Source organism: Bufo bufo, chromosome 5 (assembly GCF_905171765.1).
Source record: "Bufo bufo chromosome 5, aBufBuf1.1, whole genome shotgun sequence".
Taxonomy (NCBI): Eukaryota; Metazoa; Chordata; class Amphibia; order Anura; family Bufonidae; genus Bufo; species Bufo bufo.
Genome location: NC_053393.1, coordinates 153,965,419 through 154,087,314, shown reverse-complemented (window position 1 = coordinate 154,087,314; position 121,896 = coordinate 153,965,419). Strand labels below are relative to the sequence as shown.

Genomic DNA, 121,896 nt, shown 5'->3' with positions numbered 1-121,896 from the left:
AATTGGATGTAATTAAAATTTTTGTACAGCCACTGGAGTTATTCAATAAAATGTATCTGTATGGTGCCACTTAATTTCTTAACCGACTCATTAAGAAGGTCGCACATGCTCAGTTTCATCTTTCAACTGCCTCCTGACCTGTGATAGAGAGCATGGATACGCCCTCTGAGCTGTGATAGGTGGAGCATGGGCACGCCCCCTTAGCTGCCGCAGATAAGACACTCCCCCTTGAGCTGTCAGCTTGATATAGATCTAGCAGAGCAATGAACGGGGAGATCTCTGGACCCATGTGAGGTACAGGGCTGGTTCTACAGATTGTCATGTACTGTATGATGTCCGATTCTAATTTTTTACATGATTTATGGGATAACCCCTTTAATGCATTAGGCTGATTTATATCACCGTGATGTACCCAGGGCTCTGGCTGGTGCCACCCACAGTCCAGAGTGATTTCTCTAAATTAAGTTGGAAATTAAAAGCAGTGACCTGCGTGGTTGCTATGAGGAAACGCCTCCATTTTTCAATAATTTTATAAATAATCCAAATATAACTGTATTGTGAGACGCCCCCTTTCCTTCATCGCTGAAGTGGCTATTTTGTGTCGTCAGCTCCTCCCATCTTTGAAGGATTATTCTCATTGGCTAAAACGCTATAATGAACAGAATACAAACTATGGACATAAATCATTTCATGGTATATTTTCATGTGTAGATGGTCTGAGGTGGGAAGAACGTGTAGTATTACAGTACCCTTATGTATTTTTAGAGTTTATTATTTGAACATCCTGCAGTTGCCGTCCTGACGTGTATTCCTGATACCGCTGTGTAACAGCTCTTAATGTCTTTTGAGGTGACAGAAATGTCTTTAAATCAGTGTCGATTATGGGAACTGGGTCCCAACTGCAACCGAAATTGTCCAGTTTTGCATAAGAAAAGTGTTTGTTCAATCTAATGGCTCCTGCTTTATTCGAATGACAGAGGGAACGCGAGATGTCCGTTTCAGTTCTCGTCTCAGAACATATTCACTAAACTGAGAAGAGTCAACTCCACCTCCGCATGATCCCACAATTTCAAAGCCACGCTGCTGCAACCTCTCCAGCACCTAGAAGAAGAAAAGGCAATGCTTTACAGAATGAAAAGCCAAGAGGTGCAACACTACGCGACATCACAACCCCCCTCCCCCGACAGCCTGTTCTGCGAGGGGTATCCAGAGGCATCAGCAGGTTGGGTTACTGCTATTGGATGTGATGCTTTGTGACATAATGAAGTTGATGTAGTACAGTATACTTCTGCACACTCAGAACAATACAGGGGTGTCCTGGTGAGTGTTCTCATGCAGAAACCTTAGGGGTATTGTCATACTCCCTTCCACCTGTCTCCTACTGCCTGTTATCTATTAAATATATTGTATCAAAAACAAGGGGACAGGTGGAAGGCAGTATGACTGCAGGATCAGACTACAGAGCTTTGTTTGTTGTCTGTTACCATGGAGATGCATAAGTCTGCATAGGAGCCATGGAAACAAACACAAAACTACAAGAAATTGCGATGCATTGAAACAATAAAAATGGTGGACATAGCGCTTACGTGTATACAGTAGTGCTGAGCTAAGTTTATCCTGTGTACTGGGTAGGACCAGGGTTGCCAACCAGAATTTTTATTTTTTCTGGAATACTTATACCAAAATCACACAGTCAACATTTTTTTATGGACAAATTGGAAAACCATAATAAATGATAAAGGTTATTAATTATCTAGTCAAGTACCACCAGCCTAAAAAAAAAAAGACAGACACAACAAAAAAGTTGCCTATTTTTGAGGACTGTCCAATCCCTGGCAGGACTAGTGCAGCATGTAAGGGTATATGAAGTATAGTTCACATTATTCAGAGCAGTGAACAGCATGCTGGTGATCTTATCTCACAATTCGACTCACAGACCATAAAACAGACAAAAAGATCAAATACATTTTCCATTTTTTTACCTGAACGGAGTTAAGGTGACAGTATCCATTGAGTGGAAATCTAATAACGTGTGTGGAGTCATGGTTCCAGCCCGCATTGACCGAATTACACATTACATCCCCAATTTCCGGAAAAACCTCTTCTATTAGAGACTTGTCTCCACTCAACGTAATCCTTTCACCGAGATCTGGGGCCACTCTGACGACTAAGCACTCACAGGGTCTGGAAAAACGCCCCGCTTCCCTGTCCTGCTTCCATCTCTCCAGTTCCAGAAGCATGGGCTGAAGCTGGAAGTACTTGGCCTCCTCATACAGCAGAGTGTAATCCTGGAGATGATCAATGAAAGCAAAAAAATATATAAACAAATTAGAACAGACACTGGTCACAGGACATTATTACACAATATCGGCGTGGTGTTAAAGAATAGGTTTCCTCTCTAACCAGCGAGTCATCCCCACAACCACTAGATGGAAGGAGTGGAGACCCCTCGGCTTTAATCTAATTATTTCACGAAAGACGGGACATTACAGTCTGGGATTTAAGGCTGGGTTCTATAAATGACTCCCAATGACCTAAAGAACAAAGTGGCAGTGGCACTATGAAGGCACTGTGCCAGTCGTTTCCTTGGTTGGGCTATTATAGTCAAGTCTCTCCTGATACAAAACTTGAGGACTCTTTCACACGAGCAGATCCCGTGCGTGGAATCCACTGCGTGAAAGAGAGCCAAGCCCCGTCCCGGACAGCAGAGACACGGAGCAGTAACATGATTGATAACGCTCTTTGCCTCTGTGACCTTTTTACTACAAAATCACGGTGACAACTTTATCTCACTGTGATTTTGCAGTAAAAAGGTCACAGAGAGGCAAAGAGCGTTATCAGTTGTCCGGAACGGGGCTTGGCTCTCTTTCACACAGCAGATTACCGGCACGACATCCACTCGTGTGAAAGAGCCCTAAAACAAAGTCAAGTAAAAATAATTTACTGGAACTGGTCTAAAACCTTACTGGTACGTAAAATTATTACACTAGATTAAACCTAACATTTAAAAAGGGTTGTACAGGATTAATAAAGCATGGTTGATTTCTTCCAAAAACAGCGCCACACCTGTCCATGGGTGGCGTCTGGTACTGCAGAGGACTTGACTGGGTTAATAAATACTTGCATTCCACATGAAATAACTATGGAGCACGTTTCCTCATTATGTTGCGTTGTCTTATCCCAGATACTTATGAATAAATTGACCACTGGGCCGTATCATTCCCTGAAACTGCCAGCAGTGACTGAAAAGCAGGGAATAGCCCCTGCCAAGTTGTTAATGCATTCAGAAATTACTAGCAGGGATAACAGAGGAACAGCACAAAGCAGAGTCCTAAGAAAAGATGCTTCATTTACAATAACTTACTAAAATAGACATGTCCGGAGAGACGACTCCACTATTAGTCCACCATGGACGGCCCAGCCCTGCCACCACCAGGAGGCAGAGTTATCATATATATCTATCTAGTGTCACCTGCACTCTCCCGATCCCCCCATATACATGCAGGCTTGGCCGAGCTTGCATGTGTTGTGAATAGGAGGAAGCTGCCAGATAACTCATCTCCCTGAAAACCAAATAACCGGGCATGTGGAAATACAACTACTCGATCCTCATCTCCCATACTCTTTAGATGGTTGGCCGATCCCACTGAATTCAGCCAAACAGGCATCTACTGTGTATGGCCAGCTTAACACCCTTCAGATATGAAACCATAGATGGAAAAGATGTCTACTCACTTTGAAATCATCAGAGATGAGAAGCTTCGATGTGCGCAAGAAGTTCAATATATAACGAAACATTTGGCCATCTCGGTCAATGAAGTAATGCTGCTTTAAACTGTCCAAGACGATGGGCTCCGTTCCATCAAACAGCCTTCCGATTCTGCGGGAGGACAATTCATTACATGTAGATTGGATAGTACAGGCAAAACACATAGTGACAACTGTAATATGGAGGAGAAGCAGGTCATAGACAGCACTAGATAGCGGGGTGTAGGAGCCTATGCCTGGGACTAAGGGAATGAAACTGGTGCGACGGCGTCATCTTTCTGCATTACATATTGTAAGTCACGCCATTGCCTCCGACTTGCTTGAAGTTATGTATCAGAGTGTGCCAACAATGCTGAAGAAGAAGTATTCAGTGAAACACCTGCTCCCAATTCTGATCGTACTATAGTCAGTAAAAACACCCTGTATCCGCACAGTCTGACCACTGGGTGGCACTGTTCAGGCACTGTCAAAGCATTGCATTGTTCTAGATTTACAGTTCCGTAAAGTTCTGTATGTACAGAGGATAAAGAATATGTGGGGTGATCAATATAATGAACCGGACCTTTCAGAAAGAGCTAGGGTAACACTGAATTTTAATTAAGATTAAATCACTGACAATTCCATTAAAACCCCAATTCAGTAACTTATGTGCCATATGGCCGCGATTACAGTGCTTCTTCTATGCGATTCCCCATTATTCTTAAAGGGGTTCTCCAGGACTTACTAATTGACGACTTATCCTTAGGACAGGTCATCAATATCAGATTGGCAGGGGTCAGGTGAATGGGAGCAACACTGCAGTAACCAGTAATGGCTACTACACAGAAACTAAGGTGAAGGTAAAGAAGAAATATAGTTGCCCTCACGGTTTGCGTCAGGATCATGCAGAATGTAGACTGACAGTCTTGCTGAAATCTTGAGGAGCACGATGGGGTTAAACCTACTGCTGATCTGTTCTATCTTCACCTGGTGGCAAAGGGGCAGGGCATCATCTTTTTGCACACATGGCGAAGCAAGAAGGCTCCTGCTCCAGTCACTTGTCTTACAGCCAGACACCGGAAAGTGAGGAGGAGGGAGACATGGCACAGTTATATATATATCTCTCACTTTTAATTGGAATGTAAGAAAATAGGATGATAGGAATGGAGAACATGAGGGGAGGAAGTGCTGGGATGTATATATCATTTTTAAATTTTCTATGTTTAGTGTATACTGTTTGTCTATATCTATCATATGACGTCACTTCCAGTCTCAGTGACCATACAGTATAGTCCGCTAACAGATCAGGCTGTACAGTTGACAGATACTGGGGAAGAACAGGACAGGACAGGGAGGCTCCATCCATGAAGCCAGAAGCAGTTGTGGAACAGTCTTGGTCTAAGTTGTGGGATAAGTGTGCTTTAATTTGCGAATGGAAAGCAAGGAGAAAATGATGATATAATATACAGTTTGTTAGACTGCTAAAGGAATTAAAACTTTAAGAAGTTTCTTTGACCATGGTGTAAAAAGTGCATCTATACTACGCAGTATGACCAAAATTACTGTGGACAGTTTCCTAATTCATGCTAAATGTGAAGAAGAATGAAGCTAGGGCTATATAGGTGGCACACCCTGAGAATCTTTACCACACAGAAGCGTCATACTTCAGTTTGTGTGGTTTTAGATCACAGCATCTTAAAAGATTACCTCCCCTAAAAAGGTACAAATCTGACCAACCATCAGATCAACAATATCTTGGTTCAAGTTAGAGAAGGAAAAGGCATCATTGGAACGGCCGCTAGACCCAGGAACTTCCAGGGCATGTCCATCTTCAATGTGGTACCTAGGTGTCTAATTAATAAATACTGCCATCTCTTTGCATCCTGAAGAGTATGCAGTAGCAGCAGCTTGGAGGCACTGCCGGGGGGTACTCTTTCTCGTTATTTTTCCCAGATACCAACTGTAGCATTGTCTAGCTTACAATAGTCATCATGTACATTCACTGGTCTCCATAATAGAAATAGTACCCACCCAGAGGTCCCCCCAAGGATTTACAACTAGAAAAACGCTTTCTATCTGCTTTGCTTATCCTTTTTTAATCAAAATAGTTTTTATTGATTTTCAATAAAGGTATTAACAAAATAAAATTTTTGTATACAACAACAAATATCTCGTCAGTCCATACATTAGAGTCTTTCCAACATAATGAGATTGTCGCCACAATAATATGAAAACATCCTAAGCATAAATTAACATAAAGTCCCTGAAATCCCTGAAAGATCTAGTTGCAGATGAAAGGCTGACTTAGCCATCTCATACTACATAAGCATGTTTAAATGTCTGGAAGACAGCCCCGCCGATCAGCTGTGTGAAGATAATGCATTGCTCTTATGAGTGATGTGTTCTCCTCACAGTTTACCTGCTCGCCATGCAGCAGCGAGCAGGTGTTATTATAGCTCTGCTGTCCCTGTTCACTTGAATGGGACATCTTCTTCTTATTCACCAGATGATAGGTCATTAGGAAAGCAAAAGCAGATAACCCCTTTAAGATTAAGGATTAGGCAAACATGTTTCATCCCCCCTCATCTTAAATGTTGGCGCCCCACAAGGCTGTGTCCTGAGTCCATTGCTCTACTCATTGTGTGGCCACCTCCAGTTCCTCTACAATTATTAAGATTGCTGATGACACTGTTGTGGCAGGTCTGATCTCCGATAACAACGAGACGGACTACATGGAGGAGATCAATCATCTCAGTCTCAGTCTGAATGTCCGCCAAACAAAGGAGGTGGTGGTGGATTTCACCAAGAAGCGGAAGAGGATCTATCACCCCGTCAGGATTAATGGGGATATAGTGGACCGTGTAGACAGCTTTAAATACCTGTACATATTACACAAGAATTATCTTGGGATATCAAGGTTCATCATCATCTTTATCATCTCAGATGCCTTAGGGATTTCAGGCTACTCCTCAGGATACTAAAGTACTTTTACTAACTTCTACACACGTGTCATGGAGAGTATCCTGACAAGGAACATTACAGCCTGGTTCGGTAGTAGCAAGAAACAGGACGGCGCTGACCTTCCTGATTTGCGGCTCATTTATAATGAGAGGTGCTTGACCATGGCCATGAAGGTAGTGAAAGACCACAAAAACCCAAATAACGGTCTGTTTTGTCTCCTGTGGTCTGGGAAACATTACCGCATTTTGAAAGCTAACACAGATAGAATGAGTTAGAGTTTCTTCATGGAGGCCATTCGAATGCTGAATCAGAACATCATAGAGGGACAGATAAATAAATGAATGTGCGTCGTCTTGTAACAATCACGAGACATTGTTATTGTAGTATCAATGTTTTAATGTAATGTTATGCTACTTTTTTTTTATTGTAATAGAATGTCGTTTAAGCATTTCACTGCACGTTAGACTATATATTGAGCTGTGTGTGACAAACTTCAAACTTTAGCTCATCTGTATATAATATAGATCAGTGTGTCAAAGGGTTTCTGTCACCCCACAAAACTCTTTTTTTTTTTTTTTTGGATAGTTAGATTCCTTATAGGGCGATATAGGAGAATATAATAGTCTTACTTACTTTCATGCGGCCGATTCTTTATAAAACTAAGTTTTATAATATGTAAATGAGGGCTCTACCAGCAAGTAGGGCGTCTACTTGCTGGTAGCTGCTGCAGAAATCCGCCCCCTCGCCGATTGACAGGGCCAGCCGTGATCTCCTCCTCTGGCCGGCCCTGTCAGTATTTCAAAAATCGCGCGCCTCTGGTCATTCGGCGCAGGCGCTCTGAGATGAGGAGGCTCGTCTCCTCAGCACTCACTCAGTGCGCCTGCGCCGATGACGTCTTCTCTTTCGGTGATGTCATCGGCGCAGGCGCACTGAGGAGACGCGCCTCCTCATCTCAGAGCGCCTGCGCCGAATGACCAGAGGCGCGCGATTTTTGAAATACTGACAGGGCCGGCCGGAGGAGGAGATCACGGCTGGCCCTGTCAATCAACACGGCGAGGGGGCGGTTTTCTGCTGCGGCTACCAGCAAGTAGACGCCCTATCTGAAGGTAGAGCCCTGAATTACATATTATAAAACTTTGTTTTATAAAGAATCGGCCGCATGAAAGTAAGTAAGACTATTATATTCTTCTATATCGCCCTATAAGGAATCTAACTATCCAAAAAAAAAAAAAAAAGAGTTTTGTGGGGTGACAGAAACCCTTTAAGTGTTAATAAATTCAGACCTATGGTATATCTACAAGGATTTGTACATATGAGCAATTTTGAGGAAAAATTATTAGATGCAGGAGCGTTCTATTTGTCGAAAGCCTAACATTTACATTTATTTATGAATTGATATTATGTGACGTATCATGCACATTATAGCGGTTGTATCAGATGCTGCATGTGGAAGCCAACCTAGACACCCTGATCACCAGCAGTGGTCTGCGTATCTTCACTGTGGGCCAGGCTATTGCCGCCATACTAATATCTGTTATACTGGCATGTGGTATACAATATCTTAATGCATTTTTTTTTTATATCCCTGTGGCCTCCAGATGAACCAAGAAAATGCACTGGGACAGTAGCTTAGAGATTCTGGGGGGTGCAATAGGGATATGTTCCTGAACCTGATAGCCCTCTTGTAGTGTATATTACAATAGGGCCTCCAGGGTCAGTGTAAGGCCGAATGCACACATGCCGCCGCTGCACTACAGTAATACACTGGTATGATCTATACGAGTGTATTACTGTACAGCAGCGGCGGCATGAAGCGCACGGCGTCAAAGCAACCAATATTTCCCTCATTGTGCCAATATTGTAGGTGAGTGAGCAATAGCCGTCATACTGACACGTCGCTGGTACAAAACCAATATAAAATGGTCCATCATGAGGGACGCTGAGACAGACATGGCTCACACCCCCTTACTCATGCGTTCCTCCCTATTGCACCATTCAGTACAGAATAATATAGGCTGGTGATAAGTGTGTTAAACTGCATGTCGTGGAAGATTTCACTAGTGAAGGTTATAAAGCAAAATCTCCCAAACCTCTCCCTGTTTCCCAGTGATATCCACTCCCTAAAAACCAGTCTGTTCCAGTCAAGACTTCATCTCCAGTAATCTACATTTATGATTAATTTTAGATTTTTGGTGACTTACATAAGAAAGCAGTTGACATATGAATGAGGTCCTATACCGGACAATCCAGAATTCCACAAATCCCTATACTAAGAGAGTAGGCATTACGGAGGGGCAAAGGCCATTTACACAGCAAATTATAACTGAGCAAAGCAAAAAAAGAAAAAAGGTCCCCTGTGCTCTCATATCTACTGTGAGGCACCTTCAGTGCACGGGGAATGCGCCATCGCCCTATTCTTTGACAGGCAACATAATATAAAAGTGACCAAGGTGTGGAAATGAAACAAGCGGTCTAGTATAAAGTAGATTATTTGTATCAGACATAGCTCAAAGAACGTCTTCCTTCTCAGAAAATCCTGGATTTAAGGGGTTGTCCGGGTTCAGAGCTGAACCCTGACATATCCCCATTTTCACCATGGCAGCCCCCCTGTCAAGAGCATCGGAGCAGTTCATTTGAAGTCAGCTCTTTGTCGAATGCCCTTCTCTTTCTTCCTGTTCCGCTATATCTACATTATGCAGTTGAATAAGAAGAAAGAGGAGAACCTCCAGTCACGAAATCAGTGGAAGAGCCTACAGCCAGTCCAGCGGTCATGTGATCCCAGCAGGAGTAACGGAAGGGCAAGTACTGCTCAGTGGGTCTTCTCTCTACAGGTTAGCTGAAAGAGGTACAGGCCCAGAGAACCGAAATTAAATTATTTTAGATGAACAATTCTAAAATCCTTTAAATGTGGACGCCTTGAAATGTATAGGTTTGCTTTGAGAAAATAATTTTGACTTTTGGGGCCAAATAGGCAGATTTATGGAAATATCTAAATGAAAAAGAAAACGGCTTTGTTGTCCATAGCAACCAAGCACAGCACAGCTTTCATTTTTCAAAAGCAGAATATGAGAGGAAAGCTGCGCTGTGATTGGTTGCCGTCGGCTGCATAGGCAATTTCATAAATCTCTCATTTTACATTAAAGAACTTAATTTTGACACCACAACAGTTCCAGATAGTTAGGTGCCAGTAACCCAGCTGTAGGCACGCCTGGAGGAGATCTGGCCATATAAGTTTTGGGCCACCCCGACAACACTTCTATATATTCTAATATATACAGCTTGGTCAAAGCAGGACCCCGAGAGCGTTCTACCGCAGTATTACCACCGAATTATACAACCCCTAACAAATGAAGGGCCATTATCTGCACTGGAGTGTACCATGGGTGGTGTGTCCTGTGGATCTGTGCCCTATTTTCTACACCCAGTTTAATAGGATTGTATACTGCCCATGCATTATTTTCCACACTTGTGATTCATGGGCTTTTTGACTGCTGAGAATGAAATAATCTCTAGAAGTGTACACATTGTTTGCTGTAGGATTACGAAAGCTTCGGTAATTATATGTGTGAACACGTGACATCACCTCACAAGCACTCGGCTCTGCTGCTGCCTGTGAAGAATGCAGGAGTCACATAAGGACACCCTGTGCGCTGACGGGTGCTGCACGCCGGCTTACAGGCACCCACAAGTGACTTGACAATTTGTTTTCAGCTTGAAGGGCACAATGCGCCTCTCGGAAAAACAGCGCACACCAACTGTCTGACATTATAGGTGTGCTTAGCATATATTATGAGTTATATTCAGCCATGACAGATTAGTGCAAAAGGATATACTAAAAAGGACGCAAAGCTTAAAGGGGAGATGATACACACAAAAACATGTATCCAGCCCTGCGTTTCGTTTCTAATGTATGATTATAAAACCAAATATAGTTGAAAGAGAACCTGTCCCCACCCCTGAATGTCTAATTTTAGCAGCTTTTCCCATAACTCTGCATCATGCTGTTCCTCTGTGGTTCCTCTTAGAAATATATGAATAAATTGATAACTAAGTGTTAACAGTAAGGGGCGTTTTCCTAAACACTCACACATTGTCCCGACAGTGCCAGGCTGTGTAGGGACATGCCCGCCTGGCAAGGAGAACGGTAACACTCAATTATTCATATGTTTCTAGATGCAATAAGAGAGGAACAGCACAAGACAGCGTTATGAGAAAAGGTGCTCCAGAATTGTCAGGACATTAGACATAACAATGGCACTAGAAGTCACAAAACCCCTAATACCAAGGAGATCCGATAGTGATGACTAGAAATAACTGTTCTAGTAAAATAATATTACAGTATCTTGCAGACCACCAGTATGTTATTGTACTGGTTGTTTGGATGGTGGCTTCAAGTAAGATAACGGACACAGCTTTCAAGGCCGAAGTCCTGTACTTGGTCAGACATATGGATGAGACAATTTGGTAAAATGTCAGCAGTTCTGGATATGAGAAAAATGTGGATAAGCAATGTAATCACGACGAGGCTACGCGTAGAAACATACGTCATCATACACTATGGGAGGACAAAGAGGATAAGGTGCTACAAATGATAAATCAGCAGTCCACCAAAGGACTACAATCATGTCTAACCAACTGGAGTGCCGTCCTCAAACTGTACAAAGAAAGCCCATAGGATAGGTACTGTCTGAGAGTCCAAGAAGATGATTATGGAGACATATTGAAGAAAGAACCCAAAAGATGGAGAAAAGAAATAGCAGTCAGCCTATTCTCGGATTTTGCTCCTATTACAGGAAAACGTATGAGGCATGTAGGGCAGGTGTAGAAGAGTGAACTATATAGTAGAGTTCATTTATAATATAACTAATCTCACCGGTTAGAGCCATGCTATACACAAGGGGACAAGAAAGCAAACAAAACATGTTCTGAAGGAAAGGTTTATAGATTCTTGTACACCAGAAAAAAACTCAACAATTACCCAAATTCCCATGATTAAAGCGTACCAGAGTAAAAAAAAAAAAAAGTCTGCAAAGTGGCTGTGCTTCTCTGTATAAGCATAACTGTGAAGGAACAGATCTTTTTTTGGACTTCCCTAATGTTTCTTACAGCCATATCATTCCGTTTCATTTGCACAGCTAGATGGATTTCTCTCACAAGCAGGGGGCATATCCCTTCTGTGAAATCTGCCAGCAGTGTACTGCTGTGACATCCTTTTATCAAGTTTCAGAAGCTCAGTCCCCGTTTCCTATGTGCCATCTAATGTGTCTCCGTTACTGGGGACGGATTTTGACTGACAGGCAGTGGACTGCAAATTCAGTGGAAGTGAGACCCCTAGTGGCCATGATTTTACAGCTTTTTTTTTCAGGTAAATGCAAGCAGATCTTTTAAATGAGGCGATTTAGAAATTTGCTAGTTGCGCCATGCTCTATTAAATCAATTGAAACCGAGAATGTACAGTAACAAAGTCTTTAACGGGGTTGTCCAGGTTGTCCGATAACCTGCATCCCTGCCGATCAGCTTCTTCCAAGTACCGTAGCTCTGGTTACCAGCTCCGTCTGCTACACAATGGATGGAGCTTTATAGTTCAGGCACCGGAGCTGCTCTATAAAAGCGAGGGTGCTGGGTGTTGGACCCTGTCGAGCTAATCCTGGAATACCCCTGTAAAGAGCAATGTTCACATATGTCCAGTGATCTGGCGGATTTTTTATTTCGGTCTGGGTAGTGGACACGTCCGGCACGACCCATTTGGAGCACTGGAATGAGAGGTGCAATGCATCCAGCGAGGCTGCGGCTCAATGGACATATGGGAATCAGGGAATGCCCATTATACAACCGCATCACCGTGAAATCAACCACTGAAATATCTGCTCCTATTTCTTTGAATCTTAAAAAATACAGGCACGTGCAGCACATTTATAATTCACTTACCAGAAATGACAGAATATTTCCCCCACATAGCTTGCTAGCCCAGAAGAGCTTACAATCAAATAGCCCTACACCAGATGCAAGTGATCGGGGCCTCCGACATGGAAAATCTAATTTACCTGTTCCCACAACGTGGTTCGATTGTTAAAGGAAACTAACAAGAACATGAAAAGGATATACAAATTCCATGCAGATGGCGTCCACAAAGCAGCCTCGCCCCGTATACCTTACTGTATGTGGCGCTACGCAGCGTCCAGCTTAGATCAGACAGGTGATGGCCATCGCTAACACCACATCAAGCATTTTCCATGTCGCCTGCTCATTATAAAAAGTACACATCCGTTTATCTGTGCAGTACGGGCTGGAGCTAAGATCTCAGCTGCCATCAGCACGCTCATGCCTCACGGCCATCTTAAGACTGTCAAGCAACTTCACTCTAAAACAAGGAGTTCTTTAAGGGCATGAATAACTGTATAGAGCACAGCAAGTCCCTCTTTCCGAGGGGGTGATGCTCTTGGGGTCACTCTCCTCGAGGTAGAAGTTTGGCGACTACAGGACGAATCTCCAATTCCCATCTGCAAAGATGCTGCATTCCCTGAAGACGCCTGACACGGCCAGTCTGGGGGCGAGACATGGGACTTGACTCTCTGGTCGGCCGCAAGGCAGTGCAGTGGAGCTGACATTTACTCTGACAGTCTGGAACTGAAGGTGCAGGTCTCTAAATAGACAGTCAGACTCTGTTAATACAAAACGCATTAAAGCCTTAACCGATATCGCTCCTGACAAGCGGCTTACAATTAGCCCGGCACAGCTGGGCTCTACAGGGAGATTATGTGACAAGAAGCTAACAATCTACTTGCTTCGCATGTCCCATGATAGTGCTCACCTGTCCTATCATTATGGGCCGACACTGTAAGGTCACCTGTCATCTACACGATTATCTGAGTAGCATCCAGTGTTTTTAGGAGTGATCATATAAGCCTAGCCACCCATTAACTCCTTCCTGCCACAGACTATTTTCATTTAAAAATATAAACCGCTGTCTGACGGCTTGTTTTTTTTGCCAAATCATTCATGTTTTTACGGCATTCACTGCGCGCTAAAACTGTCACATTATCTTTATTGTACAGGTCAGTATGATTACAGGGATAGCAAGTTTATATCATTTTTTGGTTTTACTACTTAAAAAAAAAAACTTTGGAAAAAAAAGAAAAAAGAAATTTGCTTTGCCTCACCAAATCCAAAACTTTTTGATATTCGCTGTGTGAGGACTTTTTGTGTAGAGAGCTGTAAGTTTTATTGGTACTATTTTGTGGTACATATGACCTTTATTATTTTCTATAAAAAATATGTTTTCATGAGCAAATTTTTGTCCATTATGGTGTGCACTGTGCAGGATCAATTCTTTTTTTTTTTGTCTTTATACAGACATTGATATTTTAATAGTTCAGACATTTTTGGACGTGACAATACAACATTTTGTATATTTTTATTAGGGTACTTTCACACTTGCGTTGTTTGATTCCGGCAGGCAGTTCCATTGCCTGAACTGCCTGCCTGATCAGGCAAACTGTATGCAAGTGCATGTCATTTTTTCTGACTGATCAGGCATTTTACAGACTGATCAGGATCCTGATCAGTCTGAAAAATGCCTGATCAGTCAGAAAAATGCATTGCAATACCGGATCCGTTTTTCTGGTGTCATCAGGAAAAACGGATCCAGTATTTTTTTTTCTTTACATTTTTAAAAGGTCTGCGCATGCCGGATCCATCAGTGCCGCAATTTGAATGCCGGATCCGGCACTAATACATCCCTATGGAAAAAAATGGCGGTTCCGGCATTCAGGCAAGTGTTCCTTTTTTTCTTGGCCGGAGATAAAACCGCCGCATGCTGCAGTATTATCTCCATCCTGAAAAGTCAAAAAGACTGAACTGAAGACGTCCTGAACAGATTACTCTCCATTCAGAGTGCATTAGGATAAAACTGACCAGTTATTTTCCGGTATAGAGCCCCTAGGACTGAACTGTATGGCGGAAAAGAAAAACGCTAGTGTGAAAGTATTCTTATGGGGAAGGGAGTGATATCAATTTTTAATAGTTTAGTTTTTGTTATATATTCTTAAAAACAATATGAATTATTATTTTTTTACTATTATTTTTAGTTGCCCTAGGGTTCTTGAACAAACAACTGTTGGATCACTTCGACCATACAATGCAATACTTTGCATTGCAATCTATGACAATTGTGACTTCTTCCTATTAAGCCCTGCCACTGGCAGGTGTCAGCTGAATAGCACAGCCAGCATCCGCCACGTACGCTATGTAAAAGGCTCAGCCCATTACACCTGTCCCCCATTAGGACATAAATGTACATCAAATGTTGGGAGTCACATATTTAATAAATCAGAAGTAAAATATAAAAAACTATTTATAGAAAAAAACAAAAACATTCCACTTGCAGAAAAATATGCCTCGAAAAAGAGAATCTCCAAGCAAGAGGTATCACAGATAAGCAGGCCAATGCTGTCATTCTCTCTGCTTTCAGTCTCAACCTCTTGCAGATTAACTGTGCACCTTCAACACTATACCTCATCCGTCTCATCACTGAGGGGCCCTCACTACCCATCACTTTTCATGATGGAAAGGTGTAAGGCTCTGTAGGACACAGACACTTTAAAGCATCATTTTTTATATTTGCATTGACTGTTTCTGTTGCTCTGAGACAGGAAAGGTTTCCATTTGTTATCTAAGCTGTAGGGCCTTGATGTCCACCCTTGGCGCTTCAAAGAGAGAAGAAGAAAAAAATCAATGAGCGATCAGCAGTCGGGATGTAGTCTGCAGATTCAGGTTACCATAGGATTTTTTTCTTATTTTAACTACAGCTGAACAAATACAAAAAACGGATGAAATGTCAACTAAACAATTGTCATTTAAAGGGACACTTCCAACCAAAAATGTTCTGTCATCTGAACAACCTATATGTGAATATGCTATGCAACTGTAACTTTTTTTTTTTTTAAATGGGTGGGTGGTTTTCTGCATATTATTTTTAAGTCACTCCATGCATGGTAAGTAGTCCTTGTCCTTCTCCTTCTGAACTTTAGCATGGCAGAAAGCCTCACTCTGGCAGACCATCAGTGATGGGTGGTGACTCAATTACGGTACCACACCTCTCCTATGCTATCCCAGTAGTGTGACTTTTTTTGTAAATAAGCCCGAAAAGCAAAAGAACCCATATTATGACTTTTGAAAGCCAGAATTCTTGAGTACAGGACATGATAACTTCCCCCATGGAGTTTAAAAAGAATAACTTTCTAATAGAAGTGTCCCTTTAAATACATATCTGCATACCCGTTATAGATATGATCAGCATGCCCAACTTTCGTCCTCTCTCAAAGCCAGGATCAGTTTGGAAAAATCGTCCACAGTCCTCGCCCTGGACTGTTAACATAGAGATGTAAATATAGTATAAGGGCTCATATACAATCACATGGAGTCCGTATTAATGCATTAAATACTAGGTACTGTAGAATACCTCTGTACATAAGTCAAATGGAGCATGTCACCTTTTTTCTTCGTGGTGTCAGAAAAAAAAAGTGTAAAATCTGAAACTGAGCCAAAATAGGCTTTTGCCATACCGTTATTTCACCGACTTTCACACTTGCGCTTTCCCTTTCTGCTATTGAGATCCGTCATAGGATCTCAATAGTGGGGGAAAATGCTTCCGTTTTGTCCCCATTCATTGTCAATGGGGACAAAACAGAACGGAATGCACCAAAATGTCATGTGGTGAGGCGCAAGACGGATCCATCCTGACACACAATGTAAGTCAATGGGGACAGACCAGTTTTCTCTGACACAATATAAAACAGATCCGTCCCCTATTGACTTTCAATGGAGTTCATGACGCATCCGTCTTGGCTATGTTAAAAATAATACAACCGTATCCGTTCATAACGGGTGCAGGTGGTTGTATTATCAGAACGGAAGCGTTTTTGCCTAATTTGGTCATTTTGAAGATGTTTTACAAGCTTTTAACACGGACATCAAAACATTTCTCATCACATATTGTAGCCTCCATACAACTTTTTTATATAAAGCGTGGATGGTTTTCTGGATATAATTTTTGATGTCACTGCATGTATTCTACTTCCTGCCCTGGCTCTATTCCCCACGGCAAACAGCCTCTGTTAAAAGGGGCTGTCCCATGAAAAAAATTCGACATTTTTCAAACCAGCACCTGGATTACTTGAATAAATTTGTAATTAAAATTAGGGATGTCCCGATACCACTGCCGATACCTGTGTGCCGCTTCTAAATGTGTCTGTGTCCGTCCGCGGCCTGCCCCTGCATCTCGCACAGCAAATACAGCTTCTTCTTGCTCCCAGTCTCTGCCCCTCGCCCTGATTACCAGCGGCCGCCACCGTCCCCGGCTCCTCCCCCCATGTTCCCGATGACTCCACACAGACATCTGATCTCCGAATCGGAGCACAGGAGCAAGCCAGCCGCGGGAAATGCCTCTCCAGAGTCCAGACACCCTCCGGCCTCCTCAGACAGAGTTCGCCTGCCAGTAGTTTTAAAAGTTATAGGAACAGACCCTAGTAAGTGTATAAAGCTTAGTTAGAAGATTATAACCAGCCCAAGTGGTCACAGACAGAAAGAAATAAAGGTGATAGTGTCTGTCTTCTATGGCCCTGGTCCTTCCCTTCCTGCCTGCAAGCTGCACATTGATCTCTAAAAGCAGGCATTAGGGCAAGAAGAAATATACATTACTGTATGATGGCCACAAGACTATTATACTGAGGAGGGAGGGGCTTCAAAAATTGTTGTCCTGCCCCCATACAGTATAACGTCTCCTTGTGGCTGCCCCCATACAGTATAACGTCTCCTTGTGGCTGCCCCCATACAGTATAACGTCTCCTTGTGGCTGCCCCCATACAGTATAACGTCTCCTTGTAGCTGCCCCCATACAGTATAACGTCTCCTTGTGGCCGCCCCCATACAGTATAACGTCTCCTTGTGGCTGCCCCCATACAGTATAACGTCTCCTTGTAGCTGCCCCCATACAGTATAACGTCTCCTTGTGGCCGCCCCCATACAGTATAACGTCTCCTTGTGGCTGCCCCCATACAGTATAACGTCTCCTTGTAGCTGCCCCCATACAGTATAACGTCTCCTTGTGGCTGCCCCCATACAGTATAACGTCTCCTTGTAACTGCCCCCATACAGTATAACGTCTCCTTGTGGCTGTTCTCATACAGTGTAACATCTCCTTGTGGCTGCCCCCATACAGTATAACGTCTCCTTGTGGCTGCCCCCATACAGTATAACGTCTCCTTGTGGCTGCCCCCATACAGTATAACGTCTCCTTGTGGCTGCCCCCATACAGTATAACGTCTCCTTGTAGCTGCCCCCATACAGTATAACGTCTCCTTGTGGCTGCCCCCATACAGTATAACGTCTCCTTGTAGCTGCCCCCATACAGTATAATGTCTCCTTGTTGCTGCCCCCATACAGTATAACGTCTCCTTGTGGCTGCCCCCATACAGTATAACGTCTCCTTGTGGCTGCCCCCATACAGTATAACGTCTCCTTGTGGCTGCCCCCCATACAGTATAACGTCTGCTTGTGGCTGCCCCTATACAGTATAACGTCTCCTTGGAATGTTATAGTTCTGTTTTTGGTTGGTCAGAAAATACATGTGTGTGTATTTTATTGTTAAAATTGGTATCGGTAATTGGTATCGGTGAGTACTTAAATAAAAGTATCGGTACTCGTACTCAGTCTTAAAAAAATTGTATCGGGACATCCCTAATTAAAATGTAGTACAGCCACTGAGCAATTCAATGAGATCCATCTGTATAGCGCCACCTGCTGTTTGCGGTTTTTCTAATTTCTCTGTCCTGCTCACTCAGACGGAAGCACATGCTCAGTTCCATCCTTCAACTGGCACCAGCTGCAGTGGAAAGGACATGCCCCCGAGCTGCCAGCTTGAAATAAATCTAGCAGAGTAAATGGAGCAATGAATAGGGGGATCTATGGATCCACAGGAGGTACAGGACTAGTTCTAAGTTTGTCAGAAAGAGACGGTCACGTCCTATATGACTGGATTTAAATTTTTTACATTAATCATGGGTTAGCTTTTTCAGTCAGACCACCGCTGCGAACACAGAGCAGCTCCACAGTAGTGACACAGTAAGTGCAATGCTCGTCTGGGGGCACCTTTGTCTAGACCAGGCATGCTCAACCTGTGGCCCTCCAGCTGTTGCAAAACTACAACTCCCAGTATGCCCAAACAGCTTACAGCTATCAGCCTACAGCAGGGCAGGGTGGGAGTTTTACAACAGCTGGAGGGCCGCAGGTTTAGCATTCCTGGTCTAGACCTATTGAGAGATCAAGACGCTTATCCCAATTCTACACTTACTACTATCACTAGGATTACCCTTCAGAAAACATCTTCCTCTCACAGCGGCAGTAAACAGACAATGGGTGCCATGTCTATATAGGAGTTTTATCTCTCTGTGCTGATTGCTACAGAAGGACAGCATTTTGCATTCAACTTTCAATGACACAGTACGGCTGAAATGGGGGGGGGGGGGGGGGGGGGAGCCATAAATTATGAAGTCAGTTTTCTATGAATACTGGGTTTACTCCTTTCTGACAAAATGTCCCTTTAAGTATCTGATCTGTTGGATTTAATTCTTCTGTCCACTTACATATAGTAGTCTATATTCTGTATTTTCTTTTTGTTGGATAAGTAAAAAAACATAGAAAATAAAATTAATAATTAATTAAATATATATATATATATATATATATATATATATATATATATATATATATATATATATATATATATATATATATATGTCAGGTCCATAAATATTAGGACAGCAACACAATTCTAACATTTTTGGCTCTATACACCACCACAATGGATTTGAAATGAAACAGACAAGATGTGCTTTAACTGCAGACTGTCAGCTTTAATTTGAGGGTAGTTACATCCAAATCAGGTGAACGGTGTAGGAATTACAACAGTTGGCATATGTGCCTCCCACTTGTTACGGAACCAAAAGTAATGGGACAGAATAATAATCATAAATCAAACTTTCCCTTTTTAATACTTGGTTGCAAATCCTTTGCAGTCAATTACAGCCTGAAGTCTGGAACACATAGACATCACTAGACGTTGGGTTTCATCCCTGGTGATGCTCTGCCAGGCCTCTACTGCAACTGTCTTCAGTTCCTGATTGTTCTTGGGGCATTTTCTCTTCAGTTTTGTCTTCAGCAAGTGAAATGCACGCTCAATCAGATTCAGGTCAGGTGATTGACTTGGTCATTGCATAACATTCCACTTCTTTCCCTTAAAAACCTCTTTGGTTGCTTTTGCAGTATGCTTTGGGTCATTGTCCATCTGCACTGTGAAGTGCCGTCCAATGAGTTCTGAAGCATTTGGCTGAATATGAGCAGATAATATTGCCGAAAACACTTCAGAATTCATAAAGTAGCATAGACAAACCGCTCACTCCCCTTACAATTCTGGATTGGATGCTCTAGTCTTAAATTGATTCCCTCAAATCAACAAAGGCGTAATAAAAAGTATATATTATGGAAGTTCGTCTACTAATATCCGGAGATACACAAAGAAATTGGAGCGCTCCAAAGATAAAGACCAGGAATTTCAGCCATTCAAACGGGTCAGTACAAGTATAAGTTCACCTTTTGTGATATTAAATCCTGATCGTATAACCGGATCTGAGATTTGTTGATAACGATCGAGAGAGACCAGAGATGAACGAACCAGGTGGGACGCTAATCACTGAGAACCACGTGAATAAATACAGTGAGTAAAAATCAAAAGGATTGAATATTGTGACTGCAGGTTAAACCGACATTCACCTGTGAGTAACAACTTGGTGTCCGATTGGATACTTTATCAAATATTTATATCGGACAATTCCGAATATTTGAAGAAGTGCCTTGCATGGATTTTGCATGTTATATTGCATATAAGAAAGAAAGGAATGCCAATACTATTATAAGGAATAGACTGACACTTTTGGCTTGCGATATTTTTGCACATTCAGGACGTATGGTCCCCTTCTTTTTGGACTTTTTATTGAAGTTATAGATTTTAGGTATTTTTAGGGACTGATATTGTCTCCGCTGCAGCGATTGTTATTTTAATATTGTATTGTAATGTTGTATTTTAATATATTTTGCCAATTAAATATTGTGTAACAACACTATTACTATTGCTCTATTTCCATGCGAGGGAGTGCCAGTCTCATACTACATAATATATACTTCAGAATTCATCCTGCTGCTTTTGTCAGCAGTCACATCAATAAATACAAAAAAAACAGTTCTATTGGCAGCCATATATGCCCACGCCATGACACTACCACCACCATGCTTCACTGATGAGGTGGTATGCTTAGGATCATGAGCAGTTCCTTTCCTTCTCCATACTCTTCTCTTCCCATCACTCTGGTACAAGTTGATCTTGGTCTCATCTGTCCATAGGATGTTCCAGAACTGTGAAGGCTTTTTTAGATGTCGTTTGGCAAATTCTAATCTGGCCTTCCTGTTTTTGAGGCTCACCAGTGGTTTACATCTTGTGGTGAACCCTCTGTATTCACTCTGGTGAAGTCTTCTCTTGATTGTTGACTTTGACACACATACACCTACTTCCTGGAGAGTGTTCGTGATCTGGTCAACTGTTGTGAAGGGTGTTTTCTTCACCAGGGAAAGAATTCTTCGGTCATCCACCACAGTTGTTTTCCGTGTTGCTGAGATCACCGATGCGTTCCTTCTTTTTAAGAATGTTCCAAACAGTTGTTTTGGCCACGCCTAATGTTTTTATCTCTCTGATGGGTTTGTTTTGTTTTTTCAGCCTAATGATGGCTTGCTTCACTGATAGTGGCAGCTCTTTGGATCTCATCTTGAGAGTTGACAGCAACAGATTCCAAATGCAAACAGCACACTGGAAATGAACTCTGGACCTTTTATCTGCTCATTGTAATTGGGATAATGAGGGAATAACACACACTTGGCCATGGTACAGCTGAGAAGCCAATTGTCCCATTACTTTTGGTCCTTAATAAGTGGGAGGCACATATGCAAACTGTTGTAATTCCTACACCGTTCACCTGATTTGGATGTAAATATCCTCAAATTAAAGATAACAGTCTGCAGTTAAAGCATATCTTGTTCGTTTCATTTCAAATCCATTGTGGTGGTGTATAGAGGCAAAAATTTTACAATTGTGTTGATGTCCCAATATTTATGGACCTGACTGTATATAATATAATATAGCTAGGGGAAAAGGAGGATGACGGAGTGCACGGACACACCTATTGCCAGTGGCTCATGTTCTGTCTTATCCAGCACGAGAAGCTATATGAAGCTCCAGTCTTCTTCTAGGTCCTGTGATGATCTTCCGACATTAAAACAGGTCTACAGAATGATAGCAAACCTCCTAACAATACAGTGCAATTATCACGTTGCACCCGGCAAACAAAAGACTTTTACTCTTCACCTGGTCTCCTCGAGTCTTCTGTAACTAATAGCAAGAAGCTGCTCAAGATGATTTGATGCCGCTCCTGGAGATTGCCAACAATAGACCTGGTTTTAAAGAGCTTAAAATGTCTTACATTGTGAAAATGGCCTTCGATGAAAGGGCTTTTTGCATATAAAAAGTGTTCCTAATATTTCTAAACCCTCTTGAATATGTATGCACGCCTCTACAACTAATGCTTCAGAGAAAAAAAGAAAAGAAAAGAAAAAAAAAAAGCAACCACAAGGTACGAGTGCGGATAAGCTTTCTGCAAAGAGCACAGAAAATATTACAATTTACCCATCAGCAGAATAGGTCTACATAGAGCATTTTTACAAATCATCATAAGATCTAGCAAAATAGCTTAAAGACAGAATAGAGCAAAACCACGTTTAGATCATGCCAGCGATTTGCTGCTGAACAATAGGATTCGAACCCAATGCTACTTCTGAATAATGCTGCTCGGAGTTCCAGGAAAGCTTGTTGCAAGAAACTCTGGGAATGCATCCGAGAAGCTGCCTCGGAGCCGAGTACACACCCTGAATGTTGCCCAGGGTGGAGAGCGGTTGACATGATCCGAGTACAACTCATTGTGCAATCTCACACAGAGGTGCCAGAGTGATTTACCACCTGCCCTATAAAAGAAGGATGGCATAATAAGATCAGATTTCAGAAAGTGCCAGGAGATACTGGCTTCATACCAAGACCATGCCTACCAATCTATAGCGAGGTGCACCACTGTAACAGGGTGAAAAACCAGAAAAATGTATCCAAGAAGAAGTCAAATCTACCGTACTACATACAAATCTCCAGGGAATCCTGGCCAGTCCAACACCCTTAGGTTTTACTGTCAGACAGCAGAATTGTAAGGGCAGCTTCACATCACGCTTCGTTTTCCCTTCTTCCACTCCGTCAGAAGAACAGAAAAAAAAAGATCTTTTATTTTGAGCATCCCTTATGCTTATTTTGCAGCCGTTTTCACCATTTCCGTCTGAGATCCATTATTTTTGAAGGGAGGAAAGATGCCCTACGAGGGTCTTTCCCCCGCCCATCAAAAGTAACAGCTCTCAGGTGGAAATGGCTAAAAACGGATGAAAAATAACCATATCGGATGCAAAAAAAAAAAAAGGATCCGTTCTTTTTTCTGTTCTGATGGAGCAGAAGAACGGAAAACTAACCGGTGATGTGAACCTATCACATCACGATTTTATCCCATGTTTAACATATACACATGACATATGAATTAAAGGGTTATACCCACCTCAGACAATGATGGCATATGCCATCAATGCCAGATAGGGCACGGGTCCCACCAGAACGGTCCCTCCGCAGTGAAGGAGAGAGCACCACACATGTATGGCCACCTCTCCATTCACTGCTATGGGACTGCTGGAAATAGCCAAGCCACCTACCTGACATTGATGGCTTATCCCATCAATGTCGGACATGGGAATACCCCTTTAAATGGATGCCTCGGACATATGCAGTGACATCCATCATCATAGGTGCCCAGTGTTAAAAAAATAAAATAAAATAAAAATCCATTTTATTAATTTAATGTATATGTTTTACTACTGCCAGTATACTATGATTTCACACATAGCGTGTGACAAAACCATGATGTGAACACAGCCTAAAACGTACACCATTAAGATCAAACCAATGGTGATGGTGGATTCACACAACCGTGTATATTGTGCAAAATGCAGATCCCAAAATAATAGGGAGGACATGTGTTGCATTAGTTTTCTTTGCGAATCGGACCCATTGTAACAACGCCGTTTTGCAGACAAGAATAGGACATGTGCTCTCTTTTTTGCGGGAAGGTGGACAGCACACGGTGTGCGGTCTGATATTTTTTGCCGACCCATAGGAATGAACGGGTCTGCATCTGATCCACAAAAAAATTCTAAAAGAGGCCTAAAAAGGTATAAATAGCTCAAATAGCTGATTCATAAGGCCGGGTCCAGACGCGGAGCATTTGCTGTAGCTTCGCTGTGTGGATTCCACAGTGGTTTACAGTACAATATACTGAAGGGCATACTCCACTAAAATGTAACAGTATTCATTACTTGAGTCATTCATTAGTAACTAGACAGCAGCGTTTCTTTATTTTCCAGGTAAGGCGATGTACATTTTTTTTTTGCCATGCGTCTGGGCTATGCATTGCTCAGTACTTTGGGGAATAATCGTTCTATCCAGAATACGGAGGAATAGCGCCCGATGTGCCCCGTCTGGTTATGGCACACCACCCTCACTGTACCATGGTGGAGCACCCGTCCTAATAAGGATGACCTCAGATGCACCCTTTCCCCATCCTGTCCAACATACATACGTAATGCATATACTAGTACTCCTACGCGTTTCCTTGGTCTTTCACCAGATCAGGGAGCTGGATTCAGGCTGAATAGTATACTGCTAGTGGCTTATTCAGTCTGAATGGCTGAAGGTCCATGGAAATGCATAGACTGAGCACTAGTACATGAAGATTTTCTGTATAGGTCTTCAGTATCTACTGCCGATTAGCTGTTTGAGAAGGCACTGACGCAGCGGCCTTCTCCAGCTTTACCTAGGCCAAGTGACGACACGTTCATTGGTCACATGGCATAGACGCAGCTCAGCCCCATAGAAGAGAATATGCAATGTACGGCGCGGTGCTTGGTGAGCAGGGAGAAGGCTGCGGTGCTCACAGGAGGGCTAGTGCCTTCTCAAACAGCTGAACAGAGGGGGTCCCAGGTTTCAGCAAGCTAGGGTCCTGTGTGTATCTTAAGTCACCCTACTAGGTGCATTATATCAAGACAGGACTCATTAGGAACCCTGTGTTCTGGATGGGGCAGCTATCCCCTAAAAAGGTGAGCACTACACAGCCCAGATGCACACAAACCCAGGACATCACTTTACTGGAAAATAAAGAAACAGTGGGGAGTTACAAATGTCAGTCTTTGTATTAAGCTGCAGATTCCTTATGACGAGCTGACATACATTTGAACTATAATTTATGCAAATTTCTGGTGTAAATTATAGTAAGTCTGAAGGGGTGCAAGAGGCCACTCCGAGGCGCGTGCACTCCCGGGGGTCTTGGCCTGCTCCATGAGCCTCAGAAGCCCAGGACGCTATAGCTAGGTGCACTGTGCAGGTGCTGAGGGCAATAGAGAACAGCGCAAGTGTGAGATATCAGGAGCATCATGCCTGAAGGGAGAAAAAATGGCTGTCCACGAAGAGTAAAAGCGGCAAGAAGGAGGGTGGCAAGCTTGACTTGAAGGCCGCTGCCCCCTTGACTTCAAGCTGCCTCAATTACATATGCAGAGCAAGGAGAACAAACCCGATTTTCTGCAAACTTGGCCATTTGAGGACAGAACAAAATACAGCATTGGAGACCAGATGATTTGCTGGTGGTTGGGGGGAGACATTATGGAGAGGTCAGGTTCCGTATATATTGGACACCTAAGGCTGAGCACTCAGTCAGGAACTACTGAGCAAGAATTGAAACCTACAGTACAATACCGAACATCTGGATAGGGTGTTCAGTTGTAGAAATGCTCCAGATTCTCTCCATTCTCCATGGATTGCAGCCTTTGCAGTGCATAGAGGAAAATCTGTGGTGTACATGTGGTTTTTGACGTGATCTGCTTCAAAATGTGCAGCGGAAATTTCTGCAGCTGAACAGATACACCCTTAAAGGGGATGTCTCACGTCAGCGAAAGGCATTTATCACGTAGACAATGTTACTACAAGGCACTTACTACTGTATTGTGATTGTCTATGTTGCCTCCTTTGGTGGCTTGATTCATTTTTCCATAACATTATACACTGCTTATTTCCATGGTTTCGACCACCCTGCAATCCAGCAGAGGTGGACGTGCTCGCACACTATAGGAAAAAGTGCCAGCCTTTCTGGTGGTGAGGACTGTGGGAGCACTCATAGGCCATCTCTTTTTCCTATAGCATGCAAGCACGGCCACCACTGCTGAATTGGTGGTGGTCGTAACCCCTGGAGGATCAAAGCTAGGGACAAAACAACCTGTCTCTGCCATCATGTGAAGCAATACAGAAGGAAGCTTTCTCTCTACCATAGAGTCTAATACACTCTTCATACGCTGCAGTCACAATCAAAGCTGTGCCTTAGTGAAGTAGACTAAATAGCAGCCCTACAGCCAGAAATAGTATGGAAGTCTCACCCAAATGGGACACACTTATAAATAACTTAAGACCACAACTGCAGTTCCAGCTCTGCTACATATGGCTTCCTGATTCAGCTGGATCCATATGTTTTCATTTTTCTGCAGAAAACATTCACTGAACTTGCTTGCATTTCCAGCTCTCTTTTTTACAGTAATACATATATTACCTAAATGCTGGAAACCTTTGCAATATTAACCATACCAAGTTGTGTATCAACACAACTATAGACAACCCGCTTCTCAATAAGATCAGCAGACTTACCTGGACTCTGGGTACTTGGTTAGAGTCGCCAAACTGCTTGTGTACATGTGGCCGCCAACATCAATGTGAACTGGCGCATTGGACTTGGTGAGCTGTGCAGGAGTGGGGATGCCTTGATTGTTCAGAGGTGAGGCCGGTGATCTGGTGATCAGGGGTCTTGACATGTTGGGTCGAGTGTCCTAAGAGAACAAGAGGAGGATGGCATGATTAACATGAAATACTGATTTGAACACCTAAAGTGATCCTCCGCTTAAAGAAAACAAATTCACTTCAACAGCGGAACAAACAGAACACTTACATGGTGCCCTCCTTATCATCGTTTTCGTTGCAGATCTACTAATTGCTAGTCTCCTCTTCTGCCATCCAAGATGGCCACACTGCTTCTCAGACCTAATGTGCATTGGTAGTCCAAAGACACTTCCTGTATGTCCAGTTCTGCTCATGGATTGGCCAGAACTGTGAGCAATGCTGGCCAATCCAAGGACAGCAAGGAATGTCTTGGACTACAAAAGGCACAGGCACCCTGAGGAGAAGTGCAGCCATCTGGGATGTAAGAAGAGGGGCCAGAAATCTGGCAGATCTGTAGCTAAAAATACAAAAAGGAGGTCACTGTGTAAGAGTTCTGTTCATTCCCCAGTTACAGGGATTTTTTTTCCTTGAACCTGAGGGTTGCTTTAACAGATTGACACCAATTTCTTTACAAGGCCTCAATCCCATCACGTTTTTCATCTAAGTTTAGTGTATACGTGTCAAACCTTCCGACATACATGCCAAACCTCTCCATAGCCCTCCTTTGAAGGACAAAAAAAAGCCCTCCACTGAAGGCCAAGAGTGTCATTTCAGCCTCTGTGTAACCTGTATACCTTGATACATCACACACAAAAAAAGCAGGGCTAATACAGCATGTACGGTAAAAAACTAAAGTGTCATGTCATCTAGTCATGACAAAAAAAATAATCTGAAACCTAGTTACAACCTAAAACATGTCAACATTTTCTCTGACAGTTTTCACATTATTAGAACTTCTAACGCACATTCAATGTAAGAGTTTAGCATAAAATACAATGGAACTCTATGGTAAACGGATGCCACTGTATGGCATCAGTCTGAGGCATCAGTTAAGGTATATATGTTTTTTGTATGCGTTAAGCGGATGGGAAAACCGTTATGTGAACCCAGCCTTAAAGGGGTTGTCTCATCATGGACAATGGGGGCATATCGATAGGATATGCCCCCATTGTCTTATAGGGGCGGGTCACATTGCTGGGACCTGTACCTTTATCGAGAATGGAGCCCCGCAATGTGGTGGCTGGAGGACTCTGGTCCGGCCACCACCAAGCCGGCTCCCCATAGAAATGAATGGGAGCGTACCGCGCATGCGCGGCCCCTGCTCCCATTCATTTCTATAGGGCCGACGGAAATAGCCAGCCCCATAGAGAATGAATCCTTCACTTGCGGGGCTCTGTACTCGATATAGGTGCGGGTCCCAGCGGTGGGACTCACACCTATAAGACAATGGTGGCATATCCTAGCGATATGCCCCCATTGTCCATGATGAGACAACCCCTTTTACAGTAGACAGTGTAAAGGGGGAGGCTTCTGCTGCAGCCAGTTGTGCTGCAGCCAGTTGTTTTTTTTTTTGCGATGTGGACAGATTGCCGACCCATTTAAGTTGAATGGGACTGCATCAGTCAGCGCGGGCCACACAGACAGTGCCCATGCATTGGGGAGCACAATTTACGGTCCCCAATGCACGGCAGTTTGTGTGCATGAGCCCTTAGTGTGTATACAGATATAGCTGTTAGTCACTGATAGTTGTACACAGTAGGTGTTCACTGATAACACCGCCCCCATGAACAATGAAGTCAGAAAAAGCTGAGAATTAAAATGAATAAATTACGTTTTACTGAACATTTTCCCATAAAACAATATCTACAATCTGCTCTGCTCCTCCTGCTCTATAAACACGCTGCCTGGAGATTGCATTGCATTTTATGGTGGCAGGTAACCTTGAGCGAACAGAGCTTCGGATCATCAATCTGAAGTCGATTAGTTCAAAAACTTTGATTTTAATGCTGTCTCCGTACAGTATTAAAATGTATGGGCCCCGTGGAGCCAAACTTGGTTTCACACCGAAGTTGCGCGAGACTTCGGTGAATTAATTCAGTATTCCTATTTGCGTCTTTAAGACCCTTTTAAAACAGGAATTCGAAGTCGGGTCTGGTATCGAGGTACCAACAGGTAGCTTTTGACCAAATCGACTTTGGATCGATGATCCGATGCTCGGGTTCGCTCAAGACTAGCGACAGGTCCTCCTTAAGGATGCGTTGGACCCTGAACGGTGAATGCATGTTTTGTAACACTTGTGATATGTACAGAGTTTATCCAAACAACAACAGGGCACAAAGCAACCTCTTGGAGATCCATCTTTGAGCTAATTGGCCTCTTGAGAGATCGGGACAAGGGCATATCGCTCTCAATTACATCTGATCCTGGAGTGCAAGCGGATAATGCAATGCTAGGGAAACAACAGGCGTTAATTGATGTAATGAGAGGGTCTTAGAAATGCTCCCCACTCTGTGCAGGGAACTGATAAGAAATAAATCCTGCCGTAAAAGGCAGAATCCGCCCCTGCAGGAATCCATCATTTCAAGACGGGAGGGCCACAATTGCTGCACAGCGTGATTTGCAGCGTTTCAGACTTGGCACAAACCATCAGGCGACAGCTCAATAGGGCTTACTTATAAATTATCCATGCTCACCGCCAGCCACTGCTATATTAATGTAAACTGGAGTTTACCTTATAGACTCGCATTTACTAAAATTTTCCCTTGGCTGGAACTAAATCTTATCAAGTAGCAGGTAAACAACCAATAAATTAGAGGGCCTGAGAGCAAAGCAGCATGCTGAATTATTATACGCACGATGTGAAAAACAGCCATCCCGATCTGGTCAATTTAATGTCTTTCACAGCACTAAATCCCTCCTAGCTTCCTCCAGTCCCTGCTACAGGTAAGTTCAAAGACACATACGCCACATAAAGCGTACATCTACTGCCATAATACACAAAGAGGAAGAAATTGTACAATAAAATAAAAAAAAATCATAAATAAAAAATATGAATTTAATATTTAAAATAAATTAATAATAAAAACCCCGCCTATAATATTGTTAACAAAATCCTACCCCAAACCCAGTGACCTTAAAAAGGGGTTGTCCAGCTGGGTAGGCATTTTTATTTTTTCTTAAAAAAGGGGCTTGAATAGCTTAAAAAGGTAAAACTCACCTTACCGATTCTCCCCGGTCTCTATTTCCCGGTAAAGCAAATGTGACCTTTTTTAAAGTCATTCTATAACTTTTTAAAATATATTTGGCTGGATAACCCTTTTGACTAGGGCATGTAATTTTTGAAAAATACATTATACAATTGTGGAAACAACGCAATTTTAAACATAGGAATTTTATTCTATCTTTTTATTTAAACATTGTTGGTTTGAAAGCAAAAAAAATGATATTTTCCATACAACAAAAGTCCAATTCTGCTAAGGAAAAAAGCAACTGCTGTTCAATCAAAATGATAAAAAAAAAAAAAAAAAAAAGCCCTAATTGTCAGGAAAAGAACGAGTCGGGAAAGGAAGCAATATGTATAACAACAAAACATTAGTAATTGGCTTGTATTAACTTTCTGTACATGATAAATGGCATTTCCTGAAGTGACACAACCCCTTTAAGTATTGACGTTTTTCCAGATAGCCGGAGGTCCGACTCTTAGCACCCCTCTCAAGCAGCTGTTTGCAGGATTTGTCGCTGGAAGAAGGCACCACTGATGATCATAAAATATGTCAAACATCCAAGTGGTTACGGTTATCAAATATACGTCAGATTATTCTATGTTTGCGGCTTATTATATTTGTCTTACTAAAAAGCAACAACGGGACTCAAGGTCTATCACCAGGCGCTTTGCCTCTGTCCTTCTATGCCACAACTGACTGACTGCCAGAGGTAAAAGGTTGCCCTCCTCTCTGCCATGAGAACAGAATTATGGCTATAAATTAGGTTCTATTCATGCTGCCGGCTGTTACAGAGGCCATGATGGATCAGTTATGATCTGATCTGCACTGAAATCTTATCAGAGCAAAGAAAACGGAAAGAAGTAACTAAAGTGTGAACAGAGCCTTATAGTCCCTTTACACGGGCCGAGAATCTGGCAGATAATTGTTAACGAGCGCACATAGGAACGAGTGTACACAGGAACGCTCGTTAGAGATTATCTGGCGCATGTAAAGGTGTCGCTGATTACCTGATGAGCGAGCAAAGTGTTCGTTGATCGGATAATACATCATTTGTGCGGACACAAAAATCGTTGTTTGCCGGTAGCAGATCTTGCTGTGTCAACACGCTCTGCTGCCGGCAAACAACTAGTCAGTATGAAGACGAGCGATGGCATTAGGGATACTGTGCAGGAGGTAGCAGCGGTCTCCTCCGCTGATGAGCAGACGCTTGCGTTCCGTCCCGACAGTCGCCTGCTGTATCGCCCCGTACTCCAACTCTATCAAACGGCTAACATGACACGCGTTTTCGTCATGGGATGTTAATTTGCAGAACTCTTAGGAAACTGGGACAACATTGGGTGGAGCATCTCATTATATATATATTTATTTCACTGACCTGGAGAGAACCGGTCGTCAGGATTACGTTATGCAACCACTTTATGCAAATTACATGCAGTGATGAAGACGTAGAGTAAATCCACCACCCTTCAGGTGGCATCAAGGTCTACTCCCTTCCGGCGCTTTCCATCCATAGACATTATTGTATACTTTCCACACTTTTGCAGTATACCGATGTACAACGGTCCCACGGAGGCCAAAAGGACACTCTTTAGGGCTCTTTCACCCGATCGGATCCCATGAGTGGAATCCACTGCGTGAAAGAGAGCCAAGCCCCGTCCCGGACAGCAGAGCCACGGAGCAGTAACACGATTGATAACGCTCTTTGCCTCTGTGACCTTTTTACTACAAAATCACGGTGACAACTTTATCTCACTGGGATTTTGCAGTAAAAAGGACACAGAGAGGCACGGAGCGTTATCAATCATGTTACTGCTCCGTGGCTCTGCTGTCCGGGACGGGGCTTGGCTCTCTTTCACGAAGCAGATTACCGACACGGGATCCGCTCGTGTGAAAGAGCCCTTAGACTTCTATCAGGCTAATGGAGCCCTATAGATATGCTGAAGTGTGCTAGGTGGACATCTCAACTGTGACGTGAGCATAACCTAACAAACATGGGAGACAAGGTACAGATTGTGCGCTCCTTTCTAGTCTGGTAAATAAATATACTGCACAACATGTAGAATATCTGGCTGGGAGTACACAGCGTCCATAGTCTAAGCAGAGGGCCGATAACTACTACCTGCTTATTGGTACTTCTGGAAAAGTAAGCAATCAATAAATGATTACAGTTGGGCATTTTCTCAGCACATAAATCCTCTATAACTTCCATAAAGTTATCGAAAACCGCCTCTGGCCCCAAGTCCTGAAATCAATGCAGTCCATTAGATATCTGCTCTTCACTTGCTCACAGCTCAATTGCCCAGCAAAGAATGATCATCAAAGATTCATTTTCTATTTTGCGGGTTTATCACACATCAGGTCCGTTTTTGTATTATTTCTAATTCACCGGGCAATGGATCTTGTTAGGAGAGAAATTGGAAGCAGATTTCAGGTCTTTACCTAGTAAATGCATGGCATCTTTTTAAAGATTTTTCCCATAAACCATGTTCATCACTTACTCGCAGGATAGGTGTTCAAAGGGTGTTCTGAGTCTTTTCTACTGAGGACCTATCCTCTGGATAGGTCCTCAGTATCTGATCGGTAGGGACCCCCATCAATCAGCTGTTTAAAAATATACAGGCGCTCTCAGAAGCGTCACGACCTTCTTCTTGCTCACCAAGCATAGCGCCATCCATCTGATAGTGGGTGTGTCTGGTATTGCAACTGCCACGTGACTGATTAACATGACATCACATGGCCTATGGAAAGCTAAGAGAAGGCCCTGGTGCTACTGTGCTCGCCCATGCCTTCTCTAATTGATTGCCGGAGGTACCAGGTATCAGATCCCCACCAATCAGGTGCTGATGACCTATCCAGAGGAGTAAATTCTCAGAAAACTCCTTTAAATATTAGGCTGCTGGGGGTCTGACTGCTGGGATGCCCATGATTCCGCTGTGTGAATGGAAAGCACACTTTAACACCCATTCACTTCTATAGGACTGATGGAGATACCCTAAAAAAAACACAAATTTCAACCACAAATTTCCTCTGACAGAATAGTACAGGAGTGATTACAAGGCCACGCTCAAATCTCCACATATAGTAGTTGTAGACTGTTCTAGTGGGCTTCCCCCAACACATCTAAAACATGAAATTGTTCTTTATGTTGTGTCTGCTGTAAAGAAACCATATAGTAAGTCTTAGTAAACTGGCTGCTATGATGAAGAAACACTAACTCCTTGTAGCACCCAGCATTACCTGGCACAGCCCATGGTCAAGGGTTAGGATAAAAGGGTTGTCCCTCAAAAATATTCTACATTTTTCAAACCAGCACCTGGATCTGAAACAGTTTGCAACTGTATGTAATTAAAAGTTTAATATAGCCAAAGAGTTATTTAAAGGGGTTGTGCCAAGTATTACATTTATTCCCAATCCCTTATACTTCATTATCTCCGCCATGATGGATCATGTGATGGACCATGTGATGAGCGCAGTGACCCTTTTCCTCACAGATTAGCAAAGAAGAAGACATAAGAGAAGCCGGGCTGCGCGAACAAGTGGATGAGGAGAGTTAAATTATATATAATTTTTTTTTTAACCCCTCCATCCCTATTTCACTAAGCATTCTGTATTAGGAATGCTATTATTTTCCCTTATAACCATGTTATAAGGGAAAATAATAAGGATCGGGTCCCCATCCCCATCGTCTTATAGCAACTGTGCGTGAAAATCGCACCGCATCCGCACTTGCTTGCGATTTTTTTTGCAGCCCCATTCACTTCTATGGGGCCTGCGTTGCGTGAAAAACGCACAATATAGAGAATGCTGCAATTTTCACGCAACGCACAAGTGATGCGTGAAAATCACCGCTCATGTGCACAGCCCCATTGAAGTGAATGGGTCTGGATTCAGTGCGGGTGCAATGCGTTCACCTCATGCATTGCACCCGCACGGAAATCTCACCCGTGTAACAGAGGCCTTATAGGTAGAGAGCGGCTGCAGAAACAACACTCCCCCTGAGAGAGGACCCTTCCCCCGAGCTACCAGACTGAAATAAATATAGCAATGAATTGGGAGAGGTCTGGCTCTACAATATTACAGAAAACTGGGATCTCCTTTCAAGATAAAAATGAGCTTTTATTATGACTGCTAAAAGATAGCAAAATGATATTTAAAGTAGTGTTTGAAATTCTTATAGGTCAAAGGTTTAGTATAATAGGTAGTCTAGCGGCTGGGTAAGGTCTCCAAGTCCTATGGTGGTTGCTTTAGTACACAGCACTGTTAGCTAATAAGCTTAAGTCTGCTTTTCCTATTCAATACTAGCCTGATGTAGGGAGCAGCCAACATGATTGTAGTCTGAGCACCCGCCCTGAGAAGAGCAACCCCCAGCCAGCTGGAACCTCAGGCCTAGACCAATTTGACCCTAATGGATACTAATCCCTAATACTTCAACGCGTTTCGCCGAGACATATGGCTCTTCAGGGAGCAGCGTGGCGGGTAGTATAGAAGTAAAAGGGCAGTGGCACTTACGATGTGCATTCACCTTGCTTTTAAACACAGAGCTCCTCCCCCTCCAGAGGCTCATCGGCGACAGCAACCAATCGGGAGCAGGGGGACGGATCCAGCTCAGTGTGCTCGGTCTTCTCCCTTGCCGCTACTTCCATGCGTAACAGCAAAACAGCGCGTCCCCGCCAGGCCTAAAGGGGGTTCTACAGTTTGTTTTAACTGATGGTCCGACATCCGGGACCCCCACCGATCAGCTATATGAGAAGGCAGCGGTGCTCCAGCAGCGCCGCGGCCTTCTCACTGTTTACCGCTGGCCCAGTGAAGTCACGATTAGTATCAACTGACCTGGGCGGGGCTAAACTCCATTCAAGTGAACAGCGCTTAGCCGCGCCCAGGCCAGTGATACTAGTCGTGACATCACTGGGCCTGCGGTAAACAGTGAGAAGGCCACGGCGCTGCTGGAGTGCCGCTGCCTTCTCGAACAGCTGATCAGCGGGGGTCCCGGGTGACGGACCCCCGCTGATCAGATGCTGATGATCTATCCAGAGGATAGATCATCAGTTAAAACAAACTGTAGAAACCCTTTAATTACCAGGGTTTAGCCGGCAATTTAGTTACTGTGGGCATAGCGATCACTATGCTAATCAAGCACAGTGAATACTGGGTGTGTCATAGTGATACAGGTAGATAAGGTCCAATGTCCTAATGTGTAATTCAGGTGAGTCGGTATCCCATACGGAAGTAATAACAAGGTGACAACTATATCAGTCACAGTCAAAGGGGTTATCCCACGACTAATGTAAAAAATGTAAACCCAGACATCATATAGTACACGCCAGTCTCTTTCTAACAAAGCTAGGACCAGCCCTGTACCTCACATGGGTCCAGAGATCTCCCCATTCACTTATCTGCTACATTTATATCAAGCTGAAAGCTTAAGGGGAGTGTCTTTTCTGCTGCAGCTTAGGGGGCGTGTCTCAGCTCTCCCTATCACAGCTCAGGAGGAAGTTGAAAGATGAAACTGAGCATGTGCGGCCATCTCAGTGAGCAGGACAAAGAAATAAGAAAAAAAAATAAACAGCAGGTGGAGCTATAACAGATACATTTTACTGAATAACTCAATGGCTATGCAAAATTTTTAAATTACACGCAATTACAAAAAGTATTCAGATCCAGGTGCTGGTTTGAAAACTGTAGAATATTTTTGATGGGACAACCCCTTTAACCACTTGCCGTCACGGTAACGCCGACAGGCGTCCGGACGGCAGCGCTCTCAGTGACGCCTATTGGCGTCATCTCGTAAGACCTGAGATTTCCTGTGATTTCACAGGATTGCGCAGTATTCAAGTTTAACTACAGCCTGCCAGGGCTGATCATTGGCTGGCAGGCTGTAGATTTTTAAAAGAACCAATCAAATAGGTATATCAGACGCTATTTTGTAAATAGCGTTCGATATACCTGCTCCTCTGGTGGTCCCTTTTGCTTGGATCGACCACCAGAGGACACAGGCAGCTCTGTAAGTAGCACCAAGCACCACACACACATTACACCCCCCCCCCCGTCACTTATTAACCCATTATTAACCCCTGATCACCCCATATAGACTCCCTGATCACCCCCCTGTCATTGATCACCGCCCTGTAAGGGTCCCTTATCACCGCCAGTTAGTTAGCCTCTTGTTAGGTAGTTAGCGCCCACCGCACCGCAGTCACTGATTAGAGTCATCGCTGTCGCTAATCAGCACTAGTACTATATAGTATCTGTAAGTGATCAAGACTGATCGCAATCAGATCTATATCAGTACATTAGGGTCACCTTAGGCTCTACAAAAAACGCAGTGTTCGCCCGATCAGGCCTGATCTTGTGCCCACACTTGCGCTCAGTCCGCCCCACCGCAGTGACATACATTTTTTTCTGATCACTGCAAAAACACTGTAAAATCGCTGCGGCGCTATAAAGATCACTTTTGAGCTTTTTGGATCTTTATTAGCGATCGCAGCTTTACTTCGCAAGCACTCCTTTTTACTAGGCAGGTGTGCTCTTTTTCCTGGGTAGTCTCAGAGGATTATCCTCTAAATTTAGTTAGCCCAAAATGTCAAAAAAGGGGCATTTTTACGCATTTGAATTCCAAACTACTTCTCACGCTTTAGGGCCCCTAAAATGCCAGGGCAGTATAAATACACCCCAAAGTGACCCCATTTTGGAAAGAAGACACCCCAAGGTATTCCGTGAGGGGCATGGCGAGTTCATAGAAGATTTTTTTTTTTGCCACAAGTTAGCGGAAATTGATTTTTTTTTCTTACAAAGTCTCATATTCCACTAACTTGTGAAAAAAAAAAAAAATCTTACATGAACTCACCATACCCCTCACTGAATACCTTCGGGTGTCTTCTTTCCAAAATGGGGTCACTTGTGGGGTATTTATACTGCCCTGGCATTTTATGGGCCCTAAAGCGTGAGAAGTAGTTTGGAATCCAAATGCGTAAAAATGCCCTGTGAAATCCTAAAGGTACTCATTGGAATTTGGGCCCCTTTGTGCACCTAGGCTGCAAAAAAGTGTCACACATGTGGTATCGCCGTACTCAGAAGAAGTAGGGCAATGTGTTTTGGGGTGTATTTTTACATATACCCATACGGTGTGTGAGAAATATCTCTGTAAATGACAACTTTTTACATTTTATTTATACAAAGTTGTCAATTTACAGAGATATTTCTCACACACAGTATGGGTATATGTAAAAATACACCCCAAAACACATTGCCCTACTTCTTCTGAGTACGGCGATACCACATGTGTGACACTTTTTTGCAGCCTAGGTGCGTAAAGGGGCCGAAAGTCCAACGAGTACCTTTAGGCTTTACAGGGTTGCTCACAATTTAGCCCCGCCCAAAATGCCAGAACAGTAAACACACCCCACAAATGACCCCATTTCAGAAAGTAGACACCCCAAGGTATTCACTGAGGGGCATAGTGAGTCCGTGGGAGATTTTTTATTTTTTTTGCCAGAAGTTAGCAGAAATGGAAACTTTATTATTTTATTTTTTTCCCTCAGAAAGTGTCATTTTCCACTAACTTGTGAAAAAAAATTAAATCATACATGAACTTACCATGCCCCTCTGCGAATGCTTTGGGGTGTCTTCTTTCTAAAATGGGGTCATTTGGGGGGTATTTATACTATCCTGGCATTCTAGCACCTCAAGAAACATGACAGGTGCTCAGAAAGTCAGAGCTGCTTCAAAATGCGGAAATTCACATTTTTGTACCATAGTTTGTAAACGCTATAACTTTTTCGCAAACCAATAAATATACACTTGTTGGATTTTTTCTTTTATCAAAGACATGTAGCACAATAAATTCTGACACAAATTTGTATAGAAATGTAATTATATTTGAACAATTTTAAACAGAAAAAGTTAAAAATACACTTTTTTTGAGAAAATTGCGGTCTATTTTGATTAATATCAGAAAAAACTAAAAAAAATCTCAGCAGCAATCAAATACCACCAAAAGAAAGCTGTATTTGTGAGAAGAAAAGGGGGTAAAATTCATTTGGGTGCCAAGTTGCATGACCGAGCAATAAACCGTTAAAGTTGTGAAGTGCCGATTTGTAAAAAAGGGCCTGGTCACTAGGGGGGTATAAACCTGTGGTCCTTAAGTGGTTAAGTCATCTGCTTAGGGTACTTTTCAAGGGAAAGTGAGAGTCTACAGTATCTTGACAGATCTAGAGGACATCGGATACCATCAGAAACGTTATATTTTTACAGTTCGATGTCCAATTGGGGATTCAAGACAGGGCAACAGCAAAAGCTGTCAGCCCTTGTTATATGTTCCCCTAATGTGGATATATATGTAATTCAGAGCTCAGGTATCCTACAACTAATCTTGAAGGCATCGCATAAGGAGAAATGCCGATGCTTTTCTATATAGTGTGGTATGGAGGGAAGATCAGCCCGATTTATTAAAGAAATGTTTTAACCCATACGGGGCGACACTGTTCATCTTGAAGATCCATCTCGACTCTGCTTTTAGGATATTGTTGTCCCAGCCTCCACCTAGCTGGTTCTGAGGTATATGCTGAATTCCTATGAATCTGATGGTCAATGGACTGCCATTGTGCACCTGATTAATTTGTTTAGCTATAGACGGGTCTTTTTTGTTTATAATGTCATTGTCATAATCCCTCATCCCCCATCCAAATTTTCTTTTTGTTTTGCCTATGTAATCAAGGGGACAATCGCATTTCGCCAGGTAGACTACCCCACCGATTTGGCAATTGATGAAATCATGAATATCATATTCAATATTCGTGTGCGCAGACCTGAATGTTTTGGTAACTTATACTTGATCACAAGCAACACAGTTACTGCATCTGAACATACCACTTGGACGTCGTGATAGCCTGTCTGTTTTTAGGGATATGATCCATAGATTTCATTAAGGTCTGGATCTTCACATAGAATGCCCCAGTGTTTATTAATGATCTTTCTAACCTGGGCATGATCGAACATTCCGATGATTCGCACAGGTTGCTTAGGTAGGGCATCAGATTTTTTGGGGGTTTGTAGTGACTCTCTTTTGGAATGACAGACAGATTTAAAAGCTGTCCTTAAAATGCCATCAGGATACCCCCCTCTCTTGGAACCTTAAGCGTAGATCATTGGCCTGTTACATGAAGGTGTGCATGTTTGAGCAGTTTCTCTGTAATCTAAGGTACTGACCTTTTAGTATGGCTTTTTTCAGTAGGTATGGGTGGGCACTCTCCCACCTAAGAAGTTAGTGGCAGTTGCTTTACGATATACCTTAGTAGAGATGGTACTGTTAATTCCCCTTTTAATCAAAATGTTCAAAAATGGACTATTTTTAAAGTTGCAAGTTGAAGTAAATCTAAGTCCTAGGTCATTATTGTTAATGACATCCACAAAACTGGAGAAGGATTCTTTTGTGCCCTTCCATAGTATAAAAACATTGTCAATGAACCTCAGCCACAGGCTGATGTGATCAAGCCAGTGGCTGAGGCTCTCTGACCAGACACAATTTGCCTCCCACTAGCCCAAGAGCAAATTTGCATAAGATGGTGCACAAGGGCCACCCATCGCGGTGCCCCCGAGCTGGTGGTAATAGCAGCCATTGAATAGAAAGAAATTTCTGGTCAGATTGAATTCTAATAGGTCCAGTACAAATTGATTGCATGCTGTCAGTGCTAAACCTGCCTCTGTCATTTTCTGTCCCCTCAGCGTGAGAAGTATTATATGCCGTAGGCATTGCTCCACTTTTCAGTGAGGATGAGCTACTAGGGGACAGTCACCAGCTACTGCCCAGCCAAGATCTCAAGGTCGACATCCTCTGCTTCCTCCAGTGGGCAGGCAAGTAGTGATGATGAGAGTCGTGTGGGAGCTGGTGTTGCGAGCGGTCAGGCTCCTGGCCCTGAGACCGTTTAGGGGGACATCAGTGACGTGCAGACATTAGCGGATGATGATGATGATGTAGCTGATCGCACTTGGGAGCCGGGTGAAGAAGGGGCTTCATCATCAGGAGAAGAAGAGAGTGGCAGCTTGCACGTGAGGCAGCGGCTGAGCCAGCAAGTTGGTAGCGTGGCCGTGAGTCAGCAGTGGGAGGTCGGGAGCCAAACGTTCCCGGGGTAGACCACCCGCTTCGCAGGAGCCTACCTGCCTGGAAAGAAGCGGTGCAGGGTTTCACAGAGATAGTAGTAGCAGGCAGTCAGAGCAGAGTGTTGGGGGGAAAATGGCTTACTCGGCAGTGTGGCAGTCTTTGGTTAAGGCGCCGGAGGAGGTGAACATGGCCATTTGTCGAATTTGTGGGCAGAAGGTGAAGTGTGGCCAGGGTGCCAATGTTCGCACCATGAGTCTGCATCATCACATGCAGAATCACCATAAAGTGGCCTGGGAGAACTGTGGCTACGATGTGGTGGTCCAGCATGCCGCATCACGCAGTGGCACGCACCCGATTTCATGCAGTCAAGGATCCACCACCTCAGCCGAAGGGAGCCATCTGTCCTTCCCATCATCTACTTGTCCTGATGCTCCTGCTCCTCCTCCTCCTAGTCAGTCATTCCATCAGCAATCGATCACCGAAACGATTGCCAAGAGACAATAGTATGCGTGCACTCATCCAATGGCGCAGAAGCTGAACGTGCTCCTGGCCAAGTTGCTGGTGCTGCAGTCCTCCCTTTCCAAGTGGTGGACTCTGCACCTTTCAGAGAACTGATGGCTTGTGCCGAGCCGAGGTGGAGAGTGCCAAGACGTCATTTCTTTGTGAAAAAGGCAGTACCAGCCCTGCACACACACATGTAGAACAGAAGGTGGGCCAGTCCTTGAGCCTGTCGGTGTCTGCCAAAGTGCACGGCAGCGCCGATGTGTGGAGCTGTAGCTAAAGTCAAAGACAATATATGCCCTTTACGGCCAACTGGGTAAATGTGGTTCCTGCCCAGCCACACCAGCAACTTGGCCAGGTGACGCCACTTCCACCTTTACATTCTCACGCCGTTGGTCCTGTGACAATGTCAGACTCTGCCTCCTCATCCTCCATCGTGTGCTCAGCCTTCACTGCAGGGACAATTCACAGTGCTCCTCCAGCATACCACATGTGCAGGGCACGGCGGCGTCACACTGTTCTGCACCTAGTTTGCCTGGGCGAATGGAGTCACACAGAGGAGGAACTGCTCCGCATTCTTCATCAAGAAATCAAAATCCTGGCTTTATCCTCGACAACTCAAAATCAGAACCATGGTGACCGACAACAGGAAGAACATGGTGTTCAATCTGGCTGCAAAGCGGTGCCTGAAGTCTTCACCCCATCTGCAAGACATCCTGAAAATGGCCAGGAAACTTTGCATGCACTTCAGCCATTCATACACAGCAAAGCACCCCCCCCCCCCCCGCTTTGACCTGCAAGGGCATAAAGGCGTCCCCCAACATGCTGATACAAGACGTTCCCACCCGTTGAAATTCCACCCTCCATATGTTGGACCGATTATCTATGAACAGAGAAAGGACAAACGATTTCTTGATGATACAGGCGGACAGAGGTACTCCCCTGTGTAACTTCAAAGTTAGCCAGTGGCAGCTCATGCGTGACACCTGCCGTTTGCTCGGCCCCTTTGAGGAGGCCACTTTTTTTTGTCAGGTCACCAGGACTGTGGGATGAACAACGTCATTCCACTGATTCATGTCCTGGAGCACATGCTGCTTAATCTGGCTGGACAGGAGACGTGGCGACTACATCTTATGGCCACATGAGCCCTGTGGGGGCTGAACTAGAGGAGGAGGAGGACATTGCAGCACAAGCAAAAGCGTAGAGAAATGGGTGGTTTTTCTACACAGGTGACAGGAGAAGCTGGAGCAGCCAGAGGAGCTACAGGGCGATGAGGAAGAGGAGGCCCAGACACACCGTGGCAGTATGCAGTGGAGCTGTATGCAGGGCGTCCCTCTGAGTCACTTGCGCAAATAGCCTGGTGCATGCTCACTTGCTTGCTGTAGTGACAGCCGAATTGTCACCATTCAGCAGAGGGATGACTACTGGCTCGCCACCATGTTAGACCCTCGCTACCGGTCCAAAATGGGGGCCTTTATTCCACCCGCTGAGAGGGAGGACAAACTGAACTACTATCGAGACATCCTATGTAGTCAGTTGGCTGCTACCTATGTGCGCCATCGCCTATTCCCACTTCTCACGCAGGGCCCTCTACGCTCACGTTCCACTGCCATGGCTGCCGAGGGGGGCAGGAGCAGTACCAGCTCCATCAGCAGCAACTTAAGTCTAGAGTCGTTGATGAGCAGTTTTCTTCACCCGCCTACTGAAAAAACTACTCACCAGCAGCAGCAGGTAGACATAGATCAGAACCTGAACCACCAGGTTGTGGCATACTTGGACTGCACCCTGCCACCCCACATGGAAAATCCCCTGGATTACTGGGCATCCAAACTCAATTTGTGGCTGCAACCACCTGAGTTTGCCCTGGACAAGCTTTCCTGCCCGGCCAGCAGTGTTGCATTAGAGCTGGTGTTTAATGCGGCGGGGGCCATAGTTACCCCAAGGAGAACTCGTCTGGCCACCAAAAATGTGGAGAAACTGACCTTTGTGAAGTTGAATCAGGCATGGATCAGCCAGGATTTCCACACACCAGTGCCTCATGCATCAGACTAGATCATCCATGGTGCCACACCAAAACTTTGTCAAAAGAGACCTGTTTCTACTGGCTACCTGCTTCAGCTACTATTCTGATGCTGCCACCCGCATGATGCCACACACCTGGTGCCAGGTGCTCCTACTGCTACCCACCATCGTCAGCTGGTACTGCCCCCCCACTCTGTCACTGGGCCACTCTGTGGTCTCCTCATGCTGCTTCCACCTCACCACTCCATGACTGGGCCACTATTTTGCCTATTTGGCCTGGATGACATCACCATTTATTTGACCCTTTTTCTGATCTGTCAGAAGGAAGGAAAAATGAGACACACAACGGATCCTGTCTATGTAGCAGGGGAAAGGCCTGTATGACATGGTCCCTATTTTGCATCAGAATTGACTTATGATTTGGTAGGCAAAAGCAGGAGTGGGTACAAAACACAGAAGACATGCAAATATTCTATTCACGTGTCATCTCTGTTTTGGATCTACACCTGTTTATTTATTTTTTTTGGCCTTAGCAATACTGATGGTTTACGGACCATGTGAAGGCGGAACAGACAGGATCCGTTTTTTTGGGGCTTATTGTTCTGACAGACAAGGGGAAGGACAAAATAATCTGTGACGTCAACACAAACTTACTGCTGACACCCTCTCCACTCTGTCAGGTGTGTCCTCACTTGAGTTATTTGGTCAGTTTTGGCCCCATAACTGCCCAAATAAGTGAATTGTGAAGTGATTCGAAGAGTGATGCCTGTAATCTGCATGCCATACTGACTCACAGTAGTGTTTCACTACCACAGCAGACTCCCTATGTGCGTTACTGCAAGGCAGTGTTCTACACCACTATAAAGGCTCTCTGCAGCCAGGAAACAGCTATTTTTTAACGAGATTCACCACGAATAAATTTAGATCAAATAGATTTTTGGGAAAAATTCGGCAAACCGAATTTTTAAGAAATTTGCTCATCTCTAGTGTGACATCTACTGTCTGCCACTTAAGATGCTGTTTCATCACCCCTGCTGAGGCAGTTTAATTACACCTGTTAACTTCAACCAACATGACCTGGTCCTTGACCTCATCTCGATTATGGTAAACAGATTATGCCGACTGAAGCACTAGTGAGCAGTATTTAATGCAGGAGATTTCTTATACAAATCTTTCTAAGGGTACTTTCACACTAGCGTTATTCTTTTCCGGCATTGAGTTCCGTCCTAGGGGCTCAATACCGGAAAAGAACTGATCAGTTTTATCCTAATGCATTCTGAATGGACAGCAATCCGTTCAGGATGCGCATCAGGATGTCTTCAGTTCAGTCTTTTTGCCTTTTCAGGACGGAGATAATACCGCAGCATGCTGCGGTTTTATCTCCGTCCAAGATTCCAGAACACTTGCCGGAATTTTTCCCATTGACGTGCATTAATGCCGGATCCGGCCCCGAATTTTCTGGCAAAACGGATCCGGCATTGTGGTCTGCGCATGCTTAGACCGGAAAAAAAATTAATTGAAAAAAATAAATGCAGGATCGGTTTTTCCAAATGACACTGGAGAGACGGATCCGGCATTTCAATGCATTTGTCAGACGGATCAGGAACCTGATCCGTCTGACAAATGCCATCAGTTTGCACACGTTTTGACGGATCCGGCAGGCAGTTCCGGCGACGAAACTGCCTGCCGGAATCCTCTGCCGCAAGTGTGAAAGTACCCTAATTGAGTCCAGTTGCCCTGACTTATTACTATTGATATAACATGACCTGGATGAATGACAATCTTCACAGACCCTTGAAGAAAGAAATGCAGCACCCGGTCTTTTAGTTAAGCAAGAGAAAAGTGCTGCATATCCTATATATTTTTATAAAACATATAGTTAAAGGATAGAACGAGTGGATAAAAACCTCACGAGGATAACGAATGCCAGCACAAATGCCTTCTATACATCTGTGTCCAGTAATAGCCTTATACAGTATATATCTACAGCGTTCTCCGCTTCTGACCACACAGCAACTTTGCCTTGGGAGATCGGAAACCCTTATTAAGCAAAAACCTTGACCGTGAGCCAACAGTCTCCATGACCGGCCACTTCTGACTTGTATCTATCATTTGCATGGAACTTCCTATGAAAAATGACAAATAAAAAGCACAAAACTCATTCAATTGCTGAACTAAACAACTGCAAACACAAAAAGCAGAGATACGCTCCAACAAAATAAAAGTGAAGGTAAATTTAATGGTGAAAAAATAAATAAAAATATTGCGAAATAGCTTTTTTTTTTTAACTATCCCAAAGAAAGTTAAGAAAAGCTAAATCAACAAGTTATATTGGTTAAGCAAAAAATAAACTCTGATACAGCTACATCAAAAAAATAAATAAATAGCCAGGAAAAAAAAAAAAAAAGAAAGAATTCGATTATAGCTACATGCACACGACCGTATGTGTTTTGCGGTCCGCAATAAAAACGGATGACGTTCCATATGGCATCCGTTTTTTTTGCGGCCCCATTGTAATAATGCCTATCCTTGTCCGCAAACTAGAAAAAATAAATAAAAAATAGGACATGCACAATTTTTTTTTGCGGGGCAACGGAACGGACATACTGATGCGGACAGCACACCGCGTTCTGTCCGTGTTTTTTGCAGACCCATTAAAATGAATGGGTCCGCATCCTAATAAAATAAAAAAAACGGAACGGACACAAACGGCCATTGGCATGTAGCCCAAAACGGATAATCGTCCTTAAAGGGGTTATCCGGTTATAATTTTTTTCAGCTCATCTGGCCCACGGTAGTGTTACAACAGCAGCATGGAAATCATTTTTTGATCCTTAACGGGCGTGCGCTGCACTCCCAGTGTAATTCTGTAGCGGGCACTCTCGGGATCACATGCTGTGCGCTGGGTACTGCAGTGTGCTCACTTTTAACCCTAAAGCACAGGGCTAGGATCACGTGCCCAATGTACAACACGTGATCCTGTAAGTGCCCGCTACGGAATTATACCGGAAGGGCAGGGTTTGCCGGGTAAGTATAAAACATAAATGATGGTCATGCTGTTCTTGCCACTGTGAGCCTGATGAGCTGAAAAAATAAAATAAAAAATACCAGATAACCCCTTCAAGTTGAAAAAAATATATATACTTTTTGCAAAGATGCCTATAACATATTGCTTTTACTCAAGTCCTCGTTTACTCAAGTTTCGTTTTTCTTTTTTTTCTGGAAATTTTCACCAAGCTTACTTTCAAATTTGGGGTGGCGACTTCTTTTTAAAGATGTATTTATGGCATATCTGTGGCAGGGTGTAATGAGAGGATGGATATCCTGCCACTATTTCACAATCCACATAGTACTAGCTTTAACTACAAGTGGACTCGGCTCCAATTATTTTCAGAAAGCCGGTACATGATTCAATCATGTATTTCACACATTTCATACTAAGCTTGTGTCACTACTCGTCGGTAAAGTCTAAAAATAAAGTGTTTTTGCGTGATAAGGGTGTCGTGTGACAAAAAGGGTACAGTTACAGCAACATTTTATGTAATGATAGTGGATGGAGTCAGATTGCAGCATGCTCCAACTGCAACGCGACAGTTGCACAAAAATTGAACTTGGATGGATTTTTGTGCGACTGTCACGTCATAGTGACACCATTAAATATCATTACAAAAAATGTTGCACAATGGGCACGTCATCACGTAGCCAAGCCCTAAATGAACCCTCACATTTCCAATTATATTATGAGGCACACCAAAGGCTATATTTCTATACCTTGATAACTAAAGCACCGCTACCCTCCTCCCTAAAGTCTAAGCATAACGTTATTTACTCTCCTCTGTAATCAGCCATTTCAGGTTTGGGAGAGGTCGGCTGTAGTGTTCTACAATGTGCCAAGAATGAACCCTTGGCAGTGCATCTGAATCCTTATGTGCAGTCTTTGTCTTGAAAGTTCCGCCATTTGCGCTTAAAGAGGAAGATTTATCAAAGATCTGTGCTTTACGCCACTCTTTGATATCCTATCATTTATGACAAGGAGCATCCTCCGGCAGTCTGTGCTCCAGAATGAAATCTTCCACAGCTTGGAGCTGCCATAGATTCATTTCGGTCTTCATTTGCGCCTGAAAACAGGCGTAAGTGAACATAAATGTGTTGGGCTCACAGGCCCCGCCGATTTTCCGGAAAGTGGAGAGGGTAGTGTAAAAACGCCACTAGTGAAAAAGTTTGTTTGTGACTTTTTAACACCACAAAATAGGCACAGGGAGATAATAAATCTCCCTAAAAGTTTCTGTTTGTCGTCCAAGAAGGAGCTACATTCTCTTAGACAAACTGTATTAAAGAGGTTCTCTGGTCTTACAAAACTGATTAGGACAGCACTATCAGTCTTGGCAGGGGTTCTCTGAGGGAAAAAAAAAATGAAAATAAAGGAATACTGAAAATATATATACGGTAAACGCCTAAATGCCTTTATTTAATTAGAATGCCCTCTAGACAGAACAAACCAATCAGTGGAGAAATTAAAATGGCCACTGTCAAATTCCTCGGACTCACAACCTGGAATTGAGGACCGGAAAAGGGTGTCCTAAGAACACACCAGCTTGTGAGTTTGAGGTGAGATCAGTTCCGAGGCAGACAGACACAGATGGGCCCTTATCTCGTCCTGTGAGGTGAGCTCAGTTCTGAGGTGGTCTGCCACAGATGGGCCCTTATCTTGGCTTGTGAGGTGAGCTTGGTTCCGAGGAGGACAGACACAGATGGGCCCTTATCTCGTCCTGTGAGGTGAGCTCAGTTCTGAGGTGGTCTGCCACAGATGAGCCCTTATCTTGGCTTGTGAGGTGAGCTTGGTTCCGAGGCTACCAGACACAGATGAGCCCTTATCTTGGCTTGTGAGGTGAGCTTGGTTCCGAGGAGGACAGACACAGATGGGCCCTTATCTCGTCCTGTGAGGTGAGCTCAGTTCTGAGGTGGTCTGACACAGATGGGCCCTTATCTCGTCCTGTGAGGTGAGCTCAGTTCTGAGGTGGTCTGACACAGATGAGCCCTTATCTTGGCTTGTGAGGTGAGCTTGGTTCCGAGGAGGACAGACACAGATGGGCCCTTATCTTGGCTTGTGAGGTGAGCTCGGTTCCGAAGCGGACAGACACAGATGAACCCTTATCTCAGTTGTGATCGGTAGATATCATCGTGCTTCGTACGGCTGATGCAGGCAGAGAAGGGAGTAGGGCTTACATAGGGCTCCTGCTCTGTGCTCCGCATTCTGACACAGGACATCCTGCTGGGTCATTAGGGAGGATTCTATGTGAAGGAATCTGACAGCGGCCATTTAATTTCCCTATTGATTGCCCCCTAGACAAAAAGAGCCACTATAGATAATTAGAGGCATTTAAGAGTTTATAAATAACAGATTTTTTTCAGTATTTTCACTAAAAATACCTGCGTATTTCACTATGATAAAAAAAAGTATATTAGAAAAAAATTGTGTAACGACATTCAGAACAGGTTTTAATAAAGTTATTTTGAACATTTAGGTACACTTTAAATGCCGTTTACATGCGGTATATATGTAATTACGAGGGGGGGGGGGAGCGATTGTTAATACACCCATTCATCCCTGTACAGTTTACATTTGTTGGAAGTACATCCTCTATATACACGGGGTGATGTCCTGTCGACAAACAATGCCACATAAAAGATGCGATCACCAGGCAATCATTGGCATGTTTAGACGGGCCAATGTTCAGGAACAAGAGCTGCTCATTTTGAATCATTGGCTTGTGTAAAAGAACCCTTAGGCTTTATTCCCATGGGTGAAGGCTGTGCGGCATCAGAAAATGGCTGGCAGACAACATCCCCATCTTCAATTGGGCAGCTGCTATATCATTAAAAAAATGTCAAAAAGAATGTTCATCATGGGAAGCGTGTAGGGCCAGCTTAAAAGACCATGTAAGGAGAAGCTGAATATGTCAAATCTTCATGTGCAGATCCTGCGGCAACCTCCTTCCTTACTACCAACTGAGTTTCACAATAGCGCTTAGTATATGGCATGCTGTTTCGGCAAGTACGCAGATAATCGGGAGGAAGAAAACCGCTGCAGCACACACTTTAGATAGCCGTCAGCAATTCTACTGCTCTCCAAATCGCTAGTCAGACCAGTCATGGGAATACTGTGTGGAGTTTTGGGCACCAGTGAACAAGACATAGTAGAGTAGCTTCGAAGTTGGTGATCAAAGTAATACATAGAATGGATGGACTACAACACCCAGAAATAGTATCAAAATTAGGGCTATTTCGTTTAGAAAAATATGGCTTTTTCACACCAACATAGAAGAGGGTTCTTTACTATAAAGAGCAGTGAGATTATGGGACCCTGTCAGAGGAGGTTGTGATGGAGAACACAAAAAAAAAGTTCAAAATGAGCCTGGATGCATTTTTTGAAAGTGATAATACTACAAGTAATAATTGCTAGATTTTCTGCAATCAGAACTATTTTTTCCCCTAAGATGAGGAATTTTTTTTTTTACCTCATCAAGGTTTCTTGCCTTCTTCTGGATCAACTTTGCAGGATAACAGGATCCAACAGCCTGATCCTTCTGTCCCCTAACATATGCTACTGGCATAAAGTAGGGACATCCCATAAATATTAGAAGGTTGGCCAGGTTCCGATGAAATCAAAGGGTTTGTCAGATATCAATGCATATGGCCACCGTTCTAGCCCCGAGCACTGGTGCACATTTGTTTTGCTCTCTTCTCAGCAATATGGAGGGGGTTAGGAGGAAGTCATAGAGGAGCCACATGTTTCAGGTAGCATCTGCACGGTTATATTTTACTGCCATAAAGAACTGAAAAGGAGTTGTTTCACTTCAGCAAACTGCATTTACCATGTAGACCAAGTTAATACAAGGCACTTACTAATGTATTGTGATTGTCCATATTGGCACCTCTGCAGGCTGATTCATTTTTCCATATTATACACGGCTCGTTCTCAGGGGTTAAGACCACCCAGTAATCCAGCAGTGGTGGTCATGCTTGCACACCATAGGAAAAAGGGCCGGCCTCTCTGGTGGCTGGGACTGTGCCTAAGCACACATGTGCAGCAGGGCCACCTCGTATCTGACCTGAAGCGGTGGCTGTAACCCCTGGAAACGATCAGCGTAGAGTGTGATGGAAAAATAAATCAAGCCAGCAAAGGAGGCAACATGGACAATCACAATACATTAGTAATTGCCTTGTAGGAGCGTAGCTCTTAGCAAGCTCTCCCTTTAATGCCACCAGATGAAAAGGTAACTATCCTATAAGTCAATGTTTACCCTATTAAACAGGCCTTTAGTCATGACTTGGATAATAATTAAGCCAGCACCTCATCTGCAGACAGCTGTTTCAAGGTGACTGCCCCTCATCAGTGCAGAGCAGAGTGTTAGGCTACTTTCACACTTGCGTTCCGAGCGGGTCCGTCTGGTGTCTGCACAGACGGATCCGCTCCTATAATGCAGACGATGGGATCCGTTCAGAACGGATCCGTCTGCATTATAGTTTAGAAAAAATTCTAAGTGTGAAAGTTGTTCAGACGTTTGAAAATTGAGCCATATTGTGTCAACTTCAAACGGATCCGTCCCCATTGGCTTACATTGTAAGTCTGGACGGATCCGTTTGCCTCCGCACGGCCAGGCGGACACCCGAACGCTTCAAGCTGCGTTCAGGTGTCCGCCTGCTGAGCGGAGCGAAGGCTGAACGCCGCCAGACTGATGCATTCTGAGCGGATCCGCGTCCACTCAGAATGCATTAGGGCAGTACGGATCCGTTCGGGGCCGCTTGTGAGAGCCTTCAAACGGAGCTCACAAGCGGAGCCCCGAACGCTAGTGTGAAAGTAGCCTTAGCTGGGTGAGAGGCCTAGGTCAGGATTCGGGGGATACTAGATCTCCTTATGGAGAGTGCCTAATTGCCGTGAGTAGTCTTATACACCAGGCAACACTCCTCTGGCTCCTTCTGTCTTGTATTAACTTTGTCTACATGAGACAAACCTTTAAGCCTGCACATGAAATGGTTTTGCACAGTTTCTATCACAAGAAGAGCAGGCATGGGGAGTTTCGCCAGCTACGCTAAGAGTTAAGCACATTACCCCACCAAATCGCTACAACAAGACGTTCAGTCCACACTCGGGAAACATTGGCCAATGATTTGCTAGTTTCTTCGGGCTGAAGAAGTGCCTGAGGGAAGGAATTTGACGTCAGAAGAAAAAGAACAACAACAACCTCAGTCATTGACCTCTCGTGTCAAATGAGGTGAACAGTAAACCTCAGTGAAGTCACGTGTCCTGTGCTGGGCCAATCCGCGCCGGGGCTGACAGCACGTCCACGCCTGGCAGAGAGAGAAGACACCCACTCATCTTGCCTGGGATCCCTTCGAAGTTACAGTGCAGAAATCACTGGGAAAGCACAGCACCGTCCTACCCCGACGGGTTAAACATGTTCATGAAATCTATACATATTTATCCCATTACTGAAATAAACCAGCCCTGGGTGTGCAGGAGCGTAGTGAGGTTGCAGCATTCATTGTTCGCTGGGAGGATTGCTGGCGGCTCGCCAACAACATTAACAACCCTATACACAGGAAAAATCAGGACCGAGCATGTTGCCTATTATTCTCAAAGCCCTGCCGCTGCATAGACAAGGCATGGAACCTGTCCTCAGGATTCCCAAGCAGGTCGTGTCTGAGGAGAAGTGTGCGGAAGCAGTGAGGAGTCATCTGAGGACATGGCCTAGTAGATGCTCATTAAGGGATTAAACTGGTTTATCTGTATAGGGAACAACCTGTGGCTGTGGAACCACACGTCCTGGACGGAGGGCGGCTACAACGACAAGATGTATAGGAATAGTTCTCAAGTGGAAATGGACCTGTGCTGGAGGTTTTTAAATCTCAAAAATGTCTATTCTTGTTGCGGTCTGGTCACACACCTATTGCAGATTTTTTTATTCGATTTGGGGGGGGGGGGGGGGGCAAAATCACCAATAAAATGTATAATTGTGGATTTTGCTGCAAATTTCCTGCAGACCCACAGCAAGAGTTTGCTTGCACTTATGACAGCACCGCGCAGTCACGATACACGCCCGCTGTGACACACGGGCAGCCCCAGACTGCTCGGCATCATTCTGCAACATTACCAACCACCACAGTAAGTTCTCGGTGGTTTAGCCAGCACTTGCCTGCGGTCTCCCGCTATACATCCCCAAGTGACACCCCCCCCCCCATAGAAAATCACCAGAAAGATCCGCAAGTGAATATTTCCACTGTTTCTTATGGGGCATTCACATGCCTGGATCCGTGAAACGCAGATAACTGATGTGCGTTCTGCATTTTGCGGATCAGCACACCCCCCTTTGTTAGAAATGCCTATTCCTGGTCCACGAAACGGACAACAATAGGAGTAAGTACATTTTCACTTTTTTCTAGGTATCCTAAAACTAGAAAAGCTGAAAATAGGTAGAAACAGGCCGCCCTGCTGCATTTCTCCGTCAATAAATCTATTTATTCTGGTGTAAAGAGCGAACCGTATATGCAACATGTGGATCTTTAACGGAGGATTCCCATCTCCGATACGGCACAGCACAGTGAGCTGCGTTGTTTCTGCGTCTCACAGACTAAAACTTGTATAGGAGTTACAGAAACAGTGTAGCACAATGGCCCAGATTTACTAATCCTAAAAATGGCGCAAGTCAGGGGTCAGCAACCTTCGGCACTCACTGCAGCTGCTGTGAAACTACAACTCCCAGCATGCACACTTATGCGAATGTTCTTGTAGCTCCTATCAAAGTAAAAAGGAGGATTCTGGGAGTTGTAGTTTCAGAACAGCAGGTTGCCGATCCCTGGCGTCAGCTTAGGCAGGCGGCACCAGATTCATCACACTTCTCTCGGCCTTTATACCAGCTACTGGTTGGCTTTCTTTGAGACAGATGTCTATGCCAGAATTGTGGCATAATTTTGGCCAAAAAAAATGGTGCCCTTCCCTGTGAAGCCCCCTTTCTGCTGAGCCCCACACCTTGCCAAGCATGTCAGAAAAAAGTGTAGAAACCTTAAATTCACCAAATTGCACTAATTTGCTCCATTTTCTAGTCAGATATATAGTCCTGACCACCTCTGGTCACCTTATCCAAGCAATACAGGCTCTGGACGGCCTCGTCCTAGAGACAGGTGTGCATCCTGAGGACATGCCATAAATGACTGAGATGGTAATACGGCTTAGACAAACAGGTATGCATATACAATCATGTAAAGGGGGTCATTTATCAAATCGGAAATACGCCTAAATTAGGCATACTTCAGGTGCAGATTGCAGCAGTTTAGGGCTACAGCTAACGATTATTTGAATAATCGATTAGTTGTCGATAATTTCATCGATTAATCGGGAAAAAACACTAAAGTGACAAAAAAAGGGGTTTATATGATTTTACTTGAAAAATTATGTTCAAAGGCCATATTAAAACAAATTGTGGATGGCACTGTTATGGAGGGGATCTGTGGATGGCACTGTTATAGGGGGGGGATCTGTGGATGGCACTGTTATGGCGGGGGGGGGGGGGGGATCTGTGGATGGCACTGTTATGGCGGGGGGGGGGGGATCTGTGGATGGCACTGTTATGGGGAGGGGGATCTGTGGATGGCACTGTTATGGGGAGGGGGATCTGTGGATGGCACTGTTATGGGGGGGGGGATCTGTGGATGGCACTGTTATGGGGGGGGGATCTGTGGATGGCACTGTTATGGGGGGGGGGATCTGTGGATGGTACTGTTATGGAGGGGATCTGTGGATGGTACTGTTATGGGGGGGGGGGGGGGATCTGTGGATGGTACTGTTATGGCGGGGGGGGGGGATCTGTGGATGGCACTGTTATGGCGGGGGGGGGGGGGGGGATCTGTGGATGGCACTGTTATGGGGAGGGGGATCTGTGGATGGCACTGTTATGGGGAGGGGGATCTGTGGATGGCACTGTTATGGGGAGGGGGATCTGTGGATGGCACTGTTATGGGGAGGGGGATCTGTGGATGGCACTGTTATGGGGGGGATCTGTGGATGGCACTGTTATGGGGGGGGGGGATCTGTGGATGGCACTGTTATGGGGGGGGGGGGGGATCTGTGGATGGCTATGCAATGGGGGGAGGGGGGGATCTATGGATGACACTATATAGCATCCTATGCTATATGTGTCATCCACAGATCTCCCCCATAGCAGTCTCATCCACAGACCCCCCCTCCCCATAACAGTGCCATACACAGATCCCCCTCCCATAACAGCCCTGGCTCCGCCACTCACAGTGGTATTCCTTAACCGGCAGTAACTTTTACTTTAAATCACTGCATCTTCTTTTACCTTACAATGAAGCTCCAGTAACAGGCAGAGCGGGCGGCGGCGTAACGTCACTCACTCACGTGACGCGCCTGCTCCACCTACTTTATGAATGAAGCAGAGGCGAAGCATGCGCGTCACGTGAGTAAGTGACGTTACGCCGCCCGCTCTGCCTGTTACTGGAGCTTCATTGTAAGCTAGTAAAGATGCAGTGATCTAAAGTTCAAGGACCCGCAGGCATAGCGCTTGACCGCCCGCATAGCAACGAATCGGCCGATTATTCGATAACGGGATTCGTTGACAACGAATCCCGTAAATCGAATATTATCGATAACGTCGATTAATCGTTGCAGCCCTACAGCAGCTACATGCGCCGCAATCTGCGTCATCTCCCCGCTCATGCCAGGTCTAAAATTGTGGGCATGGTGAGGGTGGGAGGTGTAGAAAAAGGCAGGAAGCTGTCTTACATTTAGAAGTGGCTTATGGAGAGGGCAGCTCCTCCTTATAACTTCGGCTGAATCACCACCAGCGATGGGATTTATTAAGACCGGCGTCTAAAATGCTGGTCTCAATAAATTCGCCCCAAAAACTCTACCTAGCAATGGCCAAGAGTTTATAAACTTTTAAACATACCTTCAACAAACTTTTCATAAATCAATAGTACAAGCAAATATAAGAAATCTTGTAATATATCTTACAACGCCTCTTTCTCCACTTATCAGCCACTTCTCCTCCTCCCTCCTGAACTGATCATTCACCCTCAATCCACTGCTAAAATCCATCTTGAGAGATGACTGAAGACAGACTATCCGCTCACTGAGGGATCAGGTTACATATGGAGAAAGAGAAAGAAGGAAGCAGTTGCAGAGTAAATACTGAGACACAGAAAACCTTCAGCAGCACCTTTGTGTATCTTATCTCACACCAGTGCTGGATTCACAGTCACATGCTTCTGGGTATGCGTGCTACAGAGAGGGGGCAGGATCTCCTCTTTCCATTGTGTGCAGTGTATTGGAAACCTCATAGCAGCTAGTCTACAATACTTCGGGAGCTGAGCTCAAGGAAAACTGACCATTAGAGATGGAGCTTGTAGACAGGAAAACTGGTGATAAATGTACACTACTAATATAGTCAGATATGGTGGTTTTCCTCATGGAAACACATTATTCTGAAAAGTCACCCGAAATGACAGGTTGCCTTTTTTTAAACCTCCAGACAAAATGAAGGACATTTACTAAGCAAAATGCATTAGAATTCTGGCTAATACTGCGCCAAAACCTTGGTTCACCTGCTAGGCACCACGTGTATTCTGCGTTTTAGACACTTTTTTGACAGTTTTAAAAACAGCTTAGAAAGGGAGGTGCAGCTAAGAGAACTCCTCTATTATTAACGGCGTGCGTCATTACTTTGAGCGAGTGTATTATTATAAGTATAAAGTAAGCCAGATGAGAGGAGGCAACCATGGGACAATTTTTGCGATTCTATTTATGTCTCCCCGCCGTCCGAGAGCCACATTTTTTTATTTTTCATTCACATAGCCATTTGACAGCTTATGTTTTGCGTGACAAGTTGTATTTTTATTTGGCACCATTTAATTTACCGTATCTTGTATTGGAATACAGGAAACATTTTAGTTAGGTGATATTGAAAAAAACAAAAAGGTTTTGCAATTCTGCCAAGGTTTTTTTGGGTTGGGTTATTGCAGCGTTCACTATGTGCTAACAATGAAATGATGACCTTATTCTGCGGGTCAGTACAATTACAGTGGTAAGCTGTTTTTATAGGTACAATTTTAAAGTGTATGACTTTTTGATCACTTTTTATAAAAAATTTTTGGGGGGGGGGGGGGTAACAAGGTGACCAAAAAATTGCAAGTCAAGCATTTTTATACTTTTATTTCCATTGTGGCATTAGCTATGCCCTTTTTAAATTATAACAGTTTGGACATTTTTGGATGAGGTGATACCGATGTTTATTGTTATATGTAAAATTGGGAAAGGAAGTGATCTGAATTTTTTATATTTTTGCGTTTTAAATATATATATTTTTTACTATAGGGGAGTTAAACATGCAATCTTCTGATCGCTTCTACCATAGACTGCAATAGAATACTATTGCAGACTATGGGATTTTTACAGGCTGCCTGTTAGGGCTTGTTCACATGACTGTGTGAAGCCCGTGCCCTTGCTGTGGACTGCAAACTGCGGTCCGCAATGCACGGGCACCGACCGGCAGCCGCATGGGGATCGCAGACCCATTCACTTGAATGGGCCCCCGATACGTCCGTTCCGCAAAAAGATAGAGCAAGTTCTATCTTTTTGCGGTGCGGAGGCACGGAACGGAACCCCAGAAAGCACTCCGCAGTGTTCTGTTCCGTATGTCTGGATTTGCACACCCATTGAAGTGAATGGGTCAGCATCCGTGATGCGGAATGCACACAATACGGTACCCTTGTATTGCAGATCCGCAAATGTGGTCCGCAATACGTCAACGGGAAGCACACGTGTGAATGAGTCCTTAGGGAATGTTCACACGACCGTATGGCTGTGGCCTCATGCACACAACTGTATGTATTTTGCAGGCCGCAAAAAAAATACGGATGACGTCCGCGTGCATTCCGTATTTAGCGGAACGGAACAGCTGGCCCCTAATAGAACAGTACTATCCTTGTCCGTAATGCGGACAATATTAGGACACGGAATGCACGCGGACTCATTGAAATTAATGAAAAATTAATGAAAAAAAACAGAACGGACATGGAAAGAAAATACGTTAGTGTGCATGAGGCCTTTTTCAGTGTTTTGCGGTCCGTTTTTTGTTTTAGTAGTGTTTCCGGTTCCATTCCGTTTTTCCGTATGACATATACAGTAATTACACAGAAAAAATTGGGCTGGGCATAAAATTTTCAATAGATGGTTCCGCAAAAGCGGAAAAGATACGGAAGACATCCGGAGTACATTCCATATGTGTTCCGTTTTTTGCGGACCCATTGACTTGAATGGAGCCACGGAACGTGATTTGCGGGCAATAATAGGACATGTTCTATCTTTGAAACGGAACGGAAAAACGGAAATGGAATGCATACAGAGTACATTCCGTTTTTTTTGCGGAACCTTTGAAATAAATGGTTCCGTATACGGAACTCCAAAAAAACGGACCGTATACAGAACGCAAAAAACGTTCGTGTGAACGAGCCCTTAGGCTGAGCTTCAAGCATAGCTTTAGGATCCATTTACACACCCGTAGTGTATTGCGGATCTGCAATACACCTAGGGTTGGGCGATATACCGGTATCACGATATACCGCGGTATTAAAAAAACTGCGATATGGCGATATCGCTGTTTCCAAAATACCGCGGTATTTTGTGACGTCATCAAAGCGGTCAGCTCACATTGTGCGCTGACCGCTTCTAAACGTGCGCCCGCCCGCCGCTGCACCTTGCATAGCGCTGCCGCTGAGTAACATTACTTCCTCTCGCTCCTGGCCTGGCTCCTTCTTGCTCCGCCTCCCTTAGTCAAGTCTCCACCCACCATCTGACATCATCACCGTCGTCACCCACCGGCTCTATTGTATATGTGGCGATGGCGAATCGATCCCCTGTGTGAGTACTGGTGTCTCTGGAGAGACTTTTCCTGCAGCTGCCTCACTAGTGTGTGCTCTGGTGACGAAATTATAAACTTACTACTTCCCGCAGCGGCCGCCCCGGCTCTCCCTCCTCCTTGCTCCCATATTCAAATCTCTGCCCACCGGCATCTGATGTCAGAATCAGAGCACACAAGCGAGGCAGCCGCGGGAAAGGTATATCGCAAAGTATTACTGCATGTATGGTGGCCTGTGGCCACAAGACCTTATTATAACACCTCCTTGTGGCCCCCCATACAGTGTAACGCCACCTTGTGGCCCCCCATACAGTGTAACGCCTCCTTGTGGCCCCCCATACAGGGTAACGCCTCCTTGTGGCCCCCCATACAGGGTAACGCCTCCTTGTGGCCCCCCATACAGTGTAACGCCTCCTTGTGGCCCCCCATACAGTGTAACGCCTCCTTGTGGCCCCCCATACAGTGTAACGCCTCCTTGTGGCCCCCCATACAGTGTAACGCCTCCTTGTGGCCCCCCATACAGTGTAACGCCTCCTTGTGGCCCCCCATACAGTGTAACGCCTCCTTGTGGCCCCCCCATACAGTGTAACGCCTCCTTGTGGCCCCCCCATACAGTGTAACGCCTCCTTGTGGCCCCCCCATACAGTGTAACGCCTCCTTGTGGCCCCCCCATACAGTGTAACGCCTCCTTGTGGCCCCCCATACAGTGTAACGCCTCCTTGTGGCCCCCCCATACAGTGTAACGCCTCCTTGTGGCCCCCCCATACAGTGTAATGCCTCCTTGTGGCCCCCCCATACAGTGTAACGCCTCCTTGTGGCCCCCCCATACAGTGTAATGCCTCCTTGTGGCCCCCCATACAGTGTAATGCCTCCTTGTGGCCCCCCCATACAGTGTAACGCCTCCTTGTGGCTGTCCCCATACAGTGTAACGCCTCCTTGTGGCTGTCCCCATACAGTGTAACGCCTCCTTGTGGCCCCCCCATACAGTGTAACGCCTCCTTGTGGCCCCCCCATACAGTGTAACGCCTCCTTGTGGCTGCCCCCATACAGTGTAACGCCTCCTTGTGGCCCCCCCATACAGTGTAACGCCTCCTTGTGGCTGTCCCCATACAGTGTAACGCCTCCTTGTGGCTGTCCCCATACAGTGTAACGTCTCCTTGTGGCTGCCCCCATACAGTGTAACGTCTCCTTGTGGCTGCCCCCATACAGTATAACGTCTACTTGTGGCCCCCCATACAGTATAACGTCTACTTGTGGCCCCCGATACAGTATAACGTCTCCTTGTGGCTGCCCCCATACAGTATAATGTCTCCTTGTGGCCCCCCCCATACAGTATAACGTCTCCTTGTGGCTGCCCCATACAGTATAATGTCTCCTTGTGGCCCCCCCATACAGTATAACGTCTCCTTGTGGCTGTCCCCATACAGTATAACGTCTCCTTGTGGCTGCCCCCATACAGTATAACGTCTCCTTGTGGCCCCCCCATACAGTATAACGTCTCCTTGTGGCCCCCCCATACAGTATAACGTCTCCTTGTGGCCCCCCATACAGTATAACGTCTCCTTGTGGCTGCCCCATACAGTATAACGTCTCCTTGTGTTTTTTTTTTTCTTTTAAACGGGTATTTATCGCGATATATATCGTTATCGCGATAAATTTTTTAATATCGTTATCGTCTGAATATTTTTGATATCGTCCAACCCTAAATACACCCGGCCGGCACCCCCATAGAAATGCCTATTCTTGTCCGCAATTGCAGACAATAGGACATGTTCTATTTTTTTCCCGAAGCTGCGCACACTCCTCCCCCATCCATTCCTGCCCCATAGAGAATGAATGGGTCCGCACCCGTTCCGCAGAATTGCGGAACGGGTGCGGACACATTTACAGAGGTGTGAATGGACCCTTAGGCCTCATCCACACGAATGTGCGCTGGCAGCTCCGCGCACGGACACCATCTGTGCGGTTGCTGCAGATGGATGCAAACCCAATCAACTTGAATAGGACAGTGATTCTTCCGCACCTCAAAAATATAGAACATGTTGAAGTGAATGGGTCCGCATCCGTGATACGGTGTTCACAAAGCGGTTTCACCACGGGGGCGCCAATCGGAGGACAGAGGGATCCCCCTCCCTCTAACTGCTCAGATTCAGTGGTCGCTAAATGATCGATCCTGGTCATTGTGGCCAGTTGTCTGCTATATAAGGCCTCTTTCATACGGTCAGTATTTTGCATCAGTATTTGATCAGAAGTTGAAAGCCAAAAGCAGGAGTGGGTCCAAAACACAGATAGGATGCAAATATTTCCATTAGGGCTCATGCACACGATCATGTGCCCCCTGTGGCCGTATTGCGGCCCGCAATACACGGGCCCCGGCCGTGTGCATTCCGCATCACGGACCCATTCATTTGAATGGGTCCGCAATCACGGAGATGCGGAACGGAGGCATGATTCGGAACCCCACGAAAGCACTACGGAGTGCTTCCGTGGTGTTTATGGCCGTGCCTCCGCACCGCAAAAAAGTAGCGCATGCACTACTTTTTTGCGGTGCGGACTGTCGGATGCGGATCCCATTGAAGTGAGTGGGTCTGCGATCCGCATGCGGCTGCCCCACGGTCTGAGCACAGAGCCCTTACACTGTATGGCTACTTTTACACTAGCGTTCGGGGCTCCGCTTGTGAGTTCCGTTTGAAGGGGCTCACAAGCGGCCCCGAACGGATCCGTCCAGCCCTAATGCATTCTGAGTGGATGCGGATCCGCTCAGAATGCATCAGTCTGGCTCCGTTTGTCCTCCGCTCCGCTCAGCAGGCGGACACCTGAACGCAGCTTGCAGCGTTCAGGTGTCCGCCTGGCCGTGCGGAGGCAAACGGATCCGTCCAGACTTACAATGTAAGTCAATGGGGACGGATCCGTTTGAAGTTGACACAGTATGGCTCAATTTTTGCATTATCATGAACAAAAAAAAAAAACAAAAAAAAAAAAAAAAAAGAATTTTTTTTTTTTGTTCATGGTAATGCAAACGGATCCGTTCTGAACGGATCTAAACGTTTGCATTATAGGTGCGGATCCGTCTGGGCACATACCAGACGGATCCGACCTAAACGCAGGTGTGAAAGTAGCCTATCTCTGTTTTGGACCCACTCCTGTTTTTGGCTAAGGCTACTTTCACACTAGAGTTCGGAGCGGATCCGTCTGATGTTTCATCAGACGGATCGGCTCCGATAATGCAGACGTTCGCATCCGTTCAGAACGGATGCGTCTGCATTAAAACTTAGAAAATTTTCTAAGTGTGAAAGTAGCCGGAGCGGATCCGTTCAGACTTTACATTGAAAGTCAATGGGGAACGGATCCGCTTGAAGATTGAGCCATATTGTGTCATCTTCAAGCGGATCCGTCCCCATTGACTTCCATTATAAGTCAGGACGGATCCGCTCGCCTCCGCACGGCCAGGCGGACACCCGAACGCTGCAAGCAGCGTTCAGGTGTCCGCTCACTGAGCGGAGCGGAGGCTGAACGCTGGCAGGCGGATGCATTCTCAGTGGATCCGCCTCCACTGAGAATGCATTAGGGCCAGACGGATGCGTTCGGGGCCGCTCGTGAGCCCCTTCAAACGGAGCTCACGAACGGACGCCCGAACGCTAGTGTGAAAGTAGCCTTACAAATACTGATGGAAAATACTGACCGTTGTGAAAGGGGCCTTACACAGCCAGAACCCACCGCTCCACACATACCCTTGGCGTCACCACTGCCGTATGTGCCTCAGTGGCAACCCTGTTAATAAGCCTGCCCAATTGTAAAGGAGTTGACACCAGCCTCCTAAGACAAAAAGGTGAACTCGTCACTTTCCAGTGTCTGCAACTTGTATATTCATTAACTTATCTAATGCCGAATATCTGCTACAAACAGGTAAAACGTAAACCACATTCGCTCTACATCCCACTTACAATTAAAAAAAATAGCTGTACCGCCACTTAATGATTAAACTCTGTAAATCTCAAACCAGTAGAAGGTGAGAAGCAGCCCTTCACCTACATAGAGAGACCATGTTCTGGAGGTGGCGGAGAGTCTCTCTAGAATCCTGCATCTTCCCCTAGAAGCACGAGATACTACAGCCCCCTTGCAATGAATGGGAGAGTCCCACAATTAAAGAGGTCAGGCTATGATGCTCGGATAAATCCCCCCACAACAATGTCTTTCTGACATGCAAAAGATATTAGGGTCCAGTCCGGTTAGTCCCCAAAAGCCTTGCCTCGCCTGGAACATTGGTGGCATATCGCAATGACATGCCACCAATGTCAGAGAGGTAAGGGTTCCAGAAGTTCGTGCTGTGCATGCTTAGCCATCCTCCATTCATTCCTATGGAAGCGCCAAAAATAGCTGAGTGGTGCATTCGACTATTTTCGGAAATCCCGTAGAAATTAGTAAAGGGCACTCCGCGCAAGCCTGGCCACCGCTCCATTCACTTCCGTGGAACGGCCGGAAATTGTGGAGCCAGTGCTCAGCTATTTTTGGTCTCCAATTCTCTGACTGTGGGTCAGTGGAAAAACAAGGATGTGTGAATAATGTACACTGCAAAATCATTGGATACATGCGCTGTCCATGGAGCGCACAGACAGTGAACAGCCATGGTTCGACAAGGTGTGAATAAGCCCCTAATGATGAGACTTTTCAATCCCATGCCATTCCAGCGCTGCCTCTCCGATGCTCCCAGAAGTCTTTGTTTCTGGCCACCGACTTCTTCACGTGACTGCTGCAGCCAATGGCTGGCCTCAGCAGTCATGTGCGGTAGACACCTCCGTCATCACTGCAGCGCCGGAAACTAAGACAGCGAGCACTAGGGCGACGGCACTGGAAAGAAACAGGATTAAACAGGTATTACCTTTTTTTTTTTTTTTTTTTAACCATTTCCAGCCTTTAACCCAATTTCTGGTGCCTTACAAAAACCATTTAAGGTATTCAAAATAGCGATTTTTGTGTGAAAAATAAGCAGTTTAATCCAGTACCTACTAAATATATGAAGTTTTCAAAATCTCATGTACATGATGCGGAAATCTTATGCACTGAAATTGACCTGCAGGGCGGATTTTGAAATCTGCAGAACGTCAATTGTTTGTCAGGCTACTTTCACACTAGCGTTCAGAGCGGGTCCGTCTGATGTTTCATCAGACGGATCCGCTCCTATAATGCAGACGTTCGCATCCGTTCAGAACGGATCCGTCTGCATTATAACTTAGAAAAATTTCTATGTGTGAAAGTAGCCGGAGCGGATCCGTCCAGACTTTACATTGAAAGTCAATGGGGGACGGATCCGCTTGAAGATTGAGCCATATGGTGTCATCTTCAAGCGGATCCGTCCCCATTGACTTCCATTATAAGTCTGGACGGATCCGCTCGCCTCCGCACGGCCAGGCGGACACCCGAACGCTGCAAGCTGCGTTCAGGTGTCCGCTCCCTGAGCGGAGCGGAGGCTGAACGCTGGCAGACTGATGCATTCTCAGCGGATCCGCCTCCACCGAGAATGCATTAGGGCCGGACGGCTGCGTTCGGGGCCGCTCGTGAGCCCCTTCAAACGGAGCTCACGAGCGGACACCTGAACGCAGGTGTGAAAGTAGCCTCAGTTTTTTTCAGAAGTGTCCGGACGAGAATTGCTACAAACTAGATGAGCAAAGCGAACTTCGGATGTTACATCTAAAGTCGCTTCGTTCAAAACTTCGGATTAATACTGTACGGAGATCAGTCTTCATGCAGTATTAGAATGTATGGGCTCCGATGCACCAAAGTTAGTTATTCGCGAAGTCGTGCGCGATTTCGTTGAATGACTTTGGTAATTGATTTTTAAAGTGGAAAACCACTTCAAAACCGAACTTGGCTTCTGTTCTGACTGATATCTCAGAACTGAAGCAGAGTTCGGTTTGAAGTTTTAAAGTGGCTTTCCACGACTTCGCGAATAACTAACTTTGGCGCATCAGAGCCCATACATTCTAATACTGTATGGAGACGGATCTCCATACAGTATTAATCCGAAATTTTGAACGAAGTGACTTTGGATGTAACAGCTGAAGCTCACTCCGCTCAACTCTGCTAAAAACTGGAGGGAATTTAATCACGAGAGGAATATTTGAAGTCTTTTTGCTTGGGTCGGTGTTGTACTTTATGCCACATTTATCAAATGTCACACGTTGTTTGATAAATCTGTCTCATCCTTAGGGCTCATGCCCACGACTGTTGCCCCGCAAATCTGGAGATGCGGTGCGGAACGAAACTGAAGCATTACGAAGTGCTTCCGTGGGGTTCCGTTCCGCAAAAAAGTACTACATGCACTACTTTTTTGTGGTGCGGACTGTCGGATGCGGATCGCGGACCCCATTCAAGTGAATGGGTCTGCGATCCGCATGCGGCTGCCCCACGGTCGTGCCGGTGGATTGCGGAACGCAGCACAGGCGCTGATCGCTTAAAAAAAAGTGCAAAAAAAAGTCACAAATATTTTTGAGCAAGTGTGGCAAAAAAAGTCACAAAAGCTCAACTGTGTGACTTTTTGAAGCCAGAATTCTGGAGTGAAGCCATGATAAATCAGGGCCATTCACTTTGCTGGTAATGTGGGTTTGTCATGCCAAAATATACGATGGTAAGTCCGCCGGCCTCTCTGGTGACTGGGACCGTGGGAGTACGCATAGGTACACACGCGCAGCAGCTCCTGTCCCGGCCACCTGATCTCTGCGCTGCAGCGGTGTTCGTAACGCCTGGATATGAGCTGTGTATAATGTGAATCCAGCCAGCAACGGAGGCAATATAGACAATCACAATACATTAGTAAGAGCCTTGTATTAACTTTGTCTACATGATAAATGCCATTTAAAAAGAACTGGAGGAGCTTCTGTGAAGACTAGCCTACTGGGGATAGGTGACCAAGCGAAATACATTCGAGCACCTAGACAATCCTTTCCCAGCCCTGGGTCACTCATGAAGCACCACCTAAGGCTGGCATCTTGTCACAGGACATTAGGCTAACCACCTTGCACCTCAAGTCAAGTTGGGTTTTTCCAGATAGATATGCAAAATTAGCTCTCTTTCCAAAAAAGAAAAGAAAGCTGAGCATCTAATGCCACCGGATGTAAGGTAGCCATCCTGTAAGTCAAAACAGGCCTTGAGACATCATTTAGGTTTATAGTTAAGCCAGCATCTCATCTGCAGACAGCCGTTTTGGGGCAGACCAGAAAGAACTGGCTTAACTGGGGTACTATTTCTCGGTATGGAGAGTGTCTAGTGGGTGTAAGGGGGTCTTAAAGCCAGGCAATGCTCTTCTGGGAAAACTGTATGCAAAATAGCTCTCTTTCAAAAAAGAAAAGTAAGGCTACTTTCACATCTCCAGTCTGAATGCTCTGGATCTGGCGCTGCCTGATGCGGACAGAATGTTCACCGGCCCCATTGGGTATAATGGGGTCCAGCGGAGATCCGTACGCATTCCAGCAGAGAATCGGCCAGACACAAACCGCTGCATGTATCCAGCTGATCCTCCGCTTGTCTGCCAGAGAGACTGTGCCCAGTCATCTGGTGGCATTAGAGGCTCAGCTTCCTGACCTATAAGACGCCTTGTACCACTGGGCGCTCTCCATAAGGAGACATAGCACCCACCCAATGTCCGTAAAGATAAAATGCAGCAAAATAAAGGGATATAACTCTGTACTAACTGTATATTTTGCTGACTGATTTATCAGACACGTCCATCATATATAAGATAAGGAACGGATCAGTATTCTGTAACTGTTCACACTACAGCACCATGATCCCAATGAGCCCTGAAGGGTACCACTGACTATGGGGTCTGTCAGGTTTCCTGAAACGTAGCAGTAGGGTTGGGCGAGATCAAAAATATTCCCATGATAGCAATATTAAGAAATTTTTTGCGATAACGATATATATGGCGATAAATACCCATTTAAAAGAAAAAAAAAAACATATAACTAGAGTATACAGTAATGTCTCCTTGTGGCCCCCAGACATTATACAGTAATGTCTCCTTGTGGCCCCCAGACATTATACAGTAATGTCTCCTTGTGGCCCCCAGACATTATACAGTAATGTCTCCTTGTGGCCCCCAGACAATATTCAGTAATGTCTCCTTGTGGCCCCCAGACAATATTCAGTAATGTCTCCTTGTGGCCCCCAGACAGTAATGTCCCCCATACTGTGGGGACAACAAGGCGACATCATACGGTATGGGGGCCACAAGGAGACATTACTGTATACAGTATAACAGCTTCATGAAGACACCACTTGTCACAGACACATAGTGAATGGGCATTTACCTCAGTACAAGCCGTGCCCAGTGTATGGGCAGTTATAGAAGCTATTACCTCAGGTTGGTTGGCGCTCTATGCTCTGGTACCATCTAGCCACCATGTGTGGACACCTATAGATCACTGTATACAACTAGTTCCTTCACTTCAGCTGTGTGGTATGTGAGAATGTGTGGGCAGCTAAGGATCCCACAGTATAGGCGGTATTATGTGGGCACAGTGTGTGGACAGTGTAGCAGTTTGTAGGCAGCCATAGCTCCAACAGTATAGCAGGTACTGTGTGGCGCAGAGTGCAGACTGCTATATTTCCCAGAGTATAGCTGGTACTACGGAACAGCTAAGGTTCCCACAGTAGAAGCATTATTATGTGGGCACAGTTTGAGGACAGCTACAGTTCCCCGAGTGTAGCCAGTAATATCAGAGCAGTGTCTAGGCAGTCATAGCTCCAACAGTATAGGCGGTATTACGTGGGCAATGTGGCACAGGATCTCAAAACCTGAATAAAACGCTTCTGTTTCATTTAGTACATCTGGATGCATCCGTTTCGTATCCGGTTGTATTAAACAGAAACAGAACAAACCAGATCCGACATTAAAATCATTGTAAGTCAGTGGGTGCAGGATTTTTATTTACCGACAAAAAATGACCTGGCACTATTGACTTACATGCCAGATCTGAACAAATCGGAAGGGAGCGCATCCTGATCTGGTTTGCATGGTTTTGTCCCCCTTGACAATGATTGGGTAAAAAACGGAAGCGTTTTGCCTCGGGTTTGGGATCCATTGCCGGATGTTAAAACCAGAATGCAAAACGCCTTCGTATACTGAAGCTAGTACTGTGTGGGGAACAGTGTAGCTGGCACCATAAAGGGCAGAGCGTTGGGCAGCTACATTTCCATCAGAAATGACTACCGGCATAGTTCCCCCAGTGTAGCTGGTACTACGTGGGCACCATAGGTGGGCAGCTATACATCCCTCTATGTGTGCCCCTGCTAACATGCCACTACAGAAGCAGTTGAATTACCTGTACAGGGGACAGCACGGCTGGGGAGGTGACCGCAGGGGAGGCTGCCAGCACCATGTGACCATTAGTCTCCAGACAGGGGGGCTGAGGGTCATTCTTGACGGACACTAGCAAAACACAGTCCGAGGGCTCGGTGGGCCGCACACATAGTCTCTTGGGGGAGGGTGGGCTGCACGTTTCTCCGGGCGGGTTGGCCTCGTGTAGCGGCCTCTTGGTGGGCAAATCGGGCTTGAGGTCGGGCACACCACCAGGACTGGGTAGGATATAAGAGTTGCCGGAGGCTTGTGCTGACCTGTGCCTTGTACCATTTACATTGTCCATGAAGTAGGGGGGCCCCAGTTTGGTGCCAATGCCGGCTATGCTGTTGAGCGTAGCCACGGACACAGCGCCAATGCAGTGGTTGGTGTAGGTCTTGGACAGCTTGGCAGCCTTGGACAGCATCTGCATACGAGTGCCCAACAGGTTCTTGCCAATGGCCTTGTTCTCGTACCAGGTGACGTCGGCCTCGCTGCAGTGGTCCCGGGGCCGCTGGAAGAACGCTTTGCACAGTGGGTTGCGCTTGGCCAGGTACTTGACAAAGCTGGCATAGGGGCAGAACTCGGTGCCAGTCTCGTACATACGGGGAAGGTTCTCCTCATCGCCATCTGAGGTGGCGGTTCCACCGGGCGCTCCGCGCTTCTTACCCCATGACGAAGAGCGGGACTTGTGATAGGGCCCCAAGGCCTTGAAGTAGACAAATCGCCTGCCGTCTTCGTCCATGGCCAGGCCAAAGGAGTCCTCCTCCAGCTCCCGCTGGTTCTCCCTGCCCCGGGTGCAGAAGTACATGCAGGTCTCGAACCAGACCTTGTTGAGGAGCCCGAAAGGCGTGGAGGCGCTGAAGACGCAGGAGGTGTAGAGCTTGCGCAGGTCAGCCCGGGTGATGGCCTGCTTCTGCACCACCGGGCCGGCCCCCTGCTCCTCCAGCTTGCGGATGACGGCGGCCAGGGTCAGGTTGGCGCTCCGCAGCTCGGGGTCCTTGGTGAGGTCCAGGGTGCGGCAGTAAGGCGGCTCGTTCAGGTAGCGGTTCAGGGACGAGCGGATGCTGATGAGGGAAGACTTGCTGTACAGCTGGCCGCTCTTGGAGCGCGCCTCGGCGTAGAAGGAGCGCAGCACCCGGCACAGCGCCTCCTTGTCCATGCTCTCGAAGTCCGGGCTCTGCGCCTTCTCGCTCAGGTACTCCCGGAAGATGCGCACCGCGTAGCGGGTGGCCAGGCGGGTGTTCTCGCTCAGCCTGGCTCGCTCGGGGCGCTCGGAGGAGGGGGAGCCCGCACAGCCGGCTCCGTCCACGCCGCCCCCCGCAGCCCCGAGCTGCAGCAGCAGAGGCTCCACATCCTCCACCACTATGCCGGGGCGCAGGCCGGGCGGCAGCATGGGGCGCTGAGCGGAGGGGTGCGGGACTATGGGGCGGCTGTAGGGGCTCTCCAGCAGCGCCCCGTCCTCCCACTCCAGCTGGATTTCATCCTCGTCCTCCAGCTCCTCATCCTCCAGCAGCAGCAGCTCGTCGTCATCCTCCTCCTCATCATCATCATCATCATCATCATCATCCCCGGTGATCTGGACCTCCTGGATCTCATCTTCTTCTTCATCCTCCTCTTCTTCTTCCTCCTCCTCGCCAGCGCTGCCCGGCTGTAAGCGGTGCTGAGCCGCCCGGGGGTCGCTGTCTGCGGTGGCCGGGTTGCAGTCGCCGCTGCCAGGCATCCTCGCCATATTGCCTCTTTATTCCCCGCTGCCTGCTGTGTATACGAGGCTGTGCCGCCTCTCTCTGCCAGTCCCTGGGCCCGGGCGCATGCGCTATATTGGACCGCGGCTGCCTGGGTGTAATGACCTTCACAGACCGGGGGGAGGGGACGGGGGCGGGCGGCTGTGGAGGCAGCCTGTGCCCGGGGGAGGAGGAGGAGGGCTGCGCCGGCCCCGCGCTCTGTTATTATTATTACCGCACACGTGTAGGGACGCGGTGTGTGCGGTGCCACACGTGTGCCCTTCTCTATACTGCTGGTACATAGAGTGGCCCCAAACCACAGACCTGACAAGTTATCTGCAGAATCCGTCCTTTCCGTTCTCCTGCTGCTCAACGGAGTCGGAGAAACGGTGATGTGAACGCAGCCTAAATATAGTATGCAGAGATGAACGCTTCCACAATGAAAGCAAACATTGCCCAAGGCCTTTCTGCTCCCACTTAGGCCTCCTGCACACGAACGTGTGCTTCCCGTTGCCGTATTGCGGATCGGCAATACGCGGGTGCCGTTCCGTGGGCATTCCTCATCACAGATGCGGACCCATTCACTTGAATAGGTCCGGAGATGTGGAACAGAAGCACTACGGCGTGCTTCCGTGGGGTTTCGCCCCGTACTTCAGTTCCGCAAAAAATTAGAACATGTCCTGTCCTATCTTTTTGCGGAACGGCCAGATCGCAGACTAATTCAAGTGAATGGGTCTGCGATCCGCTGCGGCTGCCCCACGGACTGAGTTTGTGTTTTGCGGCTCGCATTTTGTGTGTGTGTGCCCCGTGGCTGTGCTGCAATGCACAAACACCCACCGTGGGGCAGCCGCAGCGGATCGCGGACCCATTCACTTGAATGGGTCCACGATCCGGCCGTTCCGCAAAAAGATAGAACATGTCCTATCTTTTTGCGGAACGGAAGTACGGGACAAAACCCCACGGAGGCACTCTGTAGGGTACCATTCCGCATCTCCGGATTTGCGTACCCATTGAAGTGAATGGGTCCACATCCGTGATGCGGAATGCACACAGAATGGCACCCGTGTATTGCAGATCCGCAATACGGCCATGGAGCGCACACGTTCGTGTGAACGAGGCCTTACTTGTCCCTACCTGGTGCTGCCCCATTGGCGATGCACCCCTGTGTATATGTTCCTTCATGCTGCACGGTATATATAGGTTTTTTAACGCTGCGCGGTGTACATATGTTCTTTCACTGTATAGTCTACTACACCAGTGTGAGCAGCGGACTAGGGACACCCTGCGATGTGAACAGAGCATAGCAACTATTCCAAGACCAGGCCATTTACCAACCCCCCCCCCTTCCGGACCAGATATAATTTTTTTAATAAGCACATTTGTACATATTTTACAACCACTACTTTTTGTATTCACTTATATAAATACTATTTGCTCCTCTTCTCGGTGATACATGGGGCTTTATTTTTATTTTTGCATTTGTTAGTCTTTATTTTCTATGCTGAGGTAGAAGTGAAATTTTTTTTTTTTCATTTTTCTTTGTTAACAGCTGTGGTGTAGTGACGTATTATTTTTTTAATCTTTTTTTACTTCGTGCCCTCGTAAGGTCATACAAGAACTGTGGGGGGCATTTAACAGTACATTTTAATTGTTGATTTATATGAAGACATAGTAGTCCCAGTTACAGGTGGACTACAGCCCCCCAGAGAGTGCGTACAGCGCTGCACAGCATCACTGCAGAACTGGTTGGAGTCTGCTAAGACCCAGCAGCTCATGCAGTTACCGGCCCCTGGTGATCATTTGACTGCTGGGACCGAAGCAGTCACTGGCGGCGTGCTCCCTGCCACTGCATGATTAGTGCGCAATCTGCAAAGACAGTCAGAGATGAGCAGGGATCGCCCAGCCGTATATAGTCAACAGGAAGTCAGCAAGAGGTTAAGGGTCCATTCACACGTCCGCAATTTCGTTCCGCAAAAATTGCGGACCCATTCATTTCTATGGGGCAGCACGATGTGCTGCCCGGATCCGGAATTGCGGATCCGCACTTCCGGGTCCGCATTTCCGATCCCGAAAAATATAGAACATGTCCTATTCTTGTCCGCAATTGCGGACAAGAATAAACATTTTCTATTAAGTGCCGGCGAGGTCCGTGTTTTGCGGATCCACACACACGGACGTGTGAATGGACCCTAAAGTGGGTTTTTTCAGCGTTTTTGAACAGAAAATAACATCGACCTTTTCATACATGGAAATACTATTCAGCATTTTCTTTTCTCAATGAATGGGGTTGCCCCATCTGGATATTTATGGCATATCAATAAGATGGGAGTTAGACTCCCTCCGATCTGATACCGATGACCCATTCTAAGCATATAGCATCAATGTTTAAAGCCTCATTCACACATCAGTGTTTCACGGACAGCACATGTCCCCATTCATTTTAATGTTTGTATTCAGGCATCAGTGTTTTAGCACAGTCCGTGGGTCCGTGTTTTTAGCAAGGACGCATGCTCTATTTTGTCCGTGTTCATGGATCCATCACACCCATTAGGTCTCGTTCACATTTCCGTTTTTCTCCGCCGTGTGCTGTCCGCATTTCAGTATTTTTTACTGACCGTGGGTCAGTAAAAAAAATCGCGGGGACATGCTTTACTTTGATCCGTGATGCGGACCAAGCACGCCCATTGAAGTCTATGGGTCCGTGAAAATCACTGAAACACATCTGTGTTGTGTCCGTGTTGCATCCGTTTTTTACGGATGACTAATAGGAGATTCTTTGGAAATAAATTTTCAGCTGAGCAACATCCGTAAATTACAGATGACACACGGATGGTAAAAACGGACACACCAACCAACCACGGATCCTTCAGGGACATCTTCACGGATGAAACACGTACGCTTTTTTTCACGGACGTGACACGGAGATGTGAACGAGGCCTTATAGTGCATGGGTCCGTGAAAACTACGAATACCATTCGTGTTGCACCCGTGTTTCATGGATCATTAGGAAGAGACGCTTTGAACATTATTTTTCAGCTGTTCAGTGCAAAACGGATAGCACACGAACAGCAAAAAACGGACACACGGATCCTTCACGGATGCATCACTGACCACCTTCTCAGAGATTTGAGCACGGACGTGTGAATGAGGCTTAAAGGGTTTGTCTGCTTTTTTATTTATATTGATGACCTATCCTCAGGAGAAGTCATCTATATCAGATCAGCGGGGGGCCGCTCCTGGAACCTGAATAGGAAGAAGCCGTTCCATAGAAGAGAATAGGACAGCGGAGTTGTCGTTGTATTGCGGTCCGCAATAAACGGGCACTGACTGTGGGGCAACCGCATGCGGATCGCGGACCCATTCACTTGAATGGGGTCAGCACCACAAAAAAGTAGTGCATGCATTACTTCTTGCGGTGTGGAGGCACGGCCAGAAACACCACGGAAGCCCTCCGTAGTGGTTTTGAGGGGTTCCGATCTGTGCTTCCACACCACATCTCCAGATTTGCGGACCCATTCAAGTGAATGGGTCCACATCCGTGATGCGGGGTGCACACGGCCGGTGCCCGTGTATAGCGGAACCGCTGTAGGCGGTCCGCAGCAGGGGCACGGAGCCCTTATGCAAATGGAATGACTCCTGCTGCCACAATCCCCATCAGCGAAACAGAGACTCCAGCCAGGACCCTGCCCTCAACTGCTGGGGGATGTGGGACAGATAGCGCAGGTCCCCACCCCTCTGTCCTCGGCTGCAGACAGTTGTCAGGACCTTTGATGTGAAGGGGAGCAGGACACTGTATATACACAGCAGATAACAGGCTCAGGCAGCAGAGCCCCCAGATCTGTATCTAATCTCATAATCAGACACATGCGCATGACTATACATAGCACTCGGGGAGAGGCCCTTTATAGTGTGACAGAACTACAAAGCCCAGCATGGGTTTACAGAAAGGTAGCTTTATTATGAGGCAGTTCTTAAAAGGGTTGTGTCATGAAACATATTCTACAGTTCTCCAACCAGCACCTGGATCTGAATACTTTTGTAATTGCATGTAATTAAAAATTTACATAGCCACTGAGCTATTCAATAAAATGTATCTGTATAGCGCCACCTGCTGTTTGTTCTTTTCCTTATTTTTGATCCATCTCACTGAGCTGATCCAACATGCTCAATTTGAATTTTCACCTGCAACCAGCCATATATTCAGTTAGGCCTCATGCACACGACTGTTTTTTTTTTGCGGTCCGCAAAAACGGTTTCCGTTGTTCCGTGATCCGTGTCCGTTTTTTCATCCGTGGGTCTTCCTTGATTTTTGGAGGATCCACGGACATGAAAAGTAAAAAAAAAAAACTAAGTCAAGTTTGCATTGAAAATGATAGGAAAAACGGATCACGGACGCGGATTACTATCTTGTGTGCATCCGTGATTTTTCACGGACCCATTGACTTGAATGGGTCCGTGATCCGTTGTCCGTGAAAAAAATAGGACTTTATAACTGATGACCTATCCTCTGGATATAGGATTGCGACCTTTGCCAACAAAAAATACCAGCCAAGTTAAGCCACACCCCAAAGGGGTGTGATTGTGGGCGTGGCTTAACACAGGGTGTTAAGTCGCTAGTAATGCCTCTATTAGTGCCCCCCAATAATAGTAGTGCCACCCAGTAATAGTAATGCCCCTATTAATGCCCTCCAGTAATAGTAATGCCCCCATTAGTGCCCCCTCTCAGTAATAGTAATGCCCCCATTAGTGCCCCCCTCTCAGTAATAGTAATGCCCCCATTAGTGCCCCCCTCTCAGTAATAGTAATGCCCCCATTAGTGCCCCCCCTCTCCGTAATAGTAATGCCCCCATTAGTGCCCCCCCTCTCAGTAATAGTAATGCCCCCATTAGTGCCCCCCCTCTCAGTAATAGTAATGCCCCCATTAGTGCCCCCCCTCTCAGTAATAGTAATGCCCCCATTAGTGCCCCCCCTCTCAGTAATAGTAATGCCCCCATTAGTGCCCCCCCTCTCAGTAATAGTAATGCCCCCATTAGTGCCCCCCCTCTCAGTAATAGTAATGCCCCCATTAGTGCCCCCCCTCTCAGTAATAGTAATGCCCCCATTAGTGCCCCCCCTCTCAGTAATAGTAATGCCCCCATTAGTGCCCCCCCTCTCAGTAATAGTAATGCCCCCATTAGTGCCCCCCCTCTCAGTAATAGTAATGCCCCCATTAGTGCCCCCTCTCAGTAATAGTAATGCCCCCATTAGTGCCCCCTCTCAGTAATAGTAATGCCCCCATTAGTGCCCCCCCTCTCAGTAATAGTAATGCCCCCATTAGTGCCCCCCCTCTCAGTAATAGTAATGCCCCCATTAGTGCCCCCCCTCTCAGTAATAGTAATGCCCGCATTAGTGCCCCCCTCTTAGTAACAGTAATGCCCCCATTAGTGCCCCCCTCTCAGTAATAGTAGTGCCCCCATTAGTGCCCCCCTCTCAGTAATAGTAATGCCCCCATTAGTGTCCCCCCTCTCAGTAATAGTAATGCCTCCATTAGTGCCCCCCCTCTCAGTAATAGTAATGCCCCCATTAGTGCCCCCCTCTCAGTAATAGTAATGCCCCCCCTCTCAGTAATAGTAATGCCCCCATTAGTGCCCCCCTCTCAGTAATAGTAATGCCCCCATTAGTGCCCCCCTCTCAGTAATAGTAATGCCCCCATTAGTGCCCCCCCTCTCAGTAATAGTAATGCCCCCATTAGTGCCCCCCCTCTCAGTAATAGTAATGCCCCCATTAGTGCCCCCCCTCTCAGTAATAGTAATGCCCCCATTAGTGCCCCCCCTCTCAGTAATAGTAATGCCCCCATTAGTGCCCCCCCTCTCAGTAATAGTAATGCCCCCATTAGTGCCCCCCCTCTCAGTAATAGTAATGCCCCCATTAGTGCCCCCCCTCTCAGTAATAGTAATGCCCCCATTAGTGCCCCCCTCTCAGTAATAGTAATGCCCCCATTAGTGCCCCCCTCTCAGTAATAGTAATGCCCCCATTAGTGCCCCCCCTCTCAGTAATAGTAATGCCCCCATTAGTGCCCCCCTCTCAGTAATAGTAGTGCCCCATTATTGCCCCCTCTCAGTAATAGTAATGCCCCCCTCTCAGTAAAAGTAATGTCCCCATTAGTGCCCCCCTCTCAGTAATAGTAATGCCCCATTATTGCACCCTCTCAGTAATAGTAATGCCCCATTAGTGCCCCCTCTCAGTAATAGTAATTCCCCATTATTGCCCCCCTCTCAGTAATAGTAATGCCCCCATTAGTGCCCCCCTCTCAGTAATAGTAATGCTCCCATTAGTGCCCCCCTCAGTAATAGTAATACTCCCATTAGTGCCCCCCCCAGTAATAGTAATACTCCCATTAGTGCCCCCCTCTCAGTAAAAGTAATGCCCCCATTAGTGCCCCCCTCTCAGTAATAGTAATGCTCCCATTAGTGCCCCCCCTCAGTAATAGTAATGCTCCCATTAGTGCCCCCCTCTCAGTAATAGTAATGCTCCCATTAGTGCCCCCCCACCAGTAATAGTAATGCCCCCATTATTGCCCCTTCTCACCTCCTCCATTTGATGGCGTCGCGGTGAACACTTGCTGTTCACTGGAAGCTCAGGACAGGACCTGCTCCCCCGCGTGATGACGTCTAAGGCTCCATTCACACGTCCGTGGTGTGTTGCGGACAAGAATAGGACATGTTCTATCTTTTGCGGACCTGAAGATCGGGCCGCGCTTCGCAAATGCTGACAGCACACTATGTGCTGTCCGCATCCATTCCGTCCCCATAGAAAATGAATGGGTCCGCACCCGTTCCGCAAAATTGCGGAACGAATGCGGACCCATTTGCGGACGTGTGAATGGAGCCTTACTGGTCCTGTCCTGCACATCCAGTCAGCAGCGAGTGTTCACAGCGGTGCAATCAAATGGAGAGGAGTTCTTTTTTTCCTCTCCCTAAGGCCTCTTGCACATGACCGTGTGTCCCCCATGGCCGTATTGCGGCCCGCATACGGCAGGTCCACAATACACGGGGCACTGGCCATGTGCATTCCGCATGGGTCCGCAAATCTGGAGATTAAACGGAACGGAAGCACTACAGAGTTCTGCAAAAAGATAGAACTTGTACTATGTTTTTGCGGAATGGACGGATTGCAGACCCCATTCAAGTGAATGGGTCTGCGATCTGCATGCGGCTTCCTCACGGTCACTGCCCGTGCAGTGTGGACCGCAAGCACAGGCACGGAGCCCTTACGTTAGTGGGCAAGAGGCCTAACCCAAAAGAGGAACTCGGGATGCACAGTAGGGTAGGCCCCTCACAGACAGGACCTTCAGAGTATGAATTGGCTGCGGTGGGGTAAGGATACAGGTGCTGTTAAGAATATAGAATAACTTCACTGCACAGGGCTGCATGTATCGATCAGAGAAATAGGGATCAAATTACAATATTTTTTCTCTTTTGGAGAGCATCAAGACTACAACTCCCAGCATGCACACTGTCAGCTGTTCTTGTAACTCCCACAGAGGTGAAAGGTGGATTCTGGGAGTTGTAGTTTCAAAATCCCTTTAATGGAGGAATGTTGGGCAGCGCTGTAGACGGTTAGTGCAGTGTACAGATTACAGAGCGCATTATTGGATGAGATTGGAAGGTAATGTCATTTAGCTTTTGTTTGACTGCAGAGTTAGGCTACTTCCACACTAGCGTTTTAAGTTTCCATTTGTGTGATCCGTTCAGGGCTCTCACAAGCGGTCCAAAACCGATCAGTTTTGCCCTAATGCATTCTGAATGGAAAAGGATCCGCTCTGAATGCATCAGTTTGCCTCTGTTCTGTTTCCATTCCGCTTTGGAGGCGGACACCAAAATGGTGTCCATCTGACGAAACTGAGCCAAACGGATCCGTTCTGACACACAATGTAAGTCAATGGGGACGGATCCGTTTTCTATGACACAATCTGGCACAATAGAAAATGGATCCGTCCTCCAATGACTTTCAATGGTGTTCAAGACGGATCCGTTTTGGCTATGTTAAAGATAATACAAACGGATGCATGCGGTTATATTATCGGTGCAGATCCATGACGGATCCGCACCAAACGCAAGTGTGAAAGTAGCCTTAGGGGCCAAGTTCCTGGAAGGATTGCTGCAGCTCACGCAGCCCAATACCAGAGCAGAGAGCGAAGTTGACCATGTCTGGAGCCATTTCACTGCATGTGGCCTCAATCACCAGAGGGAACATGATGGTGGCCGCCAGCAACGTACAGTGAAGATACACTGGAGGATTAAAACTGCGCACCGTACCAGACAGGCTCACTGCCCTCACCACCTCAGGGCTGCTGTACATTCATAACAGTATTTGCCTAAAAAAGGTTCACATCACAGTTTAGTTTTCCGTAAAAATGAGCATAACGGATGCTCAAAAATACAGGATTTTTTTCTCTTCTGACGGAGAGGAAAAATGGAAAACTAAACGGTTATGTGAACCCGGCCTAACACTGACTCGGCAGCACAGTATCACACATGACTAGCCTGGATACATCGGATAAAGAAAATATCATGGGCTTAGATACACAGTCCTCAATAAGGGCTCATGCACACGACCGTATATATTTTGTGGTCCGCAAAAAACGGATCCGCAAAAAAATACGGATGACATCAGTGTGCATTCCGTATTTTGCGGAACGGAACAGCTGGCCCTTCATAGAACAGAACTATCCTTGTCCGTAATGTGGACAATAATAGGACATGTTCTATTTTTTTGCGGAACGGAAACGGAATGCACACTGAGGAACTTGCGTTTTTTTTTGGCGGACCCATTGAAGTGAATGATTCCGCATACGGTCCGCAAAAAAACGGGAAGAAAACGGACACGGAAAGAAAATATGTTCGTGTACCTGAGCCCTAACACAGTATAAAAATTATGTGCTTATATAGAATAGATAAGTATAAAGGCCGATTTATTGACCTGAATTTGTGGGAGGGGCGCCCTGCCGCCTATATAAGCTGCTGGCTTACCACGCAGGTCACGGACGTCATCAGCGCTCCCTCCCTGCCCACCCTCATTCTCACAATTCTCCTACAGGGTATGCCCTCTTTCAGGTGCACCTTCAACGAGAACGGTTATGGCACAACTCAAACCGTTAGTAGTGTCTTAAAGGGGGAGGGTGGGTTCTTTTACTGGTAGCCCCGACCACAAATCACATTGCAGTCATTTACAAATACGGCGTTTTACAACTGTCTTTGCCCCCCTTTGCGCTGGTGGACAAAGCGACTCATTTCTGATAAGGCTCAAAAATTCCAAGTGCCTGGAGTAAAATCTACTCCAGTCCAGGGTTGCCAACCTAAATTTTTATTTTTTTGGGACAATTTGTCCAAAAATCAAAGACGGACAATATTTTTTTATGGACAAACTGGAAAACTAAAGAACTATAAAAGATGATAATACAGGTCTATAGGCCAGATACTAATACTGAACACATTACCAGCATTTAGGGCTCATGCACACGGCTGTTGCCTGGCCGTTCCGTGCATTGGAGACCGCAAGAAAGCTGACTTAGGCCTCCTGCACACAACAGTTTTTTTTCCCCGTTTACTGGCTGTTTTTTGCGTTCCGTATACGGAACCATTCATTTCAATGGTTCCGCAAAATAAACGGAATGTACTCCGTATGCATTCCGTTTCCGTTTTTCCGTTCAGTTTAAAGATAGAACATGTCCTATTATTGCCCGCAAATCACGTTCCGTGGCTCCATTCAAGTCATGGGGTCCGCAAAAAAAACGGAAAACATACGGAAATGCATCCGTATGTCTTCCGTTTCCGTTCCGTTTTTTGCGGAACCATCTATTGAAAATGTTATGCCCAGCCCAATTTTATCTATGTAATTACTGTATACTGTGTATGCCATACGGAAAAACGGAACAGAAACGGAAACACAACAGAAGCAAAAAATGGAACAACGGATCCCTGAAAAACGGACCGCAAAACACTAAAAAAAAAAGCCATACGGTCGTGTGCAGGAGGCCTTACTTTTAGAATCCAGCGTCGTAGTTATGGAGGGGCCTGGGGCTTTATTAAGACCAACGCCTAAAACACCGGTCTTAATAAATGACCCCCTAGGGGTTTTCCAGTTACACAAAAGAGTACCGTATTTTTCGCCCCATAAGACGCACTTTTTCTCCCCCCAAAATGGGGGAAAAATGCCCCTGCGTCTTATGGGGCGAATGCTGACAGTTTTACATCGCTGGCTGCGATGTATGCGAGAGCGGGGGGGAGGGACTGGGAGGAGGAGCTGGGGGCCGGCAATAGCCCCGCCCCGCCGGTATACTAATATAAAATGTCTTATTCAATTAATAGTTATTAAACATGCCCCGTCACTCCTAATAGTACCTTACATCCTAACCGCTTCAGTAGAATGCAGGCAGGCAGGCCGGGCGGGCGGCAGCGTAACTCCCTGGTGTCACGTGCCTGCGCCGCTTACTTTATGAATGAAGCAGGCAGCGCAGGCAAGTGACGTCAGTGAGTGACGCACCGGCCTGCCTGCCTGCATTGTACTGAAGCGGTTAGGCTGTACGGTACTATTAGGAGTTGGGAGGCATGTGTAATAACTTTTAATGGAATAAGACATTTTATATTTGTATACTGGAGCGGCGGGGGGGGGGGATCTGTGGATGACATTTTTATGGGTAACATCTGTGGATGGCACTGTTATGGGCTGGGGGGGTCTGTGGATGGCACTGTTATGGGCTGGGGGGGGTCTGTGGATGGCACTGTTATGGGTTGGGGGGTCTGTGGATGGCACATATATAACAGTGCCAGCCACAGATCCCCCTGTAACAGTGCAAGCCACAGATCCCCCCGTAACAGTGTCCGTCACAGATCCCCCCCGTAACAGTGTCCGTCACAGATCCCCCCCCCGTAACAGTGTCCGTCATCCACAGATCCCACCATAACAGTGTCCGTCATCCACAGATCCCCCCATAACAGTGTCAGTCATCCACAGATCCCCCCATAACAGTGTCCGTCATTCACTGATCCCCCCATAACAGTGTCCGTCATCCACAGATCCCCCCATAACAGTGTCCATCATCCACAGATCCCCCCATAACAGTGTCCATCATCCACAGATCCCCCCATAACAGTGTCCGTCATCCACAGATCACCCCATAACAGTGTCCGTCATTCACATATCCCCAGTAATAGTGCCATCCACAGACCACCATTAGTTCCAAAACCACCAAAAGCACACCTTTTGGTTAAAAAAATTTTTTTTCTTATTTTCCTCCCCAAAAACCTAGGTGCGTCTTATGGGCCGGTGCGTCTTATAGGACGAAAAATATGGTATATCACCAGCAGTCAACCTTACTGCGTTATCTACACATGGGAAAAATTGTTGGTACCCTTCCATTAAAGAAATAAAAATGTAAATAACTTGAAACGGACAATAGTGATAAATAAAAATTTACTGAAAATCAATTAATAAAAATAAATAAATAAAAAACAGACGTTGCTTTTGAATTGTGGGTCAACAGGATAATTAAAAACAAAACAAAACAACTAATGAAACTGTCCTGGACAAAAATGATGGTACGCCTAGAAAAGCTTAAAAATAATTTGCCCATAGACGTTAAACAAAGATGTGTCCTGTAATGGGCATCACAGGTGTCTACAAACTTTTAATCAATCTGCTTATTTAAAGGGTGAAAAGTAGTGTTGAGCGAATTTGTGTTTTAAGTTCGGCGTCCAAGGTTCGGGTTATTGGAGAGTCCCGTAATGGATTCCGCTACCATGGACCATAAAGGAATTCTATGACGGCATGCACCATGGAAGGCTATAAGAGACATTCCGTATTGCTGGCCATAGACTTCTATTATGACTTAATGCAAGACAGAATGCCCCTTATAGGCTTCTATGGTGCATGCCGTCATAGAATTTAATTATGGTAGCGGAATCCATAATGGGATTCTCCGATAACCCGAACCTTGAACACCGAACTTAAAACACAAGTTCTCTGAACACTAGTGAAAAGTAGTCATTGTGCTGTTTGGTATCATGGTGTGTACCACACTGAACATGGACCCAAGAAAGCTAAGGAGAAAGTTGTTGACAAAATTATAGACAAACACGGTAAAGGCTACAAGACCACCTCCAAACAGTTTGCCGTTTCTTTTACTACAGTTGTGTATATTATTCAGAAGTTTAAGGTCTACAGGACTGTAGCCAACCTCCCTGGTGTACTGCACACAAGCTCTACTCCTTTCTGTGGCCAGCCCTTCCCTGGTTGCTTTGCCACTGCATAGAGGGGACCTTGGGTGCAATAAGGGCAACAGTGATGTCCTCATTGCACCAAAGTGCTAAATTGCATATTAAGAAAAACTATGACTCGAGAACAAAGCCTCAGATGAACAAAACAAAAACAGCGTTGTAAATCAGGTGAACTACAGTTGGGAGTCTATGCAAGCAGTTAAATAGGAAGGTACTGGGGACAGATTACCTTTAATAAAATCTGTAAAAAAAAAAAAAATCAAAATAAATCTGCAAAAATACTAAATAAACGGCAGGTGGCCAAAAAGAGCAAAACATACCCCCCCCCCCCCCCCCAAATTCTGTAAATATATAAATGGTCAAAACAAGGTGTAACATCCTGAAGTATGTCACTAAAACTTCTGTATCCCTGCTACAATAATGTCAGGTGTATATGTGTATTGTCATCCAGTGTAAGCTAACTGTGCATTGTCAATATATGTATTTTCCATGTCTGTTTTATATATTTGCTGTAATCTCAATGTTCACCAGCAGGTGGCAGCAGTATGTAGCAGGTCATAGTTAGTATCTAGACTGGAATAGTTCATTCCAGGCTAGCTCCCCCCTTTCTGAGGAGGAGTGGAATGTTCCCACATCCTACTTCAGGGGGAGGAAGGAAAGTTCTAGTTAGTGCAACCAGCCCCCCTGCTGGGGAAAGCTGTGTTAGTAGGAGCTCCCAGAAACAGGGATCCCAACCTAGGATCCAAGCCTCGGCTGAGGCCCAAGATCACCCTTCCCAGCCTGAGTAATCTACTTCAGCTGGTGGACAAAGAAAGCAGCCATCTACAGCACTATAGATCTCCAGGAAGACAACACCATACCCTGCGAGCAGTCCTGTAAGTACAGATCTAAAGACAAAGAGAAGCTAAATACCTCTTCAGCTAGTCAGACCCAAACTAAGCAGACTACAGACAGAGCAGAAGACAGATACCTGCCAGATCTACTAGGCATATGTATAAGAAGCAGAATAGATATAAATTCCTGCCACATATTGCCAATACCTGCTGGGATCCAAGACTATTGCTGTAACCTGTATGGATCAAAGCTGCAAATCATTAAGTAAAGACAAGTTGGATCCTATCACCTGTTTGGATCTCAATTATTGCTGAATTACTCCTACTGACCATACTCAATTTATTGCATGTGAGCCAGGATACAGGAGTCCAGCCGTACCAAGGTAGGAGACACCGTTGACACTACCATATCTACTACACAGAGACATTATCCCCCTCTGGCATTCCTCACCTGGTACATGAGCTATAACATCTTAAAGGGCCCTGCTACAGTACCTGTGCAAGCTGCAATTGGCGTCACGAATTACTACACATATATACTGACCCACTGCATAGCTGACCCACTGTCCTGCTCATTGCAAAGGTATAAGCAGGGAGGTCCCTTAAACAATGCCAACTGAGAGATGGTCACTGAGGATCATGAAAGCACAGAGCTACTGAATGGGTTTTTGTTTTTAGCTCTTTATATACAAAATAAGAGAAATGAGCTGATGTGGGTGGTGCCAGGGCTGTTAGTACATTATGTATTATACTTAACTGGTTGAATGTAGATATGGTCCAAGCTATGATAAATAAAGTAAATGTGCGCAAGGCTTCAGGTCCAGAGGGATTACACTCAAGAATTATTTAAAAAACTCAGTTCAGTCATTGCTGTGCCCCTGTTCTAGTGACTGGTACATTGCCAAGTGACTGGCACAAGGCAAATGTGATGGCCATATTCAAAAAGGGATCTAGGTCCCATACAGGTAACTTAAGTGATAACCAGTATGGGTTTACCAAGGACAGAAGTTGTCAGGCTAACCGGATTTGTTTGTATTAGGAGGTGGGTAGAGGGGCAGCTGTGGATATTGTGTTTTTGGACTTTGCAAAGGTATTTGATACTGTCCCTCATAAGTGTTTAATAGGTAAAATAAGGTCTATAGTATTAGAAGGTATAATTTCGAATTGGAATTAAGGAGCATGTCGAGAGAGTTGTGGTTAATGATTCCTATTCTGAATAGTCCCGGGTTATAAGTGGTGTACCCCAAGATTCAGTGCTAGCCCCTTATTATTTAACTTATTTATTAATGATATAGGGGACGGGATTAATAGTACCAGTTCTATTTTTGCAGATGACATCAAGTACTGTGCAATCTATGGAAGATGTCCATAAACTACAAGTTGACTTAGAAACATAGAATGTGTCGGCAGATAAGAACCATTTGGCCCATCTAGTCTGCCCAATATACTGAGTACTATGGATTGCCCCTGGCCCTATCTTATATGAAGGATGGCCTTATGCCCATCCCATGCATGCTTAAACTCCTCCACTGTATTTGCAGCTACCACTTCTGCAGGAAGGCTATTCCATGCATCCACTACTCTCTCAGTAAAGTAATACTTCCTGATATTACTTTTAAACCTTTGCCCCTCTAATTTAAAACTATGTCCTCTTGTAGCAGTTTTTCTTATTTTAAATATTCTCTCCTCTTTTACCTTGTTGATTCCCTTTATGTATTTAAAAGTTTCTATCATATCCCCTCTGTCTCGTCTTTCTTCCAAGCTGTACATGTTAAGGTCCTTTAATCTTTCCTGGTAAGTTTTATCCTGCAATCCATGTACCAGTTTAGTAGCTCTTCTCTGAACTCTCTCCAAAGTATCAATATCCTTCTGGAGATATGGTCTCCAGTACTGAGCACAATACTCCAAATGAGGTCTCACTAGTGCTCTGTAGAGCGGCATGAGCGCCTCCCTCTTTCTACTGGTAATGCCTCTCCCTATACAAGTGAGGTTCAAGTGAGGTTCAAATGTAAAGTTATTCATCTAGGTAGTAATAATTTATGTGCATCATACAGTATGTCCTAGGGCGAGTAACATTGGGAGGGTCACTTCTACAGAAAGATCTGAATGTACTTGTAGATCATTGATTAAATAACATCATGGAATGTCAATCAGCTGCTTCTAAGGCTACCAGGAAATTGTTATGTATTAAATGAGGCATGGACTCGCGGGGCAGGGATGAAATATTATGACTTTACAAAGCTTTAGTGCAGACTCATCTGGAATATGCAGTTCGGTTCCATAGAAAGGATGCTCTGGAGCTGGAAAAAGTACAAAGGAGAGCAACTAAACTGATAAAGGGAATGGAGGGTTTTGAGGGTCATGAAGAAAGATTAAAAGAAAGAAATTTAGTCTTGAGAAGAGGTGCCGGGGGGGGGGGGGGGGGGGGATGATTAACTTGTACAAATATTTAAATGGCCTATTCAAATAATATGGTGAAAAACAGTTTTGTGTAAAATCCCCACAAGAGGACAAGGAGGAGGAGGAGAAGAAGTTCAGCCTACAGAGGCGTCAAGGCTTCTTTGCTGTAAGAACTGGGAATCTGTGGAATAGTCACTTCAAGACGTGGTCACAGCAGGATCAGTTATTGATTTTAAAAAGGCTTAGATTAAGGCCTCATGCACACGACCGTTGTTGTGTTCCGTTCCGCAAAATGGGGTTCCGTTGATCCGTTTCCGTTTTTGTTTCCGTGTGTTTTCCTTAATTTCTGGAGGATCACCAGACATGAAGGAAAGTAAAAAAAAAATCTAAGTCAAGTTTGCCATGCAAATGATAGGAAAGAAACGGACGTGCGGACGACAATCTTGTGTGCCTCTGCGTTTTTTCACGGTCCCATTGACTTGAATGGGTCCGCAAACCGTTTTCCGTAAAAAAAAATAGGACAGGTTATATTTTTTTGACGGCCTGGAACCACGGATCACGGACACGGATGGCAAACGGTGCATTAGCTGTTTTCAACGGACCCATTGAAAGTCAATGGGCAAAAAGAAAAAATATAGGCGTGCTCAAACCCTGTTGCACCGAGCACGGACCATGCCGGGAACCACAGCGTAACTTGAGTAAAGGAGAGAGAAAAGTCCAGCTCGATTAAAATGTTACCTTTATTTTTCAGTGCAGATTAAAAGCCAGTTACACTCCAGTCTACATGTTTCGGATCAAGGACAATAGCGATCCTTCCTCATGACAAGTCATGAAAGTCAATGGGTCCGCAGAAAATCACGAAAAAATGGACACTGAATAAAACAACGGTCGTGTGCATGAGGCCTTATTCTTGGAATGTAAATGTGTAGACGTCTGGTTTCCCTTTCCTTAATTCCCATCCCCAACTGTCCCAAGGTTGAACTTGATGAACATATCTTTTTTTAGTCATACTATATAACTATGACCTATCGTTAGTATAGTCATCAGTATCAGATCGGGGAACGGGGGTCTAACTTCAGGCACGCCGCCGTTTCAGGGGGCCGTGGTGCTCAGGCAAGCGCTGCGGCTTCTTTCTAGGCTTGTGATGCCACATCCATTGATTATATGGCCCTTCTGCTGATCAGTCCCATTCAAGTGAATGTGATAAAGCTGCAATACTAAGCACAGCCACTACACGATGTATGGCGCTGTGCTTGGTATACAGCATATCAAGAGAAAACCCCCCACTGATCTTGCATCAGTGACCTATTCTAAGGATATAAGACAATATTTAAGCCCCCAGAAAACAGGTTAGCTACTTCATTTAAAACAGTGTAAAACAATTGTTTGATCAGGTTATGTAATGCTTGTGCCATCTATCAAAGCACCGTCACAATAACACTAATAATCAGCAGAGCACATTTAGGGTATATGCCCACTGTGTGCCTGATGCATGGTTTTCCTACGTAATACAGCACCAGATAAGCGCACATTTACACGGTGCGGTCATCTTCTGCTCAGAAATTGACCAGCGGTGCAGAGTTTGAAATCTGTGTGCAGATTTTCAGGTCAGATTTCACCCTTTACAACACAAGGGGTGAGATTAGTAGCAAATATGGGTCAAAATCCGCAAGTAACATAGGTTTCCGAAACCAAAATCCATATCAAAAGCATAAAACTACACTGCCATTTGTATCTTTCCCTAGGCTATAAAGCAAATATTTAAAAAAGGACAGTCTAAAGAGCTATTGCTTGTCAGAAGAAATGAAACATTGAACATTCATTTGAGGTGAACGCATTGCACCCACACTGAATCCGGCATCGTCTTCTTTCAGGACCTGCAAAAGGACCTTTGATGACATAATCGCTCTCACCACGTGGTCCTTCTATCTTCATTCAGCAGGACCTGCGCTGACGTCACCATGCTCGCCACATGGTGAGCGCGATTACATCATCAAAAGGTCCTTTTGCAGGTCCTGAAAGAAGAAGAGTCTACTCGCCTACTCCCGTGGGTTTCCCACAATGCACCCTGAACGCATCCGGCCCTCACCCGCGACGCCCGTGTGAAAGAGGCCTTAGGAGGCAATATGGATTGTGTCAGGATCTGTTCAGGAAAAAAAACTGATGGTTTTGCACACACGTTCAATCAGTTCTGTCGGCGATTGCGTTCAGTGTGTGCGTTTTATCAGCGTGGGTTCCATCAGTTTTGATGGGTTTTTCAAGCGTGTGATGAAAAACTGAAGAATAATCTGCATCCCATAGCAGCCATCAGTGAAAAACACATGCATCCGCATGTCTTCCGTTTTTAACGCAAGCTCCATTCTTTCTATGGGGCCAGGGCTGCGTGAAATGCACACAATTTAGAACATGAAAAACCCATGGAAATGAACGGGTCAATATTCCTTCTGGGTGCTATGCGTTCACTACACGCATTGCATCCGGATGGAAAACGCACACGTGTGAAAGAGCCCTTACTTGGGAAGCTGCACATCTGGTTGTAGTGTATGGGAGATCACTACATATGAAGTCACCCTGTTGTGTGAGCAGATAGTTACGGCTTAGAGCTTTAGTCCTTTTACACGGACGGAGGCAGCTGCTGTCCGATTATCCGGATCGAAGCAGACGCTTCTGATCACTGTCCGATCATCAGGGGAGATGAGCGCTGCATTTACATGTAGAAACCACCTCCGCTGTATGGGGAGAAGCGATCGATACAGAGATCACTTGTCCCCATAGAACCTCAGTGTTCCAGCGCAGCAGATAATCGTTTATACACCACAATCGCCGGAGCCTTTTTCACTGGCAGATTATCGGGAACGAACGCTTATACAAAACGCTCTACCCTGATAATCTAGATCCGTGTAAAAGGACCCTCAGGGCTCATTCAGACGGCAATTTTGCGGATTAGATGCGGACCCATTCACTTCTATGGGGCCCTTTTCTTCTGTTCCACGGCTCCGCAAAATAAATAAAACATGTCTTATTCTTGTCAGTGAATATCAGGACGTGGCCCCATTGAAGTCTATGGGTCTGCAAAAATGCGGAAAGCAATCCGTTTTTTGCAGACATACTGAACTGTCCACAAAAAAAACGGATCTGCCTTTTTGCCAAAAACATACGGCCGTTTGAATGAGCACTTAGTCTAGGGCTACACTGACATTTAGTCGCTCTAATTTTAGTTGCATGAGCGCACACAGCGGATTTTATCGACTGTGGAGGGGGCTGATATCATAAACAAATAAGGATGTGATATCTGTGACAGCGACTTAAAAAAGTTTAAATGGGGTTGTCCGCTTTTTTTTATTTATTATAATATTGATGACCTGAGGATAGGTCATCAATATCCGATCCGTGGGGGACAGACACCCGGCACCCCTGCCCATCAGCTGTTTGAAGAGAAGGTGGCGCTCATCTTCATTGTTTACCTGCTCGCGGTTGAAACCGCAGCGGTGAGCAGGTGTAATTACAACTAAGCCGTCTCATTCGCTTCGATGGAACGGCTCCCTCCTATACATTTCTGAGGATAGGTCATCAAAATTAAAAAAAGCGGACAACCCCTGTAATTAAAAATCTCAGAAAATCCCTTCAAAAATCTAAAAAGAAAGAATAATTTAAGGCCAGTTTCAGATGAACGAGATCACAAAGAGAAACGCCCTGTGTGGGAGAATAGGACCTCATAGCATTATAATGATTTATAATGCAGTGTCCCTCTCTATTAGGGTGAATAGGACTTCACACTGTCCCTGCTGCCCAACGCTTTGTGCACACAGCAGCAGGGAGCTTACCATGGCAGCCAGGGCTTCAGTAGCATCCTGGCTGCCATGGTAACCGATCGGAGCCCCGCAATTACACGGTTAGGCCCCTTTCACACGGGCGTTGCGGATTGGGGCCGCATGCGTTCAGGGAAAATGGTGCGATTTTGACACTAAAACAAGTCAGTTTTCACTGCGATTGCGTTCCATGTTTGCGTTTTTTCCGCGCGGGTGCAAAACATTGTAATGCATTTTGCACGCACGTGAGAAAAACCGGCATGTTTGGTACTCAGACCCGAACTTCTTCATAGAAGTTCGGGTTTGGGTTAGGTGTTGTGTAGATTTTATTATTTTCCCTTATAAACATGGTTATAAGGGAAAATAATAGCATTCTTAATACAGAATGCATAGTACAATAGGGCTGGAGGGGTTAAAAAAAAATAATAAATAATTTAACTCACCTTAATCCACTTGATCGCGCAGCCCGGCTTCTCTTCTGTCTTCTTCTTTGAGGAATAGAACCTTTGATGACGTCACTGCGCTCATCACATGGTCCATCACATGATCTTTAACCATGGTGATGGATCATGTGACGGACCATGTGATGAGCGCAGTGATGTCAAAGGTCCTTTTCCTGTGCACAGCAAAGAAGACAGAAGAGAAGCCGGGCTGCGCGATCAAGTGGATTAAGGCGAGTTATATTATTTATTTATTTTTTTAACCCCTCCAGCCCTATTGTACTATGCATTCTGTATTAAGAATGCTATTATTTTCCCTTATACCCATGTTATAAGGGAAAATAATAATGATCGGGTCCCCATCCCGATCGTCTCCTAGGAACCGTGCGTGAAAATCGCACCACATCCGCACTTGCTTGCGATTTTCACGCAGTCCCATTCACTTCTATGGGGCCTGCATTGCGTGAAAAAACGCAGAATATAGAACATGCTGCGATTTTCACGCAACGCACAAGTGATGTGTGAAAATCACCGCTCGTGTGCACAGCCCCATAGAAATAAATGGGTCCGGATTCAGTACGGGTGCAATGCGTTCACGTCACGCATTGCACCCGCTTTGAAAACTCGCTCGTGTGAAAGGGGCCTTAGGGCTCCGATCGAAACTGCCACTGCCACTAATGAAGGAGGGGACCCTGTGGCCACTGCCACCAATGACTATAATACTGGGGGGTGGTGGGCAGGGGCGCCTGTGGCCACTGCGCTACCAATGATTCTAATACTGGGGGGGGGGTTGGGGGGAGGGCGCACTGCGCCACCAATGGTTATGATTTATAATACTGCGGGGGAGGGGGCAATGCGCCGCCAATGAATATAATTAACACATTAATTCAACTGAGGGGTTAATTGCCGCGGTTTGGCGGATCGCCCTGCCCTGTTATTGAGGCCTCCTACACTTGAATTAATGTGTTAATCATATTCATTGGTGTCGCAGTGGCCACAGTCCCTCCCCTCCTCCACAGTACCATCTCATTGGTGGCAGCGGCGTCACAGTGGGGAGGGAGGGACTCTCTTTTCCACTGTGCTGCTGAGTATAACATGGTGCGCGCTGAGAGCGGCACGTGCCATGCTCTCTAACAGATACTAGGCTGCGCAGCAGCGCAGCCTAGTATCGTTGAATAGTAAGATCCTGTATCGGATCCATCCAAAAAGAATATAATCTATGTCATGTTCAGTACTGCTGCAGATCCTGCACGGAAAGGTCCAGTTCACACAATTTTTTTGGGCGCATTTCCGCCTCAAAATCAGCTCCAAAAATGCCTCAAAACAGACTCCTATTCATTTAAATGGTGCCGAGCTGCTCCTAGGCCACATGATCAATGACCGTGTCATCACCTGGTCTAGGCAAAGAAGAGAGATTGCCGCGGCGCTCACAGGAGCGCAGCTGCCTTCACAAACAGCTGATTGGCAGGGGTCCCAGGTGTCAAACCCTCACCAATCAGATTCTGATCAGTAAAAAAAAAATCTCTGAAAACCCCTTTAAGGCTACTTTCACACTAGCGTTCGGAGCGGATCCGTCTGATGTTTCATCAGACGGATCCGCTCCGATAATGCAGACGTTCGCATCCGTTTAGAACGGATCCGTCTGCATTAAAACTTAGAAAATTTTCTAAGTGTGAAAGTTGTCTGAGCGGATCCGTTCAGACTTTACATTGAAAGTCAATGGGGAACGGATCCGCTTGAAGATTGAGCCATATTGTGTCATCTTCAAGCGGATCCGTCCCCATTGACTTACATTGTAAGTCTGGACGGATCCGCTCGCCTCCGCACGGCCAGGCGGACACCCGAACGCTGCAAGCAGCGTTCAGGTGTCCGCTCACTGAGCGGAGCGGAGGCTGAACGCTGGCAGGCGGATGCATTCTCAGTGGATCCGCCTCCACTGAGAATGCATTGGGGCCAGACGGATGCGTTCGGGGCCGCTCGTGAGCCCCTTCAAACGGTGCGCACGAGCGGACACCCGAACGCTAGTGTGAAAGTAGCCTAAGTTGGAAAAAGCAGAGATATAAATGTATACATTACAAGTTTTATTGAATCTTTTCACCGGACTTTAACCCCTTCAGGACACAGCCTTATTTCACCTTAAGGACCAGGCCATTTTTTGCAAATCTGACCTGTGTCACTTTATGCGGTGATAACTTTAAAACGCTTTGACATATCCAGGCCATTCTGAGATAGTTTTTTCGTTACATATTGTACTTCATGACATTGGTAAAATTGAGTAAAAAAAATTCATTTTTATTTATAAAAAAAATACCAAATTTACCAAAATTTGGGAATAATTTGCAAATTTCTAACTTTTCATTTCTCTACTTCTACAATACATAGTAATAACTCCAAAAATAGTTATTAATTTACATACACCATATGTCTACTTCATGTTTGGATCATTTTGGGAATGATATTTTATTTTTGGGGGATGTTACAAGGCTTAGTTGCTTAGTTTAGAAGCAAATCTTGAAATTTTTCAGAAATTTTCAAAAAACCAATTTTTAGGGACCAGTTCAGGTCTGAAGTCACTTTGCAAGGCTTACATAATAGAAACCACCCAAAAATGACCCCATTCTATAAACTACACCCCTCAAGGTATTCAAAACTGATTTTACAAACTTTGTTAACCCTTTAGGTGTTCCACAAGAATTAATGGAAAATAGAGATACAATTTCAAAATTTCACTTTTTTGGCAGATTTTCCATTTTAATATTTTTTTTACTTTTACAAAGCAAGGGTTAAAAGCCAAACAAAACTCTATATTTATGGCCCTGATTCTGTAGTTTACAGAAACACCCCATATGTGGTCGTAAACTGCTGTACGGGCACACGGCAGGGCGCAGAAGGAAAGGAATGCCATACGGTTTTTGGAAGGCAGATTTTGCTGGACTGGCTTTTTTGCCACCATGTCCTATTTGAAGCCCCCCGATGCACCCCTAGAGTAGAAACTCCAAAAAAGTGACCCCATTTTAGAAACTACGGGATAAGGTGGCAGTATTGTTGGTACTAGTTTAGGGTACATATGATTTTTGGTTGCTCTATATTACACTTTTTGTAAAGCAAGCTACCAAGAAATAGCTGTTTTGGCACCGTTTTTATTTTTTGTTATTTACAACATTCATCTGACAGGTTAGATCATGTGATATTTTTATAGACCAGGATGTGGCAATACCTAATATGTATACTTTTTTTTTTTATCAATTTCTTTTAACTTTATTTGGGGAAAATTAGGTTTTTGTTTATTTTTACTTGAAAAACTTTTAATTTTTTGGGGGGAAAACTTTATTTTTTCACTTTATTTTTTGCCCCACTTTGGGACTTGAACTTTTGGGGGTCTAATCATTTACAATGCATTCCAATACTTCTGTATTGGAATGCATTGGCTGTATGAGTAATACTGTGTGTATTACTCATACAGCTTCCGGCCTGTGAGATCCAGGGGGCTGGATCTCACAGGCATGTCAAAGGAAGGCAGCGCGATGCCTTCCTTAGGCATCGCGCTGCCTTCCATGCCATCGGGTCCCCCCTACAGCCGCATGGGGACCCGATGGCACCGCCGACCGCCGCGGCAAACCGCAGGCAAAGCCGCAAACCGCGGGGGGAGAGGGGGGGTCACGGGGGGGGGGGGGGGGGTGTCACGGGACCCTTCCCCCCCCCCCCTGCGCATTAAGCCAAGGTGCCTGCTCAATGATTTGAGCAGGCACCGGGTTCCGATCACCGCTCGCCGTGTCCTGAAGAGGTTAAGATGCACCTAGGATTTTGAGGGGGAAAAAAAAAAGTTTTCAATCAGACTCCCCCAAGCTCCATCACACCTCAGATCAGCCCCCATTAGATTCCCTCAAGTTCCATCAGCCTCAGATAGGACCCGCATCAGATGTTAAAAAAAATAAACTTACCTTGCTTGCTCAAGATGGCGCGGCCACTCACTCACCGGCCCTGCTCTTCTTCTAGCCCACACTGCACTGTGACTTGACATTGCACAGCGTCTGGTCATAGTGCGTGCCTACATGTACTACGTCCTGATGATGTATGCAGTCAGGATACAATGCAGAGCTGGGACAGGAATAAGACCAGGGAGGGTGAGCAGCCAGCGTAGTGCTTCCCTCACCTTTCTCCATGCTTCCCGCATGCTGATAACCACTTCCATAATGGAAGCTGTCATTAGCATTCGGACTGTAAGGCATCATGCACACGACCGTTGTTCTGGTCTGCATCCGAGCCGCATTCACTTGAATGGGGCCGCAAAAGATGCGAACAGCACTCCGTGTGCTGTCCACATCCGTTGCTCCGTTCCGTGGTCTGTAAAACACACAACGGTCATGTGCATGTAGCCTAAGTGCCATTTTTCCCCTCACTTTTGGGGGACAAAAGTGCGTCTTATAGTCCGAAAAATACTGATTATATCAATCTGCTCAGCTCCTCCTGCTCTATAACATACTGCCTGCAGACTGCATTGCATTTTGTGGTGACCGGTCCTCTTTAAGCTAGGTTCACATCTGCATTACAGTATGCCGATAGGTCTGGCAAAAGAGCAGACTACCAGAATTACTGGAAACGACATTGCCAGACACCGCCGGATCTCTATTCACTATAATGCACTATGCATGCAACTGTATTTTTCCATCAGAATGCTAGAAACATGACATCCCCTTATAGTGAATCCAGTGGGCTCTGGCAATCTCCAGCTGTGCTAGATATGGCAATTCTGGTAGACTGGAACAGTCTATCAGAAAACCGTAACACAGATGTGGAAGTAGCCTTACTGCTCCTATAATTTATGCTGATAACCTTGTACGTCTTGTCAGATGTAGAGATAAAATTATAAAATTCTGACTTGCAGCCACAAGGGCATTATTAAAATAATTAAGCTCCCAAACACCCTCTAGTGGTGTCTGCAGCTAGAATTGTATCATTTATCTCTATATGAAGGGGATTTGGAACTGTATTAGATTTAATTATATTTTATATCATAGGTGAACATTCACTTTAAAGGGAGTCTGTCATCACAGTTTCACCTTTTTAACCCTTCCCATAGCTTTCTAGCAGCATTACAGTTGATAAAAACATTACCTTTATAAGTAATCGTGGACTTCTAAAACTGGCAAAAATCAGTTAGCAGGACAAAGTTAGCAGGCGCATGCGCATTAATTACTGTGATGCCGTACCAGGAATGGACATCGCAGTGTGCGCATGCGCAGGCGCGGGATCTCGGCGAGAGAAGAAGTAAGAAGATGGGCGGGCAGAGGGAAAGGATGGGCGGGCAGAGGGAAAGACTGGGCGGAGGGGGGAAGCGACGATAAGGCAGAGCTGCCTGGGCACCTACGAGGTTGACGCCGCCCCTGGGCACTTGCGAGCCCTCATTTGCATATCCTACTAAGATGATTTTTGCCAGTTTTAGAAGTCCACGATTGCTTATAAAAGGTAACGTTTTTATCAACTGTAATGCTGCTAGAAAGCTATGGGAAGGGTTAAAAAGGTGAAACTGTGATGACGGACTCCCTTTAAAGAGGATCGGTCACCACAAAATGCAGTGCAATCTGCATGCAAAATATTATAGAGCAGGAGGAGCTGAGCAGATTGATATTGTAATTTAGACATTTAAATGTCTGCCTTTTCGGATTTCATTGTTCACCATGAGGTGGGGTGGGGGTGGGGTGTTATTAGTGATTGATGCATTCACTGTGTAAATGTGTATACAGAGATAGCTGTCAGTCACTGATAGCTGTACACGGGGGAGGCGTTATCAGCGATTGATAGCATTCTCTGTGTAAGTGTATATACACTGACGAGCAAAAAGATAATAATGTTTTGAACTTTTGATTTTCAGGCTCCATATCTCACCATCCACTACAGCTTCGAACATGAGACTACTATCAATTTATAGACAATCATCTTGGCTATCTCATACATAAATTGGACTTGCAACTTTTTAGCATATGATTCATTTCTCTGCTAGATTTATAACAAGCTGAGAACTGAAGGGGGGGGGGGTGTCTTTTCTGCTGCAGCTAAGGGGGCATGTCCATGCTCTCGCTATCACAGCTCAGTAAGCAGTTGATGGATGAAACTGAGCATGTGCGGCCATCTCAGTGGGCAGGACAAGGAAATAAGAAAAAGAACAAACAGGTGGCGCTATACAGATACATTTTACTGAATAACTATGGCTATGCTATATTTTTAATTACATGCAATTACAAAAGAATTCAGATCCAGGTGCTAGTTTGAAAAATCTAGAATATTTATCATGGGACAACACTTTAACCCTTAGGATACCGGAGGTTTTTTCATTTTCATTTTTCTTCCCTATCTTCCTTGAGCCATAACTTTTTTATTTCAGTGATAAGACAAGAAGCGGCACTCACAGTCCTCCGCTAAGTCCCGGTATGTAGGAATCGATCACAGCTCAGTCTCCTAAAAACACTGTCGGTGGTGCTCAGCCCTGAATAGGATAAGATGATGTGGGTACAACCATGTGAAGGAATGAAGAAGGGCGGCACTCACCAGTGTAAGGACTGGATAGTTGCTTAATTCAAAAGTATAACTTTTTTATACTTCCGTTCACATAGCTGTATGAGGGCTTATTTTTTGTGGGATAAGTTGTAGTTTAAAGCGGGGAGCGGTAAAAAAAAAATTCCAAATGGGTTGGAATTGAAAAAAAAAAAAAATGCAATTGCTCCACGGTATTATAGTTTTTTTCCCCCACAGTGTTACGTTTGCGGCAAAACTGACCCATGCCATTCATTATCTGGGTCAGTACGATTACAACAATACCACATATATATAGTTTTTTTTGTAAAAAATAAATGTAAAGTTTGAAAAAAAAAAGTTTCTTTTTACATCACCATATTCTGACCTATTTTATAGTTACAGCTGTGTGGGGGCTCATTTTTTGCGAGACAATCTGCAGTTTTTATTGATACCATTTTGGAGTGTGTGACTTTTAGATCATATTTTATTATATTTTTTTGTGTAAGAGAAGCAATGAAAAAATGGCAAATTGGCCATTTTGACCCTTTTTTCAGTTACACCATTTGCCGTATTGGAAAAATATTTGTATATTTTAATAGTACTGGCATTTTCGGTCGCCCTGATACCCATTATGTTTATATTTTTTGTTACTTAGGTATTTATTTTTTGTATTATACGGAAAGGGGGGTGATTTAAACCTTTATATTAAAAATTTTATATATATTTTTTGTAATGATTTTGAAGCTCGTATTTGAGCGTACAAAATCAATTTTTTTATTTTTAATAATCATGGATTTCTAAAATGCATTTATTACCGACTATTGCTCACTTCTTATGTTGGCCTGCCACCTGGTGGCCAAAATAAGAATTGCAACTTTAATGCCCTCCGGCTCTTCAGCGAGGCTGAGCGCATTGAAACCAATTACCGGCATCCTCAGCCACAGAGGATGCCAGTAACAAGCCCGGGAGCACGAGCCTAAAGGCTTTAATTACCGCGATCGGTAGTATTGCAGGTCGCGGTACTTAGCCACGGGGTCTCTGCAGTTTGAAACAGCAGAGACCTGCCGGCCATGTTTGCCTATCGCTCCAGAGCCATACATGTACAGAGCTGGATGCGAAAGAGTTAAAGTGTAACTGTCTTTTTATAAAAAATAAATAAATACGTATGGACATTTTGGGGAAGATTTATCAAACTGGTTTAAAGTAGAACTGGCGTAGTTGCCCATAGCAACCAGTCAGATTCCACCTTTCATTTTTCACAGCTCCTTTGGAAAATGAAAGGTGGAATCTGATTGCTATAGGTGACTAAGCCAGTTCTACTTTACACCAGTTTAATAAATCTCCCCCTTTTTGTAATATACTTTATTATCAAAATATGTAAAGTCTCCTTTTAGTTACACTCTGAGAGGTGCAAGGAGAACCCGTCTTCTGGCAGCAGCGCTCCCCTACAACGTTTCCGGTTAGCATTGGGGAGATAGGGAGAGGAAAGAGGCTGCAGTGATCAGTGACGGCAGTAAAGGCTGCGTACCGTAAACGGCATTGACTTGAGGTCAACGATCCACCGGATGCAACCGCAGATAGACTTCACTTATCTTTTGCGGAGTGGAGGCATGCTTCGTATTGCTCCTGTGGGCTTTCTGGTCCGTGCCTCCGCACAGCAAAAAGATAGAACATGTTCTATCTTTTGCCATATCTTGCAGATCGCAGACCTATTCAAGTTCATGGGTCCACATCCGCAAACTGAGTGCACACGGCCATTACGCTCATACACATGAGCCCTAAGTGTACTATGTTCCTTTGTACTTCTTGTCAGTACTGTTGGCTGTAACCCCGCTCTCCTCCTTATCTTCCCAGCGCTAACCAGAGATCTGCTGGGAAGGTAGAGGGAAGAGATGCTGCAAGTGATCAACAGCGACAGCAAATAAGGCTACTTACACACTGGCGTTTTGGTTTCCGTTTGTGAGATCCGTTCAGAGCTCTCACAAGCGGTCCAAAACTGATCAGTTTTGCCCTTAATGCATTCTGAATGGAAAAGGATCCGCTCAGAATGCATCAGTTTGCCTCCGTTCCGTCTCCATTCCGCTTTGGAGGCGGACACTAAAACGCTGCTTGCAGCATTTTGGTGTCCGTCTGACGAAACTGAGCCAAACAGATCCGTCCTGAGACACAATGTAAGTCAACGGGGATGGATCTGTTTTCACTGACACAATATGGCACAATTGAAAACGGATCCGTCCCCCATTGACTTTCAATGGTGTTCAAGACGGATCCATTTTGGCTATGTTAAAGATAATACAAACGGATCCGTTCTGAACGGATGCATGCAGTTGTATTATCTGAACGGATGCGTTTGTGCAGATCTATGACGGATCCGCACCAAACGCGAGTGTGAAAGTTGCCTAAACTGTCTCTAGGGAAGGATTTGCAATCATTTTTAGTAAAATACATTACATATGCATATAAAGAGGCAGCAGCTGTGGCAGAGAGACCAGAGACAGGCTGAGCAGCCTGCCTCTGCATCATACAATTATCAGTCAGTTTCAAAGTTCAGTAGAATACTGAAGACGGATTCGCCTTAGTAACCCTCAGTTACAGTCTTGCTAATAAAAATTTACATATATTTTGCTAGTAAAGTATATTCTAAAATACTTACACTCACTGTCCCTATACAGTAAAGGGGGTTCTCCATGCTACAAATACTGATAATCTAGCCTCAGAATAGGTCATCAATATCAAATTGCTGGGGGAACAACACCTGAGCTGCAGTACCCCAGAATGACCACTACACAGTGTATGGAGCTGTCTGCCTCCAGCTCTGTACACCATATATTTTTTAGCCCCACAGCAGCCTGAAAGAGACGATTGGTACAGGTGCTGGGTGTCGGACCGCCACCGGTGTGATAGTAATGACCCATCGGGAGGATAGGTCATCAGTATCTGTAGCCCAGAGAACTCCCTTAAAAAAATGAAATGACTAACACTTTAACGATTCCCTTTGAAGGTAGATGTCAGAATTGTCAGGCTGTCCCTATACAAACATTCACGCACAGTATTTTCCATTTCTTTGATTACCGTACATGCAATATTTTAGATAGATAGTGTTTTCCAGTTTGCTTTATAGAACTGTATGGTTCCAAAGACAACATCCCCAATGGCTGATAAATGGACAGTCTAGTAATTGCACTTGTTCTGATGGTAATTGTTATCGTATGTGTAAACTTTATTCTCCCTGTGGGTCAGTGCCACTGCATGGACTGTAATATATCCTAGCTTTGCTTCAGGGGATTCCAACTCATGAAACACGGCTTGCAAATACAAGAGTCCTAGACCGTTTTAGTTCTACAGAACAGAAACTTCAAGTATTGAGAACCACTAAAGACAAAATAGACACGTCGTATCGAACAAGAACTTCTGACGAGCACTGAGACTTTCTACTCCGGGTCCCAAAATAACGGAAAATACACCATGGATCTAATTAGTGACCACATCACAACATGCAGCTTCAGGTTTCTCCAATTACAGAACACAAAACGTGATGGTATAACTTTCCGGTTTTCAGTTTCATGCCATTCTAAAACCCCAAAGTAGCAGCAGAAGTGGGCAGTCTAGTTAGTCGCTGTTTTCAAAAGCTGGAAACACGATAGTTTGGTTAAAAAAAGTTATCTTTCGTGATTCTCCAGAAGCCTGCATGTTTATTTCATTACAGGGTGGGAGATCCTCGGACAGCAGACGTCTTGAGACAGCTATGTTGCCCCAATACACATTGAACTGTTGAAATATCCCAGAAATCAAGATATGTTAATTTTTAATTAATATGCATGATTGCTATAACTTCAACAATGTAATTCATTTTATTATTTACTAATTCAATTCATCTTAAAAGGTACAATAAGATTTTGTTTTAACTTTTCAGCCACAAATGCAACTGGCTGAAGGACCCTGTCCAGAGAGTGGTGGCCACTGATTCCTAATGGTCCCCAGTTATAGGAGGGGACCCAGCATTAGGGTACATCAATTATTTAACAATGATATAGAGGACAGGGTTAATAGCACGGTTTCTATTGTTGCAGACACCAAGCTATGTAGTCCCATGCGGTCTACTGAAGGTGTTCATAAACTACGAGCTGATTTGGACACCCCGGGTCCGATTTATCTAAACTGGTGTAAAGCAGAACTGGCTTAAAGTCGCCCATAGCAACCAATCAGATTCCACCTTTCATTTTTCACAACTCCTTAGTAAAATGAAAAGGTAGAATCTGATTGGTTGCTATTGTGTTTGACAAATGAGATTCAATGAGGATAAAAGTATACTGTAGTTATGCATCTGGGTGCAAATAATTTACACGCATCATACGCCTTAGAGGGGTTGTCCGGGATTGGGGACATTGGTTTAATTGTTTAACAAGGACATAAATATCTCCTACAGGACGGTCCTACCTTTCCCATACTTTTCTGATGCCCCGTATTCATTACACAAATTCTCAGCCGGAAGTGACTCTTTTCTCACATTCAGTGACGTACCGGGTCCCTTCTTCCGCTTCGCAGGGAGCCCGGTGATGTCACCATTAGCCGCAGGCATTATGCAGAGCGCTCGGAGGTACCTCGGCGGCAACAGATTGCGCTAAGCCACCCCCCTCTGGTCCGGTGATGTCACCGGGCAGGGCGTGTTGTTCACAATGAAGGAGGCAAGGGAACTATGCTAATTAGCATAGTAAATGCCTCCAATGCAGGCAAATTGGGCGGCAGGCTGGAGATAGAAGCAATACTCGGACCTAATCACATTTCAAAGGACTGAGGCAGGAGGAGTTTAGGGGCATTACTAAGGGGGAGGAAAATGTGCGGCAGGAGGTGGAATATGATTCAAGGGGGGCAGATGCATGGGGGACGTGGCGATTTGCGGCAGGAGGCGATGTAACAATGAGAGGGGGGGAGTCACGGCGGAGATGAGAGTAGTCTTAGAATGAGAAAAAAAAAAAAAAAAAAAATCGGCATGTTTTATAACCGATCGGGGTTGTGTAGATTGTATTTTTTTCCCCTTATAACATGGTTATAAGGGAAAATAATAGTGTGGCGAAACCAACCTCGCCACTGGGTTTTGGAGAGGACTGGCTGCTGGCCTCTTGCCCCAGGATTATGGGCCATATACTAACTTTTAAACCCCTGAACCGATTCAAGTGAATTTTGGATAGGTTTGTCCCCAAGTTATACTGTTTAAATTGATGTAAGTTATATGTATGGCCAATGTAAACTCACAAAGTTGTAACAATTTATAATAAGTGTAACTTGTCAGCTTGGAAGGAAAATGCTGGGTGTGTTTCTATTGTGCCATTGTCCCATTGTGTGTTTAAATGGTGATGTCTGTTCTGTTGTCCTCACATGTGTATTGGCGATCCTTCTTTGTCCTCAGAGATAATTGGATTGCTCCTCAGGTTGTCTCCGGGACAGAGAGGAGGAGACCATGATGCATTGTGGGGATATGTTGTATCTGGCCTATGTCACAGTCTTCATTCTGGTCCTCTGGGGGCGGGAACGATTGGTTGCTGTAGTTACATTGTATGTGTTGTAAATTACTGATTGGTTGTATTTCAAACCCCTGTGGGCAGTACTATGTTTGTGGTTTATGAATAAAAGAGGCTGTACGTGAAGTACAGTCAGACCACTGCTTGACCCTCAACACGGAGCCTTGTCTCGTTATTGGGGGGATTCGCTGTATGCTGTTAGAAGACCGATTGCCAGAAGTGTAAGCTGATCCCTGTTCGTCTGCTAGCAGCTATTTGTGAGGTTCCAGTTTGGAGTGCTACTTTGTATCCAGTTCGGGAGTTGGTGTTCTGCAGTAGCTGTGCCTGTCTCTCAGAAAGGGGCTTATCGCCTAAACGGATTTTAACCCCTTGTCTGCGGAAACGGTCCGTTACAAATAGCATTCTTAATACAGAATGCATAGTACAATAGCGCTGGAGGGGTTATAAAAAAAATAAAATAAAAATGTAACTCACCTTAATCCACTTGATCGCGCAGCCCGGCTTCTCTTCTGTCTTCTTCTTTGAGGATTAGAACCTTTGATGACGTCACTGTGCTCATTACATGGTCCATCACATGATCTTTTACCATGGTGATGGATCATGTGATGGACCATGTGATAACCGGAGTGACGTCACCACAGGTCCTTTTCCTGTACACAGCAAAGAAGAAGAAGAGATGCCGGCTGCGCGAGCAAGTGGATTAAGGCGAGTTAATTTTTTTTAAAAATTTTTTAACCCCTCCAGCGCTATTGTACTATGCATTCTGTATTAAGAATGCTATTATTTTCCTTTATAACCATGTTATAAGGGAAAATAATAATGATCGGGTCTCCTAGCAACTGTGCGTGAAAATCGCACCGCATCCGCACTTGCTTGCGATTTTCACTCAGCCCCATTCACTTCTATGGGGCCTGCGTTGCGTGATAAACGCACAATATAGAGCATGCTGCGATTTTCACGCAACGCATAAGTGATGCGTGAAAATCACAGCTCATGTGCACAGGGTCCGGATTCAGTACAGGTGCAATGCGTTCACCTCCCGCATTGCACCCGCGCGGAAATCTCGGCCGTGTGAATTCAGCCTAAAAGAACGTGATGCCGCGCTGGGACCCACAGTGCAGAGCGGCAGAAAGCTAGACAAAAATAAACAGAGATGTAAACAGTGCGTGGGGGACCGTCGAAGCCATGTAGAAATGGCGAAAATACCTTAAAACATATGGGGGGACCTAGAATCACCTGTTAACAGTGAGTACACTTAAAAAAACTTTGATCCCAGACAACAGGCATCTGGGTGTACAGTGCCTTAAAAAAAGTATTCATACCCCATGAACTTTTCCACATTTCTTCACGATCAAGGACAGGGTTCAGCAACCTTCGGCACTCCAACTGTTGTGAAACTACAACTCCCAGCACGCAAAGCTTCTCAACTGTTCTCTGAACTTTCATAGAAGGGAATGGAGCATGCTGGGAGTTGTAGTTTCACAACAGCTGGAGTGTCGAAGGTTGCTGAACCCTGATCTAGGGACAAGATCAGCTGTTTTTCTCAATGGCTGTGACGCGGTCCGCTGCGATTGGTCAGCTCACAGCCAGGGAGAAGGAGACGCTTCTGTACCAATGCTAGGAGACGCCTCCTCCCCGTACCAATGCTATTGATTAACATACGGGGCGTAAAAACAGAACGGGGGGGGGGGGCAACAAAGCAGTGAATCAGCTCAAAAAAACAGCGCAATTACATCTCCTAATCCTGGCCTACAACGTGAGGTATTGATTTTAGAAAGTACAAACTGATGAAAAAAAGTTATTCCGGTTATAACAAGGCATCCAACCTCTCAGACCTTCCGCCAGTAGGGTTTTAACTAAACAAGCATGTGAAACGCTAGCCTTTAGTATGTGTCCCCCCCCCCCCCCCACTTCTCCCCAGAGTGTCTTACTTACTACTTGTGTTTTCTTCATAGCGTTTTCCCCTATAGAGAAGGTGTTGTCAAAAAGTCTGGAAAAGTGACAAAAACTCCAGGAGGCTGCGTTTAAAAAAAGAAAATGAAAATAAAAAATTCAACCAATTAACAAGATCGCCAGTGGCACTAAAACCTTTGTCCTGTGTCTTATTTTCCAGAGACCTTCAGCAAAAATGCAACAAAAAAAGCAAAAGTGCAGAAAAATGCCAGAAAATAAATGTGTGCGAGAAAGCACCCTAACAGTAATCCCCTATCCACAGGATCATTTGTTAGAAGTGGAATACCACTACTACAGTACATTTGCCAGCTTTGAGCAGTTGGAATTCAACATGCCCAGGCATTTTCTTATTGGAGATGTAATGCTAGCTTCACACTAGCGCTAAAATGATCCGGCAGGCTGTTCCAGTAGAGGCTTGCAGCGGTATTTGTCGGGCTGAATCTCGGCACTAATGCTGGAAATAGGCAGGATTCCCGTTGGGTCCCTTTATACTCAATAGGGCCTGGTGGTGCTCCAGCTATGCCGGATGCAATGAACTCTGTCAGAACAGCCTAACCGATTGTTTTAGCGCTAGTGTGAAACTAGCCTAAACCACAGCCAGATGTTTCTGCCCTCTCATCAGCCAAACATGCACAGTACATGGGTGGAGAGGTTGGAAGAGATCAGCCAGCCTCAGTCATTTCCCATAGACTTCAATGAAAATGACTAGAGGATTCTCCAGTCCTCCCTTTTCCATTTGGTCTCAGGTTTAGAAGAGTAACAAGGTCATGGGACCTCCATTTTCCTAATTCATGGTACTCTAAGTAGTTGACTAGATCAGTGATCATAAAATTATAGGACACTCCCAATATTTCTTTAAATGTGCTGCTGTCATAGGATGCTACACTGAACCCAATTACAGGAAAGGTAAAACCAGCAATTGCCTAAGTGTCTCCACCATTTCGGGAGCCTCCATCAGCTCCATAAACTGTCCAAGGGTCAGTACCCCTTCCGGCATCCTGTCCAAAAAACAAACATCACCTTTCACTGTGTCTTGGACTCTACAGGAGTCACAAAACTGCAGATACGCCATTTATTGAATGTGTCAGGACCTAGTCAATTTGTTGTAGTCATAAAGTTCATTTCTATGGATAATTCATGAACCTGGCTGGATTGTAAGAAATGAACCATAATGTCATAAATAATACAATTTAAATATCTATATTAAATCACAGCTTAAAACAGTATAGAAAGGGCTCAGTACTGCACTTCTTAATAACTGTGGCACATCTGATGCCATCAGACTAATAAAACACAGGTATAATAAATGTTCCCGTATATCTCCAAAGATATAAACAAGATTATGGTGGTCATTTATTATAGGTCTACAATGGTTTTCTGGCCTCGAATATTCACAAAATCAAGAATTATTTTTTTTTTCCAGTACCCTTGCCAAAAAAAAAAAAAAAAAAAAAAACACACAACAAGGGCAGGATGCAGGTGGGACCTCCACAGCTCCACACGTCCAATAGATAACTGGTGCACATTACACTAGAAATCTACTCCAGTTCCTGGCTGGAGTACTTTTCAGTTCTGGCCCATGGAGAACAAGATGTAACAAAAACATTTTTTTTAAATACTTTAATAGTTGACATTTTTGGATGCAGCGATGCCTGATATGTTTTTTTCCGCTAGCGTTTATATTTTTTATATGTAAAATTTTTTACTTTTTAAAATTTTTGCTTAATAACTTTTATTCTCCTTAGGGGTAGAACCTGGGATCTTTTGATCCCTTATTCTATTCACCCTAATAGAGAGCTATCCGGGTGAATTGGATTCCGGTGCGCTCCTTGCTGAGCTCTGCCTCGTACACAGCGTAGCAGGGAGGTTACTATGATAGCTGAGGGAAGCTTCGACAGGCCCAAGGCTGTCATGGTAACTACAGCAAATACCTATAAAACAGCAAGAAACCTCCTGCAGCAAGATCTTCCTGGATGCTGATAAGTAAAAGAACTTTTGATGTCATCACCATGTGACCAATAACAAGTGGATGTTATTGGTCACATGGCGATGACATCAAAGGTTCTTTAACTTGCCAGCTTCCAGCACTGCAAGGATGCGGTGAGTTTCTCTCCCCCCCCCCACCTCTCCTTCCCTCCCTGACATTCCCTCATCCTTTAGCTTTTTCATAAGTGGCAGTGGCCGGTCGTGCCACAGTGGGGAGTGAGGGACACTCTCCCTCTTTCTCCACTGTGTGGCTGCTTACGAGAACACAGCCCGCTTTCATGCGCCATTTTCTATGATAGGGACTGATACTAAGCTGCACAATAGCACAGCTTAGTATTAAAAAACCGCCAATCCCAGTATTGCATCGAACCGGGTATCAAAGTATTGAAAACCCTAGTAATAAAGTGCAACCCTAGTCTTAATCCTCGGCTTTGTGTTGAAGAAGCCTATAAGGGAATTTAGAAATATAATGCATTCAATAAGCAAGTTATCACTGTTCTCTTTGAGATATAGCAGGGATGACTCGACTAGGTCTGCCACAATCAGTAATTCAGAAGTTGGTTAAACTCCAAACAAAGTATTAAGAATACTGTAGTGGTACAGGCATATAACAAATGGCAATCATAATTCATGTTGTTAATAAAGACTTCGGTCCTAACCTGATATTTGATTGCCTATCACCCCAGCGTCTATGGTTATAGGTTCAATAACTTTTGAGAACTGAAAATTTTCTTTCCTACATTAGTACTTGATTGTTGTACAATCCCATTGTAATACATGTCATGATATTTAATGCCATGTAGACCAATCTAATTTATGTTTTTGATATAGATATTCATTATCATTTTACTGTAAAGCAAAATTTACTTTTTTGAACCTTAAAAATTTGAATAAAAAAAGAATTTAAACAGTAAGTTATCCCCCATACAGTGTATATAGTAATATTGAGGATTTTTATTTGATTTATCATATTTTACACTTTTTTGGATTCATTTGTCCAGATAAATTAAGTCAACATACAAAAAACAAAACAAAAAAAAACACTGCTTGAACCCTAAGGGAGTTTTGACTACACAGCTGGTTTCCTTAAAGTCTTCTTATATCAGTAAAGCTGGAGAGAAACAGTTGTGATAGCCACAGTCCCCATTATGTGCAGAGGCACACAGTCTGTGTCCTCCAAGAGTGTCTCTAGTTTTCAGGCATAACTGTTCTCACCCTCTTCCCGAGAGGCAAAAAAAGAAGATGCGGATAATGCAAGACCTCTTTCTCCTTATTTCCCCGGAAGCAAAAGAAACACAACTGTATCCAGAGAAGAGATAAAGAAGGCCTCCGAGAAAAACAGAACTTTTCCTTACTGTTGGGACATAAACAAGCTCTCCTTGTTCCCAAGGCTTTCACCGTCTAAAAAATAAATCAAGTGAAAATAGAGTTAATATGCTAAAAGAAAAGCGCCATACAAAAATGTTGGCTGTGGTATAGTTTTAATGGGGTTTTCCGGGATTTACAGATTGATGACCTATCCTCTGTTGTATGAAGAGGCCGTGGCACTTTGGGAGCACTTAGGCCTCTTTCTAGGCCATGCCACGTTCACTGGTCACAGTCCAATGCGAGTGAATGGGGCTGAGCTGCAATACCAAGCACAGCCGCTATACAATGTACGGAGCTGTGCTTGGTAAGCTGCGAGGGGGGAGAAGGGTATTACGGTATTCTGGAACTCTGTTCTGGCAGAGGCGCAGAGTACCATTATTACCTTATCCGTCACAGCTGATGGGGCCTGGCGGAACACCAGTTACTATAATGGGATCAGTCAGGTTTTCAGCATGAATGCCCGCTTTCGGTCAGAAAAATACTGCTGCAAACATCGCTTTGTTTCTGGCGGAATGCCAGCGTTCTTGCCGGACACTGACAGATCATTCTAATAAATAGGGATCCGGCAGACCTCTGCGATGTCCAGCTATACCGGATACGGCAATTCCAGTACACTGCTCCTCTGCTGGAACAGAGTACAGTACCAGAATGCTAAAATGCAGGTGTGGATGTAGCTTAAAGATAACTAAACTTTTATAATAATTTTTAATATGTTCTCACTAATCCCCCCCCCCCCCCCAAAAAGAAAAGATCTAATATATATACTTTATTTATACATTTTTTATTTTTACTGTACTATTACATCCCTAAAGCGCACCATTCAGTGTGCACTTAAGGCCTCATGCACACTGCCATTGGGCAGCCGGCGGGTCAGCAATCCACAGCCGCCGGCCGTGTGCACCACGCATCATGGATACGGACCCATTCACTTGAATGGGTCCGCAATTCCGGAGATGCGGAACGGAACACTGGAAGCACACACAGTGCTTCTGTGGTGTTTCTTTCCATTGTTCCGCACCGCAAATAAATATGACATGTCATATTTTTTTGTGGTGCAGACAGACTACGGACCCATCCAAGTTGCCAGTGCATTGGGGACCACAGTTGCGGTCCCCAATGCACGGAACGGCCGTCCAACGTCCATGAGGCCTAAAACTCAGTTCTCCGTAAACCGCTGCTGACAGCTCAGCAGTGTACGGAGTACTCATTTTCTGAATGGGCAGCAGCAGCGCAGGGAGCCCCCTGGAGGATTACTAACTCCTGGCATAGTTCATGGGTAACCTGTACCCATGTACTATGCCAGGATTAGCTGAGCAGAGCTGGCTCGTGCTTCTGCCTGCACCACTAAGCTGTTTTGATCTGCGCGATGGGGAGATGCAGCGGCGGCCGTGCGGGGAGCAGGAGCTACGCAGGGTCTATATGAGGGGCATGTTTTACACCTTAGATGACCTCTTTAACTGTATAATATGGGTCATTATAGATACGTTAATAGTTAATAGTAATAAAACACTTTATACGGAACTGTAAAACCAGTTAGGTGCCGCTGTGGGCACAAACTGACCTTAGCATCATAGGAGATAAACAGTTAATTAGACGTAGAGAAGTGATTAGATTCGCAACTGCTCATCTCAACTCTAACAGAAAAAGGACACCATCTTATATGTGACAATCAGAGAGCAATTATGCTTTCTGATATTGGGGGACATAACATGGAAGTTAAAGCAGGGCTTGACAAATTTCCTTGGAATCTAGGAGCCAGCTAAAAAAGTTAGGAGCCAGGCGGAGCCGCATCATAAAGCCCCCAGTAGGTGCCCCCATAGTGCCCCCCCCCCACACTTCTCCATAGAGCCCCCCCAATAATGCTGTATACCATGTTACATATACCGCCGCTCCGTCCCCGGACCCTATTGACTATAATGGGGACGGGGGCGGAGCTCCGGCGCAGCACGGCAGTTCGCGGTGAGAGGCCGCCGGACTAAAGTTGGACATGCAGTACTTTTAGTCCGGCGGCCTTTCACCATGCACTGCCGTGCTGCACCAGAGCTCTGCCCCCATTATAGTCAATGGGGACAGAGCTGCGGTCCGGCGAAACAGCGGAAGGACGGATCCGACAGGGGGAACAGCCTGCCGGATCCGTCCTGCCGCAAGTGTGAAAGTACCCTTAGTTCTATAGCTACTGAATGAGACAGAAGAAGGGATGCCTTTAACATATAGATCTCCTTGAGAAGCCAATTTGATCCTAAAGGGTTAATTCAAACTGTAATCTAAACTGTGTCCTGTCACTTCTCTCATATCTCTGCTCCTGTCCCTTAAAGGGGTTATCCCACTTAGCAGTTTCATACTTACCTGCTGCCACCGCGCGTTCACTTCCTGGATTCTGGCTGGGGGCGGGCTTCATCTTGATTGAAGTCTTCTCCCGGCCGGGCCGGACTGAACGCGCACGCTGCCGCGCATGCGCAATGTGACTTATTTCTGGCCAGTATAGTACAGAGCCGGCGTGCGCGTTCGCAGCTCTGTACTATTCTGGCCGGGAAGAAGTCACCGTCGCGCATGCGCGGCAGCGTGCGCGTTCAGGACAGCGAGTGGCCCAGCCGGGAGAAAAGAAGAAGTCTTCTGGGCAAGCGCGACCATCGGGATTTTGCGGAAGAGCGGTGGTCGTAACCAGGGGAGACCGAGTCACAACAATAAGGTAAGTGGGGATGAATTTTCTCCTAATCGGTGGGAATTTGTTAATAAAGTATATTTACAAAAATGATCACTGTCAAATCATTAACAGATTTAACAGTGATCATTATGATGGGATAACCCCTTTAATCTTATCACTGCTGCAACAAAAGCAGCCGAAAGCCTCAGTGTAAACTGTTCTAGAGTCTGACTGACCTTTTAACTCAAAGAATCGAATGAGTCACTAACTAATTCGGATCTTTAGATTCTTTTAACCTGAGACTCATTTGATTCTTTCTTACTTAGACTCCCTGTACTTGTGTCAGTGACCTAGAGCTGCTAGTGCTTGCCTTGCCTCAGCTCTGATTGGTTGGTGGGCGGGGAGGGGAGGGGCTGGCAGAAGCAGCTTCCACTCTAGGATCAGATTACACTCCTCCCGAGCCCCTCCCCTCCCTGCTGCCAGCGTCTCTGCTATTGTGTGCTGTGACGGAGCTGTTTCAAACGGTGCTGCCTCCGGACAGAACGGCAGCTCCGCACCCATCGCCCGGGCACCTTTGAAAACGGGCTGACAAATACCCAAGCGCCAGGACTAAATTCCTGGTCGCCATGGCGACCTGGCGCCTGGGATTTGTCGAGCCCTGAGTTAAAGGGTTGTCCGGGTTCAGAGCTGAACCAGGATATAACCGCCTCTAAAACAGCCATGTCAGGCTACTTTCACACTTGCGTTCAGAGCGAGTCCGTCTGGTATCTGCACAGACGGATCCGCTCCTATGATGCAAACGCTTAGATCCGTTCAGAATGGATCCGTTTGCATTACCATGAACAAAAAAAAATATATATATATATTATTTTTTTTTGTTCATGATAATGCAAACGGATCCGTTTTGACTTTACATTGAAAGTCAATGGGGGACGGATCCGTTTGAAAATTGAGCCATATTGTGTCAACTTCAAGCGGATCCGTCCCCATTGACTTACATTGTAAGTCTGGATGGATCCGTTTGCCTCCGCACGGCCAGGCGGACACCCGAACGCTGCAAGCTGCGTTCAGGGGTCCGCCTGCTGAGCGGAGCGGAGGACAAACGGAGCCAGACTGATGCATTCTGAGCGGATCCGCCTCCACTCAGAATGCATTAGGACTGGACGGATCCGTTCGGGGCCGCTTGTGAGAGCCTTCAAACGGAGCTCACAAGCGAACGCTAGTGTGAAAGTAGCCTCACCGGGTTCATTGCTAGGGGGAAATCTCCGCCTAGCATAGTGAGGAGAAGCCAAGTACATCACCGGCAGTAAACAAGTAGAGCTTGCTTTGCGCAATGCAGCACAAGGCAAGGGGGAAGCATCAGAGCATTTCCTTTTAAAGACGTTATATCCGGGTTCATCTCTGAACCCGGACAACGCCTTTAGGCGCCACTTTTTTGCGATGGGGAGGCGCGGCCACAAAACACCACAGAAGCACTCCGTAGTGCTTCCGTGGGGTTCCGATCCGTGCCTCCGTTCCGCATCTCCGTGATTGCGGACCCATTCAAGTGAATGGGTCCGCGATCAGCCATGCGGAATGCATACGGCCGGTGCCCGTGTATTGCCGACCCGCTGTAACGGACCTGTTACCTTCATCCTCTAGGTCAGTGGGATTACAGCGATACCACGTTTATATCGTTTTTCTTGTGTTTTAATACATTAAAAAAAGCCATATTCTGAACCCCATAACTGTTATAGCTGTAGCTACAGAACTGTGTGAGGGCTCATGTTTTGCAGGAAGGTAAGTAGTTTTTATTAATAATTTTGGAGTGTATACGAGTTTTCGATCAACTCAATGCGAGGTGAAGTGCCGAAAAAATGTCAAATTGCCCTTTTTGTTTTATTATGGGGTTCATCGTATGAGACAAATACATTTATATTTTAATAGTAAAGACGTTTTGGCCTGGGACATGGTTATACCAATGATTTTTTTTTATTGCTTATTTATATTTAATATGGTGAAAGGTAAGTCTTGGAGGCTGTAACAGGCTCAAGGCTACCACCATCAACGAACAGCAACTCCAATCTCCAAGCCTTTCAGGCCCTGAGTGCGCAGCACGGCCACGGAAAAGCCTCTCAGATGTTGTGGTCACAACCGAGTCTGCTGTTTAAAGCAGCAGAATCTTGGCGCCTATGGCACCGCTCAGCTTCCACACTTAAAAGCAGAACTTTCATGTACGGCAGAGGTCCGGATGGGGTTAAATGCATAAATTACTGGATCTTCAATTCATGTCTATGGTATATGTAAGGGTTTTCCTTGGACTCAGAAAATCACTTCAAATTAAATCTACAACCTTTTTATTCAACTCATTTTAATATACAGACATCAGATATCACCGAACGCTTAGGTGGACAACAGCTATCTCTCTTGACCCCTCCATCTTAGGCCCCTTTCACACGGGCGAGTTTTTCGTGCGGGTGCAATGCGTGAAGTGAACGCATTGCACTCGCACTGAATTCGGACCCATTCATTTCTATGGGGCTGTGCACATGAGCGGTGATTTTCACGCATCACTTGTGCGTTGCGTGAAAATCGAGGCAAGCTCTATTTTGTGCGTTTTTCACGCAACGCAGGCCCCATAGAAGTGAATGGGGCTGCGTGAAAATCGCAAGCATCCGCAAGCAAGTGCGGATGCGGTGCGATTTTCACGCACAGTTGCTAGGAGACGATCGGGATGGAGACCCGATCATTATTATTTTCCCTTTAACAAGGGAAAATAATAATAGCATTCTTAATACAGAATGCATAGTACAATAAAAATAATAATAATAATAAAACTCACCTTAATAATCCACTTGTTCGCGCAGCCGGCATCTCTTCTGTCTTCATCTGTGAGGAAAAGAACCTTTGATGACGTCACTGCGATCATCACATGGTCCGTCACATGATCCATCACCATGGTAAAAGATCATGTGATGGACCATGTGATGAGCGCAGTGATGTCATCAAAGGTCCTATTCCTCAAAGAAGAAGACAGAAGAGATGCCGGCTGTGCGAACAAGTGGATTAAGGCGAGTTAAAATATTTTTAAACCCCTATTGTACTATGCATTCTGTATTCAGAATGCTATTATTTTCCCTTATAACCATGTTATAAGGGGAAATAATACAATCTACATAACCTTGAACCCAAACCTGAACTTCTGTGAAGAAGTTCGGGTCTGGGTACCACATTCAGTTTTTTATCACGCGCGTGCAAAACGCATTGCACCCGCGCGATAAAAACTGAACAACGGAATGCAATCGCAGTCAAATCTGACTGCAAATCTGACTCGCGCGGGTTTGCCGCAACGCATCCAGACCTTATCCGGACACGCTCGTGTGAAAGAGGCCTTCGAGAAATGTTGGACATGGCACATGTTTTGAACAAGGAGAGGGAAGTTTCTCTGGATGTGTCTTATCTCATGAGAACAAAAGGCCAGGAGTGTATCTATAGGAGGTGCAGAGGTAGCAGTTGCAACCGGGCCTAGGGGGCCCAAAGATCCTTGTGCCACATAAGAGAACACTAGTCGTCTTACCAGAAGTAACACCTCTGGCTGGGGAGGGGGGGTTAGGTCAAGAATTTTGTATATGTGTGTGTGTGTGGGGGGGGGGGGGTAAATTTTTACCTCAGGCAGCACTATAGCCATGTGCTTCCCGACCCCTGGCCACAAAGCACTGAGGGAAGGGGGGCCCAAGCTTAACTCTTGCACCAGGGCCCATGATCCTTTAGCTATGCCCCTGCAAAAGGCTAAAGGCTGATAATGACAAAACTTTTTAATATAGATGTTAAGCAATGAGGAAAAAAAAAAACATTTAAAAACATTTAACATAAAAACTTGATAAAAAAATTATTCTCTCATAATAGCGTCCCTTTAAATAAAAAACAGCTACTGTGTTACGCATTGTCTGTCAGAGGTATACGTTGGGGGAGAGGGGTGAATTTCCTGGCATACAGTAGTATTTGTTGCCCATAGGCTTTCGACAGCCATAAGAATGTTTAAAAAAAAAAATTATATATATATAAAAAAGAAGAAAACATCAACTACTATTTCAAAAAGAGCTATGCTACAACACTAAGCTGAACAAAAGGTTGTATTTTGCAGTTTGAAATGTAACAGGGCCCTCTAGAGTAAGAGAACATTCTGTCTTGTGCCCCAGGCATCATTAATACACCAAAGTTACTGCAGTAGATTCGGAAAAAAAAAGAAAAAAAGGAAAAAAAAAAAAATATATATATATATATATATGCTGCTTTCATTTCAGCAAAGCTATTCCATAGTGATTAAAAAATATTAAAATCATGTATGTTAACATAAAAGCAGTTAATTAAATACTTTAATCTTTCAAGTGACGAGCACTAGGAAGATATTTTTAACAAACAAAAATTTATACTAATGAAAAATTTAACTGAATTCCCAGTCTAAAATTGCAGAAAAGACGTAAAAAGTTATTCGTTTAGTAAAGTCTTTTGACAAATAACTGTTCATGACAACATATACATTTGTGAGAAGATATTTTCTGCCACTGTTTGTGACAGTTTGTGTTGAGGACATAAAAAAAACTAACCAAAGGTTCACTGAGCTTTTAACAAGGGTCACGGAGTTTTCAAAAAGACTTGATATGTCAGAGAGAAATATCAAATGTTTTGATCAGTGGGGGTCTGAGTGCCGAGACCCCCACCAATAGCTTGAACGAGGAGAGAGAAGCACGCACATACGGTACCTCCTCACTACAGAAGACAGCATTGAGACAGGACCACAGACTTCTCTCTCCTCATTTTAACGATCGGTGGGGGGTCTCGGCACTTGTCTCTATGACATATCAAAAAAAAGTTTGTTTGAAAACTCAGTGAGCTTTGTTAAAAGCTCAAACAGACAACCCTTGTTAATATACACTACCAAGGCATATGGAAGAAATAAAAAAGAGAGGTCCCCTCGACTCGGTTACCCCTCTATTGACTCTGCAACCCTTTAAAACGTCAAAAGCTCAAATAAACAGGGTCAGGGCCATATGCACCATTATGCACCCCTAAGCACGTACCGGGGGCGCCAGAAAATTGAGAGATGGCACTCTACTATGTGTGGCTGCAAATCCCCTTCCTGAATTCAACTGTATTGGAGTCCTCAGGGTAGTTATGCAGTTGAATACTGTGGTGGGGCAAAGGAGCAGATGGTTCCCTACTCCACCCTCACAGGCCTCAGTAAGTCCTAGCGCATGTGGGCATGATGACTTTATTGTACCTGCCTGCGCCGGGATGCAGCACTGTGACATCAGCGTGACTGACCGCCTGCGTCCCAGGCCATAGACCGAAGGAGGACTGCAGCCTGCATCGTATACGTCTGGAAATAGGACATAGGTCAGTATGTTTTTCTTTCCCTTCATGGGGGGCATTACTATTGGGGTCACTAGCTGTGTGCACTTGGTGGTGCGGATGCAGACTATTTGCGGTCCGTAGCATGGACACTGAGCGCTTACCCACTTTTGTGCATGAGCCCTTACTGGAGACACTGATGACTTAATACTAGGGCACTATAGGGGCGTTACCGGGGCATTTTTAAATATGTGGGGCACTATACAGGGCATTAGTGGAGGCACTTGGAACATTTTAACACTGGCGCACTATAGAGGGATTTTTTTGTACAGGGGTCCTATATGGAACATTATTAATACTAGGGGCACTATAATGGGATCTGTACTGGGGGTATTATTGCTGGAGACACTGCAGGGGCATTTATATTTCTGGAGCATATTAGGGGACACTGTACAGGCATTATTACTGGGAGCACAATAAGGGTATTATTATTACTGGAGGCATTTTAGGGGACATTATTAGTACTACTGGGGCACATTATTGCTAGAGACACTATAGGGACATTATTACTACTGGGGAAACTAAAAAGGCATCCTTATTTAAGGAGCCCTGACACAGCTCTGTAGATGTACCGTAAAACAAGATGACCTTGCTAGAAGACCTGCAAGGGTACCTGAAAACACCACCAGGCACAGGCGCCATCATCTTGCATGGGCCAGGGAGCATCTACTCTGGATGAGGGACCAGTGGGCATCAGTTTTATTCACTCATGAAAGTCGATTCACGCTGAGCAGAAACGATGGCTGCCAACGATGTTGGAGACGTCAAGGAGAGCAGTATGCATCAGCCACTGTTGTCACCAGACAAGCCTTTGGTGGTGGTGTTACAGTGGGGACAGGTGTGTCTAGTCAGTATCGAACTGCCCTACACTTTGTGAATGGTACAGTGACAAGCCCATAATACTTGAATAACATCATTAATCCAGTAATTTTGCCTCTGCATGAACAACACAGGCCTAGTTTCATCTCATGAACGACAATGCGCCAGCTCATCGAGGTTGCATCATTAGGAAACGGCTGATGGAGACTGAGGTGCCTCAAATGGAGTGGCCTGCCCTTTCTCCAGACCTAAATCCCAGTGAAAACCTATGGGATCTGCTAAGTCACCATATAGAGGCTCGTAACTCTGTACCCCAGAACCTTAATGACCTGAGGGCCGCCCTTCAAGAAGAGTGGGATGCCATGCCTCAGCAGACAAGGAGTCGACTTGTGAACTGCATGAGACATCGTTGTCAAGCTGTAATTGATGCCCAAGGCCACATGACAAGTTATTAAGACATTGACATTTTTGTGGGGTATACCTACCACTGTTGTTGGCTTCTGTTTCAATAAATTGTTTGAGATAAGGAAATCACCATTGCATGCTTCTACTTAAATGCCCTACTTTCATGATATAATATCACTGTAGCCTGAACTTTTTACGTTTTCCATTGATTTCTCCCGAAAGCCAAATATCCCTAACTTTTTGTGAGTAGTGTATGTGGGAGATTTATCAAAACTGGTGCAAAGGAAAACTGGCTTAGTTACCCACAGCAACCAATCAGATGGATCCTTTCATTTTCAAAGGGAGGTCTGAAAAATGAATGGTGGAATCTGATTGGTTGCTATGGGCAACTAAGCCAATTTTCTTTTATACCAGTTTTAATGAATCTCCATAGACACTGAGTGTCCCCATATGGCGCCTCCATACAACACTGTATTCTCTCACAGAAGAAAGAATATCTCCACAGTACTGATTTCCTCTCTGAGTCCATATGACTCCATGAGGAAAAAAATTAACATTAAAAACATGTGTGCTGCCATATAAAATAAGAGGCATATGGAGGTTCAGTAAGGCTGTATTATGGCTATGGCAGTATCCATGGGAATAATGTAGGGCAGAACATGGTGCCCATTCAGGTGTACAGGGGACTGTATGTAATACTTGGTTGTGCCAGGTCTGCCAAAGGACCACTTCTTTTTGCTTTGGCTCTTCACTGTGGCTGATATAGCACATTCACTATGGTGTCCAAAGGACATATCATCAGGGGTTATCCTACGCAGACAAGCTTTTCACAAAAAGACACTTTATATCTGTGTCAAAAAGCCTAATTAAGGGTACTTTCACACTAGCGGCAGGACGGATCCGACAGGCTGTTCACCCTGTCGGATCCGTCCTGCCGCTAGTGTGAAAGTAGCCCAACTTGACATAGTAGGCCTTATGCACAAGAACGTATTTTTCCGTGTCCGTTTTTTTTTTTTTTTTGCGGACCGTATGCAAAACCATTCATTTCAATGGGTCTGCAAATTTTTTTTTTTTAAATGGACGTTACTACGTTTGCATTTGGTTTCCGTATGTCCGTTCCGCAAAAAAAAATAAAAAAATTAACATGTCCTATTATTGTCCGCATTATGGACAAGGATAGGACTGTTCTATTAGGGGCCAGCTGTTCCGTTCTGCAAAATATGGAATGCACACTGACGTTATCCATATTTTTTGCGGATCACAAAATACATACGGTCGTGTGCATGAGGCCTAGAGAGGAAAATGTGCTGGATGTGGCGAATACTTTTACTAGACACCGGGGAGCTATAACACAAAAGTTTTGCTGGCGTTTTTCTGCACTTTTGCATTTTTAGTAGTGGCAGCTCCAGACGTTAGCTGAAGGCCTATGGCAGGGATTCTCAACCTGAGGCCCTCTAGCTGTTCCAAAACTACAACTTCCAGTATGCCTGGACATCCCACAGCTACTAGGGCATGCTGGGAGTTGTAGTTTTGTAACAGCTGGAGGGCCTCAGGTTGAGCATCCCTGGTCTATGGGAACTATAAACGGCAGGACAGAAAAGGTTGTTTTTTTTTTGTACTGGTGTGCAGTGTTAGGGTATGGCCACACAGAGTTTTTTGGATGAGGTTTTCAGGTACTTTAGATCTACCTGCAGGATTTTTAGCCAAGGCCGGAAGTGGATCCACCTGGAAAGAAATGTATAAATCCCATCTTTATATTTCCGATTTCTTTCAAATCCACTTAGGACTTTGCAAAAATAAAAAAAATAAAAAAAACTGGGGACCCCATCCAATCAGCTGAAGAGGTTGCGACGCTCATGAGAGCCCTGCGTCCTCCACTTGCACGCCATCTAGATCGCAATTACAACTGCTCGTCCCATGTAAGTAATTACACTTCACCACAGCTACAAGTGAAACGGCGTGCGATTAAACCGTGAGGAGGATGCAGCGCTCGCACAAATGTAGTTACCTCTTTAAACAGATTTTCGTCGAGTGTGCCGGGAGTAGGAACCCGCCGATCTGACATCGATGATCTATCCTGAGGATCGGTCATCAGGAACCTGACTCTGCACAACCCCTAGAATTTTTTTGTCTTTCTGACTTCTTTATAAAATGCAGCACGCTGTAGCTCTTAGGCCTCTTTCACACGGGCGTTGCGGGAAAAAGTGCGGGTGCGTTGCGGGAACATGTGCGATTTTCCGCGCGAGTGCAAAGCGTTTTAATGCGTTTTGCACACGCGTGAGATATATCGGCATGTTTGGTATCCAAACCCGAACCCGGACTTCTTCACAGAAGTTTGGGTTAGCTGTTCTGTAGATTGTATTATTTTCACTTATAACATGGTTATAAGGGAAAATAATAGCATTCTGAATACAGAATCATTAGTACAATAGGGCTGGAGGGGTTAAAAAAAAAAAGTAAAAAATTATTTAACTCACCTTAATCCACTTGATCGCGCAGCCGGCATCTCTTCTGTCTTCTTCTTTGCTGTGCACAGGAATAGGACCTTTGATGACGTCACTGTGCTCATCACATGGTCCAATCACATGGTTCATCACCATGGTGAGGGACCATGTGATTGGATCGTATGATGTGACGTCACCACAGGTACTTAGCCGGCAGACATTACAGAAGAAGACAGAGATCCGCAACTACGCGATCAAGTGGACTTGGTGAGTTATTTTATTATTATTTTTTAACCCCTCCATCACTATTTTACTTTGCATTCGGTATTCAGAATGCTATTATTTTCCATTATAACCATGTTATAAGGGAAAATAATACAGATCGGGTCCCCAGCCCGATCGTCACCTAGCAACCATGCGTGAAAAATCGCACCGCATCCGCACTTGCTTGCGATTTTCACGCGGCCCCATTCACTTCTATGGGGCCTGCGTTGCGTGAAAATGCAGAATATAGAGCATGCTGCGATTTTCAAGTGATGCGTGAAAATCACAGCTCATGTGCACAGCCCCATAGAAATGAATGGGTCCGGATTCAGTGCGGGTGCAATGTGTTCAACTCACGCATTGCACCCGTGCGGAATACTCGCCCGTGTGAAAGGGGCCTTAGTGTGTTTTTTTCTTCAGTGGTTTTCACATCTTCTGTATAGAGGAAAAAAAAACATGAAAAAAAGCTAGTGGGAAAATACACTAGGGCAGATCTAAGACTATACCAACTTACTGGTGGCACAAACCTAAGGAGTTAATTTATCAAATGTGCTGTGCTAGAAAAATGGAGTGATTTCACCTGATTTCACCTGTTTTGCACAAAATTTATGATATCTTTGTGCAATTTTACGGTGCTTTGCACCATGCCCAGCAGTTTGTATTTACTAAGGGGCGAATAGACGTTTTGTGGGGGGAGCTACATCTTTAGCCAGATTTATCATTGCGACTTATTGCAAAAAAAAGTAGCAAGTGTACTCCGGTCCCCTGATGGCATACAAACCCCATAGATCATCATTAGTGGGGGGTCTGACTCCCCGGACAATCAGCTGTTAGAAGAGGCTGCGGCGCTACATGATGGCCTAGGCCTCTTCCTAGGGCAGTGACGTCACCATACATCGGTCACATAGCCTAGTTGCAGCTCCGTCCTATTAAAGTCAATGGGCCCGAGCTGCAATACGATGTACAATGTGCTTAGTAAGCTGCCGGGAGGCCATAGCGCTCACTAGAGCTTTGGTGAGCGCCGCAGCTTCCTGGAACAGCTGATTGGCCAATGTGATACTGGTGACATATCCTAGAGTAGGTGTAGTGTCCCACTAGGTAGGGGTGGGCACTACACAAGGGTCAATTGGTTCACGTGTTACTTCTGCTCACAAGGGACAGTAATATTATATTTAATTGTGCATTTAATGTATTTTTCTAGGTATTTTTACATGTAATGTTTCCCCTGTGTCATGCATAGCAGGCCTATGAGGGTGTAGTTAGGCATCCTAGACACTAGAGGGAGATAGGGAGCCCCTAGTATAAATGTTCAGGCCCAGACAGGGAGGAGTTAGATCATAGTCAGGAGTCTGTGGAGACAGAAGTGAGAAGGCACCAGCAAGAGATTTGCTGAGGGCCTCCTCCTGACATGCAGCTAGATAGTCCTGGCTGCTAGCCACAACCAGGAGGCTAGTGAGGAACTCTAGCCTGCCTGTAGATAAAGTGAGCCTCAGTTAGCTCAGAAGACACCCCAGTAGTAGGAGATGCACCTCCTGGGAGCAACCTGCAGTATCCCTCACAGCAAGGACAATACCACAAGTACAGATAAGTAACCTGATGGGCAGAAGTGTTTAATATAAAGCAAGTGCCAATACTGGAGGAAGGATTATATATACCAAGGATTCAAGCCAGCAATTAGGCATCCGGGCCTTGGGATCCAGCCAGCTAGAATAGCTGAGGGGATAGAGCAGCATTGTACTGCAAAGCATTAACTGTATACCCTCCAAGTATCTTGCAAGATTATTCCTGCCATATTGTGAAGTAAACCTGCTGTGCATTTGTACTACAAAGGACTGCATTATCATCTACTGCAATTACTTGTATAAAGTTGGACTGTTTCCTGAAGTAAAGCAACGTTTGGTTTACCACCTGTGTACTCCATTACTACTCCTACAAACCGGTGTGCCACCGTTACAGGCACTGGCGTCACGATCCTTAAAGGGACCTTGCCTCAGGCACTCAAAACACCTGCAACATCCAGGGCACCTCACACAACATCAGGCCAGGTCTCTCCATACAGAGTGTGCCCCAGAGGAACTTGTGTCTACCTCTCATTCACTGCCGCGTGCCTGCCCAGGGTTCTCCTCCAAAAAAGTGAGTAACCCTCGATTGCCCATAACCGTGACCTCACTATCGCAATACCCTGCAGGTCTGGCATGCTGCATAGGTCAGGGTACTTTCACACTAGCGTTCTTTGAATCCGGGAGGCAATTCCGTTGTCGGCAAACAGGGTTCAAACCGATATACCGGATCTGTCTCATCTGGAATAACGAATTCGGTATTTACATTTTTTTCAAAGATTTCAAAAGCGAAACCCGCTCCTCTTATATCCCGGCGCATGTGCAGACTGGAAAACCAGATCCGGCGATGCGGCAATTTCCAAAACACTCCAGCATTAATACATCTCTACGGCCAGTGCAGTAATTTTCGGGGATTTTATAATACCGCAGCCTGCAAATACCATACGAGGGACAGAACGGAAGACATCCTGATGCATACTAAATGTATTGCTTTCCATTCAGAATGCATTAGGACAAAACTGATGCGTTTTTGTCCGGGATTGAGACCCTTTACCAGATTTCAATACCGTAAAATAACGCTAGTGTGAAAGTACCCTCATCAGTATGAATTCTTAAAAACCCCTTTAAGACTGTCTGTCTAAGGGGTAATGTATTAATAAGTGACAAACGTCACGCTATGTGTTTGTCGCATAGATTTCCTATGTCTGAAGTCTAACCATATTTACTATAGAGGTTTCTGACACTCCATACGCCAAAGGACTAGAATACACTTGGGATTTTTTGGTCAAAAAGTTGCAGTGAAAAATCTGGCTCAAAAATCTATCTCCGCTCAAAAACATCTGTCCAACCCTTAGTACATGCAATTTGCCGGGCATGATGCAACCCCCCCTAAAAATGGCAGAAGCACATCATAATTTTGGCACAAATGCCTACTCCTCTGCCAAAACCGCCAAAACCCTTCCATTCAGAACAAAACTAAACAAGACCAAAGCCAAATTTAAAGGGGTATTCCAGTTGGTTAAAGGTATCCCCGATAACTTTCAGATCGGTGGGGGTCCTACCACCGGTTACAAAAACAGGGGCACCATACCCCCTGCAGCTCCCCTGAAATGCAGAAATGCAGGAGCGACGTGCCGCTACATTCATTTGTATGGGAGTTCCGGAGATAGGCGAGCGCTGTACTCGGGCATCCTCAGAACTCCCATAGACATGAATGAATCGGCCGCTCGTATGTGCGACTGGCCTCTCTCTTTATTTCAGGGGGAGCTGCAGGGGGTTCAGGGCCCCCGTTCTTGTGATCAGTAGGGGTCTGAGCGGTAAGACCCCCACCAAAATAGAGATCCCCTATCCTAACTTCTACCAGCCGGAATACCCTTTCACACTGTTTTAGACAGGTTAAGATTAGGGATGAGCAAACCTGTGTTTTCAAGTTCGGCGTATCTTAGGCTACTTTCACACTTGCGTTCGGAGCGGATCCGTCTGGTGTCTGCACAGACGGATTCGCTCCTATAATGCAGACGTTTGGAAGTCAATGGGGACGGATCCGTTTGAAATTGCACCATATGGTGCAATTTCGAACGGATCCGTCCCCCATTGACTTACATTGTAAGTCTGGACGGATCCGTTTGGCTCCACACGGCCAGGCGGACACCCGAACGCTGCAAGCTGCGTTCGGGTGTCCGCCTGCTGAGCGGAACGGAGGCTGAACGCCGCGAGACTGATGCATTCTGAGCGGATCCGCGTCCACCGAGAATGCATTGGGGCCGTACGGATCCGTTCGGGGCCGCTTGTGAGATCCTTCAAACGGAACTCACAAGCAGAACCCCGAACGCTAGTGTGAAAGTAGCCTTAGAATTCCGTTACCACGGACCATAATTTATAGCAGAATCCATAACGGAATTCTTAGATAACCTGAACCTTGGACGCCAAGCTTGGCCGATCCGCAAAACACACACGGACGTGTGAATGGACCCTTAAGATACTTTTCCTGGTTTAGGCCGCTTTCACACATCAGTGTTTGGTCAGTGATTTCCATTAGTGATTGTGAGCCAAAGCCAGGAGTGAAGGCTACACAGAGATGAGGTGTAATGGAAACATCTGCACCTCTTCTGTGTTTTTGACCCGCATCCGATTTTGGCTCACAATTGCTGATGGAAATCACTGACCGAACACTGATGTGTGAAAGCGGCCTAAACCAGGAAAAGTATATCTTAACTAGGGATGAGCGAACCTGCGGTTTCAAGTTCA

The 121,896-nt window shown here is 45.2% G+C and overlaps 1 protein-coding gene across 1 annotated transcript; it reads right to left on the bottom strand.

Moving 5' to 3' along the window:
* Window positions 1-286: 286 nt before the first annotated feature.
* Window positions 287-68,682, bottom strand: KCTD1 (potassium channel tetramerization domain containing 1). Its single transcript, XM_040432960.1, has 5 exons — window positions 66,807-68,682; window positions 26,639-26,817; window positions 3,736-3,880; window positions 1,983-2,288; window positions 287-1,101 (listed from the first exon to the last, which is right to left on the bottom strand). The coding sequence occupies exons 1-5, from the start codon at window positions 68,550-68,552 to the stop codon at window positions 943-945; spliced, it is 2,535 nt and encodes an 844-aa protein (XP_040288894.1). The 5' UTR covers window positions 68,553-68,682; the 3' UTR covers window positions 287-942.
* Between the last annotated feature and the right edge of the window lie 53,214 nt (window positions 68,683-121,896).

Excerpts from the sequence above, each read along its gene's own strand:
- KCTD1 (XM_040432960.1), bottom strand. The coding sequence starts at position 68,552 with ATGGCGAGGATGCCTGGCAGCGGCGACTGCAACCCGGCCACCGCAGAC. Across the intron at positions 3,881-26,638 it reads ACCAAGTACCCAGAGTCCAG|AATCGGAAGGCTGTTTGATG; the intron begins GTAAGTCTGCTG and ends GTCCTCCCGCAG. Across the intron at positions 1,102-1,982 it reads GTCACCTTAACTCCGTTCAG|GTGCTGGAGAGGTTGCAGCA; the intron begins GTAAAAAAATGG and ends TTCTTCTTCTAG.